Source organism: Pseudonaja textilis, chromosome 2, assembly GCF_049901715.1.
Source record: "Pseudonaja textilis isolate UNSWEBS1 chromosome 2, rPseTex1.2, whole genome shotgun sequence".
NCBI classification, from domain to species: domain Eukaryota; kingdom Metazoa; phylum Chordata; class Lepidosauria; order Squamata; family Elapidae; genus Pseudonaja; species Pseudonaja textilis.
In genome coordinates this window covers 141,336,867-141,481,045 of record NC_141991.1, presented here as the reverse complement: position 1 = coordinate 141,481,045, position 144,179 = coordinate 141,336,867, and the positions used below count along the sequence as shown (strand labels likewise).

The window sequence follows — 144,179 nt, the reverse complement described above, 5'->3', positions numbered from 1 at the left end:
TCTTTTTAAATGTGTTCTGTCATGTTTTGGAAGACACAAGTGTCTGTTTTTGTTGCACTGGCATGTTAGTACTAACCACTGGTGCAACTCCAGGGCAGGGGTGGGATTCTACCCTGGCTGGCCCCGCCCCTCCCTTACCACACAGTCAGTCCTTATCACGCATGTGCAACGTTGCATGCATGCCCAACATCGCTGACTGCGTTCTTCCCCGCCCAGTCACTCCTTAAGGTATTTCTTTTTTCCCCCTTCCGACCATCAGCTGTTCCTATGATCAGTTGTGCTGGGATTCCCCTGCTTACTTACTACTTCACCCAGGTGGCTTCCCTGAGGCCCAGGAAGGCAAAAAATGGAGGGGGTGCAGCACGCACTGCCCCCTCCATTTTTTTTGCCTTCCTTGGCCTCAGGGAAGCCTTCTGGGAGCAAAATGCCCCCCAGGAAGCTCCTCTGAGGTGCAGGAGGCCCTAAAATGGAGTGGAGGGGGTTGCTGCATGCGTCCCCCCCTGCTCAGTTATTTTCCTCCATGAGCCCCAGGGAAGCCTTCTGGGAGCAAAAACACCTCCCCCAGGAGGCTCCCTGAGGCCCAAAAAAATGGGAGGGGGTGTTTGCTGCAAAAAAAAAAAAAAGAAGAAGCCACACCCATCCAGTCACATGACCATGCCCACCTAGCCATACCCACAGAACCAGTTGTTACAAAATTTGAATCCCACTCCTCCTCCAGGGCCTTGCAACTTGACCAAATTCCACATTCAGTATTGCCAGTATCTTTTACGTTGTTAAAAATATAGAGCCACCACAGTCCTCCATTTTATCCTCCTTTTTCAGCGGCCTAGCACTTTTATTTTGTATTTTCTTTTTTAAGCTTGATACTGTCAGAGCTGGCATCCTGATTTCCAAGACGGTTCTTGATGAAACAAAGGTGTGGATATTCAAATAATCACCTGTTCTCAAACTTATTTTTTACACCGAGATTCCACTGCTGATATCTGTTAAAAATGAAGTTCGTCCATGCAAAATCTTACATAGGAGAGTAATAAAATGTTTTCAACTTGGTGCAAAATATACTCTCACTCTTAGGTAATAACAACACATTCTCCACATACCACGGATAAGACAAAAACAACTTTCTGTTTAGCATTAATATTTCCCTCTCCTAGCAATGAAGAACATTTGGGTCACTATGAACCATTTTTTCCCCAAGATCAGCCAAATCCCCTAGGTACTCTCATTTTTTGTCTAGCGGACTTTGAATTTTTTCAAAGAAACTGCAAGTATTATTGTTGTGGGTGATTTTTATGAAAATAATGTATACCACACAGATATTGCCTTAAATAAGACACTATCAGAATTTCAGAAGGGTGGCTGCAGAGGTTTTGTGAAAGTGGAATCTACAGATTAGAAGGGAAGGGAACCCCTTTGGTAATTACCTTACCAGCTAGTATGAAATTATATTGTATCAGAGGTGGCATTCAGCAGGTTCTGACCAGTTCTGGAGAACCGGTAGCGGAAATTTTGAGTAGTTCGGAGAACTGGCAAATACCACCTCTGATTAGAGATTTTACAATATCCTTCCCCTGCCACACCCACCAAGCCACGCCCACAGAACTGGTAGTAAAAATAATTTGAATCCCACCTCTGATTTGAATATTGTTGATATATAATTTCAGAAGGATAAGTTGCCAAACCTAGGCAGTTATTCATGCTGAATGGAAAACAATACTTCCGTTCACCTATACCAAATTCAAAGGAAAGGTAATAAGGCGTGTTGGATCACACAGGTAGGCTAGACAATAGCAGATGTAATTGCAGATCCAGAACTTTGCATTCAAGTACTCAGCACTGTCCCAAAGCTGCTTTTTCAGCATTCTACCCTTTTAGGCTCCATCAAATTCCATCTTTTACTTCGTCATTCCACATACACCCTTTTCCACACTTTTCATTAGCACAATTCCAAACTTGTCTGTGGCATTCCATTACTATACATACATACATACATACATACATACATTCATACATACATAGTTGCAAGTAGATTCCACATTACATTTTCTTACATCCATTTTCCACTAATTCTTTCTGAAGATAAATCTTATATTCAATACCTTACTCTACAATATTAGTATTTTCTTTTTCTCCAGTTATTTTACTTCCAGTTTACTTTCTTCCATGTCTTTCCTCTTCTTCCATATTAATTTTCTTCGTGACCCACTCTTGACTCTATCAAATAACGGTCTGTCCCACATTCGAAACCTCTCATTTCCCTTGTCACCAATTTGACAAAGTTTGTGCTGGGATACCCAAGTGAACCATGAAAAACAAATTAAATACTCACCTAGAAGCATCCATCTTGACTGCTGTAGCCCTGGATAAATTGCTGCTCTGGATATCAACTTCCATTGTGGGCAGATAATTCAATCACTTCTTCAGAGGAAAGGTAAAGGGAAATTATGGATGTCTAGACTTTCCCAATGTACATGCTCAGATCAAGATACCTATTGCACTTTGCATGACTGAATTCTTCCATGCTCAATTCTTTCCCCTGGGATATTTCCTCTTCCCTCTTCAGATTATATTTTTACACCCCAGAAGAAATAATCTCTGTGTGAGGCGAAGCTTGATAGGTGATGTATTTCTTAGTCATTCTGTTATGTTTCACCTTGCTGGGACCCAGAGAAGAGGTCAAATGTCATTTGGGAAACAGAAACACTGACTGTGGGCAGAATTGCATGTTATTTTATGCAGCAAAATGCATGGTAAAGAATACCTATTGTTAGACAATCTTGGGGTTACTACTTTTAACTAGACTCAACTCTGCTTTTTGCCTTCACTTTCCCCTTTTTTAAAAAATCTTTCCTTACTTTCTCTCTCCTTTCTTTCTCTTAAAAATTATATCATCTTCATATAAACAAACATGTACGCTACCAAAGTACAAACAGTACCAATGTCCATAACGAAGTAGGAGGAAAAAAGATTATTCTGTGCAATAAAACTATGAAGAAAAAAAGAGAAAGAGTAACAGGCTAAAAGAATAACAGAGTTGAAAGGGGCCTTGAAGATCTTTTGCTCAGGCAGGGAGCTAATCCACAGGGTGAGTTTAAAAGAATTTTCCAGATTTTCCTCATAATCCTCATGTACAGTTGCTTAGCATAACAGGCAACATCAGAAGTATTACATGCTCCTATTCGGGGAAGCTAATTTTCTGATGCTGACCAAAGGAAAGGGGCCCTGAAGGACTCATTGCTTGTTCTTTGGCCTTGTTTAAATGCAAATGATATTTATGTTTTGTTATATAGCATCTCTAAAAGAATCCCAGGCGAGGCAGTTTGGAGAAAGAGTGTGACTACGCTCTCTCTCTTTATTGTATTCTACAAACTTACAAAATATTTTGTCCCCAAATGCCGTATTGTTGGATTGTAAAGAGAGAGGGGTGTCTGTTGGCCATGTAGGTCAAGGCAGCTGGAAGCTGGAACCTAGCAACATGTGAAGGGTCACTGACTTCTTTCCCTTAGATTAGGGAGGAAAACTCAAATCATTCAGAATTGGAGAAAGGTTATGCAGATGCTTGTATAGCCATCCTTGAGAATCTCTCCTCCTTGAAGGCAGAATCAGAAGGGAGTAGAAAGTAGACAGGAGACTTTATTCACTTGCTAGAGTTTCTTGGGAGTCTTCCTATTCATTCTATTGGTCATACTACTCATTTGTCACTGATAGTTTGAATTGTGAAATCCAAACTGGATATAATATTCCAAGTGGTGTGTGACCAGAGCAGAGCGAATAGAATTTCTTCTCATTTATATGGATTCTTAAGATTTGTTATTCTTAATCAACCAATTGTTTCTTTTTTCCACAGAAACCAGATTCCTTTCACATGTACAACCGCCAAGACAGTTTTCCCCGTCTTATAGTTGTGCCTTTTGTGTTTTCCTACCCAGTTATAAAACTTTACAATTTCTTAACTAAATTCCATCCTATTCATTTCAGCCCAAGTTGCTATAGATCAGGGGTGTCAAACTCGTGTCGTCACAACAGCATCATGGGTCGTATTGGGACATTTTTCCCCTTTGCTAAACCAGGCGGGGCCAGGGCCCTCTTATTAGCCACACCTTTTTGCTCTGTGTCATTGAAAACTGGAAAACCATCACCTCAATCCTTTATTCTAAGTCACTGATAAAAAGTCTTGCCGGTGCATCTGAAATTTCCTCCAAGCCAATCAAATCCCTGAACAAGTACTCCCAGTCAATTGTGTCAAGACCAAAACCAAGAATGATATTTGGTGATTCTCTCAAGCTGAGTTATTTATTGTTTTATACCTATAAATGAAACCTCATCAGACAGAGCACTCTACTATCTGCTTCCGCCATATGCAGACAATACTAAATGACTTACAACCATTCATTTAGTGAATGTTTGAAGTTACAACGGCACTGAATAAAATGATTTATGACAGTTTTTAACATGACTGTTGCAGTATCCCCGAAGTCACATGATCAAAATTTGGCCACTTGGCAGCCGCCATGTATTTATGAAGATTGCAGTGGCCTGGGATCATGTGATCAACTTTAGCGATCTCCTAGAAAAGCAAAATCAATGGGGAAGCCAGCTTCATTTAATAACCATGTTACTAACTTACCTGCAGTGATACACTGTGGCAAGAAAGGTCATAAAATGGAGCAAGACTCACTTAAACAGCTGTCTTATTTAACAATGGACAATTTGGCCTTAATTGTGCTTGTAAGTTGAGAACTAGCTGTGCTCTGTAAACTATTAGGGAGGGGCTAACCTCATATATAATATCTGGACTGAGTTGCCTTCTAGTTCTATGGAATATACCCCATTCCCTCTGGGAATCCACCTCCTTACTTGATTCCATCACAATTGTGAGATCATCAAGTTTGATCTCACTCACCCAAGTCTAACCATTTTATTAAGGCGATTATTAAGAAAGATATTATTGAACATTTTGCTGAGTTTGAACTACAAGATGCCTATGCTATTTCCCTCTTCTACTAAACCAGTTACTCTTTTTTAAAAAAGGATATAAAATTATTCTATCATAATTTATTTGCAACACATCCATGCTGGTTCCAGTTAATTGTAGCATTCCTACCCAGAAACATTCTGTTTAATAACCTCATTGAAGAACTTGCCCAGTATAGACATCAAGCGGATACATCTCCTTTAGAAGATGGGGATGACATTTGTTTTCCTCAAGTCCTCAAGTCTTTTTGGGACCTCACCAGCAGGAAGACCTTCTGAAGTTGTTAAAGCTGATCAAGACTGCTTCTGTTGGGATCATCTACACTAGATCCTTCAGTACTCTAGGTTAGAATCTATTTGGAGACTTGAATTTATTCAAATTAGTTCAATTCTTTCTTACCCTCTCTTTGTCTTTTTAAGGTGTCGTTCCCCTTTTCCTCCTGTGGCATGATGATGATGACTAGGTATGGGATCCATTTTCCTAGTCAAAAGCAAGACTTCAGAAATTTCTTCCTTCTCATCATCATCCAGGCTAAGTCGTAACTCTCTGAAATAGAACTATATCCTTTTGGTTTTCTTTTTGTTTATGGCATACCCAAAGAACCCTTTTTATTTTATTTTTCTCATGGGCCTCAGGTCATTTTGAACATTACCCTTGTTGTTGTTAGTCATGAAGTCATGTCCGACCCATCGCGACCCCCATGGACAATGTTCCTCCAGGCTTTCTTGTCCTCTACCATCCTCTGGAGTCCATTTAAGCCCACACCGACTGCTTCAGTGATCCCATCTAGCCACCTCATTCTCTGCCATCCCCTTCTTCTTTGGCCTTCAATCATTCCCAGCATTAGGTTCTTCTCCAGTGAGTCCTTTCTTCTCATGACCCAATTTCTACAGTTTGTGAGGATAATGAATCTACATTATTTTGCTGTTGTGTTGTTGTTATTTGTACCTGCTTCCATCTTGTTTTTCCTCTTCAGCATTTTAGACAGCATTTTAGACAGCTCTACATATAGTCACATCTCTATAAATATCTTAGTTTTTTTCCTAGTAAAAACTGTATTCATTTCTGTATCTCATATCATAGGTTTTCCCATCCTTTTTGGATACTTTTATGTTTCATAATTTCTAAAATTTGAAATCTTGAGATTTTAACAAACTACTTCCATTGGAATTCATCAAAAGCTGCTTTTCTGAAGTCCAATGTGCTGGTCTGATTCTTTTTAAATCCTTCTCTTTTGGCTATCTAGAATTCATGAATATAGGGAATAATAACATAAAGATAAAGTTGCCGTAAAGGGGCAACTGATGGTTGAATTATACAGTATATAATTTAAGATAGTCTACAAAAGATTCTCCCAAGTCTTAATTTTATTTGGTTTCTGGTTAAATGTCTGCCTGTAGCATTTGCTTTTCCAGTTCTATAATTTCCACCCAAAAATCACTCACTGAAACAAAATTCCACTTATTTATCCTTTCATTTCTTATTATGCAAGGAACATTCTTGGTAGATATTTGTGCGATACTTGCTATTCCAATTCTAAAGCCACATTTTCTAGAATATCTTTGCCAATATGATATTCGTAGTAGGAACATTATATATTTCCCTATCCACTTTGTCACTTTCATAATTTCCTTTACTTTTATTGTCTTCTTTTCTATGTGAGTGAACTTCAAATGTGATGTTCATAAGGAAGGTATTATTTAACCTCTTGATTCCATCGGTTGTCCTTTCCCTACTTTACAATTTACTTTGATAATCCGGTGACTGATTCTGTATAAGATTCTAACTAAGGCCACAAGGCATTAATGTATACAGGCATTAATAAGAAATTGTCAGACTTATTTTTGGCAATAACCTTACCTAATAACCCCCAAACCTGAAGTAGACATCTTCATTGAGCTGCCCGGGACCTTTTTCTTCACCAGTCATCACCAGCACAGTTCTCAAATTCAATATCTATGAATTTTTCACTATGAGTAGTTTTTCATTTGTTTAGACTGAACTTTATTTCCTACTTTAATACCCCTTCTGCAAGAATGGGGAGATCTTCCATTAGCCCTTTTTTATTTTAACTACTCTAATATTTTATCAATTGCTAGTTGAAAGTCATATTAATTAAGATATCATAAAAGTACATTAATACATTAATAACTAAAGGAAACAACTGTATATTCAAACTGGCTGTTTGATTGAGCATCAGCTCAATCAGCAAGTTGTTTTAACTCTGAAAGCAGCTTTGATACTATGGTATTTTTAGGAGGTAATTTCCCCACTAGCGAGTTATAGCATTTTATAGCATCACCTAGCCAGCACCGCAGCAATTTAATTAAAGCCTGTTCTCATTATGGTTATTTTGGTGCAATAACAGCGGGATGAGCCAATAAAATGCTATAGGCCACTAGTGGAGAAATGACCAAACATACAACTGCAAACTCATAAGCAGTGCAAGAGACCCGGTAATTACAGAGATAACATGGGCATCCAGGGCTTGGATCAGCCCTCTTCTGGTCTGCCCTAGCTTCATGGGCCATGGCAGACATTATGAACTCAATCTTCAGGGTTGACATGGATTACAAAATGGGATTGATCCATAACTGTTTTTGCCTCCAGGAAGGCCATGAAGGCTTGGCTATTCTTTCGAGCATTGGGCTCTAATAGGGGTTGAATGAGGAAGTTGTTTGGTCTGGAGCTGGCTAAGAAGGGCAGCTTTCTTTTTATTCCTGTTTTTACTGATGGTTTGGAACTGCCTTGGAATCCTTATATGAAACAGATGGCCATAGAATTTCTTCAAATAAATAAATAAATTCAATTTGAGAGAATAATGCAGGTTGTTTTAAATTCAGCCACATTATTGGTCCAATATACTGTAATCATCCATCTTTATTGATTGTACCTAAACTTTCATTTATATATTGTGTTGTGCCCAATATTCCAAGAGGTTTATAAAGAAATAATAATAATTCCTAGGCCATGGAACAGTCTCCTTCTCCACCTTTCAGTCTTAAAGAGAATGGCAAAAAGCATCTCCTGTTTAGCTAATTTTCTTTGCTGATTTTAATTTTGATTTTTATTGTACAGTTTTTTCTGTCATGTTTCATATTTTTGTGCTTTGTATTTTTGAGCTTATGAATTTGAAAGGCAGAACATAAAGAAAGAAACAACAAAATTAATGTTTTTTTTTTAAAAAAAACTCATAGGAAAAGTAGATGTCACCAAGCCAGGCCTATAAATGTAAATACTGTAAGTATTTTCCTCTTATGTCATCTAAGGACAGCTGCAGTAAGTGCCAGTCCCCAAACAAAATTCTAAGATGGTTGTCTGAAGAGTCTACTGCAAATTTTCCCCATATCAGTGAAGAGACCTATCTCTTTACCAAATCTGATAGAAAGCTATAAATTTTATCCTAACAATATACAATGGTATATTGGTCTTAACTGAAAATAGTTGAGTTGTTGGAATTTTTTGTAATTCCATCCCTTTCTTCTGAAATAATCTTGTTATAGAGGACACTGCAGGAATCTTGCTTGAAAAGAATTAGTTTTAGTCAGGCATATAAAATCTCTTATGCCTTCCCATTCCTTTAACCTGAAGACAATGTTAGATGACTAATAGTGGGAGGGAACCATAGTATTTGGGAAAACTTTACCCACTGTTCACTAGCCAGCCTTGTTTTTTCTCAGTCATTTCTCTCAGAGCTTCTGCTTCTCAATTCACATTATTTTCTGAGTTTCTTTTTGAGCCATTATCTCCACACTACTCTCAAAGATTTTTGACACTTGAAGTTTCTCTTCAAGTTTCCAATGAGGTTGAGTTGAGGAGTGAAGATCTGGCTCAGCAAAGTCAGAAACAAAGTATTAGTTACAATCACAATAGCCACATGTTAGTTGTTCCTCCCCCCCCCACCCCGCCCTGTTTGGATAGCAGAAAGAGGTACAAACATTAAATGGTATTACCCATCCAAACATATAACTTCTACCGCGCTGATGGTTTCTATCTCCCATATGAACCCAGCAATTTGGTAGTTGCCAGTTTTCTTATTTAACAGTTTTCCAAGCCTTGGGACTGAATGGTCTAGTTTTGTTCTGATGTTTTCCAGTAGTTTTAACTTACATCTGCAGAGGTAGAATGAACTGCTTTGTGGCATTTCTTTCAGCAGCTCATAGGCAACTGAAACAGGCTGCTTTGGTTCTAGTATTTGAACCTGGCTAGCTTATCATTGATTGGTCCATATGCATGTCTCTGGAATTCAAGAAAACTGGTTCCTGATTGGTTCCTCATCCGATTGGTGCATTTTTAAGAAACACAAAGAATAGTGGTTCTAAGAGTCCCAGTTTTGGAAAAAAGTCAGAATAAAAGAAAACTAGACCATGGCCATTCAGCCCAAAAGGTTAATGCCAACTAGGAAAGTCTACGACACCAATAGTACTTGCAATTCAGCACTTACCTAAGAACTATGTTTCTGAATTACCACCTGTGAGGTTCCTAATTCCAATATTGGCTAAGAAAAGCCTGAACAGAGAAAATCAAACTCCACTTTTTTTGTTTGGAGAGGAAGAAGAAACCTTTATTAATATAGTATATTGAACTTACATATGAAACATTTATGAATTTATAAACCACTTCAGTTAAGGTGAGTCTAGATAGTATACAAATGGAAAAGCCACAGTAATAATGTTAATTAATAATAAAACCAAAACATTGCAGCACTATGCTTTTAGAATCATAATTATATATTTCATAATGATAATTTTGAAAGTATAGCGCTGCTGATATGTTTTGGTTTTATTGTACTTGCAAGTTACAACCTATTTCACAAATGTTGAGACATAAGCCATTCCGAATCATTTGCAATTACAGCAGCTATCAGCCCAATAAAACAAATAAAAGGGAAGATGGAGTGTCTTTGTGGTTACTTGGAAACACATGTATTTCCACATATTTGTCAAAATCAATAACTTCACTCCCATTGGTCAGCTTCAGTTCTCTTAATCTATAGGATCTTCTGGTTGATCAATCATTGCAGGGTTTGCCTGCTTCTTCTCTGGCCTGTTTCTGCTTGGATGCTTTCTCTTTATTTCATCTAATTTTAATTTGAAAGATATCCAAATAGGGGCAGGCAGGGATAGATAAACCAGCCAAGAGGAGATAGGAAAAGATTTATCCTTTTCCTGCAGTAGAACCCCATCTTGCAGATATTTTTATGTGTGTGCTGCCCAGCAACTTTCTGAAAGAGGATGGCAGAAAAGCCAGTAGAATAAACCAATTGCCTTGCCTAACACAATTGGTGCCTAGGCCAATCAGGACAACCCCATTTTTAGGGAGGATCTCCAACAGGCACAAAAGAAGGAGGGTGGGAATTGGTAGAGGGGACAGCTAATGTTAGGCCAGTATTGTTTTGTGCTCACTTGGGAATTGGTGGGTAGTTCTTCCATTCTGTAGTGAGGAAAAACTCTTCCAGTCCATCCAATTGTTTCCTTGAATCTGATCAAGCTAATTCTTCAGCTGCAAACTTCATTGTACTAAAGATAGACAACTACTTTCCTCTACTTTCTTTAAATTCCCCCTACTGACCCTTGACCTGGTAGTAAAACCAATATACCAGGGTTGCCATCTGGCCATTTTTCCGGCCAAATTCAAGAAATCTGGCCGTATTTCTATCTGCTTGGCCGTGGAAAAAATGAAATTTGGCCGTATGAAAGTTGCTTGGCCTTGAAATCAGCCAGATCTCTCCTTCCCTCGCGCATGCACATCACCATGAACAAAAGGAGGACAAGTGCGTCCTCTGGCGCTCTCCTTCCCTCACGCATGTGCGTCACCATGAGCAAAAGGAGGACAAGCGCATCCTCTCAGTTCTCTGACATGCCCGCTTCCTCTCAATTCCGGTCACACACCCATTTGGGACCTTGGTGCCCAGCCACACCCCCTTCCCATCTGTGACCCGAGCAGGGGCGGCTCCTCCTCCATCAACACTACACCCATTCCTATTATGGCTCGTTCCAATGCCACGCCCCTCGGCTTCCCCACCCATCCCGAGCTCTCCTTCCCTCGCGCATGCGCATCACCATGAGCAAAAAATAATTTGGCCGAATTTGGCCGTATTTTGACTTGAGTTTGGCCGCAGAGCCAAACTGCGATCTGGCAACCCTGCAATATACAGTTTGCGGCTCAGATTGCTAAGCCCTAATCCGCCATGATAAGACAGAGGCTGGGGCTTATTTTACTAACAAGGTGATTGGTGGATTTCACTCGCTTTGTTTTTCCCCTAACAAAAGGGCTGCTCGCCAGCAGCAAACAAAGAATCCCAGGATTTCCTGGTGGCCACCTCTCCAAATCAGATCCAACCTTGCTTAGCTTTTTTTTTTTTTTTTAGATGAACCACTTTAGCTGGTGCTGCCCTCTGTTGTGCTTGCCTTATTTGACCCTCTGTAATTTGCCCTGGCAATATCAGACTGTAGGGCGGAGTATGAAGGAAAATACATGAATGCTGTTTGTTCTCAGAAAGTCCTTGTCCCTAATCTGGCTTGAATCATCTCACTCAAAACTCCTATAAGTATGCAAGGGTTACAAGAGTTAAGGGTGGAATTATTGTCATATGCATGGATGGAAATGGAATGCTAAGTATTGGAATGCCCTCTTTGTAGCTAAGCAACAATGTTTTCCCTTCCTTCTCATAACTCCGGAGCAGTTACTGGTCCGTAGCTCAGCTGCGGCTTTCTTTTCTTTTCATTTGGTTGGAAAGCTCTTTCATATTTTTCTCACCTATTTGGGCACCCCTTCATTATGTCCAGTAAGTTCATACAACTGTATGTTCCTCATATAGGAAAGAGCTGCTGCAAAACACATTGCAAAAATAGCCAGAGGGATTGGAACTAGCTTCCAGTCAACCTATTGCCTGAAGGGCCTCAAGAGTCCTTACTCAAAAAGTGGGAGAACAAGGAGAGGAAGATTCAACCCAGAATCTGGAAGAGCAAACTTGTCACATGCTTTAAAACAGGGGTCTCAAACTTGTGTCATCACAGTGGTGTCACGTGATGTTTCAGGACTTCCCCCCCACTTCACTAAACCAGGCATGGATGTGGCCAGTGCATGGACCACGAGTTTGACAGCCCTGGTTTAAAAGATCACTTGTTAGAGTCTGGCACACCTCTTTGTGTAATGGATGTAATCGACTGCTAAAATATGTGGAGAGAGATAGGGTACCACCAATGCAGAAGAGACCAGGAAGCCATAAAGATGCTCAGTTATAGCATAAGCTTGAAATCCTTGTCAGTTTAAACAAACCCAGAATGAAGGATTTTCTTGTATATCCAGCCTCTGAGCTCTCCACAGTGATAAAGTCCTATAAATAATCCCACCAATGACAATTAAGCATCTTGTTTTACCACGATGACGAATAACTGTAAGGGAGATGAGGTCTGTGGGGCACAGTGCATTGTCAGTTTAGTGTTGGCCAGGTAACCCAGTGACCCACTGAAACTTTGAGTGTGGCTTAGTTTCTTAGTGGCTGATATGCTTTCCAACTATTAGCTGCGGAATCTCACAGTGCTGACGTTGGGAAACAGTGAATTTTAGTCCTACCTATTAGGCACACAGGTGATCTTGGTCCAGTCATTCTCCCTCAGCCCTAGGAAGGAGGCAAGGGAAAACTACATCTGACATTTTGCCAAGAAAACAGCAGGAGTCTCCAAGAGGCAAGACTGAAGGAGAGGGAAGGGAGAGGGAGAGGGAGGGAGAGAGGGAGAGGGAGACAGACAGACAGACAGACAGATGGTGGCATAGATTTCATGAAAAGTATCTTTCCGGGAAGGAGGAAAAGGGATTAACTCTGAACGGTGAGCATTATTTTCAGAAAGCATGCTGAAGAAACATATTTTTTTTGGCTTGAACTTCTGGACACTGTGTGAGCTTTTACTGCCCTCTGCTGGAATAAAAACTATGTTTAACATGAATATCGCAAGAACAGCAAGAGTACAGTGCATGTCTCCCGGCTGTAGTCTTTGTCAAAGTGAGTTTAGAACTGGTCGAATAATTATTGATCCATTTAGTTTACAGTTTTGTGCAACTAACTGACAATCACTTTTCAGGATTTCAAAAATGGCTTATTTATGCCCCAAAACATCAGGAAGTTTCTTGTGTGGAGCAGCCATGTTTCCACACTCTGAAAATGCTATCATTTTTGACAGAACAGAGATGCTAGCATTTTGATCACACCTAGGGTGGCTATCAAGTCTGGAATGCACTGGGGCAACCATTAGATGGCAAGCAAAAAGATGCAGAAAAACTCGACCTCAGGAATCTCAGCCCCAGAAATTGTCACAAGTCACTAACTCAACAGTCTGAAGCTCCAACATGGCCACGTCAGCATAAGAGACTCTGGTGAGCAAAAAAGAAAGAAAGGAGAATATTACAAGTGGCCATTAAATTTCCATTGGTTGAATTAGAATTATTCTTTTGAAACTGCTGTGAAACAGAGTTACTTCACATGGCTACTTAGCTGGCAGTGTTTTAAGAATAAGTAAAATATCAATATTTGGGTTTATGAATGATATATCTAAACTAGGGGTGTCAAAGTCAAGGCCCAGGGGCCGGATCTGGCTTATGAGGTGCTTAGATTTGGCCTGCACAGCTGCCTGGAAACGGCAAAGGACTGGCCCACGGTGCCTCTGCCAGCGAAAATGGAGCTTGGGGGCCCCACAGGCATCCCTCCTGACCTCCCTTTTCTCTGGCAGAGAGCTGCAGGAGGCCATTGCAGCTGAAAACAGAGCATGTGAGGGTTGTAGGCAGCCCTCCAAAGCTTCGTTGCAGGAGACTGTCGCAGCCAAAAATGGAGCTTGGGAGCCCATTTTCCCTGGCAGAGTGCTGGGGCCACCACAGGCGCTCCCAACACGAGTGATGTCAAGCTGGCCACGCCCACCATGGCCACATCCACCATGGCCACGTCCACCATGGCCATGCTCCACCAGTCTCCCCCAAGGTCAAACACAACCCTGATAAGGCCCCGAATAAAATCGAGTTTGACACCCTTGATCTAAACTAACACAATCTAGACAGCTCTCCAAGCAAGTTCTGCCCAAATCTTTCAATCCCTCCTCCCCCATACCTCCTCCTCCCTCATCTTCCCTAGTCAAGTCTCACTTCTCTGTTGCTCCTGGGTTCCTCATTGAAGCAAAGTTTGCAAGAATATTTTTAGATCCCTGCTCTGAGCGGTTAGTAGTCATATCCTACTTTATTTCAACCATCTGGTGATTTTTGCAGCTTCAATCTAAAATGGGGGAGTCAAACTCTGTTTCACGGACAGCCACATCAGGGTGGTGTTTCACCTGGGGGGGGAGGCAATACGCATGGCCATCTTGCAGCCCTCTGCCATCGAAAATGGAGCCCAGGAGCGGGAGGGCTGGCAGAGGCACTGCGGGCCACTCCTTTGCTGTTTCCAGGGTGGCCCCATGGGCCAGATCTAAGCACCCCATGGCCCAGATCTAGTGTGCAGGCCTTGAGTTTGACACCCCTGATCTAAAAGCTGCAGGGCCTAGGATGGATTGTGCAGCATTACATCTTCAGTTAATAATAGGTATGTGTATCAAGTTGCAGAAAGCTCAAGAGAAAGTTTCTTTTTTTGGTGGGGGGGAGTTCTAAACTACAGAATCTTAGCTAGGGGCACTCCTGAACTCCTGCAAACCACCAGCAGCCCACCCCTGGTTTAAACAGTATGGTGTTCAGTATGTGTAACATACTAGCAATAAATGAATCGGAGAGCTGAATATTAATTAGAGCACTTTTATTTCCCAAAGAAGGAATATTCTGAATGCCTGTCATTTCAATTTTTGTTCCATTTATGCATTTTATTTTTGGAAAAGGAAGATTTTTTTTAAATAGTAATTTTTATTAAGTTTCATTATAAGAATAAGATAATATAGAAGAAACAAAAGATTTAAACAGTTCTATGCAGGCCTTTAATATAACATTTCTCAGCCTCGCTTATACAGTTAAATCAAGTAATTTAATGGCACCACCAGATATGCATACATCTACCACCCCTGGTGTTTCCATTGGTAATAACCACAAATCAAGATGTTCGTGGGTTTTTACAGATACTAAACTAACAACCCAATAATATCAACCACATAAAAAGTTTGCCAAACGAAATTTGAATCATGTACAAGGAATTTGGAAACGGGAGCAAGATTATTCAACTCTGAAAACCCATGCTTGCAGGTTTGTTCGTTTTATCAATGGACATTTTAAAAAGGTTGATGGTTGTCTTAATTTGAAGAACCACTAGTGTCTGTTCTGTTGTGGTTCCTGCCTTCTGGAACATCATGCCCCTTTGCCTGGAGGTGAGATCTGCTCCCACCCTTTCGGCCTTCCAAAGGCCTTGGAACTTGAAGACATGGCTGTGCCAATTAGCCTGAGGCCCCAATGGGGCATATGGCATTTGGCTAATGGTACATAGTAGATAGCATATCACCTCTTTCCTGTATGGACTGCTCCCTCCCTCTTCAGCCTACTTAGTTTCATTTTAGTTGAAAATTTAAATTTAAGACCCTTGTTTATTGTTTTACTGTTTACAGTGCATTTTAATTGAATGTCTGTAAACTGCCTAGAGTTGCCTCTGGGATGATGAGTGGCATAGAAGTTTGATAATAAGTAAATATACTTTGTTTTGATCCACTGGTAGCTCCTTTGAGGTTAGATTCTATTACTACTGTATAGATCATCTAGTCCTGGGGAGGAAAAAAATAGAGATGGTATTACTGTCTGGTTGAATTATGTTCCTCAAATTGGATGCATCACACTTGGATTATTGCAAAAAACAGGATAATGTCTCCTTGGAAGGATATTGGTCTCTAAAGGTTGGCTTTAAAAAGCCTTTGAACTGGCTGCTTATTACTGGAGAGGCAGACGGACAATAAGATTTTATATAATCTAGGTCACTTTGTTGCTTAAAAATGGGTTTATAGTGATTTACACGATTATACTAGTATTATTTTCACTACTGAAAGCAATTTAGAGCCAACATAAGCAATATTCTCTCTCTCTCTCCCTCCCTCCCTCCCCTCTCTCTCCTTATCTCTCATGCCATATATACATACATCCATATATCCCTACACATACACTTTATACAGACAGACAAACACACATATACACACACAAAGGTATCTCCATAAAGATTTTCACATATTTATTCTGGTTCCCAAACTTATTGATATTTCTATCCTTCTTCTACTATCTCCTTTTATTTAAGTAATATAATTTCAAATATTAATATCAACTAAACAATGAATTTTCCTTGACTAATTATCTTCAGGTATTTGATCATTCTTCTGTGATTAGCATTATATTGAACATGTTCCAATTTATACACACTGAAAGTACTGTATATACTATATCGCACTATCTTACGGACTGAGGATGGTTTCCTATTTTTACACTCTAACCATTCCCAAGTATAGAAGAGCTTTCTCCCTAGCTTGCTTTAATGTTCTGCCCTCAGCACTACTGGATGGGCGATTTAAGAGGCTCCCGATTAACGAGTGGCTATGCCCCTGTGACAGAGCTGAGGTTGAAACTGTGGAGCATGTCCTTTTATATTGCCCTATGTATAACGCAGGCAGATCTAAGTTACTGTCTCTCCTTGAAACAGACCCTTCTAGACCCAATGTTAGTAATCTGTTCTTATATTGTCTAGGGGATGGCTCCTCATTCATCACTTTTTTGGTTTCCAAATTTTTTTTAAGAGCTGTAACCATCAGAGGAGAACGTTGTAATTCCCCTTAGTCAAGTTTTTGGTGACCAATTGTTCATGATTAATTTTCCCATGTTCTCCTTTTGTTGTACTTGTGTTTTGGTCTGTGACCACAGAATAATATTAATAATAATATATTGCACTACCATTTCTGCAAACTGAAACAAATAATAATCAAAAAGAACTCAAGTACCAGACACATATAAGTTTATTTTTCTTTTATGCTTGAAGCACAGCCTGAATGTCCCTAGACTATCTTATTAAGCACCAACAATCATTAAAGAAGAAAGCATCTTTGATTCATATCTCACACTGATTATAGAAAAAATAATCCTGTTAATATTATACAAGCAGAAGGACTAGAAAAATATTGTGTTTTTTATCCAAAAGATAAATTTGAATAGAAAGTCTTTTTTTCTTTGATTACTTCAGAAACTTAATTTGCACTGTATCAAAGACCTTCTCCATGTCTAATGAAGTGGAAGCTTCATTGTTATGCTCTTAATATAAATATCAAGAAATAATCACTGATTCCATTTTCAGTATAATTCCCACAAATAGTTGCCCTTCTGCCACTGTTTGTCTGAAACCTTAAAAATATAGAGTGTTATGCTGAGAATGCAAACATGATTGATCCCCAGTGGAAGATTCACCTATAATGGCCTTCAGTGTCTTGTTTTAAGTTCACTTCAAAAAACTATTTAAAATCTACAGATTGCCATGTATACATGTATACTACATGATTTTCAGCTTCTATCCAAAACACACCACCAAAGTTATAATCCACCGGGAAGGCTAGAATGGCAAGAGGACCCAGCGTGCCACATAGGAGAGGAGGAGTGACTGGGCAGGGTGAGCAGCTGTGTGAGCGAGCAACGGGTGGGAGAGGCAAGTGAGCGAGTGGTGACCGGGCGACTGGGTTGGGGGCATGGCCAGTCAGAAGCTACTACCGGTTCAAGCGACTCACGCCAAATCCTTCCTACCGGTTTGCTTGAACCAGTGGGAACTGGCTGAATACCACCATTAATCCACAGTTACGCTTTGTACATCAACTGCATTTGTTCTGGTTCACTTAACTGTAAAATTAAAACTGTAAAATTCGACTGTAAAATTTAAACAGGCAATTAGGTGACTGAACTTTACCTAAAATCAATCAATAAATGGATACAACTTAGAGGGGGTTTATGAAAATACAAAAACCCCAGGACTGAATAACAACACAGTACAATAACTAGTTGTATGATTAAGAAACCATAACCTATATTGGACAATGATACTGTTTTTCAGACACTGGGTGGCAGACTCATACAACCACCAACCTGAAACAGAGTCTCACAAGCAAGGAGAAACATCAGAACAGTTATGCCATCAGATGACTCCTGATTTTTGGCTGCTGCAGACTAACTTGCTTGTCTTCCTACAATGTCTAATCCAGGTTCAAAGAAACTTGTTCCTTGGTTGAAGATTCTCAGTCATCCAGGTCATGGTTGTCCTAAAGGTGTTTTTTTCAAGAGGCAACTGGACTTTCTGTTTTTTTTTAAAAAGACATTTCACTTTTCATCCAAGAAGCTTCATGGATGAGAAGCGAAATGACTTCAAAGAAAATTCAGAAAATCCAGTTGCCTCTTGAAAAAGCACCTTGGTTGTTTGTTCCCAATCCTGATATAACCAACTCAACTAGAGATCAAATCCAGTTAAAATTTATCAGAAAGACAAAATACATAAAAAAAATTTCATTCCTCTTGTTATAGGATAGAGTAAAAAGGAAATGAAAGCTATAGAACCAAAGCTGGGTTGAATATTCTTCCTTTTTCAATTTGTGGGTCAGCAAGTGCATACAAAGGAAAGGGTGCAAACATATTTCTCGGAGAAAAACTCGATTCATCAGCATTTTGCTTATGTTTTCTGCTTTCTATTTTTTTCCGTTGAATTAACCTCTTACAGGCTCCTCATATTATGTGGTGAAAAACCAGTCTAAAAATCCCAATCTCATTTGACTCTGTTAGTGGTAAAGAATGTTGTTAACTAATTAATTAAGAACAAATTTCTTGATTCAACAGGACAATATTTATTGCTCCTATTTTACTGTTACAATCAATGTAGTGGACACAAATACTTTTTTTTTAGTTTTAAGAGGCAACCTTCCTGTTTTAGGCCAAAGCAGAGGCAGAGGGGGAAAAAAACAGTGTTTACTTTTTAATTGATCCAAAAGACAACTTTCAAAAAAAGACAACACATTTTTGTATTGCTGCTACATTTCTGGGTAGGAATCTTCTTTTGTTGGGAATGTCGTTATATAAATGATCGTGCTGGGTAAGCCATTATAGAAAAGAAGATTAGTAATTTAATGCAGGTCTCCTATATTAAATTGGGAGAGTTATGTGGCTACATTGCTACCGGTAGATGTCTTGGCTTCCAGCATCTGTGGAAAATACCGGTCAGTATGAAATCATATGGTGCCCATTTACAATATGCAGATGCCAAGCATTTGAACCTGTAACCAGATTCATGAAATGCCTTAGGACAGAGGTGGTATTCAGCAGGTTCTGACCAGTTCTGGAGAACCGGTAGCAGAAATTTTGAGTACTTTGGAGAACCGGCAAATACCACCTCTGACTGTCCCTGCCCCCATCTATTCTCTGCCTCCTGAGTCCCAGCTGATCGTCTGGGTCTTCTTTTGTTGCCCTGCACAGGAGAACGAACGGAGCTGGAAAGCAGGTTAGAGGGGTGGGGAGGGAATGGAGATTTTGCAGTAACCTTCCCCCTGGAGTGGGGAGGGAATGGAGATTTTGCAGTATCCTTCCCCTGCCACGCCCACCAAGGCAAGCCATGCTCACCAAGTCATGCCCACAGAACCAGTAGTAAAAATTACTGAATCCCACCATTGCTTAGAACTGACTTAAGGACCTAACAAAATAGAAGTCCGGGGTAGTTTGTCGAGTCATTGTCGGGAACTGACAGGTCTTTAGCCCTATGAGACATTTCTCTCTGGGGTTTAATCCTTTCTCAGTTGTGATGCCATAATCAAGGAGGTAGCAAAGCTGTGTTGCTTCCTTAGACTTCAGCAGTTGCAAGGGACACTGCCCCAGAGGTGGCTGATTAGAAATGCCATTGTATGAGACAAGTCAGAGTACTATTTATCTCTCTAGGTACCCAGCAGCAGTTCTTCCGTTGTTCCTGGATATCTCCTCAGGCCTGAATCTTCTATTCTTGGGTGGGTTTCAGTTCATGTTCTGCAGGGGACTCCAGTGAATTCACTGCCTCTGTGGTGATCATGGGTTTTCTAACACACCTCAGTGAGCAGATGCTGGATGGTGGGTATATGCTTAATTTTGTATTTATTTATTTATTTAGTCATGTTGTGTAGAGTATAATAGAGGTGGTGACCCTTTGAGACCGTTTGCAACAAAATTCCATTTTAATGTAGGCCGATTAGTGTACATTCAAAGTGAAAATAAAGTTACTATAAGTTCTAAGTAGATGGGACATTTTTATCTGTCATTTTCTATGATCACTTCCTTACTAAGATGTGCATCACAAATACCACAGACTTCTACTTGGTTAGGTGATTAAGTTGGTCCTAAGGCATTTCATGAATCTGGATGGACTTTTGGAGGGGGTCCTTACTGGCCAGTAGCCGGACAGTTCTCTTTTATGCCTGGCTGACTCCTGGAATACAGAAATAGCCAGAGTGCTATATGAGATTGTGTCTGTGAGACTTCTGCCCTATCACTATTTAGTTCCCTGAAGGAGCTAAGAGAAATGAAGATACTTGAAGTGACACTGATGAGAAATCTGTCATGGAACATTGGTTCAAGCTCACATTTGAGCTTGCACAGCGGTGATAAGAACATTAACAAATTAATTTTGGGTGCCTGTTTCATCTGCAGATTCCTGACAGCTCCATCTGGGGTTATATGATAGTTGTTGGAGAAATAAGGGCAGGATACAGTGTCTGCAGTGTACCAGATGAATTGGCAGGATTTCTTTGCACATAGAGTTGCCCATGTCAGCTATGGATTTAATGTCAATTTAACAGAGTACACTGTGGTCAACAAGGCAAGGTCTTCTGAAATCTTCTTGGATTCTTCTTTGAATTTGTGGAACCTAGGAAACTGGATAGAATCCTCTGTGATTTCAACATTCCTTTCTACAGGTGAAACTCAAAAAATTAGAATATCATGCAAAAGATCATTTATTTCAGTAATGCAACTTAAAAGGTAAACCTAATATATGAGATAGATTCATTACATGCAAAGCAAGATAGTTCAAGCTTTGATGTATCATAATTGAGATGATTATGGCTTACAGCTCATGAAAACCCCAAATCCACAATCTCAGAAAATTAGAATATTGTGAAAAGGTTCAATATTCTAGGCTCAAAGTGTCCCACTCTAATCAGCTAATTAAGCCATAACACCTGCAAAGGGTTCCTGAGCCTTTAAATGGTTTCTCAGTCTGGTTCAGTAGGAATCACAATCACGGGAAAGACCGCTGACCTGACAGTTGTGCAGAAAACCATCATTGACACCCTCCATAAGGAGGGAAAGCCTCAAAAGGTAATTGCAAAAGGTAATTGCAAAAGAAGTTGGATGTTCCCAAAGTGCTGTATCAAAGCACATTAATAGAAAGTTATGTGGAAGGGGAAAGTGTGGAAGAAAAAGGTGTACAAGCAGCAGGGATGACCCCAACCTGGAGAGGATTGTCAGGAAAAAGCCATTCAAAAGTGTTCGGGACTTTCACAAGGAGTGGACAGGCTGGAGTCAGTGCATCAAGAGCCACCACACACAGATAGATCCTGGACATGGGCTTCAAATGTCGTATTCGTCTTGTCAAGCCGCTCCTGAACAACAAACAATGTCAGAAGCATCTTACCTGGGCTAAAGAAAAACAGAACTGGTCTGTTGCTCAGTGGTCCAAAGTCCTTTTTTCTGATGAGAGCAACTTTTGCATCTCATTTGGAAACCAAGGACCCAGAGTAGAGAGGCACACACAGCAAGATGCTTGAAGTCCAGTGTGAAGTTTCCACAGTCTGTGTTGATTTGGGGAGCCATGTCATCTGCTCGTGTTGGTCCACTGTGCTTCATTAAGTCCAGGGGCAATGCAGCCGTCTACCAGGAGATTTTGGAGCACTTCATGCTTCCTTCCACAGACGAGCTTTATGGGGATGCTGACTTCATTTTCCAGCAGGACTTGGCACCTGCCCACACTGCCAAAAGCACCAAAACCTGGTTCAATGACTGTGGGATTACTGTGCTTGATTGGCCAGCAAACTCGCCTGACCTGAACCCCATAGAGAATCTATGGGGCATTGCCAAAAGAAAGATGAGAGACATGAGACCGAACAATGCAGAAGAGCTGAAGGCCGCTATTGAAGCATCCCGGTCTTCCATAACACCTCAGCAGTGCCACTGGCTGATAGCTTCCATGCCACGCCGCATTGAGGCAGTAATTGCTGCAAAAGGGCCCCAAATCAAGAACTTAGTACATATGCATGCTTATACTTTTCAGAGGTCCAATATTGTTCTATGTACAATCCTTGTTTTATTGTTTGCATGAAATATTCTAATTTTCTGAAATTGTGGATTTGGGATTTCCTTAGAGCTGTAAGCCATAATCATCACAATTATGACACATCACGGCTTGAACTATCTTGCTTTGCATGTAATGAGTTTATCTCATATATTAGTTTCACCTTTTAAGTTGCATTACTGAAATTAATGAACTTTTGCACAATATTCTAATTTTTCGAGTTTCACCTGTATGTGCTTGACCTGTGGTACAATCAACACTTATTTGTAGAAAGGGAAGCTGCCATTTGTCTTGAGCAAGGTGAAATTGGAGAGGTCTACCCTGGATCCAACTATCTCCACTTTTCCTTTGTGGGGGTGGAAGGTTTTAAAGCAGGTGGTGATGCTCAATTAGAGATGATCCTAAAGGAAACAGATTTATCAAGATTCATATCAGTCTAATTTCAGATCAAGTCATGGAACTGAAATGCAATTTCTTGCTCTAGTCAATGATCTTCACAGGAATCTTCATGGAGAATGTACCCCCTTGGTCCTATTAGTTCTTTCAGTGATGTTTGACACCATCAAACATCGCCTACAAGGGTTGCATGTCTCTTTTATGGTAGTTCTGCTCCTCCTGAAATGGGCAATTCTCATCATGAATCATAAAGGAGTAGTGCCTGAGTCTATAATCAATCTCATGCAGTAGTTTGGACTCTCCAACTACTGCAGGCCTTGGGAATCTGCTGTGCTATTTAATCTCTACTTCAAGCCATTGGGCAATACTGCCATCAGTTTGAAATTTAATGTCACGAATATGCTGATACTCAAGTTGATATTGCCATTCCAGACTGATGCTGTAGACATCCTGAACAGATATCTGGAGACTGTTAGAGTCAGGATGGGGTTAAAAAAAACATACTTAGATTTTGCCTGACGTGCGCTGTGCGCATGTGTATATCATCAGCTAGCTGCCTGGACAGCTGAGCAGCGCTGCATGCGGATGCGCAGCGATTGAAAAGGCACTTTTTCCCTGCTTTTTCAACTGCAGCTGTGTTGTGCAAAGCAGCTGCGGTTGAAAATGCAGGAAATAGAGGTCAACTAAGAGCCCAGGCAGGCAGGTTGGCCAAAACAGCAGCAGACATAGAACCAGTTCTATGTATGCTCTCTGTTTGCTGCTCTTCAGAGCAATTGGTTCTACAGAGGTGGACAGAACCGGTAGAATCCCACCCCTGGTTATTTTTATTTTGCTAATGAAGTTTTAAGCAGAAATATCAGTAGCATGCCAAAAGGTATGCTTATCTAATTGAATTGCCTCCAAGTAATGCCATTCTGTAATAGGTACGTGGAAAGAACTTGAATTAAAATAACAGACCATTGCAGTTTTATTATAATCAGCCTTTCTAAAAAACAAAAAACAAAGCCATAATTATCAAAGTTGGTGAACTTTGTGAATTCCTTTTTAAAGTTGCCTTCCATCCCCATCCTGTGTCTCCAGCATCATCCTCATTTCCTATTTGTGGGTAAATGTCAAGTTCCCACACTGAGGGAAATAGTTCACTCCAGATAGCTCCCTCCCCCGCCAATTCCCCAAAACGTCTACACCTTGAGATAGAGAAGAAGAGGTCCATATTCTTCCAGTCTTTCAGAAGAGCAAGGCCTTTCTCTTCCCATCTTGGTTTTACCATCCTGTTGAACTGAGACTGAGTGAGACATTCAACCAGACAGGGATGGGTGTGGAGCAAAACGCAGCAGAGACATTTGGTCATCCTGACCTTGGTCCTCTTGGCCTCTAAAGACAAATTTTGCTTGAATCCTTGGAAAATTTATGCATCTGAGTCAGAGGTGGTATTCAGCAGGTTCTGACCAGTTCTGGAGAACCAGGAGCGGAAATTTTGAGTAGTTCTGAGAACCAGCAAATACCACCTCTGACTGGAGATTTTACAATATCCTTCCCCTGCCACACCCATCAAGCCACGCACACAGAACTAGTAGTAAAAAAAATTGAATCCCATCACTGATCTGAGTGTATAATTAGCAAAAAGTTCTACATGCTGGAATAGCCCTGTAATGTAATATATTTTCTGGCAAAGTACTCTGAGAACTTATATACAGTACTATGCTCATGGGTAGTACTGTAAGCATAGTACCAGGGGTGGGATTCTACCAGTTCGGACCAGTTCTATAGAACTGGTTGTTACCATTCTGCGCAGTTTGAAGAACTGGCAAATCATGCCCTGCCCTCCCCACTCATCCCTCCCCTCCCTGCCCAGTCACTCCTCACATGCATGCCATCCAACTTGCCTGCGTTGTGCAAGCAAATTTTATGTGACAGACTCAGGCAGCAGATTGCAGAAAGGAAGATCTGTGAGTGAATCAGTGATTCTGCAAGCAACTCAATCTGACTGACTGCTTTGCCTGATTTTGGGTAAAAGTTGTTCTTTTTTTAAATAAAAAATTCAATATTTACATAAATATTTACAAAGTTTACATACAAGCCATGCCCAGACAGCAAGCCATGACCACTCAGTCACATGACCACCAAGCTACACCCACAAATTAGGCCACACCCACAGAACCGGTTGTTAAGAAATTTGAATCTCACCCCTGCATAGTACTGTGTATGTATGACCACAATGGGGGCCCAGAATTTCTGTTGCTAAGCAAAGCCATTGTTAAGTGAGCTGCACCTGATTTTTATAACCTTTTTTGCAGTAGTTATTATTATATCAATCATATTATTATTATATTATTATTATAAACAATAGCACTTAGACTTATATACTGCTCCATAATGCTTTACAGTACTCTATGAGCAGTTTACAATGTCAACATATTGCCCCCAACAATTTGAGTCCTTGTGAAACTGACCTCGGAAGGATGGAAGACTGAGTCAACCTCAAGCCCATCAGGATCGAACTCTAGACTGTAGGCAGAGTGAGCCTGCAATATTGCACTCTAACTACTGTGCCACCATCAAGTCTTTCCCATGGATCTGGGATCTGCAGATGTTATTATTATTATTATGGCTAATCTTTGGTGAGATTCACAGCCTTTGGGGCTGCTTAGTAGCTCAACAGCTCGAGTCCGAACCAAGGACCTAGGAACTGTCAAGGTAGTGTTGGATGGGTGTTGTTGTTGTTGTTGTTGTCGTCATCATCATCATCATCATCATCATCATCATCATCCTGAGCTGTTGTAAGACAATTGCTCAGACTGACTACAAACAATGTCACAACACAGTCGCTCAGATGGTCCATTGGAATTTGTGTCACAACTACCAACTGCCTGTAGCAAAGAACTGGTGGGATCATAAGCCTGAAAAAGTTGTTGAAAATGAGCATACAAAACTACTGTGGGACATCCGAATCCAGACTGATAAAGTTTTGGAACACAACACCCTGGATATCATGATTGTGGAGAAGAAAAAGGTGTAGATCATCGACATTGCCATACCAGGTGACAGCAGAATCAACGAGAAACAACTTGAAAAAATCACCAGATATCAGGACTTGAGAACTGAACTACAAAGACCCTGGCATAAACCACCAGTGCAGGTGGTTCCAGAGGTACTTGGCACACTGGGTGCTGTGCCTAAAGACCTAGGCATGCACTTAAAAACAATTGGCGCTGACAAAATCACCATTGATCAGCTGCAGAAGGCTGCCTTACTGATATCTGCTCACGTAATCCAACACATAATCCATCATAATCCATTACACAGTCCTAAATGCTTGGGATGTGTTTAACTAGTGATTTGTGATACGAAACCCAGCATAGTTATTTCATTTGCTTTATTATTATTATTAATTATGATTATTATTATTCTAAAGAAAAATGACAGCAAACAAGATAACCATGCTGGGTTTCTTATCACAAATCACTAGTTGAACACTTCCCAAGCGTTTAGGACTGCGTGATGTATCAGCAGATTATGCGAGCAGATCCCAGTAAGGTGGCCTTCTGCAGCTGACCAATGGTGATCTTGTCAGTGCCAATTGTTTTTAAGTGTTTGCCTAGGTCTTTAGGCACAGCACCCAGTGTGCCGAGTATCACTGGAACCATTTGCTCTGGTTTATGCCAGGGTCTCTGCAGTTCGATTCTCAAGTCCTGATATCTGGTGATTTTTTTCAAGTTGTTTCTCGTTGATTCTGCTGTCACCTGGTATGGCAATGTCAACGATCCACACTTCTTTCTTCTCCACAATTGTGATATCCGGGGTGTTGTGTTCCAAAACTTTATCAGTCTGTATTCAGAAGTCCCGCAGTAGTTTTGCATGCTCATTTTCGACCACTTTTTCAGGCTTATGATTTTACCAGTTCTTTGATACAGGCAGATGGTAGTTGTGATACAAGTTCCAGTGGATCATCTGAGCAACTGTGTTGTGACATTGTTTGTAGTCAGTCAATTATTACTATTATTGTTATTATTATTATTATTGCTACTATTATTATTATCATCCTCAGTTTATTTGCTGCCCATCTTGTGGTTCAAGGCAACCCTGAGCAGCTTACAGCTGTTAACAAAGCACTCCAGTTCTAAGCAAATTGTGTGGTCATTAAGTGAATCTGGCTTTCCCCATTGACCTTGCTTTTTGGAAGCCAAATAGCAATTGAATGGCCCTGAGATGCTGCCACCATCATGTCAACCCTGAAGCTGACCTATACCAGTTGCCAAGCACCCACATTTTGATCAGGTGGCAGTGGGGATGCTGCAGGCGTCATAAGTGCAAGGGCCAATCATAATTTACTTTTTCCAGTGTCACGGTAACTTCAAATAGTCATTAAATATATGGATGTAACTTGAGGACTACCTCTATAAGCAGTCTGTCACAATTCCTTCTCTGTCACTTCTTTTCCTATTCTAGTGTTTTTCTGGTACAGGTGTGGAAGGGGGTGTGTGTGTGAATGTAAGATTTAGCTTTTGCAGTCCTTCTCTTCACTTCCATGACCCTCTGAATCACAAATAAAGCTTGGAAGCTGATTAGCTTCCAATTCAGCCTGCTTGGGAGGGAACTGCTTCAATTTGGATATCTCTGAAATCTAGTTTGGGATTCAGACATCTCCCTGAAATCAGTGCAGCAAACACAATTATGTGGTTTCTAAGACTTGGGGCCACATTATTATTCTTTGTATCTTGAGATACTTTCAAAGATCCTGGAGGAAGGGAAGTTGATTGATGCGCTTCATTTATGCTGAGTCTCAGGGTTGTGCACTTGATTCCAAAGAAGAGGGAAATATTTAAGCAGCCCCTGAAAGAGAAATGGGGAGTAGGCAAGGATCTGTCTCTGCTAATACCAAAGAATGCATTGAACGTCTTACTAAACACTATACAGGAAAGATGAGGTTTCAATTCCTCTCCTGTCACCGCATGAGACATCCAAACAGATCTAAGCACCAATGAATTTTGTAAAATCTAAGCACTTTTGACTTAATCTTTCATGCTTCCTTGGAAAAAAGGCTTGATATGTATTTATTTTAACTGGCAGAAGGCCTCATGCTTATCCAGACATTTTTGGGGTATTGCAAAAACATTAGGAGTAATATTTTCTGATATTGTCTATGGAGATTCTCAGTGGTCAGGGTTGTCCCAAAGGATCTTTCTTTCTACAGACAACTGGACTTCCTTGTTTTGCTAGAAGGTGTTTTGCTTCTTATCCAAGAAGCTTCTTCAGTTCTAGCTTGGATGAGAAGCAAAATGTTTTCTAGCAAAACAAGAAAGTCCAGTTGCCTTTAGAAAGAAAGCACCTTTGGGACACTTTCTGATATTGCTTAGACTCAGAATGACTTCTACTCTATTTTTTTTTTTTAATTCTGGAAATATTTCAGCAGCTCTGAGAGTTTTATATTCTAAAACTGGATGTTGGAAGCACCCAGTTCCTAGGCTTCTGGCCTCTTGCAAGCTGGGAAGGCAATGTTTTCTCACTTGTTTGGGCTGAAATTCAATCATCCATCTGTTTTAGTCTAGAGCTATTATTCTGGGCATCTGTTAATCCAAGATTTACAGCAGAATTTTTCAAACGTGGCAACTTTAAGATGTGTCAACTTCAGCTCCCAGAATCCCCTAATCAGCCTGCTGGCTAGGGAATTCTGGGAGTTGAAAGTTATACATCTTAAAGTTACCAAGTTTAAAAAACACTGTTTTAGAGGGAAAGTAAAAGAAGGGAAAACATGGGTGCTAAATCCTCAGACAAAGGCTGCTGCGTCACTCTGTATCTTTGAACAAGTCAAAGAAGGTTATTTTCTTTCAACTAGGTATATTTAAATACTAATCCACCCAGAAGCATTGCAGGTGGGCAAGAAACTTTGGTGGTACACTCTGAAAGTAAGACATGAAGTGCACTGATGATGCTACCTAGTGGGGTAATAAAATACTTGCAAGAAAGCAACCAAGCACAGAAAGCACTAAGAGATGAAATATGTCCATCATCAAGAGGTGAAACTAACAGGAGAAAGAGTTTTTTAAAACTCTGCTGTCTTGTTTTCCAAGTCCTGGCTGAGAATTTTGGATACTTTGAGGGAACAGTTAGATATGTTATCCACCATAAACCTGATGCTATTTCCTAAATTCACTTACCTTTTTTATACATTACTGTTTCAGTAACTGAGAAACATGATGTGGGGGGTGTAGCAGAAAACAACAACAATAATAAAAGGATTATCTTCCAGGAAAAAAAAATGCTCTAATGATTTTTTTTTATTCCCACATCAGTGGTTCTTAAACAGAAAATAATTCCCCCCTCAAGGAGTTAATTAGGGATATCCTGGAGGTAACGGAGCAATTTGTAGATGCTTGTTTATGAGTCAAGCATCTACTTCGGGACTCTTGTTACTAAGATGCTTGTGTTAAAACAACAGGGTCTTGTTTTTTTGTGAGGATAATGAATTTATAGGAGACTGGCAAAAGGGGTCAGACAATTTAAAAACCACTGTATGTTGAAAGTGGAAGCCAAATGTGAATTTTTAGTGTGAAGCGTATCAGTTATAACATTTCATCTCATTAAATAAATAAATGCATAAGTCTCTCAGTGCTCAATGTTTTCCATTGGAAAATAGTTGTACAAGTCCAGTATGATTTCCAGGCCTTTACATATAAAGATTTTCCCCGCCCCCAACTAAAAATCCAAATAAGATTTTTTGAGATAATTTTTTGAGGTATCATTTCTGTACCCAAGGCAGTCCTCCATTTAGAGCTTGACCAAGTCTCTCTGGTGGTTAGCATCTGATTAACCAAAATGAGTTATTTGTTGAAACTGTTTTTATTATGGAGGGTTGGCTCTCTGGACTTTCGCTATCTATTTTCAAGCTGGGTAAAAATGCTAAAAAACAAAAACACATGGTGTCTGTGTCCCACAAAATCTCTTAGAATGTAGTAGCAGGTAGATGTTAAATATCTACGCCTAAGAGAAGCACACAATCTACAGTCAAGAAAACATGAGCAATATCTTTGATAGCTGGAGCATCACATACACATGTCCTTTCATGATATGGCAAGTGATGGAAGCATCTTCATCAATCCAACAACCTAAATCTTTCTCTAGTATGGGCCTTGCCAGTGTGCCAGCAAACCTCCATTCCAATCAGTAACTCCAAGACAAACATATCCCAAAAGTATCTTTATTAGAATAGCACCTGGCACATCTGTGGATTCCTTCGATCTCTGGTGCCTGTACTAGGACGTGGTTGTGGAGCTTGTAGAACAGGTGCGGGAGCCAGTCAGTCAGCTGCTCTATGGCCTTCCTGGCTGTTAGATCTGGGAGGATGGTTCAAGAACGGAGGCAAGACTCAGATAACAACAACAGCTCTTTATTAGTGACTTCAGATCTGAGCAAAGAATCCCAGCCGCAGCAGCCCCTTATATAGGGCTGGCTGCGGCTAGGCAGCCAATGAAAGCGATTTGAGTTTGCCGCTCTTGGCAGGGCCAATCGCGGCAGCCCGTTTACTAGCCAATCGGATCAGTCTGTGGTGACCAATCACGATCTGCTATTCGCGGGCCAATCAGAGTTGCAGGCTTTTGAGCCTGCTAGTCCGGAACACCCCTCCCCTCTCGGTTCCATTTAAGGGGTGGAGTTATATAGTCTCGCAGGTAGGCAGGTCTTTGCACCTGTCTATCCAACTTACGCAATTCCAATTGTCCATGTTCAAATTTGGGTTCAGATGGACTGTTTGCTGGATCTAGCAGGAACGGTGAACTGGTGCCTTGGTTGGGGCTCTCCTCTGATGCCCCCGGGGTGATTGAGTCCTCAGCTTCGTTGCTACTGCTATGGCTCCCTGGGCTCGCTGAACCTGCTTGGCTGCTTCTTCTTGGTGTAGTGTTCATCTGCCCAGGTTCAACTACAGCTGGTGAGTATTGCAAGCTATGGTGTGGTGATCTCGGTGTTAGTTCTGAATAAACAGGTGTTGGTTCTATTTCCGGGCTCACAGCTTCCCCTCCCCCCCTGGTGTCGAGGTTGGGGTCAGGGATGGAAGTTGTGGTCAGTCTGGAGTGTAGCTGGTCAATACGGTGTTTCCACGCTCTGCCATCAGTGGTCAGTAGACGGTAGGAGCGGGGACCCGTGACTTGAGTTATTTGGGCAGGAATCCAGAGGGGATCCCCAGAAAATTTTTTTGCAAATACAAGGTCTCCTACCTTAAAGGCCCGATGCTTGCTGCTGGAACCCAGGGGCTTTTCCGGGGTGTAGGCAGGGTGCAAGCGGTCTAGAGGCGATCTGAATTTCCTGGCCATCAGGAGTTCAGCTGGGCTCTTGTTAGTCGTGCTGTTAGGTGTGATGTGTTGAAGAAGCAGCATTCTAGTGACTTTATCATGGATATTACCTTGTTCCATTTTCTGTAGGGTTTTCTTTGTGAACTGAACCATTCGTTCAGCCCTACCATTCGCCGCTGGATGAGCCGGCGATGTGAGTGCATGTCGGATGTCCCATTCAGCTAGGTATTGTTCAAAGGCTAAGGCAGTAAATTGGGGCCCATTGTCAGAAACCAGGACATCTGGTAGGCCGTGTGTGGCAAAGAGTCTGTTCAATTTCTTGATGACTGCCTCTGTAGTGGTTGTTTTCATCTTATTGACCTCGAGCCAGTTAGAATACGCATCTACAGTTATTAGGAAAGTGTGGCCTCTAGTAGGTCCTGCAAAGTCAATATGAATGCGTGACCAAGGACCCCTGGGTGTTTCCCATTCTGCTGGTGGAGCTTTTGGTGGGGCTGAGTGGTTTTCCTGGCATCTGTTACAAGAGACGGCCCAGGATTCAATTTGTTTGTCCATACCTGGCCACCAGGCGTAACTTCTCGCCAGCGCTTTCATACGCACGATGCCCGGGTGTCCATCGTGTAGCATTTGCAGGACGTTTTTTTGTAGTTTAGTTGGTATGATGACTCGGTCTCCCCATAAAACACACCCTCTTTGTGAGAAAAGTTCTGTCTGTCTGTTTTTGAATGGCTTAAAGGTTTCTTTGGGTTCGTATTCTGGCCATCCCCTCTCCACCCAGCCAAGAACTCATGCCAAACATGAGTCTTTTTTGGTTTCAAAGGCGATGTCCTGGGCCATTAGTGGAGGTGAGGGAATTGTCTCGATTTGTAGTACTGGGAGCATGGGAGCTGGGTCTTCCTGTGGCTTGGGTAGTGGCGAGCGGCTCAAGGCATCAGCGTTAGGAATGGATTTCCCCGGGCGATATTTTAGTTGATAGTCATAGGCAGCTAGGAATTCCGACCATCGCGTCATTCTGGGGGAGAGAATGTGTGGGATAGGTTTGTCGCCCGCCAGAATGCCAAGTAGTGGCTTATGATCCGTGATAATAGAAAATGGTCTCCCATATACATATTCATGAAACCTTTTAATTGCAGAGACAATAGCAAGGGCTTCCTTATCTGGGTGTCTATAGTTTGTTTCTGTTTTTGACAGAGTTCTTGAAAAAAATGCAATTGGTGCCTCTGAGCCATTTGGTAGGATGTGGCTCAGGATGGCCCCCACCCCAAATGGTGAGGCATCACAAGTAACAGTCAAGGGGAGTGTCTCGTTATATTGAATTAACACTGTATCAGAGGTAAGGAGGTCTTTTACTTGCTGGAAGGCATGTTCCTCCCGACATCCCCAAATCCAGGAGGCCCTTTTATCGAGTAGTCTATGAAGGGGCTCAGCAACAGTCGCCTTCTGGGGTAGGAAGATGTTATAAAAGTTAATAAGTCCCAGGAAGGCTTGGAGGTCAGTTTTGTTTTTAGGTCTTGGGGCATTTTTGATAGCTGCCAATTTCTTTTCTGTAGGGTGGATTCCTTGTTTGTCAAGAAGGTAGCCAAGAAACTCCACCCTTTCTGTGCATAGTTGGCACTTTTCCTTCTTAACCTTGAGGCCAGCATCTTTGAACCTTTGTAGGACTGTTCTGAGGCGTTTCTCTAATTGACTTTTTGTTGGGGCTGCTATTAGTATGTCATCAAAATAGGGCACGACCCCTTTTATGCCTTGTAATAGTCTCTCCATCAGGCTTTGAAAGATGCCTGGGGCTACACTTACTCCAAACTGGAGCCTGTTGCATTTGAATGCACCATGATGTGTGACTATAGTTTGGGCTTCTGCAGTTTCGGAATCAACTGGCAGCTGTTGATACGCTTGGGCCAGATCTAATTTTGCAAATATTCTGCCACCCCCAAGTGAATGCAGGAGATGCTGAACGACTGGTACCGGTTAGGTGCTCTGCTGCAGCGTGTGATTGAGGGTGGTCTTGTAATCACCACAGATTCTCAAGGACCCGTCAGGCTTTATGGGGGTGACAATTGGTGTCTCCCATCGGGCGTGGTCAATGGGCTCTAACACACCTTGTGCAATTAATTTGTCCAGTTGCTCATCAATTTTGGGTTTGAGAGCAAAGGGAACTCGGCGTGGCTTTAGGCGAATGGGCACAATGTCGGGGTGAAGATTAAACGAAATAGGGGACCCTTTGTACTTGCCTAAGTTTTCGCTGAACACTTCTCGGAAATCGTGGATGAGGGCTGCCTCCCAGTCATTGTCTTCAGTATGATGGATGCCGGCCATTCTGATTCCTAATGGCGCGAACCACTGGAGGCCCAATAGACTTGGCCGGTCTCTGTCTACAATGGTGAGTGGTAGAATTGCATTGTGTCCTTTGAAAGAGACCTGGAAATGGCGGGTACCTGCGACTGGAATCTGGTTGCCTTGATAATCTTTCAGTATGAGTCTCTGACTGCTGAGGTCTTGGCGTCAGATGTTGAGAATCAGTTGCTTGAGCGTTTTCCAGGATACCATGGATAGTGAGGACCCAGAGTTGACTTCCATGATGCAAGGTTTATTTTCGATGGTGACCTTTACACAGATTTTTTTAGCATCTAGCGATGAAGCGTGGCCGATGGTGATGGTTTGATGAGCCTCTTCTCATCTGGGTGTGCTGTTAAACCTTCGGGTCTGCTGTATTGGTTCCACTGGTTGCTAGGGTGGTCCCTCTGTGTGGTGGGGTTGCCATCATTCCTTTTCGGGCTGTTCCCTCTCCGTCTGGGGCTGGAATTTCTTTTGTTTCTGCATACTTTCGCAATATGCCCTCGTTTTTCGTAAAAATGACACATGGCGTCTAAGAATCTGCATTCGGATCGAGGATGGTTTCCCCTACATCCGGCGCACTGGTAGTTGGGTTTACGACCCCGCTGGTCCCATTGCTCACGTTCTGACCGGAGTCTGTGGACTTCTTCCTCCTCGCTGTCTGAGGATGACTCGACATCTTCATGATGGGTGGTTGATGTGTACTTGTCTAAAGGTTTCCCAGTATCGTTGGTGGGTTGGCGGTTGGTTCCGCTGGTACGGCGCATTCGTGCTGCTGATTTATGAGTGGCTTCAGCTGCGGTGGCGTCTGCTATGGAATCTGCAAGTGAGATGTCTCCCTTGGCCATGATCTTGCTCTGGACAGTTGGATCTCTAAGGCCAAGGATGATTCGGTCTCTCATGGCTTCTTCTAGATTGGCGAAGCCACATAAACTGCCCAGGTTCCTCAGGTCTGCCACGAAATCCCCAACGCTCCCACCTTCACGCTGGTCCCTCTGATAGAACTCGTGTCTGCAAATGAGAGTTGGTACTGCTGGGGCATAATGGTTGCGCAGGATGGGAGCAAGGGCGTCCCAATCCATCGTTTTAACTTCAGCTGGTTTCGCTAAGGCTTTAGCCATCTTAAAAACGGCTGGTCCACAATGGGTTAGAAAAACGGCTCGTTTCTTGCTGGGCATGGCATCTTTTAGGTTGTTGGACTCTAGGAACATTTGAAATCTGTCCATATATGAGTCCCAGTCCTCACTAGCTGGATCGAATGGGGCGGGTGGTATAGAGCTGCTGGCCATGTTGCTGTCGTTGCGCTCTGTCAGCCACGTGCTCCTTCAGCTAGCCCGAGTTCACTAGACTTCGTTGCCTCCGCATCCCATCCTCGTCGCCAGTGTTAGATCTGGGAGGATGGTTCAAGAACGGAGGCAAGACTCAGATAACAACAACAGCTCTTTATTAGTGACTTCAGATCTGAGCAAAGAATCCCAGCCGCAGCAGCCCCTTATATAGGGCTGGCTGCGGCTAGGCAGCCAATGAAAGTGATTTGAGTTTGCCGCTCTTGGCAGGGCCAATTGCGGCAGCCCGTTTACTAGCTAATCGGATCAGTCTGCGGTGACCAATCATGATCTGCTATTCGCGGGCCAATCAGAGTTGCAGGCTTTCGAGCCTGCTAGTCCGGAACACTGGCCACAACGATAATTCTTTATCATGCTGGAGGGTTGGGTTGGAGCAGCTTCAGCAGGTCTGGTCAGAGGCCTTCTGGTCACTTGTCTCCTAGGAGGGTCTTCAAGAAGGGAGTTTTTTGTGGGTTGATTTCTCTGTCTAGCCTGAGGGACATTGCATACCAATCCTGGAGTGTCTTGGGTATCCCTCTAATATTACAGGCCTTTTTAACTTCTGGGTCAATAGTGTTCTTGAAATAATGCAACTGTATTCTCTCAGGCCAGCCCATGAAATGGCTTGCAACCCTTCTAAAGTCCCATGCAAAGTCTTTTAAGGGTCGCTTGCCTTGTTTCATTTCCATCAGTTTGTCTTCATTCTCCCCAGTCCTATCATGATTCTCAAATCTAAACCTAAGGATTTTCAGGAAAGCATTGGCCTTTCTTAAGAGTTGTATCAAACTCATTGACAGATATTTTTCAAATTGGATAATAGTTTTGTTCTTAGCCAACCAACTTAAATATCTATGTTTTGCCAATAGTTCCACCTCAGTTTGGGCATTGAAATCTAGGACTCTGTTTAAAAAATTCCCTTGCCTGGGAGGCAGTGGAGAGTAAATACTGGGTGATAAACTCATGCTGTGAAATAACTTTGGTAAGTGAATGCAATTGGAATATGGAAGAATAAAAGAATATGATGTGGATATACCCCTTCAATAAAAGTTTTCAGCCAGCAAACTGCAAAAATATTTTCGAACTTCTACAGCAACACAGAGCATTTCAATGCTCTACTCTCTACTGTAGAATATGGAAAATACTGAAAGATATTGACCATGCTGACCATGTTCATGTCAAGAGGATTTGACTATGTTTCCTTATATTGTTCATTAAACAAGGGCATTCGTAATAGTTATATCACACCTGTATTATGACATTTCTCAGGTAGATTGAATGCTTTTTATATTTCATAGTCACTGGCAAGCTAAATGCAACATAAGTATGTGGAGTTGCTTGTGGTGAGGTGGGCAACTATACAAATTTGACAGGAGATAGGTAGATAGATAGATAGATAGATAGATAGATAGATAGATGATAGATAGATAGCCAAATTTGTACTACTCTCAAGATTATTAGATGATAACCTCAGAAGAGTATTATTTTAATAGATAATTAGATAGCAACAAAGGCAATGTTGGGATTCAGCCAGTTCACAACGGTTCACCTGAACCGGTTGTTAATTTTTTTGCATCGTTTGGTGACCGGTTGATTCCATCACTGGCTCGCCCTGCCCAGCCTACCAGGGTTGCCATTCAGGGTGGGGAGGCTGCAGGGGCGTGACGGTGAACCATGCTGATCAGCTGGGAGACTGCCCCCCTCCCGCAGCCAGGTTTTGGTTTACACGGCCTCCTGCAAAATCCTGCAGCAAGCACCATTCCCTCATAACCTGCTCTCCAGCTCCTTTCTCCTTCATGTAGGGCAACAAAAGAAGACGATATGACTACCAGCTTTTAAAACGTTCAGCCAGACCTTCCAACTTTGTGAGATCTCCCCGCCCTCCCCGCCCGAGAAGTTGGAAGGTCTGACTGAACTTTTTTTAAACTGGTAGTCACATTGTCTTCTTTTGTTGCCTTGCATGCAGGAGAATGGAGCGGGAAAGCAGGTTAGTGAGGGGATGGTGGCTGCTCTGAGATAGGGTGAAAGTGAGGATTTTGCATTATGATGGCTCATAAGTAAGAACCATTAAAAGAGGAATGGAAAAATCCCTATCTGTAGATCAGTGTTTTTCAGGCTTGGCAAGTTTAAGATGGGTGAACTTCATGCTGCCTTGGGAATTCTGGGAACTGAAGTCCATGCACCTTAAAGTTGCCAAAGTTGAGAAGCATGGGTCTACACTAGAGCTTAGGATTTTCCATTTCTGTTTTATGTAGAGTTTGGTGTAATTAAATAAATCAGTTGTGGTTTCCTTAACAAATAGTGATTTAAAGCGATATGAACCATTACTGGAGTTTTTGTGCAAAACTGAAATTAAAAGTTGATCTGGGCTTTGATGATTAGATATGGGATTATGGAAATAATGTAGACAAATATTAATCTTAGAGTAAGAGTTTGATATGTATCAAAGAAAGTTGGAAGTCATTCTTTTTCAGTTTTCCTTCTTTTCCTCTTTCTTCTTACACTTTCACTTTTTCTTTCCTGAGTCTTTTCTTTTTTTCAAATCTGTTTTTTTATTTATCCCTTAGCTTTGTATTTTTTTGATGCATGAATGATCAAATACTCATCCATTATAATTCTACATTCCTTATTTACACAAATCACATCAAAATTTAGAAGGAAATCCACTGAGAGCCATCTCATATAAGCAGGGGTGGGATTCTACTGGTTCTGTCCACTTCTGTAGAACCAGTTGCTATGAAAAGCAGCAGACAGAGAGCAGACATAGAACCTGTTTAATCTGGGAGGACGGTTCAAGAACGGAGGCAAGACTCAGATAGCAACAACAGCTCTTTATTTGTGACTTCAGATCTGAGCAACTAACCCCAGCCTCAGCAACCCCTTATATAGGGCTGGCTGTGGCTAGGCAGCCAATGAAGGCGATTTGAGTTTGCCGCTCTTGGAGAACCAGTTCTATGTCTGCTGCTGTTTTGGCCCATCCGCCCACCCGGGCTCTTACTTGACCTTTATTTCCTGCATTTTCAGTTGCAGCTGCTTTGCGCGACACAGCTGTGGTTGAAAAAGCAGGAAAAAAGGGCTTTTCCAACCGCTGCACACTTGCACGCGGTGCTGCTCAGCTGTTCGGGCAGCTCAGCAGGTTGTAAATTGCACCCGCACAACTCATGCAACAGAGAACAACAAAACCAGTAGTTATACTGGTTGGATCCCATCCGTGCACATAAGGCAGTCCCTCTAACCCAAAAAATGTTTATCGATAGAAGAGAATATTTGTAGCTCAGAGTTGAACTGTGGGATCCTTGGTGCTCTCTGACCTTGATGGTTTTCTTGCAGATGTTTCATTACCAAACTAGGTAACATCATCAGTACTAGAAGGGAGTGGAGTTTGCTCTTATTTTCATATACTAGTGGCTTACCCTGTCAGTGTTGATCAGTTGCTTCACAAACAGTGTTTTGATTGGTGCCAGATCTCTACAGCCTCAGGCAGAGAAGGGCTATTCTGCACCCCTCCCTCAAATGTTCTTTAAAATACAGAGTTTTCCAGCATTCTTTTAGGAATCTCCAACATGCAAACTGTGGTTACCCATCCTAAAATGAATCCTCTTTACCTGGAGCTTCAAAATTTGCTTCTTTGCTGAGAAAGTGTGTAAGTTAAAAGTCAATCTACCTTTAGTGTGCATCTGACTTTGGGGATATTTCTTCATAACCAAATGTGCAGTTCACACCTCTTGCTTGCAGGATCTGGATGTCATAAAGCAAAGCCCACATTTTGTAATTAACCCCTGCACCACATTTGACTGGTAGAGTGCTGCAAGAGGCTGAGTGCTGTCATGCCCCCTGACCATAACCACCGAACCAGTCATTAGGGCAGAAAAACAGTTGTTAAATTATTTGAATCCCACCACTGAACAAAGGCTATGCCATGTGATGTTTCCTCGGGTTTTTGTGGTCCAAATGCACTAGCCCTAGTAAGCCTCTTCTTTGTTTCCATTTACATCCTTTAGTTGCTTTTTCTTCTGAATGTAGCAGCCACAATTTTGGGATCCCTTCAGGGAATAACATCTGAATGCAATCAGCCATTTCTCTTCAGATGGACGGATGGCTGTTCCATCTGTGTATTGCTGACTAGAGAATTTACAGATGAAATGGGTGAATTTTGGTTTGGAAGGACAATTCTGGATATATTTTTAATGAGGACTTTGATGCTATAATGTTCAATAATTTGGTTTTTCTTTAAATATAAAAAAGGAACATATTTCTTAGTATCAAAGACCTGTGAAGTCTTTATGCCCTGCATTGGTAAGACTACACCTGGAACACTGTATATGATTCTGGACACCACATTTTCACAAAAACATTGGTGGGATTGAGCAGGCTGAGAAGGCAACGAAGATGATACCAGCGCTTGAGGACATGCCATATGAGGACAAGTTGAAAGAGCATGTTCAGCCTGAAAAAAAGAAAATGTAGGGGAGATGTGGTACAGAATTAGTGTTCAGGTACATATAAAGGCACGATGGAGAAGGTGGCTAGGAATGATTTTCCACTGCCATAGAAACACGCACCAGAAATAATGGGCATTAGGCTTTATCTAAGTAGATTTTGTTTAAAAAGCCATATACACACAACACAGGCAAAAACAAACAACAAAAAAGCCATATACACACAACCAGACAAAGTAAAATCTATTTCACAGTGCAACTTTCTACTTACAGAACATGGAGGTTTTTTTTAAAAAAAGGCTGGAGAGTCACTCTTTGAACATTGTTGAATTGTTTGTTCTGCACACTGAAGAGAGTTGAACTAAATAATCCTTGTGATCCTTTCCCACTTCGCATTTCCATCGTCACCAGCAATTGGAAGGCAGTAATTTTCCCCAGTTCCTTTCTTTTTTGTTGTTGTTAGTTGCAAAGTTGTGTCCGACCCATTGTAACCCCATGGACAACGTTCCTCCAGGCCTTCCGGTCAGAGGTGGTATTCAGCAAGTTCTGACCAGTTCTGGAGAACCGGTAGCGGAAATTTTGAGTAGTTTGGAGAACCAGCAAATCCCACCTCTGACTGGCCCCGCCCCCGTCTATTCTCTGCCTCCTGAGTCCCAGCTGATCAGCTGGGTCTTCTTTTGTTGCCCTGCACAGGTGAAGGGAGCTGGAAAGAAGGTTAGTGAGGAGGGAATGGGGATTTTGCAGTAATTTTCCCCCAGGAATGGGAAGGAAGTGGAGATTTTGCAGTATCCTTCCCCTGCCATGCCCACCAAGACACACCACCAAGCCACACCATGCCCACTAAGCCATACCCACAGAATCAGCAGTAAAAATGTTTGAATCCCATCACTGCTTCCTGTCCTCTACCATTTTCTGGAGTCCGTTTAAGCTCACGCCTACTGCTTCAGTGACTCCATCCTTTAGCAATCCCAGTTATTGATGATACTGGATATCTTTAGCTAAGTTAGAAAATTAGTTTTCATTTTCACTTATTTAACATTATCAGCTTTCTTCAGGGGAAATGGAGGAAAATTCATTCGATCTGGGTTTAGCCTCTTCACATCCCCTGCCCTTTTATGTCGTGTGAAGCACGTACTGACATCTTTGAGACCCAGAATTTGACTTGCCATTAAAGGAAAACTTATAAATGTATCTCGGAGCTTACACATATGTGAGAAAAGCGTACTCCATCGTTAGCTTTATTAGAGAAAAGCACCAATACACTTAACATGAAGAAAATGTATCTAAATTGAAGTTTATTAGGAGGCATATGTACAACTTGGCAAAGTACCTTGAAAAGGATAGGTGGGAACATGGTGAAGATTGAATTGGACAGTTTGTCTGTCCCACACACTAAACAATCTGTTCAGGGCCAATTGAGATAATTGTTTCTAAAGTGATGTGCTGATTTCAAATGAAGATCTGAATACAACAAAGACCCCTTGTTGCATGGGCAAGGATGCCTGCTAAAATCCTAGTCTTGTTATTTTTTTAAATTAAACAAGATCACTATAACTAATACATGCTAAAATATTCTATTGGCTTACAGCATCTACTTCTTGATTTATCCCTGCAGGCACCAGTTTTCACAACCAAGGTTGGAACAGGGTAAATAAACATAGATTAAGTGGCTTCTGAGCAGGTTCAGAGTGTATTTCCTTCCTAATTATTACAGAGAATTCTAGATAGTTCAGTGATTAGATCGAGAAACAATTACAAAACATGGGTAAAGTTTCTAGGTTAATGTCAGCTTAATGTGGTTTGTGTGTTCAAAGAATCCTGGGATCTGTACAGTCACTTCACCATTACCAAAGTGGCTCCAACCAACATATCTAAGTACAATGTACTTTGCTATGCTATGTTATGCTCTGCTCTGCTAGTTGACTGGGCCTTTTGTGTATGTAGCTACATTCCAGCAGGATATTTGGGATTCCAAAGTACATGATATCCTTCTCCTTCAATTTTTTTTTGCCCATGATTTTTTAGGAAGATAAAGGCTTTTTGCATATATAAAATTTTTTTGTATTACAGGATACATCATTCCATTTTCCAGACTTAAAGAGCTCGGCGCAGTCTTCATTACTGCTGTGATCATTGGGTTCACCTTCTAGCCAATTCCTAAATAAGCAAGAGAGTCAAATTAGTCCGAGAGAAATTCAGAATGAGATGTCTTTCCTTTTCACTCATATCATCTTCTGCCTGCCAAGTATAACCTAACGCAGAAGGTCTGTACTTTTCCAGTGGTGGCTTTGGGTCAATCGTGTATATCCTACTGTTTTCCAGTATGAAACTTCAGGAAGCATATCTAGGCCTTCAAAACTTAGCTGGAGATCTGCCAGATTGGGAAGGTTTAATATTAACACAATACCTATCTGTACACCAGGCCCTGCATCTTATATCATTGTCTTCTCATCTGTGGAGAAGGCTGTTTCCTCACGTGACTCTTAGAAGCTATACAAGGACATGGAATTAGTGCTCTTCTGGATTTACAAATGCCAACAGTACTAGCCATCATAATTAATATTGAGGTATATTAGAAATTATAATTCAGCGACATCTGGAAGCTATTACCTAAAGTCCTTTTCACATGTAATCCCACCCTTGGTTTCTTCTTGGGGATTAAATGCAAATTACCTCATTAAAATGATTTGGGGTAGGCACTGTCTCTCACATTTGCCATCTTCATAACTTCCTTCATTCTACTTCTTACTCGTGAATAAGTGTATCCCTAATGGTTGACATTATGGACTTCTTGTCAATGTCCAAGGCTCAGTAGAAGTCCACTGCCAGCTAGCTGAGTCTCCATATTCCCCTTGTTAACACTGCTTGTTCATCTTAGGTGAGCTAGCAATAAAAGGGAAGTTGGTTGACAAAAATATGTGCAATGAATGAGCAGCAGGAATAGTAGTGATGAATGAGTAGAGGAATTCCAGATTTTGTAGGATTTTTAGAACGCCTCTGTGCTTATTGAGCTCCAAACTGAATATCTTCTTGAAAGACGAGAACAAGGCAAGTAAAAGAATCTTCATTATGTTCTTTACTATAGTTCAGGGCTGTCAAACTCCCAGCCTGTGGGCTGGATGCGTCATGCCCTGGCCAAGTCCATGCTCGGTTTAGCGAAGGGGGAAAAAAAAAACCTGATACGTCATGTGATGCCGCCGTGATGACGTGAGTTTTACACCTCTGCTCTAGTTAGAAGGAATAACTGAAAACAGAGGAGAACTAGCAGCTATGGTTGCTTCTTGTGATCAACTGGGTCAAGTAATCCTCTTCACCAGTGAGGCCATCTTATAGGAGAAACATTTGGTATTTAAAGCCATGGTTAGATGACCAGCTTTTTCATCTCACTATCTTTTCAAGCCCAATACATCGGAGTTGCTTTGGGTATTTTCAGACATTACTAGAGATCTATAAGCATGGACTTGCAAGTCTCTAGAATGCCCACGGAACTTCCACCCACTCAGTATTTGCCCTTCCTAACTACTCTCCATTGCCAGCTAAACACTGACTGGTAGCATGCTGGCAATTCTGTATGTTATCTCCTTTTTCTTATCCCAAGCACTGCTCTGATATGGTCTCAGGAAAACAGCAAGATAGCCAAGAGCACCGGCTGCTTAAATTGCTCATAACTGCAAGTATTCAGTTATGAAGTCACATGACTAACAGGCATATCTTGCATGAGTATATGTGGATGTTGCCTTCATTTGGAAAATCTCATTGAACTGCCACTTCAAGTAGATCAACTATACATTGTTTTAAAAGGTGATTGTGTTTTTTCCCAATGGTTTCCTAATGTATTACTGATTGAAATTATGCTTAAAAAATGCTTGGATCCTTGCTCCTGCCAGCTATTTGTCAATACTGTATTGGCCAATATTGTACTTGAAAGTCACCGAATTACCATAAGTAACATTCAGATATTTTATAGGGATATCTTATGGAAAATTCTGTGTAGGTAAAGGCTAAGAAGAAATACTTAAGATACCAACGCAGTGCTATATTAGTCTTTTCTCCCAAGCACCATGGAAGTTGAGGCTTTGTGGCATAGTTCGTGCCTGTTAATTTAGGGCAGTGTTATCAACCTTAACCACTTTAAGATCTGTGGGTTTCAACTCCCAGAATTCCCTGTCCAGCATTCTGGGTAAGGAATTCTAGGAGTTCCAGCATTTTAGCTGGGGATTTCTGGGAATTGAAATCCCTACATCTTAAAGTGATCAAGTTTGAGAAACACTGGTTTGGGGTGTTGAATACTTTTAAGATGAAAGGAGCTACATACAACTTGTGTTTCTGCTTTTTCAGAATGGAAAATTCAGGAAATTCGTTAAGACACCTGTCTAATAGTACGGTAGGATATGAAAAGTGCACTGCATAGGCTTGTCTTACTTGTAGCTGGTTCTGTAGTCTGTGCCATCGACCCATCTCCATTGCCCTTCAGCATTGTGATCACTGAGCCCAATCCAGTAGCGCTCATTCCTGGTTTGAGACTGGAGGAAATTCTAGGGTGCCAAAAGTTGGGGCAGGGAGAAGGAATCAAAGTTATAACAGCAGCAGCAGCAGCAGCAGCAGTAACAACAGTGTTCCAAAATACTTAAGTTGAATTCATCTGGAAGCACTCTTTTATCTGTATTCGTAGTAATTAACTACAATCATATTTTACAAGGCCTTCCGGTAGTACTTATTCCAAAAATATGTTTTGGTTAATTCAGTGACCTTGACTCTGATACGTATGTGTAAGAGACCATCCTGCTAAAGCTTTGAGTATGAAATTGATTTGCCTCATTTGTAGCATTCAGTAAGATCCTTTGACAAACATCATCTTCCAATTGCAATTTTCTTGATTTTTTTCTGCCATCACTTCTATGTTTCTTTCCCACATAAAAAAAAACATGGAAGAAACCACCCCCCTTCCTTTTTTTTTTTTAAATGGAGGAGCCATTTCTCTGGAATATTCTAGTATAGCAGCCTTAATTATGGATGATACACTGAAATATATTAATATACTTTGTGAAAAAAATGTAAGGGTCTATATCAACTAATAATCTTCTCCCATGGAGTTCTGTCACATTTTTAAACATCATGTGTCATTTACAAATGGGGATTTGTGGGTATCTAACTATAATTCGCAACATCCTTCGCCATGGGTCACATTGGCTGGCTTGTTGAAAATTGTATTTAGTGAGATCTGGAGGAATGAGTTCCCATTCTTGCTACTGAGGTAGCTGCCCATTGCTCTGTTGCATGAATCACAGCTTGTGGGTTACCATCACTTGAAACCTTCAATAAGAGATTGGACTGCCATTTGTCAGAAATGGTATAGGGTCTCCCGCTTGGGCAGGGGGTTGGACTAGATGACCTATAAGGTCTCTTCCAACTCTGATTATCTGTTATATTCTGTAGGCATGCTGGATTGAAAAACTAGTCTTCCAGAGCCAGAAGTAGCACTAGCAATAGCACTTAGACTTATATACCGCTTCACAGTGCTTTACAGCCCCCTCTAAGTGGTTTACGGAGTCAGCCTATTGCCCCCCCAAATCTGGGTCCTCATTTTACTGACCTCGGAAGGATGGAAGGATGAGTCAACCTTGAGCCTCGTGAGATTCGAACTGGAAATTTCTATACCAATTCTATACCAATTACTCCACAAGCCATCAAAAGCAGTTGGAAGGCAATCTGTGATTGTCTTTATTTCCACCAACTCAGAAATATTATGAGCAAGGAATTCTCTACCCCTTCTAAAAATCTGACCTCCCTTCACTCAAAGGTGAGGTCGAGTGTGGTTTCAAAATGGCATAGACTCCATATGTGCATGTATCCATTGGCTACTAAATTTTCTGTTTCTTTTAGAAGTAGCCATACACATGCTGGAAGCATTGCTTAGCTCTGAAGACCTCCTACTGAAACTGAAACTTTGTAGGAGCTTTGGATCTCATTTCTCTGCCTTCCCCAAAGAATCTTGGGAAATGTAGTTTACAATAAACTTTCTGTCCCATGTTTGGATTAAGGCAACAGGTCAACATAGCTTTCCCTTAGGAAGTCAGTTGCCCCATGTAGATATACTCCATTTCCTTTTTGGGACTACAAGGCAAATGCTAAAGGAAGAAAAGGTGGCGTGGCCCACTTCTATCTTATATGTTCTCATGCTCCTTTTTTAAAATTAAGATTACCAGGCATTTTCATTTAGTCTCAAATTATTCCCATGTCACCTATCTTAGCTTTTGATGATTCTTAGTTCTGTCAGACTTGCAATATCACTTTGTATCGGTATGGTGTTGTATGAGTGTAAATAGGCAATAGGAACATATATAGTGTATGGGCTCTCTTGTGACAGACATAAATCATAACGAGCTGATTTGGCATGTCCCAGGACTATACCCCTGACTAGAATCCGCAGCAACATTTCTTCATGGATAACCTAATATTACAGCATCCAATCAATAGTTGACATTTATGATCATGCTATCACTGGAAGGGGCAGGACTAAAATTTCAAGGGGTGTATATCTTTGAGGGGAAAGGTTTTGTTTGGATAGGGTTTTTTTTGGAGGGGGGCGGTAAAGAAGACCTTCCAAATCATGCAGGTGATGTTGCTTTTTTGGTGACATGGCAAAATTCAGTGGTGCAATATCTAGATCTTGCTATCTGTTCTCCAAAAAGGAAAAAAAAATTACCCACTTTTAATGAATATGCTGATGTTCCAAAATAATGATGACTACTTTGTACAGATCATCTTGCTTTGTTCAAAAATGCACCAGAAGATATATTCTACCTATGGTATGTAATGTATTCAATGTAAATCAACTCCTAGTTGCCATTCAATATAATATGTAATGTATTCAACGTAAATCAACTCCAGTTGCCTTTTTTACCTTATGGTAAATTGTCTTTCAAAAATCAAGGAGATAAAATGGCAGTAACTTGTAACGGAGAAATAGTGAGTGGCAAAATGTTCCCTCCCAACATAGCTATGGATAGTCAGGAGTTGGTAGCAATTTTTAAACCTATACCTTCTCCCAAACAAATACCAGGCTCCTTACCTGTTCATACTGATTGGTAATGACTACCAATTCTGAATTCTTTTCTTCACAATCATTCTCTGCTGTGTGCCAAATAAGTTCTTGGATGGAGAAGAAGTAACATGCACCATCAAAATATTTCCATTCTCTGCTTTTGGCTCCACATGGGTACACTGGCAAATAAAAAAATAAAAACTTTTCTAACTTGTGTTGCCAGAGGTGTTGATCTAGATGTTGGCGATATTGCACTGGCATTTTGGAAGCATGTCGTTTTTCTGCAGTAGAAAAGCAGAAAACTCAGTCTGCTGTAGGATATGATCACCTGGGAATTGGAAGGCTATTTCAGCTGGTGCAGCAAGTCCAGCGTGAGGGAATTAAGTGTTTCCCAATGGAAGAACTCAAAGGAATAAACTTAGTCACAGTGAATTATTTAGTACATTGAAAAAAAGGAAGAGACCATGTTAGAATTTAGAGGAGAGGGAAATATTGCCTTAGAGATGTCTGAACCACAATTGTAATGGAAATAAATGATGGCCCTGGGTAGGGAGTTGGGTTAGAAAACCTCCAAGATCCCTTCCTTATCTAAGCAACAACTTACTGTAAAAAGCAGATTTTAAGGTGGAATTTGATCCTCAAGGCAGTGGCTGTGTTTTTACTCAGTGGACTCTTGTACAGAGGCTTAAAAGGCTTACTCTATTTGCCAAGTTTTCTGCGATCACATGGTATGCAAAGAAATTACTTGTTTAAAACTGAGGTGCTAGAGTACACTCCTGCATGGAAAATGCACTGTATTGATATTTATTCTCTTAAAGGGCTCCATTGTGGGCTCTGTTGGGATCTACTTTAATTAGTACCCCCCCCACACCCAACAATTAGGGCCCCTCCATCCCAGCCACTTCTTGAAAATGACTTACAGCTTTCTAGATTCTGCTGCCATTTGCTGCTTCCTGTAGGAATAGAAATGTACACAATATTACTAGTTGAGAAGCAATAAAAATACCATATTCAAAAGGGATCTTAGGCACTCCGAAAAAAATCTAGACCTGGAGTTAGCTTTGTAAGAACTTTTGAACTCTACATCATATGTCTCAAGCCTCAAAGGAAGTATCCTTCACAAATTACAGCTGCGCGCCCACCCTCCCCCTCTCTCCTTCTTTCTCCATGAATATATTTGTGCTTTGATAAACTCATGACTTTCAGGGCACACCCTGTGAACACCATGGTGGGGTGTCTTGCCAGCTTCTGCTGGCTGGCAGATTTTGTGAGGGGAATCATGATTGGATTCTGAATCTGAGTTGGTGTTAATTTTTCCAAAACAAAGGTAAGATTTACAACTCTGGACAGCCATTCCTCATAAGTAGACCATGGAAACTGTCATTCTTATGATTGGCGCATGAGTGGAATGGCTGGAGTTGGGATTACAGCAAGTTCACATTTACAAAGCAGCCTACATTAAACTTGATTGATTGTTACATACATTTAATCACTTTTTGGGATTGAGAGATTAAGACCCTTCAGACTGCAAATTCATCAGGTGGGCTTTTGCCTCCTTAAAAGACAATGGTGTAAATATGATTTTCTTTTTACTATGTAACAAAAGGATGCTTATTATAAGGATTTTGGAAAGTTAACAATGGATTAAGGGACCAGAGGGATTTTAAATTATAATTTTCATTTAGAAGATCTTCTCTCATGTGAGAAAATGGAGACTGCTTTGGGGCGGGATTCAAATTTTTTTACTATGGGTTCTGTGGGCCTGACTTGGTAGGTGTGGCAGGGAAGAATACTGTAAAATCTCCAGTCAGAGGTGGTATTTGCCGGTTCTCCAAACTACTTAAAATTTCCACTACCAGTTCTCCAGAACTGGTCAGAACCTACTGAATACCACCTTGGGGGGGCAGGGAGCAGGCTTAATGGTAAGGAGACCTGGAAGGCTGGACAGGAATAGAGCAGAAATCCTTAGTGCACATTTTTCAATACCATTCAGCCAAACTTTTGGACAGAATGGATCAAATGCTTGCTAAAACTAATGGAGCATGTTCTAATAAAATGGTAAAACAAGAAGGAGCTGCAATGGATGTCTATGAAATTAATTTGAAAGGAGATTTAAATATAACTCAAATGGATCTGATAGATCTCCTTGTCCTCCTTCCTTGGATCAAACTCACAGCCTCCTAATTGTAAGGCAAGAGCTCCACCTCTAGGTCACCACAACCACTCTGTATCTATCTATCTATCTATCTATCTATCTATCTATCTATCTATCTATCTATCTATCTATCTAATCTACTTATAATCTATCATCTATCTATCAACATCTTATTTGCCGCAATATGGAAAAAGTAGAAATTATAGACATAGGGGCCTTGTAAGTTTGGCACAACAGTTCTAGTATTTATTTATTTGTTCAATATATGGCAACTGTTCTAGTAATTAATTATTAAATCAAACCTCAATGTATTAAATGAACTATGCAGAGGCAAATGAACTTCTCAACTCATTAGGAACTTTTCAGCTTGCCTCTACTTTACTTTACTTACATACTTGGGCTTTTGCATGTGCAGATGGACTGTTTAATAAGGAGGCTAGGGATTGGATTGCATACTTAATAAAGTAGCTAAAGGGCAGAATGAGAGGAGCCATTTCCTTCTTTCAATCCATTTTGTAAAAGGATGAATTCCACAGGTGGTATTCAGCAGGTTCTGACCAGTTCTGGAGAACTGGTAGCAGAAATTTTGAGTACTTTGGAGAACCAGCAAATACTACCTCTGACTGAAGATTTTATGGTATCTCCTCTGCCATGCCCACCAAGCCACAGCCACAGAACCAGTAGTAAAAAAATTTGAATCCCACCACTGATGAATTCCTTTTGATTTCACCCTTGATCAAATAAATCCATCTGCAGACTAATTCTTTGCATTCCATTTTGTTCTGGCCAGGAAAGAAAATGATTGTAGCAATTGATTTATAAGTCCCTTGTTTGAACACAGAATTTTGGCTTATTTCTGGCTTGTTTTTCTTCCCATTTGGGGTATTGACAGAAGAAATGAAAGCAAAACTGTAAAAAAAAAACCTAAATCAACCTGATTATTTTACTTACCTGCATGACATTTTTCTCCTTGTTCAGCAAATCATGATTTATAACTTAATCTTAAAGACAGTGTTGGATTCTAACATACGGCAATTAGAAGTAAAGCTGACACTATTATTTTGTCCCCTGATGTACATGGCTCTATATTCCACCAAGTCAGCTGGAAATTAATGTATGTTTTGTGGGTTCAGTAACTTGTTCTGTCTAGAATACTAAGAATTTGAGAGAGTTTTAAAGCCACTTTCTAAAACATTTTGTCCTGAAGCCCACACAGTATGTCAGAAATCAAAAAAGTTGATTTACCTTGGGATGCCACAAGCCCAAACAATATGATGATCAACAGGTAAGAAATGGCCAGAAGCACATAAGTCATAGAAGATGTCCATTTCCATTGCGGGATATATCTGTCTTGGGGGCGGGGGGAGAGAGAGAAAGAGGGAGAGAGGTGGGGGCGGGGGGAGAGGGAGGGGAAGGGGAGGGAGGGAGGGAGAGAGAGAGAGAACAAGTTAGAATCTAGCATGCAAATTATTTCCAGTGTTTGTGCCTTGAAAACTCCTTATGCAATAAAACCATTGGATAGACAATGCTCTACTGTAGTGTTCTAATAATAATTCTAATGTTAGGAATGTGTGCATACCTGACTATGTGGTCCTGCTGTATTTCCCATAGTAATAAGAGCAAATAACATGGTTTTCTATATGGCAGATTGCTCTGAAACATAAATAACCTAGCAATAACAAAAGAAAACATCAGTATTTATTTTTGAGTTCTTTTTTCATTTAGCTCTGTGCTGAGCAGTGATGCCACCCAAGTAATATTTTCTGCCTGAAAAATTTGATTCATGGGGAATTATGTTACTAATCTTAAACACAGGGCATATGTTATAATCTTATAATTTTTCTCCGGCTCAGAAAGTTAATCCAAATTAGAGTCAGGTTTATGCTTCCTGCATAAACTTTCCTTGTTTAATTAATAAAATAAGGAGGAAACATGTCAAAAATATGGATGCCGTATTTTAATTACCTATTCTATGTGTAAAAAGTATTGAAATCATAGGGATAGAATAATGTAATATAAACAGAATAATTCTGTTTCACTACTGTTTATCTTTTAAATTTAAATTCACAATTTGTTAAAAATTTGTGGATATTAAAACCTTCACAGCTGTGAGCTTAATCTGGTAGCTCATGAATTTTACCTTCTTCAGATTTAAGAAATTTTAAATTTAAAAAATTTAATTTTTTTAAAAAAATAATATGCAGTTGGAAGGGGAGGGAAGAGGATGTTGATGTAAGAATATTTTAAACAGATTGGGAGACTAGAGAGATTTGAAAGATTGATTATATTTTTGGTGATCTGAAAAACAAGTATATAATGAAATAATATACTGATGAGAAATGACTAAAAGGAAACCAGACCCATATTAAGAACTGAAGCTTGATTAAGGTTGCAACTGGACAGTACAGAGAACTAAAGGACCAGGCAAAAAAAGAGATTAAAATGACTAAACTGGCTATAACTTTTTCTCATCTTGAGATTTTTTTTAAATATGGACTGAAATATTAATAGCTAATATTTCAGATACACATTTCAGTGGATAAATTTTTAGAAGTTGATGAGAAAAAAATGTTAAGAAACTTTTACGTGAACAAGAGAATTGAGATTACTAAAATGGGAATGCAAAAGACAAATCAAGAAAAGGACTTGGACGTGGAACAGATACGGCAAGAAATCCTGGATGATGCCCCTTTATGGGATTTTCAAAGTAGCCTGGTTAAAAACTTTGAAGATTTCTTTTAAATGCCAACAAGTGATGAAATACCAAATCCTGTGATGCCATAAGAATGATTTAAAGGTTAAGATTGTGCAGAGCAAAAAAAGGAATATATCTATATCTATTATTTGATAAGGGATAAAATATTCGTTTGATATTTCTGGTAACTCCAAAAGGACTTTTTGCTGAACTAAGATTGAAAGGATGATTTCTGAACTGCATATAGATAAAAGTTAGGTTATGGGAAAAAGAGGTTTTTTTTAAAAACAAAACACTTTGAAAGCCGGGGGAAAGTTGACATAACAGTTTATGCATTTTTATGGTCTTTTTCTTTTCTTTTCTACTTCTGTTTCTTTTCTTTTCTTTTTCCTGTAACTTCTGAACTTTCCTTTTTTTTCTAGCTTAGTTTGCATTAGCTGTTGCTATGGTTATTGAAAGCTTTAATGTAATTAACAAAAATGTAATTTCAAAGTTAATGAACTTATAATAAAAGAATTAGAGAAATACTTCATTCTAAAGCCTCTTAATCTGGGACAGAAAGATATTTTGAGATAAAAAAGACTGCATTTATATCCCAATTAAGAACCCCTCTGAGTTGAAAGCAGGCCTTGATCCCCTAGGAGAAACTCCTTTTTCAGAATGTCTGGCTATTCTGAAAAATCACCTAGAAATAATTGAGGATAAAGCCACCACAGAACTGGGGGAGCTAATTCTCTAATTCTAGTATTAACTGAGTTTTATGATAAATATGACATCATATCTCCTCTTAATCCAGGCAAGCACAGCTAATAAGGAGCTGTGCTAAACAAATGCTTAGTCTTTCCTCAACCATTTAACTGAATCAATAAGAAGTATTTACCAATTATTCTTGCTGGCATGTGTGCTCTGATTTCTGTTAAATATTCTTGATCTTTCACTTGCTGTTCGTAGTCATCAGTAGGATTCATTGCGCACTGAGCTTACAATCACAGTGGGTTTTTATAGCTGGAATTGAGGAACTTAAATATAATACGTAAGCTCCCCCTTTTTCATCACTGCTTCTTAGAAATGTCAAACAGAAATTTGCTTGGGATTGGGTTCTTACTGGGCGGATCCTGTCAAGGAGCCTGAAGCACAATCTTGAGATGTTGGTTGGAAAGAGTTTAGGTCTCTAAGTCATAAGGAAGTAGAGAATGATCTTGGACTATGTTCCATATTAGCAGGCTTGAAACCCTGCGTTCCTATTGGTCTAGAAAAGCCAGATCGTGATTGGATGGCTTGAACGTTCCTGATTGGCTCATACAGGGTTTGCCACGATTGGCTGAAACCAAGCGCGGCAAACTCAAAGAGTTGTCATTGGCTGCCTAGCCGCGGCCAGCTCTATAAGAAGAGCTGCCGTGCGCTAGGGTTTCCCAGTCTCAGAATCTGTCTGTTAAATAAAGAGCTGTTGTTCACTACTCAAGCCTCATCTATTCATGGGACCCACTGACCAAACTTAACAGACTACAAACCTGATCACTTCTTTATTAGATCTATGCTGTCCTGGCTTAGTAGGCCACTTGGGAGATGGCTTAGATTAAGTCCGTGCTTAATGTTAGCTTTTTTGAGGGAAGAGGTGATTCTACTGGCCTTAAAGGAGACATTAATATGACTCTCCTCAGGAGGGCATCACCAGATCTTACAGTCCTGAACAATTTCAATCTAATTTTCAGCTTTCCCTTAGAGAATTTTATATTAATTTGAATGTATCTCTTGTGGACATATACTGTTATTTTATTTTTCTGATTTTAATGTTAATGTCACTCAGAGAACGGGGAGAATTGAACAGCTTTCTAAATTTGATAAATAAATATCTAAATCCACATCATATACTAAAGGCTTTAGGATTTAAATTTCATCAGAATAAACCTTTAATCTTTTTTTCAGGCCTTGAATTTAATAATGAAATACTCATGCCCTACTAATGCATTTTTTTCTGCATTACTCCCATGATGTTGCCCCTACCTTTCCCCTACCTAGGCCATGACTGATTGATTGGTTATGTGTCATCAAATTGGTGTCATCTTATAGCTTAGAGAACTTATAGAAAGTAAACTAAGGGATCAATGAAAACATCAACCCAAAGCTCTCACATGAGGCGCAAAGGATCAGACTCAGATTATGCTACTTTGATAAACATTCTAATCAGTGGTGGGATTCAAATAATTTAACCACCGGTTCTCTGCCCTAATAACTGGCTGGGTAGGCATGGCTGGGCGGTCATGTGACTGGGTGGTCATGGCCAACCTGATGTCACTCATATTGAGGGGTGCCTCTTCTGGCCTCTCCTGGCCTTTTCTCGCCCCACCCAGCCCTGCCTCACCACTCCCCACCACTTCATTTGCTTGCATATGACTGTTAGAGCCAGGAGATGTCATGGGCATTGCCAGGGAACTCTGGGCAATGAAGGGGATGTCAGCCAGTGGCAGCAGTGGGCAAGCAAAAGTGCATGGCTGGAGCCTACACAGCGGTCTGCCCCTTCACCTTAATGAAACCAATGTCCTTGGCTTACAGGTGGAAGCACTGGCAACACATATTGAGGCTGTACTTACAGGTCAGTCCATACCGATTGGAGCACATGCGGCTGCAAGAGGAAGAGAGGCCAGGTGAGCTGGACCCCGTTGCTTCCTGGCTCCCCTCATCTCAGAAGGACCAACTTCTCACTCTCCCCTCTCTGCTAGCAGCTGTCCCCTTCTTCCTCTCCGTCCCCATTGCTGGGCAATTGTGTGTTCCCTGCTGCTGCCAGGCTTGGTTGTTGAGGCTGGTGTGCACCAGACGGCATCAGTGATGGCCCCAGCAGAAGCCAAAAAGAGGGTGTTGGGGAGGGTCAGAGATCTACCAGGAGTGTGAGCCCTGCCCAAACACCCTGGGGTGACTCCAGTACAGCTGCTGGTGTCCCATGGGGGTAGTTCTGTGGCTTGGACGCCAAAAAGAGAAGATGGAAGGAAGGCTGAACAAGGCAACAGACAAATGAGGACCGAGAGGCTGAGCGGTCCCCCCCTGCTCCCTCCTTTTGGGTGATGTTATTTGGGTTTCAAAAAAAAAACAAAACAAAAAAACACTTTTGAGCAGTCCCAGTAGGGTCTAGTATACTATGGCTGATTGTCTGGCTGGTGAGAGACCCCAGGATGAGGGAGTCCCGAGGCTTCAGTTGGTTTGCCAAATTGAACAAACAGATACCAGTTGTACTGAACCGGAGCAAACCAAATGAATCTCACCATTGGTTCGAATGCTGGGAAAGGTGAAAGAAAGAGAAGAAAATAACCAGCAGCAAGATGGAAGGGGAGGGCAGGATGACCAAGAGAGGCAAAGCAGTGAACATGAGAGACCGAGCTCAGGCGCTGAGCAAGGACCACCCCCTCTGATTCTTTTTTTTTTTTTGAAAATTTTATTTGGGTTTTCACAAAAACAAAATACAAATAAAACATCTTTTTTGAAAATAGCATGGTCCCAGGTTATCACTTCTTCATACAGACACAAAACTCAATTTCATCTGTAATCCCCTCTTCTGTTGCTTTCAAATATTTTACTTATTGTTCTATATGAACATTCTCGAAATCCTGAATTCTGATTGGTCCACATGGACCACAACTTGATTGGCTAACTAAATCCCTGTGATTGGTGCGCTAAGAATCCACCACGATTGGCCAAGCCGATCGCGGGAAATTCGAAGCGCTGCCATTGGCCGCTGAATAAAGCCAAGCGGCTCACAGGTCTTGAACCCAACTGTATATTCAATAAAGAGCTGAATGTGCACTTTGAATCTCGCCTCTCTTTGCGACCCGATCTACCCGGGACTGATCTACCGGACATAACACTTATCTTTCAAATTGTTCTTCTTTTTGGTTGTTTTTTCTAGTCTTAAACCTTTCACTCTCTTTCCCCCTTTTCTTCCTCCCCCCACTTAAAGTTATTTGATCATTAAAGATGGCTTCTTCTTTGTCCCAATCTTCTTGTTCTGCAAGCGTTTCTTGTTGCTTCTCATAGTTCCAGATCTCCATTTCTAAGAATTGAAACATGAAGCCAAAAGAACTTCTCCCTTCTTGTGCATCTTCTTTCCATTTTTAAAGTTCTGTTTTCAGTTCATTTTAAAAACTTTTAAACAACGACCTGGTTAATTTTAGTCATCTAGATGCAAAAACGAAAAATCACCAAATAATCCAAATAATCCAAGGCTGTTTCTACTTGCTCCTTTTTTCCACTTTCTCTTCCTGGGATTCTATTATTTTGTTACCAAATTTCAATTAAAATGTATCTTTGAGGAATCTTGTTAAAATTTCACTGTAAGTTCCTTTTAATTACAGTTCCATTCTTTAATTCCAGGCAGTCTCCTTCATTTTTCCAGATCCTGCCCTTTTATTCTTTTTTTTTTCTCGTTTCCTGCTTTTAAAAACTTTTAAATGTCCAGAAATCTTTATTATCCCTTTGACTTTTATTTTCAGCTTAGATGCCTATTAATGTCAAAGTGGATTTTTTTTTCAATTTCTTGCTTAAGTCTCTTAGCAATCAGTATAAGGAAGGGAAGAAAAAAATTCTAATCCTTTCCCTTCTCTCTCTCCTTCGCAGCTTCAAAATTTTCTTTGGGACCAATGTTGTTAAGTTTAAATTCCAGGGTACCTTATTTGTTGCTTTTGCTGTTTGACCCGGTCAACCAAAATTTTCTCTTCTTATCTTCCTCCTGCACATTCTTTTCCAATCAAGTTCTTCTTTGTGGTGGCCATTTCTGACCACCGCTACAACCGCCTTCGGGAAAGGGAGTAATGGCCAGCTGGGGAGGAGAGATGCGGCTCTCCTCAACCCTGCAGGCAATCTCCCCGCTCTTCACCACCTCTACAGGGTGGCTTAGCCCCAAAACCAGTCAGCTCAGGGCGCTCCAGCAGCAAGCACGGATCGAAGCCTCAGAGAGACGAAGTTTCGGTCTGTCGCCGAAGAAGCTCAAACTGGAAGTCCCTCCCCCCTCCTGATTCTTGAGCATCGAGAGAAGGCAAGAACAGTGCAGACTGAGCTGACTACTCAGGAGGAGAGTATGTCACTCCTCTTCACAAGGCATACCTGGGAACTGAGACTTAAAGAGATGCTGTAGGGAACAAACACTGAATTCCTGGAGTGTTGGGTGCCAATGTTTGAACTTTCCTGGATTTCTTGCATTCTTTCTGGGTTTCTGGATTACTTGCTGTGCTCCCTTGCTTCCTGGACTCTTCAAATTGCCCTGCTGGATTTCTTGTGGTGTAGCCATGGTGTTCACAGCATTGGACTAGACTATTTGCAGCCAGAGATTGAAGTTTGTGTCTGTATGAAGAAGTGATAACCCGGGACCATGCTATTTTTAAAAAAAGATGTTTTATTTGTATTATTTTTTTGTGTGTGTGAAAACCCAAATAATTTTTTAAAAAAAACAATCGTATCCAATTGAGGCTACAACACATCATGGCCTGGAAAAGATCAACGTCCTGGCAGCTTTGGCCTGGGAAAAGACCAGGGTCCTGGCAGGTTTTGTAAAGGCAAAAGGCATAATATTAACTCCCACTTTTCCATGGATCTATTCTGGCATTTCCCTTCCTCCTTCAATCCTCTTGAAAGAAAGCTCAACCATGCACATCCCAAGCACTACAAAGATGTCATATCAAGTTTGGTGTTTGCATTCCTAGCCATTGTAACTATTGCCCTAAAGGTATCCAATGTTTATGCTTACTTCCTTAAAATTGTTGCGCCAACAAAGTATTTTGTTTTGAGTGCAAATAAAAAACAGATCATTACTCAACTGTGTTTTTAGGAAATACGATGCTATTCCATCAGCAGTTTTTCTAACTTGTGATTCTCCAGATACATGTGAAACTCCTATTTAACACTAGCAGTTAAAGTGAACTAAAACGGAGGTTGAAGAAGCCTATATTAAGCTAACAATATTTCCATCCATCTTGCAAGATGATAGTCAAGGGACAAGAAACAAAAACAGTATCTTGATTTTTTTTAAAAAAATAGGCTAAGATGTTTATGGAAATTCTCAATCATCCAGGTCATGGTTATCCCAAAGGTACTTTTTTCAAAAGGCAATTGAACTTTGTTTTTTTTTCCCTCTGAAAATGTTTTGCTTCTCATATGTTCTGAAGAAGCGTCTTGGATGAGAAGCAAAATGTTTTGTTTTTTTAAGAAAAACCAGTAAAGTTCAGTTGCCTTTTAGAAAAAGAAAAGCAGCTTTGGGCCTAAGAATATATTATTTATGCAGTTGGGATTCCTGAATCTTGACCTATAACACTGTTTCTTGGCAAAATGGGCTGCAATCACTAGAAGAAACATAGATTTGGAAAGGAAAGCCTTAGGCTTTTCAAGGCAGTTTTAAACTGAATTTGGGAGGAGAGAGAGAGAGGAATAGACTTCAGTAGAGATGGGCATTGATAAGATTAAGTCAGCATAAAGACAGCTTGTAGACATGGAATAGCAATTAGACCAATTCTGACTTCCAAGAGATATATTTTGAGGCAACCAACTTTACAATACAGATAGACCTAAGTCTTACAAACATTTACTGAGTGACCATTTAAAGTTATAGTGGCAATGAAAAAAAGCGACTTGTAATGGTCCTTACACTTACAACTGTTGCAGCACCCTCACAGCCACAACCATCCCAGCCAGCTTTCAACCAACAAAGTCAATTGGGCAATCTGGATTGTCTTAACAACATATGGTTCACTTAACACCTGCAGTGATTTGCTTAACAGCAGTAGCAAAAAAAAAAAAAAAGTAATAAAACCAGCTGCATCTCATAACCACCTTCTTAGCAATGGAAATTCGGGTCCCCGTTGTGGTTATAAGTTGAGGACTACCTGTCTCAGGATAATTAGATACTTCAATCAACTTATACTGTGATGCAAAATCTATAAGGGTATTGTCATCCCACAAGTGAGATTCCTTTGGCTTGACCTTTTCCTCCCATCAACACTGATTGAAACCATCTTCAAAGAAAAGAGGAGCATCACTGTCATGTCCCAGATCATGTCACACACACACACACACACACACACACACACACACACACAGGGGAGAGAGAGAGAGAGAGAGAGAGAGAGAGAGAGAGAACAATTGAAAGCTTTACTTTGATAAAGGCATACAGCAGCATCAGGCAGAGTGTATTTGCAATTACACACGATTTCAAGTAGTCCAAATCCCTTGAGAAACTTACAGACTCACCATTATCTCACACATCTTAATATTCCCAACCAGAGAAGGGCCTTTTACACTAGCCCATTGTAATGCAATACCTTCAGCATTCCTAGCTGAAAAATACAAAAAGATACCATATCCTTCAGGATTATGCCCTTGTGACTCAGGACGTCTGGAAACAATGGAACATGTTCTTTCATACTGCCAGTTTTACACAGCTTCCTGAAATGCTCTAATTGCCCCACTCCTGGGTAGTAGAATAGAATATAATGACCAGCAATACAAGCAATTCTTACTTTCTGATATTGATCCTGAAATAACATATAAAACTGCCAGGTTCTGTGGAGTGGCATATAAAATTAGACAAAGAATAATTAAGAGCAATTGAATTTCTTTGAACAGAGAATGGCTCTTGTTTTGTTTGAGCAATGAGAGGCTGAACCAGAGCATGAGTGCAACAATACTTTATTTTACAATAAAGGGCTGACCGTGCTTGCCAAGCCTGGAACTGGCTCGCAGCAATCAGCAACCGGTTGGACCCCGCAGCCTGCTTTTATAGCTGGCTGCTGGGGAGAGCCAACCAATGGGAATGGGGGAATAACGCCCATGTAAAGAGAGTGGACCTGAGTGAGAACTCCTTGAGTCCTCAGGACATAACACCCTTCCCCCAGATGCGAACATGCATAGTCCTTGAGGTAGACGGGGTTTGTGTTGGCACCCGGAACGGCGCAACTCGGGAACATTGTCTGTCTGTTCGGTACCAGTCTGTGATGGTCGAGCTGGCATAGTGTCGCCAACACTCTCTCTGGACTGGGCATCCTCGGAACCACCGGGTTGGTTACTGGGGTCGAGCTCTCGTGGGTTGGATCAGGCTGGTCAACCTCTCTGGGCGCTGTTGTCCGAGTTTGGGCTGACCGGAACGACCGCTGGTGCAGACTGGTCGCTGGGTACGATGTGGCTGGGCGGCGGATGAGGCGGTTCCCCTCGACTGGAGACTCTGGATTCTTGTTGGCAAGGGTGCTGAGGCGCCTTCTAAGCTGGTCTATGTGTCTCCTCCAGACGCGACCATCCTCCAGCCTGACTCTATACGATCTCGGCCCGGTGATGGCGATGACCTCGCCTGGAATCCAAAGTGGGTCCCCAGCGAAATTCCTTGCGAATATCGGCTCCTGTAACAAAAAATGTCTAACCCCGAAGTAGAAGCGAGGGAGAGTCAGGGCAGTATTGTGGGTGCAATCTGTCCAATACAGTCCTCAGGCGCCGGCCCATCAGAAGTTCCGCTGGGGACTTATTGGTGACTGCACAGGGGTTGAGTGCTGGCTCATCAGGAACCGTGCGAGTTTGTGGTGCCAGTCATCCCTGCCAAACCTAGCGAGGGCCTCTTTGGTGGTCCTGACGGCCCTTTCAGCCAACCCATTACTGGCAGGGTGAAATGGGGCTGTGAAAATGTGGCGAATGCCCAGGTTGGCAGCAAAACGGCTGAATTCTACTGATGCGAACTGTGGGCCATTATCGGAGACAATGGAGTCGGGTAGTCCATGTGTAACGAACAGGCGCGTTAACACGTTGGTGATTGCTAGTGTGGTGGTTGTGGATAGCTGTGCCACGTCTATCCATTTGGAATAAGCGTCCACGACCACTAGGAACATCTTTCCATGCACGGGCCTGCCAGATCGATATGGATTCTAGACCAGGGCGTTGGCGCTCTCCCATCTGGTAGGGGTGGCGATGGGGGGAGCAGGACGGGATTCCTGGCAAATGCTGCAGGAACTTACCCAATTGACAATGTCCTCGTCTAGACCCGGCCACCACACGTAGCTGCGTGCTAATGCCTTCATTCTCACAATGCCGGGTGTCCCTCGTGCAACGCCTCCAGGACTCGGGTGCGCAGCGAGGTCGGAATGACCACTCGAGTGCCCCACAGTAGACAACCCTGCAAACTGGACAGCTCCTGCATGCGAGTCTTAAAGGGTGCGAATTTGTTATCAACGTTGCCTCCCGGCCACCCTCTCCTCACCCAGTCGAGCACCTGGGCGAGCGCTTGGTCTGCCTTGGTTTTAGCGGCGATGTCAAGGGCGGTGATGGGCAGGTCCAACTGGGTGATTTCGAAAATGGCGTTGACAGGAGCTGGGTCTTCAGCCGGAGCGGGTAAGGGCAGCGACTGAGAGCGTCGGCGTGGGATAGAGTTTTGCCCGGCGGTGAATAAGTTTGTATGAGTAGGCCGCTAGGAAAAGCGTCCACCTTGTCATTCTAGGGGAAAGGACTTGAGGTGTCTGTTTGTCGCCGGCCAGTAGGCCCAGGAGGGGCTTATGGTCGGTGACCAGTTCAAGAAATGGCCAAAAGGAATTCGTGAAACTTTTTCACGGCTGCAACAGCTGCTAGGGCTTCCTTGTCTATTTCGCTGTAATTTCGCTCCGTGGCCGAGAGCGTCCTGGAGAAAAAGGCGATGGGGCCTCGGCGCCATTGGGGAGTCTGTGACTAAGGACCGCCCCAATTCCAAAAGGAGATGCGCCTGCTGCCAGTACTAAAGGAAGGTTGGGGTCGAATTGGATGAGCACTGCCTCTGACGTAAGTAGTGATTTGACGGCATTAAACGCCTGGTCTTCTTTGTGCCCCCAGTGCCACGGTGACTTTTTGTCTAGTAATCTGTGTAGGGGTTCAGCTACTGAGGCTTTATGGGGCAAGAAGGATGCATAAAAGTTCAGCAGCCCTAAGAAAGCTTGTAGCTCCGTTTTGGAGGTTGGTGTGGGAGCTTCGTGGATTGCTCTAACCTTGGACTCCAGGGGGTGAATGCCAGAGGCGCCAATTTTATAACCCAGAAAGTCCACCTGTCTAGTGGCAATGGCGCATTTTTCTTTTTTTAACTTGAGGCCATGCTGTCTGAACCTCTCTAACACTGCTCGCACTCTCTGGAAGAGTTGGGGTCTGTCCCTGGCCGAGACCAAGATGTTGTCGAAGTAGGGTACTACACCAGGGAGGCCCTGTAAAATCCGCTCCATGAGGGATTGAAAAATACCCGGGCAACACTTACGCCAAATTGGAGACGCTTGCATCGGAAGGCACCCTGTGAGTGACGATGGTCTGAAGTTCCGCTGTTTGGTTATCAACAGGGAACTGCTGATATGCTTGAGACATGTCCAATTTAGCAAAAATACTGCCCGGCTCGAATGTGTGCAATAAGTGCTGAATGACGGGCACAGGGTAGGCGCTAACTTGTAAATATTTATTGATTGTTGTCTTGTAGTCCGAGCAAATTCTCAGGCTACCATCTTTTTAAGGGGTGTAACGATGGGCGTCTCCCACTTGGCGAAATCTGTTGGCTCAATGACCCCTAGTTTTAGTAGTTTATCCAATTCAGTGTCTAGTTTTGGTCGAATAGCAAATGGAACTCTACGTGGTTTTAATCTGATTGGGACTGTCTGGGGGTCAACGGAGAACGAGATGGGGTTCCATTATAACACCCCAGCTCCTCGCTGAACACATCTGCGTAGTCAGCGAATAAGGAGTCAGTGTCTGAGGTTGAGACAGCATGGACTCCTGTTAACCCTAGGCCGAGGTGGGGAAACCAATCGAGCCCCAATAAGGTGGGTAGATTGCCGTTAACTACCACTAGAGGTAGGTGGCCTTTAAAAGCTCTAAAACTGACAAAGAACTTGCCTCTGCCGATCACGGGAATGGCCTTCCCTGGTAGTCCTTCAGACCGAACTGGCATCTCTGAAGCCGGGTAGTAGATAGGCTGGGGTGGAGTCTCTTGAGGGTGTTCCACGAGATTATTGAGAGTGCTGACCCTGTGTCAACCTCCATGTGGCACGGTTTACCTTCTAGGAAACGGAGAGAGAAATTTTACTAACAGCGTGGCAAGTCACGCCTGGCAAGGCGGTGCGTGCGACAGTTTAATACTTGCCTCTGTGGTCCCGCGTGCAGGACGGGGTCTGTGTGCAGCGCTTTGGGGGCTTGGCAGACTCGCGATGTGCCCCTCTTATGGCAGTTGTTGCAAGTGGCTCCTTTAAACTTGCAGGTGGCCCTTTGATGCGATCCCCACAGGCTAGGCACAATGTGATGTGCTTGGGTGGACCGGTGTATTCTTGTTTGGCCCCTACCTGCGACCGTCTGTCATTGGCGAGGCGGTGGACGTCGTTTTCATCGTTGTGGGTTTCCTCCGCTTCCACCTCTTCGGAATGGACTGGGAACGATGCTAGCTTGGCACTTGGGCCCTGAATTTCGGTGGCTGAGTTCGTTGCTAGCTCGGTTGCTAGGGCCTCCTCGACCGCTATGCGAGGTTGAGGTCTTTTTGCTAGCAGGCGCCTCTGTACGTTGAGATCCTTGACCCCACAAACTAATTGATCGAGGAGCATGTCCTCCAAGTATGTTCCAAACCCGCAGTGCAGGGCTGCTGTTCTGAGGGCGGCCATATATTGATTGATGGTCTCCTTACTTGATTGCTTCCTCATACGGAACGTGAACCTCCTGGCGATTTGTGAAGGCCTGGGAGCGTAGTGGTTAGTGAGGATCTCAAGCAACTCCGACCACGGAACGCTTTTTCAATTCTCTCGGCGCTACGAGTGCTGCGGCGGTATCGTAAACGGTGGCTCCGCAGTAGATTAGGAAATAGGATTTTTTCCGATGCTCTCCCGCATCCGCCAAGCCGACCGCATCGATGTAATGATTGAAGCGGTTCTTATACGACTCCCACTTCTCTTCGTCTGGTTTAAACGCCGGGAATACTGGGTTGGAACTCATGGTGCTGGAACGGCTGGGCTACCTGCGGAAAAAATCTCTGGGACTACGGGCGCTCGTGAGTGATATCAGCTCTGGAGAGGTTTTTCGCCACCCTCTCTTTCTCTCTCTGGGTTACCACGCTGGCTGCTAGCCGTTGGAGGTGTCTTGATTCGCGCCAAAAGTGGGCGCTAGTGACTTCTACAGTGCTGTGCTGTGTCTCCTACTGGCTTGAAATTCAAATGACACCCGCTTGAATTTCGCGCCAAATACAGAGCGGCTGCGGCTCGCAGCGCTTCACTTTCCCTGCAGCGGGCTAACAGCGCTACAGACGCTTCTAACTTTTTGAACCAGACCGCTTTCTCTGGCTGCGGATCAGCGCTTGCTTTTTGATCGCTCGTTTTGTTGGCTGACCGCTCTCTCTGGCTGCGGATCAGCGTTTCTTTATCGCCAGCCGATCGCTCTCTGGGCTGCGGATCGGTGGTTAGTGACTCAGCGGTTGCATGGTGCTTCTGCAGCCATCCCATCCTCGCCGCCAGTGTTTTGTTTGAGCAATGAGAGGCTGAACCAGAGCATGAGTGCAACAATACTTTATTTTACAATAAAGGGCTGACCGTGCTTGCCAAGCCTGGAACTGGCTCGCAGCAATCAGCAACCGGTTGGACCCCGCAGCCTGCTTTTATAGCTGGCTGCTGGGGAGAGCCAACCAATGGGAATGGGGGAATAACGCCCACGTAAAGAGAGTGGACCTGAGTGAGAACTCCTTGAGTCCTCAGGACATAACAGCTCTAACTTAGTATTACTCACTGGGCATTTTTTAAAAAATGACAACTATTGCATTGTATCTTCCTCAGATTTTTCAGGGGCTTCATAATTCTAAACTTTAGGTTAGTTTTAACTAATAAGAATGATGCTTTTTAGCATATTTTTATGCATCACTCCTACTTATTCATTATTGAATATTCTGGATATTCAAAAACCGCATTGTCATCTTTTTTCTTTCTGCTGGTTAATGGCAATCATAAAGTTATTTGAATTTTTGTTTTTGACTTATAGATTCAGTCCCAATAAAGTTCCAAAGAGCAGGCAAAAGCATAGTCAGGGCACAGTCCAGAGGTCCTAGAACTGTCATAGATAGACAGATGGTCTGCTACAAGGCACAGAGATAAATAAATGTTCCAGACTCAATGGGCAGAGAATCCAGCAAATAGATTTATTGTTCCCCATAAAGTGCATGGCTCTAAAATAGAACCTCATCAGATGCAGGCAATCACTGAAAACCTTTTCCTCAAAAGGAGCCATGTAGCTCTTTGTCCAGCTCAAAGGTCTTTAAACTTGGCAAGTGTAAAACTTGTGGACTTCAACCTCCAGAATTCCTGAACTAACATGACTGGAGGAGGAAGTCTGGGAGTTGAAGTCCACAAGTCTTAAAGATGTCAAGTTTGAAGACCCGTTTGCTTATCCCTACATGCTTTGGGGCTGGGAACGAGATCCAGTCTTTGTCCCAATGGCAATCCAAGAGCTGTAGAATCAGTTAAGAGCTGTGGAGATAGATTCCCAATCAGGATACTCCTTACATGCCAGGGATTTGGGGAAATAAAAATTACCCATCATGCCTGGTGATACCTTGCTTGCAGAAGTGAACTCCCTTCAAAGTTGTTTTGTTCAGTTCTGTTACTGATCACAGAAGACAATTCCACATAGAACCAACATTCTAGGCTTTTAAATTCCTTGTGGCTTTTGAAAACCCGGTCCTATCCATGTGTACAATAAGAACCCGCAAGTTCTTGTTGCACCATTTTGTTGTCTTTGTTCCCTCAAAAAACAGGCTCTTAAGTCATCAACAAATTGCCCAGCCCTAAACAAACGTTTAGGAATCCATTAAGCATTCCATGAGGAAATGTGAGGAATTGGCTCAAAAGCTAGAAATTCTAACTTTATGATACGTTATGTTAATGTATTTTATTCAACACTTACATTTAAGATTGCTCATACGAATCTCAGAAAATGGGATATGTGTCTCTGTGTGAACACATGCCTTTGAATCAATCTTGACTCCTGATAACTGCCCAAGCTAGACCCTGCAGTTTTGACAATATTTCAGAAATAAGGTTCGTCACTATTTGGTTCCTAGGGCTGAAATAGAATGACAACCCAACTGGCTTTGCCCCTAAGGTTAGACTAGAACCCACAATCTTAGTATTTTAACCACTGCACCAAACTGACTCTCTTTGAACTTTACCCTTTACAGAATATACATTCCAAGAGTAGGTTATTTCAAAATCAATTGGAAAACCACACTTTTTGCATTAAGTGAGAAAAGCCTTACAGAAAAAGAAAATCCTTATGAAATGAAAACTTTCACTTCTCGCTAAACCTGATAAAGGCCATTGCAACATTGCTCATTTTTTTCTCTTAGGATGCACAGCAAGAGGAAACCAATATTGCTGAACTAACAATTCAGCACTTAACTCTACATTATTTTCTTCCTTACAGTGCTTACAATATAAGAATAAATAAATAAATAATGGCTGTTACAGTTCTTAACACTGCATGTTGTAGATATCTTTTTTTCCCCCTTTCTTTCAGCTATTTGGGTCTTTTGATTTGCTTAAGGTGTTTTGAGAGCTTTGGTTGGTATGTATGCTACAGTGATGCTGTGTGATTGTAATAGTCTGTTGGTTCTTCCTGTGACATTTCTGATGTAAGGCAGTGTTTTTTCTTCCATGGTTTATCTCTGTGTTTATTGATGGTTAATCACTCTTTTCCCCAGCTATGGATTGGTTTTTTGATCAAGGCATAAGTTGTGTCCTTATGCTCTTAGTAAATGTCAAGGTTTTTTTTTTTAAGGAAGCATTTTATAGATACTATGAGGACACAGTCTTTCCAAAGGATAAAAAGGATGGTGTTTTTTTCTGTATCTTGTACAGAGGTGGATTTGTAAACTGTACAGATGCAGAGAAATAACTCAACAAGACGTCCATAACAAAGAACATTTATTGGTTCATCAGGTATCCTCATAACTCACATTTGTGATGAAGTTCTTCTTTTATGACCAATCCTTTGTATATCTGCCTTGTAGTAAAAGATGGTTATCTCCTAACACATCTCATAGTGATAGAAAGAAGCTGCCATGAGTTAGAGAGTTCAGACAAAGAATGAGGAAAATCTCCCCCAACCCCTCAAGGGTCAAACTAGTGACCAATCAGAATTACAGATGTGGTCACATGACATGGACTATATTTCCCAGGATACCTTTAACGACATTTACCATGAAGCCTTCCCTTAAGGGGACAGCTCATAATTGCTAAGTAACTGTCCAATTCCCATAGACTGGCTGGGACAGCACAGTGTTATTTTGCATGTTTTCTCCAAGTTTTTACTTTAAAAAGGAAACCAAATGAAGAGAACACAATTCAAACGCTAAGTAAAAGAGGTGAGATTTTTGCTAGATGACTGCATTGGCAGACCTCTGGATCCATGAAGTTGCTTAAAATATGAAGATGAACTGTGGAAAGTTTGAATGAACATGTCCCATGAGGCCTCAAAGTATATTAAAAGCCAAACTAACAAGTTCTTCAGAATTACAGAATAACTAAATGCTGGCAACTGGCAGTAATAGTAAAAAAAATAATTTGGGATTTATAACAGTAATGTCTTTAAAAGTGAGATATAAGACACCCTTGGTAAAATCTGCAGTATTTGGCAATTAGGCCCTCAGTTCCTCTGTGCCATGAGGATTTTTAGAAGATTGTTGGCAAGGGTTTTTCACAGATATAGTAGCATAAATATGTGCAGTAAACATCGTTCCATTCTCCATTGTACCAGAGATGTGCACAGTCCTCATTTGAGAGATCGTTATTAGGCTCCCCTCGCTTCCAGTACCTGAGATGGGGGAGAGAAAAAAAAATCATGTTTTGAACAATAGTTCACCAAAGTATACAAAAGCTCGAGCAGTAATGAAATTTTTATTCTAGAAAAAAAAAATCCTTTGCCATTTTGAAAAGAAATCTAGCACAATCAGATGACTCCTAACAGTCTGTTGGTTAAGAAAATAACGGCAAAACACAGGTGGGAATGGAGATGCAGACTAAGACTTTAATGGAAAAAGTGTCTGGGTGCAGAGGCAGAATGGTCTTGTTTTGTCTCTAAATTCGTCTCGAGGTGCTAAGAGCACCTTTGCAGGAAATGTTCAGTCAGAAAACCTCAGAGAAAGAACAAGTAATTTCTCCTGGGGATCTTGTCTGGATTGATGTACCAATTATTGTTTTTTATTTTTTATTTTAACGAAATGTTCCAGATACATTGTCATCATCATCATCATCAAGCAGCAGACATTCAGTTGTATCTGACCCTCAGCCACTCTATGGATCACCACTCTCCATGACCCTCTGCCTTGCATGGCCGTGGTCATCCCAGTGTCATCCTTTATAGCAGGGGTCCCCAACCACTGGGCCCCAGACCGGTACTGGTCCGTGGATCATTTTGTACCAGGCTGCAAAGAATGAAAGTAGGGCCTACTTTGCTTGGGCACCGCCATCTTGTTTCGACGGCGCTTGAGAAAGTGCTTCCGGGTGAGCTTGTCGGTCGTCGGTTGGAAAGCGGCGTTTGGGTGCTGAAGGAATCCTCGCACCTTAGTTTCGTCGAAGGGGGGCGGCTTTGAACAAAAATCCGTCCTGATGGCAGTGAAGTCTCACGTTACTCAGGAGGAGATTAAGAAAGAGCCCAAAAAGCCCATTGACTGCGAGAAGGTACAAAGGAGGAGTTGAAGGTGGTGGGGAGAAGCAGGGGACGGCTGGCTGGCCGGTCGCTCGGCTCGCCTTGCCTTGGTCGTGCGTGCTGATGCCGGTACCGGTCCGTGGATCATTTTGTACCGGGCCGCAAAGAATGAATAATCGTGAAACTGGTCCCTGGTACAAAAAAGGTTGGGGACCACTGCTTTATACTACCCACCAGAGGGTACTAGGATGGCCCCTTCTCCTTTTTCTGCTGATCACTCCCACCATAATTGACTTTTTGTGTGAGTCAGCTCTCACGGCATGACCAGTGACAGCCTCTGTTTGGTGAACTTTGCTTCAGGTGATATTTTTGGTGAGGTTTGGTCTAGGACTCCTTTGTTTGCTACTTTTCAAGTCCAGGGGATTCATCAGGAAGGTAATCCTCCCGGCATGAATGTAATAGAGCCTGCCAATTACATTCGTAACCCAAGGATTCAATACTTGGATCGTGTTCAATGAATGTGATCTCTCCCTGCTTTACCCAATGCATTTGCTAATCCAACGGGCAGATTGTTAAGTGCACATGAGATATCTCAGGGTGGGAAGATCAAGGGGGGATAGTGCTTCCCATCACCCAAGACCTCCCCTGACCCACTGCAATACCTCATGCTTCTCCCCCCGATCCTGCCCTGTCAGGTCTCCACAGGCATGGGCTATGAAGACTCAATTATCATTTGAAGATCTCAATGATCAAGCGAGCTGCCTCTTCTACAGATTCTCTGCTGCAATTTCTTTGCCCTTCTCCCAGTGCTCTAAGAACGGAGTGTTGAGAACAGAGGTAGAGCGGGATGAGTGTGCCCCGCTCACCAAGGCTGCCTATCATGGCCCCATCAGAGCCTGAATCTGCAGAGGAAGATGAGCTGGAATTGGAGACAATGGAGATCGAGGGGGGTGGCTTCATTGGCTTTGGAGGAATATGGGGAGGAGCAGGCCAAGTCAGGACATGACCTTTCAGGATTTGGACAGCTTGTTGGCAGGGAGGAACAGGGGCAGAATGACCAAGAGAGGCTAAGCAGTGAACCTAAAAGACAGAGCTCAGGAGAAGAACAAGGACAACCCTCTCCTGATCCTTGAGCACAATGGAGAGAAGGCAGGACCAATGCAGGCTGACCCAACTACTTGGGAGGAGAGCGCCCGCCCCTCTTCACAAGGCATACCTAGGGACTGAGACTTAGGGAGACGCTGTGGGGAGGGGCATTTGTCGGGAACAAACCCTGAATTCATGGACTGTTGTGTGCTGTTTGTTGATGATGTTGGACCTTTCCTGGACTTCTTATTTTATTTCTTGCATCCTGGATTAATTGCCTTGTTCTTTTGCTCTTTGACTAATTGACTTATTCCCATGCCCTGCAGGATTTCTTGTTTTGCAAGCCATTGTGCTCACAGCATTGTGCTGGACTACTTGCAGCCAGAGGCTGCTAGAGGTGTGTGTGTGTGTGTGTGTTTGTGATCACTTTGCTCTGGAACTTGCCAGAAATGCGGGAGCATTTGGAGAACATTTGGAGCAACAAAAGGGGTGGATGGAACTGTCAGCTGACTGTGTTGCCTCTATGCTGTGCCCCGGGTCATCACACTGCCTCTGTAGGACAACTGATCCATTTTTGAAGTCTGAAGGAGTGTGAGATTCTGTCCCCAAAGGCTTCTGTTCTTTTCACCAAAAACTTTTGCAAAGGGATGGAAGGCTTCAGGAGAATGATTTTGTGCTGCTTCAGATCTTCATCCCTTTGCAAAAGCTTTTGATGTGGAGAACGGAAACCTTTGGGGGCACGACCTTGCGTTCCTTCAGACTCACCGAGGCTGCCCAGTGTTCCAAAAGTGGATTGGGTGTCCTGCACAGGCAGCCTTGGGGAGTCAGCCAAGCTGAGCAGGGGACCCTCATCCTACTCTGCCTCTGCTCTCACCATTCTGCTTTTGGAGCGCCAGGAGCAGGCAAAGAAACCCCGCTGCTGGACAAACCCACAGCAGAGAGGCTGTAGAGGAGACAGCTCACTTGAGGAGAGAGGAACAGTCAGTCTGTTCTGAAACTCTGGATCTTTGAAAGGTAAGTGAAGCTTTCAGGGTGAGGAAGAGCTGGTGGGCTAGCCTATAATGCCTGTTAGGTCCCTGAGGAGGAGGGGAATACGTAGGGGGAATGTTGAGGTGTCTCTGTGATCAGTCATAATCTTGCCATGGTCCTGCAACATTCATAACTTTGGGACTGTGTTGTAAGTACATTGGGGGGGGGGGGCTGTTGTAACTTTGAACCATTACTAAGTGAACTGTTGTCTTAGCTGGTCCCTCAGGAAAGCAAAATTCTTGACTTCATTGAGTTGAATCAAAAGAACTTTTACTGAGAGAAAGTGGTTGCAGTAAAGCCAGGCAGAATCTGAGGATCCTGTGCAATGCACAAAGCAATTCTTCTGTTTCCCCAAACCCAACCCCACTGACCAGTCCACCAGCAGCCAATGTGATGCTGCAAAGTTGTTTTGAGAATGCTGAGGTGCTACGCAGATAACAGTTCACTCTCAGGGCACAAGGGCCTTGGAACCAGGGTGGAACCAGCTGGGAAGGAGTCTGCCTCACCTCCGAAGGCAATCCGCTTCCCTAATTCCCATGCTGTTACAGCAAAAGCATACAAAAAATGCCTTCAGGCCTTCCCATCCCCTCCTTCCAACAGAATGGCAGGACGCAATGGTGGACCTGATACTTAAGGACTACCGATGGTCGCCTCCAGCACCACAGTTCAAAGGTTTCTACATATTTAAAATAATGTTGAATTTGATTGTTTAGAACAGAGGACCATAATTGGAAGCTCCAGAGCCGCATGCAACCCTTTCCCAAAAGGTTTTGTTACAGCCCATTAAAAATTTACTGTAATTGTTAATTTGAAAGAAAGGAAGAGTTATTAAATACATGAATTAATCATCTCAGCAACAGCTTCTTCTAACAAAATGTAAATCAAATCAAATAAAAAATGCAGGGATCTTTTTCCTGTCTTATCTGCTCTCCCTAGTAGCATTTAGAAGTGGAGAACAGCCAGGGAACAATTCTGAGGTCAGATTAATAATATTTGTTAGGATACTGTTTGAAGTGAGAACATAAGAACTCCAGCAAATAACTTTGCTTTCAAATACAGATCTCTATATAGACCAAAATATTGGATTCTGGCTTTCTTCCTGCATTTTGGTGTAACAATCTGATCTTCTCAAGACATTTGCCTCTAAGATTTATTTCTCTAATAGTTGCTATGTTAGTCACGTTGTCATTGTTTTCTGACATGACTGAATCCATTCTTGAGGAGGGCAGCCCACCTGACCAAAGTGTGGCTTTTGAGATTGAAAAAGTTTGTTTCTGTTTTAAAAGAAGCTTTTGAGAGATTATATATGGGAAAACATTCGGATTGACACTTGGGATCTGGGGATAGGCAAATGAAATTCAATGTTCAGTGCTTACCTGAAGCCATTTCTGTAACTGCTACCATCCACCCATTTCCATTCTCCCTCTATGTCTATATCTGTAAGTCCTAGCCAATGACGTGCATTCCTGGCTCGTGTCTGAAGGAAATACTGCAAAAAAAAAAAAAAAAACAGGATAGAGAACTAGAGCAAAGGTGTGAAGATTGAGATAATGTGGAATCTGTGTCTTGGACCCCAGTTTTGTTACCAGGCTACACAAATATGGATTTGTTTGTAACCAAAATGCACTGTCCATGCAAATGAGTTAAGTATCAATAATATTTGAGAGAATACACATTTTGCACAAATGTACACACATACACAAAATCTGAGAAGAGGAAAAGGGTGAGAGGAGCAGCCTGAACAACAGAATTTTCCAAAGAAGTCCACTGAAGAGTATATATATTCAGAGGCCTAAGACTACAAGGGGATTGTGCAAAATAGGAGAATAAAATGGTGCATCCTGGGAGAGGATGTAGCACGTCATACAACAAATAGGGCTAGGAAAATTCTGCCTTATTTAGCATGGTTGAACTACAACTCCCAATAGACAGGTTGTCGATAGTGAAAGATGATCGGAATCATAGTTCAGCAACTGCTGGATGTCCACAAATTCTTGATTCTTGCTTCAATATTGCCTGACTACATTGGCTGCTGAATAAGCTGCTGCTTTGATGAGAATTGATAAAGCAAAGGGAGCCAGAACCAGAGGTGGTATTCAGCAGGTTCTGACCAGTTCTGGAGAACCGGTAGCAGAAATTTTGGGTAGTTTGGAGAACCGGCAAATAGCACCTCTGACTGGCCCTGCCCCCATCTATTCTCTGCCTCCTGAGTTCCAGCTGATTGGTTGGGTCTTCTTTTGTTGCCCTGCACAGGAGAACGGAGCTGGAAAGCAGGTTAGAGGGGTGGGGAGGGAATGGGGATTTTGCAGTATCCTTCCCCTGCCACGCCCACCAAGCCATGCCCACAGAACTGGTAGTAATTTTTTTTCAATCCTACCATTGGAAACCTGCAATTAAAAAGGTGGAACATAAGAGCAATCACAAGTGGGTTCAATCATTCAGTTATTAATCAAAACAGTTGCTAAGTGAAACCTTGACTGCGCTTATGGTATTCCTTCAACTTCCCTTTATAGACCTGCAATCAGTGGTGGGATTCAAAAATTTTTACTACCAGTTCTGTGGGCGTGGCTTGGTGGCAGGGGAAGGATACTGCAAAATCTCCATTCCCTCCCCACCCCACTAACCTGCTTTCCAGCTCCATTCTCCTGTGAAGGGCAACAAAAGAAGACCCAGTCATAAATGTGAGGATTGGTCATATAATTACTTTTTCATCACTGCTATAACTAGTTATTGAATGAAGGCTACATGCAAATCTCTCTGGTACCTAATATTCTAATAGTATTCCAATGAGGTGATCACCTCCTTAGAGCACTGGTCCAACAGTGATAGCAGTGAACATTTGTGCTATAATTAACTAGAAACTTTGCTGAGATAGGAGGAGAACTGTATGTTACAACATATATTAGCAAATAATTGGGAATTCGGTAGTACTTTTTCTGACTCACACATTTTATTTAGAAGCTGCAGTTTACTTCATGAGATGCATAGGTGAGCCTAGCTTAGACCAATATGGTTATAATACAGAACTTTGGATAGATAGTAGATAGTTATGGTCAGGGGTGGGATTCAAATTTTTTAACAACTGCTTCTGTGGATGTGGCTTAGTTGGTGGGCATGGCTTGGTGGTCATGTGACTGGTAGGGCATGGCCAACTCAATATCACTCACATTGAGGCACGCATCTCCACGCCTGGTCTCTCATGACTGTGGGGATGCTGCAACAATTGTAAGTGTGAAAAATGGTCATAAGTCACTTTTTTCAGTGCCATTGTAACTTTGAATGGTCACTCCACACAAGGAAAGTACCAGCAAAGGAGGGGGAAGAAACCTCCAGAGGTGTTCCTGAGACAGGAAGTCTAGTCTTGCCAAGAATGTAATAAGAGTTAATGGAGAGGCAGTTTCTGTAAGCAACACCAGAATGTTTCCTTCCTGCCTTCCTTACAGGATTAGGCCAGTCATTTCTTCTAACAACTGGTTCTCCGAACTGCTTAGAATGTTAACAACCGGTTCTAGCGAATAGGTGCGAACCTGTAGAATCCCACCCCTGGTTATGGTAGATTGTGACGGCCCATCTTGTGCGGGATCAGTTTCCTAAAATTAACTCATCCCGAAGCGCAAAAGCAATCAAAGGCACATGTGGAGAGCTTTTGAGATTTGTAAACTCAATCAGAACAGAGTTCCCCAACCTTTCCGGCTTTGAGGACCAGCCTGGGTAGATGGGAGAGGATTGTTCTATGCAAGCGGTGGGCAAGTGCACACGCAGATACATTTGCGCCTGCCGCTTATGCAAATGGAGCATGCTTGCCTGTGCTTGCCCAGGGCTCGTGCAGGGGGGGCTTTGCTCAACTGCCGCTTCCACAGCTCGGTTCCAAACGGCTCAAGACTCACTAGTGGGCCGTAGTCCAGGGGATTGGGGACCCCTGATCTAAGAGGTATCTGTATAAAGAGTATTATGGGTAATGGTAAAGGACAGCCTTTCAAGAAAGATCATCCATATTTTATAATTTAGTTATTTAACGGGCTTATAACGTATTCTATTCAACTGATATCATCCAATGCATATTTTCCCAAATATATAATTTGAGATTAATAAGACACATATATTTTCTCACAGGAGGATACTTTTTCATACACTCCTGAAAAATTGGACTGGCAGGGGGGCTGTTTTCATATCATTGTTACCTGAGCTGATTTATTTCTGTTTCCATTGCAGTGAAACCAGAAATTGAAAAGAAAACGATGTTACTATTTACAAGGATGAAACTTTTATGAGCTGTTTGTTTTTCTAGAGGAAGGAAGGCATCCTTGCCTTTCCCAACTCCTTGAATCCTGTGCTTGATAGATTATTCTGTTCACAAGTCCTTAAAGAGAAAAAATAGCTGGAGGGGTTTCACTTCCCAATTCTCTCTCTGTCTCTCACTGCATATAAATGTACGCATATGCAGCCAGTTCTACTTTAAAATGCAGTTAGGATTGATCTCTGTTATTTGCTCAGCCTTGGAATTCTTCCCTAGTTAAACTATACTTCCTAGGGATGAGGGGGGAGGGGATTACTTCTTTTTCTTTATTTTCTGTTTTCTTCTTTTTCTGAATCTTTTTTACAATTTTTATCTTTTGCAGTTTGTATTATGTTTCTTCAAATAATCTATATACAGTATATAAATGCCAAGTACCACTCACTCATCACGAAATCTCCAGAACCGTAAAGCCTACAAACTTGAAATTTGGCACATATTTTTTTCTTGGCTTCTAGGTGCTCGTTAAGAAAGGGTTTTTCAAAATGACCATTAGAGTATTACTATTTCTTAACACAGTAATTAACACATTCTGATGCTAAGGAGTTCTACTCCCCCTCCCTACCTGAAAAGAACTCTGTTCCAACTGCCAGTTGCCTCACAAGGTTGCGGAACAGCAGGAGGTAGTATTGTTCGCCATCATGCTCCATTATTCTGTAGCTGTAAAATTCAGCAGCAGACCTAGTCTTCTTGAGCGGACCCCTGGTCTTTGAGTCTCACTGAGGTATATTGATGTAATAGCCATCTTTTCCACAGCAGAACATCAGAGGCAGTGGTGGTATTCTACTGGCTTGGCCCAGTTTGGACAAACCGGTAGTAAAAAAACAAAACAAAACAGTTACCAGTTCATTCGAACCGGTATTTCTTTCTTTTTTCCTCCTGATGATCAGCTGTTCTGATGATCAGCTGTGCCCGATCTCCCTCGCTGTCTTACTGTTTCCCCTAGGGGGCTTCCCTGAGGCCCAGGAGGCAAAAATAGAAGAAGAAGCACTCAGTTTTTGGCCTTTGGGGCCTCAGGGAAGCCTCCTGGGAGCAAAAACAGTCTCCCAGGAGGCTTCCCTGAGACCTAGGAGGCAAAGAAGAAGAAGAAACCGTGCCCACCTAGTCACATGGTCATGCCCACCTAGCCATGCCCACAGAACCATTAGTAAAAATATTTGCATCCCACCCCTGATTAGAGGGTACTGGAATGTTCAGGAGCTGTCTAGGACTCCTTACAGTACTAAACCTTGGTACCTCACCAAAATGTCTACACCTTCCACCTATGGAACTGCTTCCAGACTCAAGATGGCAGGAGCGATATTCCATTATGTGTTTCAATCACCATCCACCACTGAGCCAATGGATTATGGACCGGATTTCTCCTGCATAGCCTAATCACATAGTGTCGTCGCAAAGCACGACTATCCAGCTTGTCTTTAATAAAATTATTAAATTTAATAATTATTTAGTTAAACAGGAATAGGTCTCTATGTGAAGCAAATAGGGTGACCTTGGTACCCTATTGCTGAAGGAGACAAGGCAGGAAAGAAAAGAACCAGACCAGACCAGAACAAAGGTATTCCAATTTGCGGGGGGGGAGCAGCAAAAATACCAATGCTATACAAGACTAACAGAATAACATAGTTAGAAGGGACCTTGGAGATCTTCTAGTCCAACCCCTTGCTTTGGCAGGAAACCCTATACCATTTCAGACAAATAATTGTCCAATCACTTCTTAAAACCTCCAGTGTTGAAGCATTCACAACTTCTGGAGGCAAGTTGTTCCACTTGTAGGGGATATTTTAAAGTTATTATTATCAGAGTAAAGACTTAAAGAGTTAATAAAGCTTGGCCTAACAAGGTAATAAGTAAATATGGGATACAATATAATAAGTTGTAATTTTCCATAATGTAGACTAGCACAGGGGTCCCCAACCTTTTGGACTTCAGGAACCACCAAACTCATAATTTTAAATCCTGCACGGACTTCTAATATGAATTCAGCATGCTGCTCGCTGAAGCACCTGGACTCCTACTGACAGGATGGGGTCCTTCAGGCACTTAGCTTGGCTGCCTGTTTCTGCAACCTTAAATACTCAAAAAGGCATTTGGACCCATTTCCCACAGAAAACAAAACACAGGGATCTCTCATCTCTTTTTCTCTTTCTCCCTCTCTCTCATCTCTCTCTTTTTCCCTCCCCTTCTCTTTCTCCCTTTCTCCCTCTTTCTCTCTCTCTCTCTCTCTTCCATTCTCTCTCTCCTTTTCCCTCTTTCTCTCTCTCTCTTCTCCCCCTCTCTCTGTCCCCAGGGGTGGGGGTGGGGAGAAAGGAACCTCTGAACTGGTGCTGGGTGGTGAGAATCTGATGTCTGGAGGCTGACAAGCCATGTGCTGAAGATCAGATGGCTGGCAAGGAGGCGAGGCAACAGGGGTGATACTGGCGGTGGATGGACTGATATGCTTGGGAGATCGCAGCATCAGACTCCTTCCTGGGTGTCCCCTGGCCTGTTAGGAGTAGGGGTGCAGGGGAAAGAAACCTCTGAACTGGTGTTACCTCCTGCCTCCGCACATCGAGGAGTTCGAGCGGCTGCCAGCAATGCCCTCAGGTAAAGATGTTGCGAGGGGGAGCTTGACTCCTCCCGTCGGGAGCTTTTCTTCCTCCTTGCCAGAAATGCTCACATGCAAAATGCTCACCATCCCTGCCACTTGCCATGCCTCCTCCTTGCCGCTGGCCATATGAGCAAGGCTTTCTGGCTAGGAGGAAGAGAAGCTCCTGAGGGGAGGGGTCGAGCCTCCCCCTCACAACATCTTCACCTGAGGGAGCTGGCAGCTGCTTCCTGCTGCTTGGCCTCCTCGATGTGCTGAGGCAGGAGGCACAGGTTTGCTAGGGAGACTGCAGGATTGCCCCACCTCCCCGCCAGCCATCTGGTCTTCAGCACATGGCTCATCGGCCTCTGGACATCAGATTCCCACTACCCAGCACCAGTTCAGAGGTTCCTTACCACCCCACCTTGCGGGTCAGGGAATACTCGGGAAGGGCTCCGATGCCATGATCTCCTGCATGCTACCCTACCTCCCTGCACGCATCAGTCCATCCACCACTGGATTCACCCCTGTTGCAGACACGAGTGTGCTGCGGCCCACCAAAATTTTCTCATTGACTACCTATTCTGTCCTCTGTAATGTACAAAGGCAGATAGATAACTCCACAAAGCATCCATACAAAGTCTTTTTATTGGTTCATCAGCCATCCTCAAAAACACACTGTTATGACAAGATTCTTCTCAATATCCAATTCTTTGCATATCTGTCTTTCTGGGTAAAAAGATGGTTATCTCTTATCCCTTTCATCCCATATCGTAGAAGCAGGAGTAGAGATGCTAGCACGAGGCTGGGTTCAGGCAAGAGTGAAGAAACCTCTCTCAACCCACCAAGGGTCAATTCAGCGACCAATCAGGATTACTGATGTGGCCACATGACATGGACTACCCAGGATACCTTAACTACATTTACCATGACGCATTCTCTTAAGGGGACAGCTCCCAATTACTAACTAACTATGCCAATTCCCATTAACTATAATTGGCTGGACAGCACACTATCAGTGGGCCACGGCCCACCAGTTGGCGACCACTGGACTAGCATATAGCTTATCATATACTTTATTCAAATTATCTAGAGTTAGTATTTTAAAAGTATAGCCACACTGTTACATATCCAAGACACAGCCATGTTTGCCTGATGTGTGAACCCTTGAGATATGTATCAGGTACTGGGTGGTACAAAAAACAAGATAAGAGAATACCAAAGAAATGAGAAATGAAGGGGCTGGGTGCTTTGCAACATAGGCCTAACTAATTTTAAAGTTTAGCTAGAATAGCAGATTGTAGGCAGACTGTTAGCATGTGACTGATCTGGGCCTGTCAATCGAGCCTAGCAAGGAGTGACAAGCGGCTGGTGATAGAATTGTATAAAATATGCTGAGATCTGTTACTGGGTGTGGACATATGAGTGAAGCCGCTGGTTTGAAAACCATAGCTTATTAGTAATTTTATTGTGCAAATGCATGCAATTCTGTCTGATATAAGAAAATAAATAAGTTAAATAAATCATATTTTACATAATTTGTTGGTCAAATCATAGGGTTCTTCCGAACTTGCTTAGAAATCTATTAGGTCACTTGTGAGCAACTTGTGCTATGCAGGCCACATGCAACACAGAGTCCTTCAATATAGCTCAAGAGCCAAATCTCCTCCCTCCCTCTCCAGTTAACCAAGCTGACTGGGAGAGTAAGGAGAGCAATGAGTTTTCCCTTGAGGAGGATGGCACACATAGTTGTACAGATAGTTCTGCCTGATTACAGTTTTGCAGGAAGGATGATGGATAGAAACCCCATCTTTTCCATGAAAATAACTCCCCCACCAGCCTGGCCAACGGTTATTTCATAGGCTTGGAGGCATGCAGACAGTTAAATCTGCATTTCCAGATTTCAGCCTGTTCACTCTGAACGCATACAAGTGAGAGCCTATGGATGGATAAGGAAACAGTACTGTTTTCAAATGTTGTATATGTGATTTGAGAAAAAGTTTTAGGATTCTAATTTAAGGTAAGAGAAAAGGGAAATGATAGTTCTGTCCAAAAGGCAACTGGATTTTCTCTGCTTTTTGCCTTGAAGACGTTTCTCTTCTCATCCAAGAAGCTTCGTCAGCAATAGCAAGATAGCATGATATAGCATGATATAGCATGATAACAGTGTTCCAGTACTTAAGGCTGCCACAAAGAAGAGAAAGTTAACCTATTCTCCAAAGCACCTGAAGGATAGAACACAGATAGAAAGCAATGGATGGAAAGTAACCAAGGAGAGACGCAACCTAGAACTAAGGAAAAATTTCCTGACAAGTTAGAACAATTAATCAGTGGAACAACTTGCCTCCAAAAGTTGTGAATGTTCCAACAATGGAAGTTTTAAAGAAGAGATTGGACAGCCATTTGTCTGAAGTGGTATCGGATCTCCTGCTTGAGCAGGGAAGACCTCAAGGTTCCTTCCACCTCTGTTATTCTATTATTCTTCTGTAGCATTGGTGGATGAGAAGGGAAACATCTTCAAGGAAAAAACAAAGAAAGTCCAGTTGTCTTTTGGAAAGCACCTTTGGGACAACCATGACCTGGAATGACTGATAATCTCTATAGAGGACAGTTCTGACTATATGCATGACTGCTGCACATTACTGATTCCATATTTGCCAAATGTCACGTATTCCCTTGGAGCAAAAACTTTGCCCATCCTTGCAACCATTAGGCTTTATAAAAATATGAATGTTATTTTGTGCCATGACTTTTGTAAGCTTTTAAGTCCTCATTCATCCATCCATTGATTCTTTGAGCCGTATGTCTCATATAGATATTCTGGCTGCCACTAATTTTTGCCTTATTTATTCCATTTATTTACCATAACATTTGCTTGTCATTCTTTTTGTTAGAAACTCAAGATGGTAGGTATGGTTCTTTTGCTTTCTCTCTCCACTTTCATTTTATTCTTGCAGGATGATAGATTGGGCCAAGAGGGTACATTAGAATCAAGGTAACTGCCTAAGATTGATGGCAGGATGGGGAATTATGCTTGTGTCTCCCTAGTCCAAATCCATCTTGCATGTAGACATGGCGGAGAAAGTCTCTCTGAATGTAGCAAGCTTCTTAACCTTTCCATATCTCATAGTTATGAGATCAGTCTGCTCTCCAAGAAAACAACCACAGTCTCCTCTTTTTACCTGTTCGCTCATATCATTGATGACAACCAGCTGGGCACGATTGTCCTTGCATTGATCATTGGCCCATCTCCAAGTACCCTTCTTCAGAGAGAAGTAATAACACTTCCCATTAAAGTACTCCCACTGTGTGTGGTTAGGGCCACAAGGAAACACTGGTTAAATACAAAAAGAGAGTGTTAATTCAAACTGGAATCCGGATTTGTTTAACATACAATCTCTGTGACTTTTGGTCAATTAAAATTTCCATCTCCATTTTCAAGTCAGAATTCCAGGTTTTCCTTGGGCAGATCCAACCAAGCAAGCACTTAATGCCAGAATCAACCTGAAACTTTTGGGGCAGAAGGATAGAATATCTATAAAATAAAGGTGGGGGGGTTTAAGGAAGTACAGCTTGTACGTGTTTGGATGTGCAGGCTTGGGATCTTGCCTAGCAATGAAAGACCTGGAGACATCTGACTCGCTAGGTTTTTAATTAGACTGCCAGTTTCTGAGAGTCATGGCAAAATAAATTCCTACCCTGCCACACAAGCTGAAATCTAAAACGGCTGACTAATCCAAAAGAAGTCAATTTTGTTTATTCCACTAGGTGGCTGACTGGCACTGCATTGAAAGAAACCATTGATTAATGTCAGAAAATGTTTTTATAGGATGTGAGAAAATCTCTTTGCCAGTAAGCCACAAAAATCTCATGTCATCTTCGGGAATGATTCTTTTATTTTTAATTACTATCAACAATGGTTCAATCTTATAGGTATGGAATAGAGGTGGAAGATAAGTTGGTGACTCCCCCGGTCTCTGCGGCTGGTGGCCAAAACTATTTTTATTAAATATGCATTGTAATCATATTTAATCTGATTAATTTCTTTTCTACGGAAGAAAAAAACCCACAGAATCACACCTCTGTCTCAAATCTTGTACTGTGTGTCACTTTCCTATGAAAAGCCATTATCTATGGGAAAATTTACTCTGTCCCTGATGTTTTCAAAAATAGCATCTTGAGGGACAGTGTTTGTGGGTCAGGATTTTGGCAGAAAACAGCACAACAAGGTTTAGGTTGAGGTCTAAGGTGTCTTTTCCTGCAAATCATAATAATAAACATGTGCAATTTGGCTCACAAGAATTAAAGTCAAGGTTGTTCATTCTCCATTTGCTGATCTGCGCTGGGTGGACTGTGAATTAGTGGCTTTTATTTATTTTTTTAAAAAAGAAAAGAACAACAGACTCATAGAAAACAATCCTATTAAAGTCTACTGTCTTGTAAATTCTTTGGATTTTTATTTATTTAATTAATGTTTGCACACACCCATCTTAAGCTGACTCTGGGCACCTTAAAATTCTTTTTACAATTCTGTCAGTTCTTACCTCTCCATTTCAATCAGCATGCCTCCAACATATCAGTTACAGGAGAACCACGATGGGAGAGAGGTGCATTACCACCTCCTATTCCTACCCCAGCTGGGTTAATTGGGGGGCCATTGGGAGAAGCAGAATGCAGAAGTGAAATGGGCCTTGACCTGTTCTAACAGGGCTCTTGTTCTTATGGCCTTACTGTCTTATGTCCATCAGAGAAAAGCCACTAGGGGATTTGTATGAGATATTTAGAGGCTCATTAACACCATAGTAAAAAGATCATTATATAAGTATTGAAATGGAAGACAGAAATGTTATCCTCTGTGCAAGATGGTGTCACCAAAATTTAGTAACAAATTCAGATAGTCCTCGACTTATGACCACAAGTGAGCCCAAAATTTCCATTGCTAAGCCAGAAGGAGAATTTTGCTCCATTTTATGACCTTTCTTGCCAGAGTTATTAAGTGAAACAGTGCAGTTAACTTAGTAACATTGTTGTTAAGTGAACCTGTCTTTTTCATTGACTTTGCTTGTCAGAGATCTCAAAAGGTGACCATATGACCCTGGGACACTGCAACTGTCATAAGTACATGCCAGTTGCCAAGCATCTGAATTTTGATCACGTGACCACGGAGATGCTGTAATGGTCATAAGTGTGAAAAACAGTCATAAGTCACTTTTTTTCAGTGCCATAATAACTTCAACCAGTCACTAAATGAATGGTAGTTACTCACGGACTACCTGTAAGTGGAAAATGATGGTGTGATTTTTTTCCAGTGGGTTTCAAATAAAAAAAGATGGTGTGTTAAGCATCAAAATTTTAACACACCTAGAAAACTAAATGGGAACTCCAGGAAGATAACTAGGAAGGGTTATCATCAAGACTTACATTTGTCATCAAGGTTATCCACTGACAGTACAAAATGCATACTTATTTTGTTCATTTCTGATGAAAGAGTTGTGGCTGAAAAAAATACAACAAAGGGAGGGAAGGTCAGCATTTTAGACTCTGTAACTTTCCACATTTGAAAACTGATTGGTTCACTTATCTAGCTTGTTATGGTTTAAGGCTGTGAAAGATCCCAGCTGTTGGGATTTGCAAACTATGATAGCAATAGCACTTAGACTTATATACTTTATAGTGTTTTACAGCCCTCTCAAAGTGGTTTACAGAGTCAGCCTCTTCCCCCCAACAATTTGGGTCCACATTTTACTCACCTCAGAAAGATGGAAGGCTGAGTCAACCTTGAGCCTGGTGAGATTCAACCTGCCAAATTGCAGTAGGAGTAGCTTGCAGCACTGTACTCTAATCACTGCACCACCGAGGCTCGTTTATTTAATGCTTTACAGTGCTCTTTAAGAGTTTAAAGAGTCAGCCTATTGCTCCCAACAATCTGGGTCCTCATTTTACTGACCTCGGAAGGATGGAAGGCTGAGTCAACCTTGAGCCCCATCAGGATTGAACTCCTGGCTGTGGGCAGAGTTAGTCTGTAATATTGCATTCTAACCACTGCACCACCAAGGCTCCTGTGTATATCTTACCATAATCAGTGGATCCAGTCCACACTGACTTATTCAAGGTCAAGATGGTCTGTAGCAGGGGTCACCAACCTTTTGGATCTCAGGGACCACTAATCTCATAATTTTAAACCCTGCAGACCACTAATATGAATTTTGACTGGCGGTGGCTTGCTGACATTGGTGGCAAAGTTGGTCCCATATTCCAGAGCTGCAGTAGACACAGGACTGGCCCTTTGGTCATCCTGGAGCAGCTCCTCTAGTCCATGGCAGGCCTGGGTGGAGGAGTAGCTGCTCCGGGATGACCCACCGGTTGGTGACCACTGGTCTGTAGGACTTATGAGCACCCACATTTCCTATAGTCTGTAATTGTTGTAGGAATTGGGGATGCTGCCCAACATGGTCTTGGTGCAGAGTTCTGCATAAATACACAGGCTGTTTATTGGAAGCATTCCCAGGTGAGGAGCAGCCTGGCCATAGCAGACTGACAACTCATTCCAGCCATGGGTGGATCTCCTGGCAATAGCAGGGCCCTTTGGTGAAGCTAGGAACTGGGTGGATAACCAGCAGTCAGGTCTGAAAGGGCCCATTGATCAAATCAATGACATAACCATTTTGGCTGGATGAGTGAGAGTCACAGGTGATTCAATCAACATTTGGTGGGTCCCAGGAAACATGCTTTCTCTGCTATGGCATCCACCTTCTGAAACATTATTTCCTCTAAAATTAGATTGGACCCATCCGTTTTGATATTCCAGATATCCTGCGAGACCTAGTTAAATAATTGGAGTTGGGGTTCCCAGGGAACTGGAGATATGCTCAGATGGCTCCATTTTCCATGACCATGCTTATTCTCCCTTTGCCTAGGGTTTGAATATCTTTTTAAAAAAATGATATTTAATTTTAAATCTGGATTTTACAGTTTTTATCTTTTTTGTGTTTTATTCTTCTATTGCTATACACCTAGAGTTTCATTTGTGAGTTGGCAGCTATACAAATTTTATTGATAAATACATAATAAATAATTCTGAGAGAATGAAACATCAGCTGGTGGGATAGAAGAGATCTTTGCATTGCAGGTCCTAATTCTGACTTTGGTATCTAAAGAAACATTTATCAGTGGAGCTTAGAGTTAGAAAATGCTATCAAAATAAGGGTGTTACAGTCATAAACTCCTTATTAAGGAAGCAGACTTCTACAGAATGACAGAAAAGTCATTTCAAAGAAGACACTCACAGATATTTGGAGCATGAATCTACCTACCAAATGAAAATCTCTCTCAGAAAAGATATACATTGATAAAGAGTTTTGACACAAGACTATTCTCTGTTCAGGAAAGAAGATGGTGTTACCTCAGGTACCTGTTTATAAATGGATAGATGAATAATTCAGTAAATATAAATTTAGGAAAGGGGAAACATGTTGAAGTTATCTGAAATAGGCAGCTCTGATTCATCTTAGTTGGGCAAGTTTCAAACAGATGTTGAACAATTTTTACAAGCCTTGATACAGAAGTATTCTTGGTACTTGTGTGAGGACTGTGCCATGCTAAACTAACTCTAATATTTTGCTACTATTTTTATCTGTAATAGAATTCTGCTTCAGTAAAAAGAAGAAAAAGGGTTTTGCCTCAGAAAAAAAGGGTTTAAACATAAATACTGCATGTAAGTTTTCAAGAATCTAGTCTAAGAGAAAGTTTGAAAGTATATGCCATCAGTTAGTTTGCTAGTTCACTAATCCAGTGCTATCAGTACTAAAATTTGGGAGTTCTCCAGCATTTCATTTATTAATTTTGGCTCCAAAAGATGCATTGGGACTTTTTTCCAGTTAGGTCTTATTTTGGGTGAAATACGATACTAAATGCATCCATCTGGCTGAGAGTTATTTTTGGGGTAGGACTTACATTACGAGCATTCTGAAAAATCATGCTAGGGCTTATTTTTCAGTTGGGTCTTACTTTCGAAGAAACATGGTGTGTTTGTGTATGTCTTTGTGTATGTATTGTTTTTACTGAAATATTAGTGAAGATGGTACCATATATTGTACCATCTTCATTATTATTTCAGTAAAAACAATCTTCTTCCCATACCTCATCTCATCAATAATCAAATTATAAACTCAAATTAAAATAATCTATAATAATTTTATAAAATAAAATTATAAAATCATTCAATCCTAATTCGCAGAAATCTATTAAGAGCTACCAGAAATAGTAACAAAATTTCAGACATGAATTTTTCCAGACTCCATATGGAGATGCTAGGGGTCTGGGAACTAATCCATGTAAAACATATTCTCCGTTATTGAGTTATAGAAGTGCCATCTCTGATACTTTTAGTTGCTCTGGGGTTTGGGTGTCCAACCTTTTGGCTTCACTAGGCTGCATTAAATAGAAAAAAATGTCTTGGGGCTTCATATAAAATATGTAATATTTTAATAACATATATAATAACATATCACATCATAATATTAAAAGCTCATGATCTTGTGGGGCCACATTTCTACCTGTCCCAGGGTAACATGTAGCCCATGGCCCGTGGATTGGACATGCCTACTCTAATGTTTTCAGTCTGCTCACAAATTAACTGCAATTTACCCAGTCATGATGTTCAGAGGAAGGAAGCAGAGAGGCAGAATATAATCTCTGGCTAAATAGCAAGAACTCCCCCTATCAAAACTCTGGCTTGTCTAGTCAGTATACATCAATTTTCTCCAATTTGCTTGTTTTCCAGAGGAGCCAATTCTTATTTCAGTCTCAACCTGTATGTCTGTTGGTTGTCTAGATAGCCTCGTATATTTTTGGGTGGAGCCTCCCATAGAAAGCTCTTTTTGTGCAGGCTGTAGCAGGTTTGTCAGGACTTAGGAACTGAGTGTTCTCATCTACTTTCTTGAAGGAACATCAAGATCCCAAGAGTTATCATTTCAGAAAGCCCCAAAATGGAACATGATCCAGTGTAAGTAGGATTCCTTGGATCTTCAACCCTTTCATATCAACTCAGTGCAGACTCAGGTAGCAGATTGCAGAATCATAGATCTCTAAGTGAACCTTTGATTCTGTGAGCAACTCAATCTGCCTGCCTACTTTGCCTGGTTTGGGGTAAAAGTTGCTTTTTTCTTATAAAAAGAAATCAATATTTACATACATGGCATGTTGTGAGTTAATTTTGTGAGTTTGCTTGCAAGCAAATTTTATGTGACAGACTCAGGTAGCCAATTGCAGAAACATAGATCTCTGAATGAATCTGTTATTCTGTGAACAACTCAATCTACCTGCCTGCTTTCCCTGATTTTAGGTAAAAGTTGCTCTTTTTTATAAAAAAATAAATATTTACATAAATATTTATAATATTTACATACAAGCCACACCCAGCTAGTCACATGACCACCAAGCAACGGCCACAAATTAGGCCACACCCACAGAACCGGTTCTTAAGAAATTTGAATCCCACCCCTGAGCATATACCTCTCTTCCCAACTGAAGGAGATCAAGCCAAGGATTACTCAATAGAGTAACAGAATTATGAAACACATACCTTTGGAAAGAAATGCAATGTAGAAAATAACTGTTAGGAGAAAAGAGACTGCCAGCAGAACATAGATTCGGAAGTCAGATCTCTGGGTGTAGTAAAGGTAATTCCTTTCTTTAAAAAAAAAAAAAAGAAATGGAGAAGGGTCAAAGAAATAGCAGGAATTTTGTTCCATTGCCGTTAGGAATCCAGAAAGGAAGTTATTTCTTTGTCAGTGAAATCATGTATGGATTTTTATTCTTGTTGGATGTCTATAGTATGAACTGAACCAATGTTGCAATGTCATTGGGTGAACTTGCATGACATCATGAAATATTACAATTTATTTTCTGGGAATACTGTCTGTGGTTGTATATTATTCCCTTGATCTTTACTGATTGGTAAAGTGAGACTTGCCATTATTTGTAAATGGTATTATATGGTGATAAAAGAATTGTAAGGAGATTCAGTTTGGTTTGGTGATTAAGGCACCAGCCTAGAAAAGGGGAGACCGTGAGTTCTACTCCCACCTTAAGCACAAAGACAACTAGGGCCAGTCACTCTCTCTCTTAGGAAGATGGCAAGGGCCAACCACTTTTGAAATTTTCCTCCAAAATTTCAGGGAGTACTGTAGTTTAAGTGGTCAAACAGGACTTGAAGACATATGCACATATTCAAAAGTGTGTATGTGTGAGGGACTCTTGGATTTGGTGGAAATCCAACAATTCTAGCTGAAATCCACATATACCATCAGCATGTTGGAAATAAGGAATGTCCACTAACCTGCTTAGTAGATCAACAGAACAACCCACCAATGAAAATATGTCTTCAGTGCAATCAAATTAGGGAAGCACTAGCTTAGAACTCTTTAAAATATCGGTGCTCTCTAGCTGCATTAGAGCTCAATATGCATAATCAGAAATATTCTAAATCAGCTCTATTTTTTGAATCTTTAATTTTGGTAGTTTATCCATTACGAAAGAAAATGAAAGAAGAGCTGCAATAGAGGATTGTCCTCTAGCGTCTTTTTGAATAGAAGTCTGCCTCCGGAAAATATGACACACACTAATCACGACTTAAGTACACCAACTCTTTGATTACAAATTAAAAATGTAAATTTTAAATCTCAATTTCAGATGAAATCTGACGCTTTAGCTGCTGATTACTGATTGCCAAGAAGGAAAAAAAATATTTACTTTTATCAGTGCGAAGATCATCTGGATATATTTCATCCTCCATTTGGTTGAGATCCTTCTTTGCAGATTTTGATTTTGTAAAATAAGGACACTGCGGTTCACCTTGTCAATTCTCCTGAGAGGCCAGGCTCCAACTGCTCGCGGCAGAACAGTTTACACCCCAGCTCTGGTGCCCTCTGGCCTCAATTTGCTTTATTTTTCTCTCTCTCTTTTTAATGTGGTCACCTCCTCCAACCTCATTGATTGAACATTACAGTATTTTAAAAAAAACTGTCCTTGGGAAATTTGATAATGATTTTTTTTTCTGTTCAGAATGTTCTTGGCCAGAAATCAATACTTTCACCTCTTTGCATGCATCACTTGGTTTCTAAGTGAGCATTATTGAGAACTGTCCTGTTTTATTTATTTATTTTATAATATTTTAATTAGACAGGGAAAAAGACTTTCATGTTGCTCCAGCTATGGAAATTAGTAGCTTAGAGAGTGATTGAGGGGGATGGGTCTTTTCAAGTTGTTGTTTGGCATGTATAGCCTAAACTCTATAAAGCTTATTTGAAGAATCTCATATTTGAAGAATACCTTTGCCCATGTTGGACTTAGCAAAGCCCAAGTGCACTCCCCCCCCCACAAGATAGATGAATCACAAATCATAAAAGATACACTAAATAGAGATCCCAAATAACGATGCCAAGTTTGATGATAAACCCAAACATCTTTCAGAAAATTGACATCTTCAGCTTTTTTAAAAAAAATGGGGAATATTGAAGCCAACTGAACTTCCTGTGGGAGGCTGTTCCAGAGGACTGTCTCCATTACAAAAAAAATGCCTCCAGACTTTGCTCCCTTCCCCATCTTCCCAAAATGGAAGAGACCAATTGCTTCTCCCACCATGAATGTTCATTTGATGTTGCCTTAAGCTGCCCTAAACTCTACTGGCGTTAAAAGTTGTTTCTTCCCCCTTGTTTCATCCTCCCCCAAGAACAACCCCTCCCTATTAAATTTGTTACTCATGGTTGAAATAGCGGAAATCTTATGACAGCTCAGTGATCTCACAGAGGATTGTAGTAGGCTAGATAGAAAAGATAGAGACATATGGAAAGGTGGCTGGTTTGAAAATAAATAAAGATAAGACAAAGATCTTGACAAAGAATATGCTATCAAGACAAAAGGAAGAACTGGCAGACCTATTGAAAATTCAGGTCACAAATAAGATCAAGTACTTGGGGATATATTTGACAGCAAGATGTAGTACATTAAAAGAGAATAATTATATCAAACTTAAACAGCAGATAGTGCTAGATCTGGTGGAAAATTTACAACTGTCATTAATAGGGAGAATTTCAACAATCAAAATGAATATATTACCCAGAATTTTATATTTGTTTCAAACAATTCCAATTGGGCTTGGAAAAGATTACTTTGAAGATTTAAATAAAATTGTGTTGAAATATATATGGCAAGGTAAGAAAGCAAGAATAAAGTTAAAACTTTTGCAAGATGCTAGAATTAGAGGAGGATTTAGTTTGCCTGATTGGTAGTTGTATTATTAAGCTACAAATCTGATGTGGGTTAAGGAATGGATAACACTAAGAAACACTAGATTGTTGACATTAGAAGGACATGATTTGTTGTTGGGGTGGCATGCTTTTTGTTCTATATTAACATTCTTGAAACCCTGAATTCTGATTGGTACATACGGACCACAACTTGATTGGTTAACTAAACTCCTGTGATTGGTGTGCTAAGAATCTACCGTGATTGGCCGAGCCGATCGCGGGAGATTCAAAGCGCTGCCATTGGCCGCCGGGCCGCCGGCTGGCTGAATAAAGCCAAGCGGCTCACAGGTCTTGAACAGAACTGTATATTCAATAAAGAGCTGAATGTGCACTTTGAGTCTTGCCTCTCAATGCAACCCAATCTACCCGGGACCGATCTACCGGACCTAACACTTTTTTATGGTATAAAGGAACTAAAACACAGGGGTATTTTAGAAGACATTATATGCGGGAGTCTCTGTGGTTAAACTGGGAGAAGATTAAAAGACAATGTTTATATATGTAGACTTTTATATATGTAGACTTTTAGAAAATAATAAATATATAAAGATGTACTTCTTTCTTATATCTACAAAATGATTTTAGGATAGATTTTCTTGTAAAACATGAATGAATAAAAGTATAGTCAAATGATTAATAATGATACTAAGGTATTTAATTTTTGATTGAAAATACAAGATTATATACAATGTAATTATAATTGAAGACTACGAAATGGAAGCACAAAACAATTTGTAAACCAACCGGCACACTATATGTATACATATGGAAGATGGTTTGGTGTTTTTATGTCTTGTTTGTTTATGCTTGTTTTTAAAAACCAATAAAAACTTTTTTTAAAAAAAGATTGTAGTAGGCTCACACGAGGGGAGTGTCTGGATGCTGCTGCTTTTTTTAAAATAAATTTTATTAAGTTTCCAAATTTTAAAAAACATAAAACAAAACTTCATACATTCTTATCAACATCAAGACATCTTTTGCATTTCCTCACATTTTTCAGTATATGTTTTTACTTATTCCTTTACCATTGCATCTTACTTTTATTATAAATCAATATCTTTTATCCTTACATCTCAATCTTGTCCATGGTATATTTACATATTTACATATTCCCTCATTCTTTTCCTAATTGCCATTTTATTTTCTTTTTATTTCTAAACCACTCATACCAAGCATCCCAGGCCCTATAATAAATTGAACCTTCTCTGTCTTTTATTTTCATCGTTAGCCTGTCCATCTCTATACAATCTATTTTTTTTTTTAATAACCATGCCTTCCGGTGGAACCCTTTTTCCTTCCAGAGTTGTGCGTACAAAATCCTTGCAGCTGTTAATATATGTAACATAATATATCTAATTTATCTAATTGATGTATAATATATCAATTTATCTAACTGGTGCTTTTCCATGCGGAAACCAAATTGTTCTTTGTCCTTCTGATATCTTGCCTGGATTTGCATGTATGGCCACCAATCTATCTTTATATTTTGTTGCTGTAATTCTTGTCTCATTTTTAACCTTCCTTGTGTGTCTAATAGGTCTTTGTAACTCCTCTTTTTTCCCAGATCCATTGCATTTGAGTAGATTTGTGCTTCCATAGTTGACAACCAGTTCGGTATTTTAGTATAATGGTTCTTTTAATCTTGTTCCATGTCCGAATTAATGAATCTCTAATCATGTGTCTCTGAAAATATGCATGCTGTTTAAATTTCCCATCCCGTAGGAAACTATGCAACCCTCTCTGCAAGTCGTGACCCTCTATCGACAATACTCTTCTATTTTCCAAGTTGATCCAATCTTTAATCCATACCATAGCTGCAGCCCAATAATACATTTCCCAGTCAGGGAGTCCAAAACCACCCCTTTCTCTTTTGTCCTATAACAATTTCATTTTTATCCTAACCTTTTTCCCATCCCAAACAAGTTTACTTATTATTCGATCTAATTCTCTAAAAAAAGGTTTTATCCAATCTTACTGGTACAGTTTGAAAAAGATAAGAGTATTTTTGGTAGGGTAGACATTTTAATTGCTGCAATTTTCCCCAGTAGTGATAGCTGTAATTTCCCCCACATTTCCAATTCTTTTTTGATTTGTATTATTAATTTGTCATAGTTATCTTTTTTGATTGAAGAGCATCTTGCTGTTAACCAAATGCCTAAATATTTTACCTTTTTCACGCTTTGCATCCCCAATTTTCCTTCTAATTCTTTTTTTTGCTTATCTTTTTAATTAAAAAGGAGCATTATAAGGTACAGGCATTTGCTGATGATATAGTATTTTTTCTGGAAGATCCAGAGGATATGGGAGTAAAATTAATAAAGGAAATAGAGGAATTTGGCAAGGTCACAGGCCTTAAGATTAATAAAAACAAAACAAAATTATTGACTAAAAATTTCATGGATGCTGCTGCTTTACAACCAAAACCTGAAAAAGTTGGCAATTGCTGATCTAGAGGCTTGTAGCTTGCTCCATGTTCCTTGCATTTAAAATGGCCTATTCACTCCTGATTGTTGGCCCCTTTCTTCTTCCTAGCTGACTTTCATTGTTGACCAAGGGCCCTAGTGTGACTTAAAGGCTTGATGACATTGAAGGCAAGGCTAGATTGCCTCATTGCGTTGTCAATTCTTGAGACTTAAGAAGTTGACATATGAAGTAGAAATGAGATGACCCAGAATAATGGAATGGGATCTCTTCTCACTGATGTGTGCAGTTCTTTTGAAAGCATCTTCCTTAATACCATATTTTTCTGCAGGACAAATCCAATGAGCAGTGCTTATTTAGTACCACTATACAGGCATATATATGTTCAGTACACTGCCAAACATGCACTCTTAGAAAAAAAATGCTATATTTGACTGATAACTTTTTAATTTATCACTGGAGTGTCCTACAACAGCTTCAGAGTCCGATGTGGCCAGAGAATGTTACACCTACATGAATTAGGGATGTCCATCTGACTCTTTAAATAATACTCCATTTAATTAATGAAATAAATATTAAATATGAACATCATTTTTATATATTAGGTCCATCAGTCACAAAGAAAAGGGAGCACGAGAATATGGGGGGGCTTGAGGTGGTTAAAAAAAAAGTCAAGATAGGAACCACAACTGTGTGACCAAAACTCTCCCTTGTTTTAACATGCATGCAGTAAACGTGAAAAGGGGGCAAGAGCTTCAGAGCTTTGTTGACCTTCCCAAAAGATGCCCCTGAAAGAACATCCAACAGCTGCTATACAATAGACATAATACCTTGAAATTGGTGTTTTCAGGCTCAGACCCATATTTGCCTTTATTTATACTTTTCATACCATCTTGCTATCAAGGATTCAATGTGGTATGCCATAATTGCACATAAACACTAATACCCTAAACACATTTTTTTTGGGGGGGGGGGAATCCCTTCAATCATTTGAAAAGTAAAATCATTAAAAATGAACTAGGCTATGATAGGTTTTTATCTACCTTTAAAAAAAGGAAACTGCTTGAAACCCATTTAACTCTGAAAAGAATGCTCCATATGTAGAACAGCAAGTTGTTTTTATAAAGTTTGCTGTGATTTTATTTATTTTTATTCATTTTATTTATTTTGCTTGTCAAACATGTACAAGATAAGTATAAGAATGAACATAAACAAGAACAAAAGAAGTAAGTACAGATAAATGGGGACAGTAAGACAGGGACGGTAGGTTGTTACTGCAACAATTGATTACACTTATCTAGAAAATATATTTTATATTGCCTAGTAACAAGCAGAATGAAACCGCTTCTCCCCATTGATTGCTCTGTTTCTCCTAATAATGGGCAAGATGCTTATATTTTACTCAGTTGGCTATTCACTTTCTTCCTGCCCCTCGGGTTAGTTCTTTTATCCCCTTGAGCCACTCTCCCTTCTTAATTCTCACCTGGTTCTTAACATGGGTTTCCAGACCAATGGAAGGAGGGGATTTTGAACTTTCCTAGCAGACCTTTTGTGGATGAGTTTTGCTTCATGGCTTGAGAAAAGGAAATTGGGAACTTTCCAAAGAGACAGTTTCCAACCGGAAACTGGACTTTTTTGTTTTTTGAAGATGTTTTGTTTCTCATCCAATGATGAGAAGGATGAGAAGTGAAACGACTTCAAAGAAAAACAAGCAAGTCCAGTTGCCTCTTGAAAAAGCACCTTTGGGACAACTATGACCTGGATGATGGAGAATCTCCATAGAAATTGGGAACCCCTTCCCCATTCCACTCTCTAGGAATCGTGGGAGGAGTGTATGGAATGGTGGAAAATAAAAGACTGAAAATAATTGAAAAAGCTAAAAAAAAATTTAAAAAAGCAAAAGGAAAGTGTGTGGCTTCAGAAACATTTCACTGCGCCTGCTACAATTTCAAAGGTCATCCATTGCGATAGAGCATGGGAAAGATCTGCATTCCACACTTAGAATACTGCATCCAGTTCTGGTCACCACAAAATAGAAAAAGATGTTGAAACTTTGGAAAGAGTACAAAGAAGAACAACAGGCTGGAGGCTAAACCATATGAAGAACAGTTGCAGGAATTAAGTATGTCTAGTCTAATTGAAAAGGACTAGGGGAGACATGATAGCAATGTTCCAATAATTGAGGAGTTCATACCAAGATATGGGGGTCATACTATTTTCCAAAGCTCAGAAGGCAGGACAGGAAACAACAGATGGAAACTAACCAAGGAGAGAAGCAACCTAGAACTAAGGAGAAATTTCCTAACTCTCAGAACAATCAACCAATGGAAGGGTTTGCCTTCAGACATTCTGGGTGCTCCAATGTTGGAGGCTTTCAAAAGAGACTGAACAGTTAATTGGCTGAAATTGTATAAGGTCTCCTGCTCAATCAGGGGGTTGGAGTAGATGACCTCCAAGGTCCCTTCCAACTTTATTATTCTTTGTTCTATTTCCTCCCAAAGGATTAATTGCTTCATTGTAGTAATTAGCTCATGGGGATGGTTATAACCCGGGAAGGTAGAAAACACTATATTATTTGGAACAGCTGGAGGAGGAGCATTCTCTGTTTTTCAGACCTTTGCAGTTGGCAAAGATCATTGCTGAAAGCCATGAACTGAGTCAGGATCCATAGTTCTTGTTGGTTTAGGCACCTTGTAAATATTATGCCTCCTCCTAATCTTGGCAGCAGATAAAAGCGAAATGTATAATTCTGATCGTTGCTTTTATTGGTAATGTTGTTTTGCTCAGATTTTATTTTGTTCTCAATTATAAGATGCTTACAATAATTAATAGCAAAGTAAGGAATATATTAAAACAAAAATATTACAAGAATTCAGTGGCTCAAATATCCTCAGTAGATCCAGACTGAGGAAATTTAGACTGACTGGTGATAAGTCAGCAGAAATCCTTAACTCAGAAATCAGCAACCTGTTCTCTTGTATTTATTTGAAGAACATCTTCCATGTACCCTCATCATGTTTGGCATGATGGGAGATAAAAGTAAGCATTCTAGGAGGGTATTGCTGCTATTATGTTTGTCTTCCTGGAACTCCTTTGCCATTTTAGCTAAAGATGTTTGGCTAGAAACCAAGAGACTGTGACTTTTAGTCCTTCCCTGATATTTGACTCTGGGCCAAGAGTGGGCTCTATTACATTTCTACCTTCTGCTTTAATCCAGTGGCGAAAGCATATGTTCCATGTGGGAAGCATTGATCTCTCAAGCCCTTTGGTGTGAAAGGGCACCCTTACCATTCCAGCCACTGCCAACTTATGAGCCTTTTTCCTTTGCAGGATCCCAGTCCCAAAATGATGGAGAAAATATAGATGTCCTTTTTGCCAGCCAACTAACAAACTTATGCAGGAAACACACAACAATAATAATGGGAGACTTCAATTATCCTGATATCAATTGGAAAACTAATTCTGCACCAAGTGAGAAATCAAATAAGTTCCTAACCAACCTAGCTGACAACTTTGAAAAGATAGAGGGTGAAACTAGAGGGACAGCCATACTGGACAATTTTTACAAACAGAGAAGAAGTGATAGAGGGAATTGAAACTGCAGGAACCTTGGGTGAAAGTGACCATGTCATACTAGAATTCAACATAACACAAACACAAGCAACTGAACATAATGACATCAGAGTCTTGGATTTTAAAAGAGCTGATTTCAATAAACTCAGAGAGAACTTGGGAAAGATTCCATAGATGAAAATCCCAAAGGGGAAACCAACTCAAGAATCTTGGGAAATTCTAAAAAGTATGATCATAGAAGCCCAGACCAGCACAATACCACTGAGAAAGAGAAACAAGAAGTCCAAGAAGAAACCAGCATGGCTGCACAAAGATTTCTCTGGCAAATTGAAAGAAAAAAAGGACAAGTACAAAAAATGGAAAGAAGGACATACAACTAAGGCAGAATATCAGCAGATAGCCAGAATCTGAAGTCGGGATAGCAAAGGCTCAGAACGAACAAAGACTTGCAACAGAAGTCAAAGATAATACAAAAAGTTTCTTCCAACATCTAAATAACAAAAAAAAATCAAGGAAACAGTCGGTCCACTAAAGAGACAAGATGGCAAGGAAGTAACAGGCAACAGAGAGAAAGCAGAACTACTTAATTCATTCTTTGCATCTGTCTTCACACAAAAAGAAACTATAGCTCAACCCACCAAAAACATAACTGTAAAAGACAGACCAGAAATAAAAGTTAAAATAAGCAAAAAAAAATAGTAAGAGAACACCTGTCTGATCTTGATGAAAACAAATCACCAGGGCCTAATGGATTACATCCCAGAGTTTTAAAGGAGCTGGCAGAGGTCATCTCAGTACCACTGCACCATATCTTTCAAAAATCCTGGAGCGCCGGGGAACTGCTAGAGGACTGGAAAAGAGCTGATGTGGTTCCCATCTTCAAAAAAGGAAAAAAAAAACAGACCCAGGAAACTATAGACCAATCAGCCTAATATCAATACCTGGGAAGATACTGGAAAAGATAATTAAAAAAACAGATCTGCCAACATCTAGAAACAAGTAAAGTAATAACTAGCAGTCAGCATGGGTTTGTTAAAAATAGATCATACCAAACCAATCTTATTTCATTCTTCAACACAGTGACTAAATTAGTAGACCAGCAAAATACTGTGGCCATAATATATTTAGATTTCAGCAAGGCATTCGACAAAGTAGACCACAACCTACTTCTTAGTAAGCTAGAAAAAAGTGAAATAGATAGCACCACCACTAGATGGACTCGCAACTGGCTGGCAAAGCATACTCAATGAGTAGTCCTTAATGGGTCTAAGTCTACATGGAGGGAAGTAAGCAGTGGGGTGCCACAAGGTTCCATCTTAAGCCCAGTACTCTTCAATATCTTCATTAATGACTTAGATGAGGGAATAGAAGGGGAACTTACCAAATTTGCAGATGATACTAAGCTGGCAGGAATAGCTAACACCAAAGAAGATGGGCTCAAGAGCCAGATGGATCTTGACAGACTAGAACACTGGGCCGTATCTAACAAAGTGAAATTCAGTGTAGAGAAAAGTAAAGTCCTACACTTAGGCAAGAAAAACCAAAAGTACACATATAGACTGGGTGAAACCAGGCTCAATAGCAGTAACTGTGAGAGGGATCTCGGAGTCTTAGTGGACAACGAGCTAAATATGAGCCAGCAGCCACCAAAAAAGCTAATGCAATCCTAAATTGTATTAATAGAGGGATACAATCAAGATCAAGGGAAGTACTAATACCACTCTATAAAGCCTTAGTAAGACCGCACCTAGAGTACTGCATCCAGTTTTGGTCACCACATTATAAAAAGGATGTTGAGACTCTAGAAAAAGTACAGAGAAGAGCAACCAGGATGATTAGGGGACTGGAGGCTAAAACATACAATGAATGGTTACAGGAACTGGGCTTGGCTAGTCTAGTAAAGAGAAGGACCAGGGGAGACATGATAGTGGTCTTCCAATATTTGAGGGGCTGCCACAGGGAGGAAGGGGTCAAGCTATTTTCTAAAGCTCCTATAGGCCAGACAAGGAATAATGGACGGAAACTGGACAAGGAGATATTTAACCTGGAAATAAGGAGAAACTTTCTGACAGTGAGAACAATCAACCCATGGAACAGCTTGCCCTTGGAAGTTGTGGGAGCACCATCACTTGAAACTTTCCAGAAGAGATTGGACTGCCATTTGTCAGAAATGGTGTAGGGTCTCCCGCTTGGGCGGGAGGTTGGACTAGATGACCTACAAGGTTCCTTCCAACTCTGATTATCTGTTAAATCTGGAGCCAACCAACCAGCCCTTGCATGCAGAGTGTTCCAATGGAACTCAATTCAGTGTGACCTCAGCTTCTCATTGTGTCCCTGAGAATTGCTGCAGATTGCACCATCTTTTTGTACCTATGAGCTGATTCTACCAACAGGACAGGTGATGACATATAAGGGGAAATATCTTCATTCACTTTGTGTCTGTTTCCCAATAGCCTAGTCTTATTTAGAATAGAATAGAACAGAAATAACAGAGTTGGAAGAGACCTTGGAAATCTTCTAGCCCAGCCCGCTGCTTAGGCAGGAAATCCTACACCACTTCAGACAAATGGTTATCCAGCATGTTTTTAAAACGTCCAGTGTTGGAGCATTCATAGCTTCAGTAGGCAAGTTGTTCCACTGATTAATTGTTCTAACTGTAAGGAAATTTCTCCTTAGTTCTAAGTTGCTTCTCTCCTTCATTAGTTTCTACCCATTGCTTCTTGTCTTGCCCTCTGGGGCTTTGGAGAATAGCTTGACTCCCACAAACAAATGTCTGTGTTTAACAGACTCTACAGTCATGGAATTTCCTGTGGTCTCCTATCCAAATATTTTCCTTAGCTTTTCTAGATTAGCTAAGGTCAGCTAAATACTCTCAAACAATAGTTTCTGAAGGTGAGTAGCTGAAATGAGAACATAGAATCATAGTGCTGGAAGGGAGAAACTTCCAGTTTGGTCTTTTTCGGTGATGGACCAAAATCTGCGATCGTGCATGGTTTCGATCCGTGCTTGCCACCAGAGTGCCCCAATCCTTTGGATTCGGGGCTAAAGCCACCACATAGAGGTGGTGAAGAGGGGGGAGACCACCAGCGGAGTTGAGGGGAGCCGCATCTCTCCTCCTTGGCTGGCCATTACTCCCTTTCCCAAAGGCGGTTGTAGCGGTGGTCAGAAATGGCCACCTCAAAGAGGAACCCAACTGGACAAGGTTGAGCAGGAGGGAAGACAAAGAGGAAAGCTTGACAGACCGGGCTAAACAAAGACAACATTTATGCAAGGTACCCTGGAATTAAAAATATTATGAGTGTTTTCCTAAAAGAAGATTTTAAGCGGTGGAGAAGAGAGGGGAAAAGGGGGGGGAAAATCCTTCCTTTCTCATATTGACAGTTACAATCAGCTATGAATATTAAAAAGAAGAAACTTAAGTAAGACATTTGTGTTAATTTACTTTGACACTAACAAGCAATTTAAAGCTGGAATTAAAGTGTCAAAGGGAAATAAAAGTTTCTTTCTTGGATACTTTAAAGCCTTTCAAAGAAGGAAAGTGGAGGAAAAAAGAAAGGGTTGAGCTTGGAACAACAGAGCATGCCACCAGGAAACAAAAGGGATTAACAGTGAAACTTTTAAAAAGACTTCCAAAGGATACATTGGAACTGAAACTTTGCTAAAAGATAACAGAGCCCCCAGAAAGGAAAAGTTGAAGAAAGAAGCAAGACAAAACAGTTTTGGATTACTTGGTGATTTTTAGAACTTTCGATTTTTAGAGGCTTGAATTAAAATCAGTTGGATGGTTGTTTAAAAGTCCTTAAAATGGCAATACTGCTTGAGGGTTTAAAAATGGAACTTAAAAAAATAAGAGTACCAAAAGAGAGGAGGATCCTTTGGCTTCATATTTCAACATTTAGAAATGGAGATTTTGAACTATGAAAAACAACAAGGAATGCTTGAAGAACAAGAAGGCTTGGACAAAGAAGCCATCTTTAATTATCAAACAATGCAATGTGGGCTAAAATGGGGAAAGGAGAAAAAAGGAGTTAAAAATTCAAGATTTGAGGAAATAACTAAAAAGGGAATAGTTTGAAAAGTAAATACAATAGTAGGAAGAAGCAGAAGAGATGATTACAGAAGGGAGAATTAGAGAGAGGGGGGGACGGAAAGGGTTGTGAGAAAAAGAGGGGAAAGATAAAAAGGAAAAGAAGTTACAATGGACAGAAACAGGAAATAAAGAAATAGGGGAAATGTACAAGGATTAAAGGAATTGGCTTATTTAAAATACATAGAGATAATGGTTAAAAATTTAAATTAAAAGAGAGGATTCTGCAAGGGTACAAGAGATGGTGTTATTACAGTAGAAATAGTAATGATCTAGAAAATACGAAATATAGGCAATTGAAGTGAAAGACAAAACTGGTATTGTTATGTAATGGTATGTTCACTAATAATCAAGTGTAATAAAAAGTGAAAGGGAATAAAAGTAAAGAAGTGGAAGGAATGAAAATATTTTAATTGTTTTTTTTAAAATAAAAGCTTTATTTAAGTTTTCACAAAACATACAAATACAAATAAAATATCTTTTTTTTTGAGAAGCGTGGCCCTGGGTTATCACTGAGACATAAACTCAATACATATTTATCTTATACATTCTAATCCATATCTTATAACTATTTTTGCAATTTTTTCAATAGCTTTTCCCTTTCTTTACTTCCCATAGCCTTATTTTAAAATATCTCATTCCTTTCTTAATTCAATTACATATCTTTTTCTAATTTTTAAAATCTTTCTAATCAATGTTTTTATACTTTCGCCTGTCCTGTTTACAATTTCATATTATCTTTTCACATAAAACAAAATTTCCCCTGTAATTACTAGACTGGAGTATAACACCTTTGTATCTTTTTTCAAATCTTATTTAAAAATTTAAGTTACACCTTTACAGTTATAACATTCATTTTCTAACCTCTATTTTATAACACATACCTATTTTCAATCAAATTCTGCTTGGTACATTTACCATCCCCAGGCTGGTGCTTTCGGCTTCGTGCCAGTGCAGGCAGTGTGATATATATATATATATATATATATATATATATATATATATATATATATCTGTGTATATATGTATAACAATAGTAAATGGAATAATTATTCTATTCAAGTACAGCTCTGCCATTAATATTAATAACACATACCTATTATATTATCTTTTATATTTCTATTTCTTTTAACAAACATTACCTAGTAATATGAGTTGTCTTTCACTTTAATCATCTATATTTCATATTTTACTTATTACTGTCTTTAAATAAAAAAACCAAACAATAGTTATTAACAGTAGTCAATAAAGTTATTATTCTTATTCAAGTTCATCTTGTCAACTGATAAAAATCTTCCATGTTTCTTTTCAGTTTTTTTAAACGTTCTTTTTAAACCATTGAGAGCCTTATTCTCTTTACAAATATTCCACTATACATCAATAGAAATTTTTTCTATCACTTTAATTATCTAACATATTTTCTAAGCCTTTTCTATTTCTAATATAACAATGCTATCCCATGCACCCTTGCAGAATCCTCTCCTTAAGTTAAATTTTAACCATTGTCTCTGTGTCTTTTAAATAGGTTTATACCTTTAGTTCTTGTACATTTTCCCTGTACCTCTATATCTTGTTTCCGTCTTTTGTAGCTTCTTTTTCTTTCCCTCTTCCCTCTCTTCTTCTCCCTCCCCTTTTTATTCCCTTTTCTATCTGATTCTCCCTTCTGTGATCCTCCCTTCTGCTTCTTCCTGATATTATGATTACTTTTCAAATTACTATTTTTTGGGGTTGTTGCTTCAATGTTTAAGTTTTTAACTCCCTTTCCCCCCTTTCCCTTTTTTACCCCGCTTAAAATTGCTTGGTCATTAAAGATGGCTTCTTTGTTGTCCTGCCCTTCTTGTTCTGCCAGTGTTTCTTGTTGTTTTTCATAGTTCAAGATCTCCATTTTTAAAAATTGAAATATGAAGCCAAAAGATCCTCTTCCGTCTTGTGCTTCTTCTTTAAAATATTTTAATTGTTTTTAATGTCTTATAATTTATAAAATATGATTGAAAAGAAATGTGAAGATTTATAATGAAATCAATATCAGTTGCTAGGATGAACTTGAATGGAATAATCATTTTATTCATTATTTTATAAATATTTTCTTTTCTTAGAATTATGTGTGTATTTTTAAGGGAAAGTACCAAGTGGAATTCAATTGAAAAGAGGTATATGATATAAAATAGATATTAGAAATTGAACATCGTAATTGTATAATGTATAAATTAAATTTTTAATGAGATTTGAAAGGATAATTATAAGATTTAAAGGTGACACACTCTATTTGGTAATTACAGGGGAAACCTTGCTTTTTAAAGCCTGAAAGGGGAGGGAAATATTTTTTTTTTCCTTTCCTTTTCAGAATGATGATAGATAAAGAATATATGAAATTGTAAACAGGGCAGACAAAAGTATGATTAGAAAGATATAGAAATTTAGAAAAAGATATGTAATTGAATTTGAAAGGAATGAGATAATTATAAAATAAGGTTGAGGAAAATAAGGGAAGGGAATAATTAGAGAGAAATTGATAAAATGGTGACAAGATATGAAATTGAATATATAAGATGAATATGTAACTGAGATTATGTCTGTATGGAGATGTGATGACCTGGATTCATGCTGGTCTCCAAAAAAGATATTTCTTTTCCCATTATGTTTTGTGAAAACCCAAATAAAACTTTTACCGAAAAAAAGAAAGAAAAAAAAGAATCATAGTGCTAGAAGGGGTCTTGGAGATTTTCTAGTACAACTCCCTGCTCAAGGCAGGAGACTGTATGAAATAGTTGTCCATTGTATTCTTTAAAACTTCCAGCAATAGAGCGCTCACAACTCCAGGAATTAAGCATTGACAATGCTTACTTATGGATCAGACTGGGACTCAATAAAAGCAATTCCTTTTCCACATACCTCATACATAGGAAAGCTGCCCCCAGGCTGTGTGTGGCTTCTCACCTTTGAGGGCTTCCAAAATTAGAGAAGGAAAATTGATGGACATTTAAAAAAAATCCACTAATTTCCCCCTTTTATGTACATGTTTTTCCTGTGTGAAAAGTAATAGTTTTCCTCTTTTCTGCTAAAAGTACTTAAATTACTTCTTTAGAAAAAAAAAAACCTTTCCCAATACATTTAGTAAGACATCAACCCCGCTTCCGGTGTGTCCTGATCTCTCCCTCAGCAACCTGTTTTTGAAAAAAATGTTATTTCCCCCCATCTGATGGATCTTGGACCTATGATCCAAGATGCTTGTGATGTCTCTGATTTAGCATCTTAACAAAGTGATTCCCAAACTTGAGTAAATTAGCCCAAATTTGCTCAATCACAACAGGAAAGTTTAAATAAGAACTTTCTAATAAGTGGTGAAAAGGCTTTTTTTGGATAGGTGGCTTTGGGGTAACAAAAGAAAAGGTCTGGGTAGCAAAGAAAGCTCTGCTCAAAGAACTGAAAGGTTGCTGTCTACAATCTTTTTCCATGTTAAGATTCAAAGCAATGCTTGTTGGGAAAGAAAGGATATTCAAACTCTTGTCTGTAGAGGTGGATGGAGATTGCTGATTGAAATTGCTGGAAGTTGATTGCTGGTGTCTTGTGTGATTTCATAGATAGCGAATGTGTGTGCTGGGAATGTGTCCTATCCTGATGAGTTCCTTGATTTGCTAATGTGTGAGATTAGATGGAGATGTTGACTTACACTTGTCCAAAAGAGGTTTCCAGAGATGATGTCTTTCCTTCTTGTGTGGTCCAAACCTACAAACTTACATGGTGTCACAAACTAACTCATAGTTGATACATACCTTGGCCTTTTACAGTCCAAGAAACAATGTGTTTCTTGACTTTCATTTGTATAATTGGAGTGTAGAATCGCACAGGAAGCAACCAGGATCACTAAAACATGACATGCTGTGCTAGGTTTTGTATTAGAATGCCATTGAATACCAGCTGTTACAGTTTATAAGTTATGGCTTAGCTTGTAGCCTGTTGTACAAAGTCAACTGGGGCTTATTCAATAACACACAGTTTAGTAAATAGGTCTTAATACAATGCTTGAACCCTGATCATTTTAACTTTAACTCATCTTCTTCCCTTGTGGTTGTAATTACTATTGGGCAAATATAAGGTATAACTGGTGATTTTTTGGGGGGTAGTTTAAGTTTAATATTTTCACATTGTTTTGTATTGATGTATAATGACATAGCAATAGCAAGAACATTTATATTATGCCCAATGGCATTAAATTTATCTCCCATATATAATGATTTCAGGGATAGTTTCCAGACTTTCCAGACCTTAGTATTTGGTTCCTCCAGGTTGCAGGAAACAATTGCTTAGAAAATTTACATGGATAATTTGATTTAGCTACATAATTGCCAGATAATCTAGAGCTACCAATATAGTACTGTTTCCATGTTAAATTGAGATCTTAGTCTAACAAAAGTGTAGTGCTGCTTTGGCGATCATGATGTGAGGGCTGCAGTCTTTCCTTCCAAATTGCTTTCTAGACATTCTGCTTCAAGGCTCAGGGCCGATTTGAGGCAGTTTTGGGTGTGCTCGGTCTGGGCTTTTCACAGATATAAAAGCTGTCGGATGAGCAGATGTAATCATTCCATTCACCATTAATCCAAACTTGGCCACAGTCCTCTTCACGACCCTGGTAAGTGTTGGGTTCACCTTCCTTCCAATTCCTGAGATAGAAGCAAGAGATGATGCATGTTTTTCTATCTCAAATAGTCAAAAATAATCTCAAGTTCAATTAACATATCTCTGCAGCCATCAAGCTATGGTTTCCTAAACATTTTACTGATAAATGTTTCTAAATGAAAGCTGAAATTCCTCATCAGTCTCACAACAAAATAGATTGCCTAAATCAAGGGTCTTCAAACTTGGCAAGTGTAAGACTTGTAGACTTCAACTCCCAGAATTCCCGAGCTAACATGACTGGAGGAAGAATTCTGGGAGTGGAAGTTCACATGTTTTAAAGCTGTCAAGTTTGAAGACCCCTGACCTAAATGGAATAGACCCCAAATCACCTTCCCTGGAAATAAATGTGGCTTATTTTAGAGCATGTGATTATAGGACTACAAGTCTAAAGGATGTCACGGGGCTTTATGTTGCTATGAGTGATTGCTGGTTGAGTTCACACATCATGTTAAGCCAACATAAAATCATTTTTATAGCTTGGTATGATGTTTGAAGCCAGTCTTTCACTTTTTCTGCTTGTCAGAATTTCAAAGACATTGGAAAAAAAACCTGGAGTTGAAGGTGAGTTTCTACTTCATGATGGGTAAGCAAGTGGTAGCCATTCAGTTGGTGATGAACCGCAGTTCCCAATCTATCCCTCAACCTTGACAGCTGGGAGGGGAAGTTCAGCAACAGTTGAAAAGCCACATGTTCCCCAACTCTGCTAACAACAACAACAGCAACAACAACAACAACAAATATTCATTGCTCACTGAAAGCCGGTTCTGTAATTACTGCCATCCAACCATTTCCACTCTCCTTCTGTAAATTGGTCATGGAGACCGATCCAAAAACGTTCATTTCTGGTCCGAGTCTGTATGAAATTCTGCAAGTGACAAGAAATATGAAATGTCATTTGGAATAAAAATGCTGGAGAATATTTCCTTTGTAACCATAAAAGAGAAGAAAGGAGAAAAATGGGGGTTGAGTTGGATTAGGGCGGAGCTGGCATCGTGACGATACAGCATGCGATCTTGGAGGTCTGAGATCGCTGCCGATATCTTTGCTCCTGGACGGTCCAAGTGGATCTAAACCGTCCTGAAGAGACAGTGAATGTAAAGAGCGCATCCTGTTGATCCCAGGGATACTGCAAAGTCCCTGGTAGATCCAGGAGAAGCTCTTTTTGCCAGCGGCAAAGAGGCAGCCATTAAAGCTGCTGAAGTTGGGACAGCTCCGAAATGAAAGAGAACGGAAAGAGAGAGTGTTCTGGTTTGGTGAGAACTTTTTCTTTATTTTAAGATTTGAAAGGACACCCTAAGGAAAAGAAAGAATCTGTAAAAGTTTTGACAGAATTGATTAAGCGGCGATTTTAAACAGGAATGTCAAAGTAATTTTTTTTTTTTTTTCATTGCTGGATTTTCTACACATGATCTTATATTTTGAAACTGGACTGGGTTTTTTCTCTTCTTTTTATCTATTCTTTTCTCTTTTTTGACTTTATAATATTTTAAGCCAGAGACTCCCTTTTAGTTATTTTTTAAAAAAAATCTTTTTCTTTTTTTAATTAATTCTTATTATATTTTACTTGGAAAAGGAGGGGGAAAGTGAAAGCTAAGAAACTTTGTAACACTGCCAACTAGAGGCTTGGAAATATTCTATCTCTCTTTTGACCAGACAAAGCTGAGAAAGAACTGAGACTTCTTTTCAAGGACTTTGAGCCTGTTTGATAAGATAGAGGGAAGAGCATGGGAGAGTATATTGCAGGTGCTCTTCTGGGTTTCTATCAACAGAGAGTTATAACAAGAGCCTTGGATAATTAAACAAAGTGCAGTGTGCTCTTTTTAATTTTTCTAAGCTGTGCTACCCCTCCTCATCAGTTTACTTTTTTGTAATAGCTATTTGTATTTTTGGCTCTTTGGAACTTGTCTTTGTTTTTTTTCTTGTCTTTGGAAGTTAAATTTCTACGCTTGCTTTTTATTTTAAAGGAAAAGTTTTAGTATTAATGTTTCCCTTCTTTTTTCTTTTTTAAGGGAGTAGCTTTTCTCTCTCTCTCCCTTTCTGGTATTTTTGTCTTTCCATCTACCTTCCATATTGATTTTTTCTTTTTTTCTTTTTGGTTTATTTTTATGCATCCTTTTATATTTGAGACCTCTTAATTGGATTAAGGTGTTGAAGAACCTGAAGAATTTTTCCTTTCTTTTTTTAACCTTTTATTCTTCACTTTTTCACCTTTTTAAGGATTTTACAACTTTTTTCTTTTTTGTGTGTGTTTATGGTCTTTTCCTTAAAAAAATCATTTTTGAATTTTTATTGTTATCTAACCAATCGATTGGATTAAGGTATACAAGAACCTGAAGAATTTTTTTTCTTTTTTATTATTATTACTATTTGCCTTCTTTTTTCCTACTATTTTTATTTGGAACTGCAATTGGTTATTTCACAATTGGATTAAGGTCTAGAAGAACCTGAAGATTTTGAATTGCTCAAAATGAGTAGGAAATTAATAGCTCCTGGTCCCTCAACTTCTACTTCTTCCTCTCCACCATCTGGAGGACAATGTTCAATACAGACAATGTTAAGGCAAGAAAAAGAACAAGAAAAAGTGACCTTACAGATGATTATGCAAGGAATTCAAAATATTCAAACAAGATCAGAGAATATTGAAAAGAGAATAGAGAACATTGAACAAAGAACAGACAATATTGAACAAAGAACAGGGAAAACCGATGTAAAAGTGGAGAACATCCAACAAATGATGATGAAGTGTTATGATTGGAAGGATCGATCCTGTTGGGAGTTTTGACTCTGATGACTGTTAGATCATGGATTGACGTCAGAACCAGGAAACTTTAATCTGAAGGGCAAGCCAGTTAATTAGCACGTTGCCTTAATGGGTATAAAAGGACACAGCTGAGCTGGTGCATTTCGCCAGGAACAAAATAACTATTTTGAATGAGGACGTTACAGCAAAGAGCTCTCTGTTTGTTTGAATTTTGAAGGGGAGTCCTAACAGTTTCTTTCTGCCAGCCATTATCTTGTTATTTCTTTCAGTTTGATTTGATTATGAAACGGCTGCTTTCTGTTTTGTTTGTTTGAATTTCGAAGGGGAGTCCTAACAGTTTCTGCCAGCCGTTATCTTGTTACTTCCTTCAGTTTGATTTGATTGTGAAACGGCTGCTTTCTGTTTGTTCGTTTGAATTTCCAAGAGGAGACATAACAATGAAGTATGATGAGAGACTCCAAAAAATTGAAGAAGAAGATAAACAAAGAGACAAGATTGGAGGCATTGACAACAGATTAACTGTGGTTGAACAAGATAAAAGTGGTATGCTGAGATGGGAGATGGACAGATCAGAATTTTATCTTAGATTCCAAAACATAGAGGAAGAAAAAGGACAAAATCTAGCTGAGATAATGATAGAAATATTGGCGGAAGCTTTGGAAATTACTGAAGAGAAGATGATGGATGGAATAGATGAGGTTTATCAAGTCTTCACAAGATATGCGATGAGAAATAGCTTACCAAGAGAAGTTCACATCAGATTTACAAAGAAAGCCATTAAAATGCAAATATTGCAAGTGGCAAGAGAGAAAACATTGAAATACAAAGATAAGGAGATTGTGGTCTTGAAACAAATACCCAGAAGAGTGAGAGAGATGAGAAGAGAATACCAATTCTTGACCAAATTGTTACTTAAAAAAGAGGTGAATTATAGATGGCTGATTCCAGAAGGTTTAATGTTTACATGGATAAAACAGAGATATAGAATTGATTCAATTGAGAAAGCTGAATCATTTTACACAGAATTTTTCAGAGGGGAGGAAGAGGCAGAAAAAGAAATTTCACTAATTGAATTCCAAGAGGACTCCCAAATGACGACTGAAAAAGAAGAAGGTGTAGTAGGTGGAAAAGAGGAAGCCAAAGAACAACGTGAACCAAGATCCACAAGAGCTGTCAAACCTAATTACAAAATATAACTATGGGAGAGAAAAAATTGATTACAATTGATATAAATGGACTTAACTCAGCTGTTAAAAGAAGGAAAATCTTTCATAAATTAGAGAAATTAAAATTTGATATAATCTGTCTACAAAAGTACATATTAAAAAACAATATGAACAATTGTTGATACAGCCAAAATTAGGGAAAATATTCACTTCCTTGACACAATGTAAGAAAAGAGGAGTGGTTTTATATATTAAAGAGACCATCTCAGCGAAATTGATTCATATTGATGACGAGGGAAGAATATTAATGGTGGAAATAATGGACAATAATACGAAAACACTCCTAATTGCAATGTATGCCTCGAATGACAATCAATAAGAATTCTATAAAAATTACATATGAAAATAGTTGAACTGGACTATGTTAATATAGTTGTGATGGGAAATTTTAATGGAATTGTAGACAATAAACTGGACTACACAACACAGAAAACAATAAAGCAAAATAGACTCTCCCTAAATCTTTTTTAAAAATTGGTAGATGAGATAAACTTAAAAGATACATGGAGAGAAAGAAATGCTAAAACTAAACAATACACCTTCTACTCAAATAGACACTTATCATGGTCCAGAATAGATATGATATGGATGTCAACAGAATTGTTAACTAATATTCAAGAAATAAATATTGAAACAAGTACTTGGGCAGATCACAATCCAATGACAATTAAATGGAAAGGACAAAGAAGAAGATCTAGATGGACATTAAATAATACTATTTTAAAGGGAAAAGACTTCACACAGTGGATGGAGAAAGAATTGGCCTTTTTCTTTGGAGAAAACAAAAAAGAAGATACATCAATCCAGAATGTATGGGATACAATGAAGGCATATGCCAGAGGCTTGATCATAGACTATACAAGGAAAAGAAATACTATGAAAAGATTAGCCTCTAAGGCATTAGAAGATGAGTATAAAGGACTTGAAAAAGAGCTACAGAAAATGCCATAGAGAAAGGACATTAAGCTAAAAATGGATATAACCAAACATAAAATGGGTCTAATAGAAGAAGAAGAATTAGCGCAAAAAATTAGAGGTGCTAAACAGAACTACTTTGAAGATGCAAATAAACCAGGTAGATGGTTAGCATATAAATTGAGAAAGGAGAAAGAATCAAGGAAAATATTGCAATTAATAAATGACCAAGGCCAAGTTTGCTATGGTAGTAAAAAGAAGAAGGAAATTATTCGAGATTATTATGGGAAACTATACACACAAGAGAATATTGATGAGGAAAGAGTTAAACAGTATTTACAGAATGCTAATTTACCCCAGATACCTAAAGAGATTGAAACAATGTTAGAAAACAATATAACAATGATGGAGTTAACTGAAGGACTTAAGAAACAAAATAATGGAAAGGCACCAGGCCCAGATGGACTTCTGGCAGAATTTTACAAAACATTACAAGAATCATTGAATTTTCCATTGCTAGAAGTTATGAATGAAGTTAGGTTAAAGAAGAGGATATCTAAATCATGGTCAGAAGCTTATATCATACTTGTTCCAAAAGAGGAGGCCAATCCATTACAAATTAAATTTCCCTACTAAATGCAGATTATAAAATCTTTTCTTCAATATTGGCAGAAAGACTTAAAAAAATATTTAAATAATTTTATTCATCCTGACCAAAATGGATTTCTGCCAAAGAGATAAACCAAAGACAATATGAGAGTAATCTTGGACACTTTGGAATACTACAAGGCACATCCCGAAAAACAAATGGCTTTGATATTTCTAGATGCACAGAAGGCATTTGATAATGTGAATTGGCGATTCATGTTATTACTGCTGGAACAGATAGGCTTTGCTAGAAAATTTATTCAAGCAATAGAAGCTATATATCATAAGCAGACGGCAAAGGTAATGATAGAGGGAGAACTGACGGAATCTATCAATATAAGAAAAGGAACAAGACAAGGGTGCCCACTATCACCTCTGTTGTGTTAACTTTGGAAGTGCTAAATAGAAATATTAGAGATGAAAAGAATATAAAAGGGATGAAAATTAAAAAGGAAGAATTTAAGTTGCAAGCATTTGCAGATGATCTGGTTTTTATCTTAGAAGACCCACTAGAAACAGCATCAAAATTGATAGAAAAGATAGAGACATATGGAAAGGTGGCTAGTTTGAAAATAAATAAAGATAAGACAAAGATCTTGACAAAGAATATGCTATCAAGACAAAAGGAAGAATTAGCAGACCTATTGAAAATTCAGGTCACAAATAACATCAAGTACTTGGGGATATACCTGACAGCAAGATGCAGTACACTAAAAGAGAATAATTATATTAAACTTAAACAGCAGATAGCACTAGATTTGGCGAAATGGGAAAATTTACAACTGTCATTAATAGGGAGAATTTCAACAATCAAGATGAATATATTACCCAGAATTTTATATTTGTTTCAAACAATTCCAATTAGGCTTGGAAAAGACTACTTTGAAGATTTAAATAAAATTGTGTTGAAATATATATGGCAAGGTAAGAAAGCGAGAATAACATTAAAACTTTTGCAAGATGCTAGAATTAGAGGAGGATCTGGTTTGCCTAATTGAGAGTTGTATTATCAAGCTACAAATCTGATGTGGGTTAAGGAATGGATAACAGTTTTAAGAAATACTGGATTGTTGACATTAGAAGGACATGATGTGTTGTTGGGGTGGCATGCTTTTTTTATGGTATAAAGGAACTAAAACACAGGGGTACTTTAGAAGACATTATATATGGTAGTCTCTGTGGTTAAATTGGGAGAAGATTAAAAGATAATGTTATTTGAAAATTCCAGTTTGGCTATTGACTATTGAAGCATTTTCTTAATCCTATAATATACAAAAAGGAACAAAGAGTTAGATATGGTGAAATATTGAATGAAAAGGGCGAACTTAAATCTATACAAAAACTAGAGGAACAAGGTATAAAGATGAATTGGTTTTCACATGCGCAAATACATTCAAGGTATGATAAAGATTCTAAAACAGAAGGTTTCTATGATAAACTGACTGACTTAGATAAGATTTTGACAGGTACTGATGAAAAGGTGATTAAAAATTGTATGGATATTTATTAGAAATTAAACTAGAAGAACAAGTTAAAGAAACTATGATTGCTTGGGGGAAGAATTTTGGATATGGATTGATCTTGAGAAATGGCAAAAATTGTGGTCTCAAAATTATAAAATGACAATCTCAACAGCATATAAAGAAAATTTGTATAGGATGTTTTACAGGTGGCACTTTCCCCTGACAAGAATAGCAAGAATGTTCAAGAATAAATCCGAAAAATGTTGGAAATGTCATCAGATACCTGGCTCATATTACCATATGTGTTGGACTTGTGCAGATGCTAAAAAATACTGGACTAAAATCCACACGTGGTTGGAAAAAATGACAAAAAGCATATAGATTTGAAACCAGAAATATTTTTATTGGGAATTTTACCTGAAATATATAGTAAAGACTTGAAATACCTGATTGTAAATGTATTAACAGCGGCTAGGATTGTATTTGCTAAAAACTGGAAAAATGAGAAAATACCATCACAGGAGGAAATCATTAAGAAAATACTGGAATGTGCTGAAATGAGTAGATTGACATTTGAAATTAGAGGACAAGATGATAAACAATTTTATAAAATTTGGGATCTATTCTATCAGCGGTTAGACAATAAAATATAGTAATGAAATATGTATACTTTTAGAAAATAATAAATATATAAAGATGCATTCTTTTCTAATTATATCTACAAAACGATTCTAGGATAGATCAGGGACAATGACACGAATTGTTATAAAACAAATTAAGTAAAGTATGATCATTTTGGAAAACATGAATGAATAAAAGTATAGTCAAATGATTGATTAATAACGATATTAATGTATTTAATATATTGGTGGAAAATACGAGATTATATACAATGTAATTATAATTGAAGACTATGAAATGGAAGCACAAAACAATTTGTAAACCAACCGGCACACTGTATGTACATATATGGAAGATGATTTGATGTTTTTATGTTTTGTTTGTTTATGTTTGTTTTAAAAACCAATAAAAATTAAAAATAAATCGGGGTTGAGTTACTTCTTATTGTTGATCAGGAATCTGATGAATTTGATGATTGCTCAGAGGTTAAGATGGCAAGGCTAAAGTTCAGGCCTCAGCCATCCTTTGAGGCCAAGGAAAGTTTCACAGGAAACAACCAGACTTTGGATTAGGCATGTGACCAAAACCACAAAAGGTGTGCTTGACTATTTTTATAATTTCTATATTTCTATAGGTTATCTACTGTGTGCCAGCTTTCTCTTTAAGTGAAAACAAAGAAATGTATAAATATCTGCCTCACACTGTGTTCAAGGTTCCTCCACCTTTAGGAAGAGCTATGTTTATTCAGCTGAATAAAGATATCTGACTTATTAAAACAAACCCAGACTCAGTCTTTAATTTTTTTATTGAGTCACACCTGTGAACCTGCATAACATTATAAACTCTAGGAGTGAATGCCATCTGAACCAGAGCAAGGCACCCAAGATAGGAAAGAAATGATACTTTTCAGCTTTAGCTTTATTTAGCTTATTTTGTCCTGGGAAGAAAGTTTACATCCAATTTGTAGGTGTCCCATCTTACCTGTTTCGCAAGACTATCAATGACGGCCAACTGTGACTGTTTGCTTTCACAATCTACCTTGGCCGCATGCCAGGGAATTGTCTTCAGAGAGAAGAAGTAGCACTTTCCACCAAAATATTCCCATTGTCTGGTGTCAGCACCACATGGGAACACTGAGCAACAGGAGGAAAAAAATAAAGTCAAAAATTGATACTGGCTTGGCTTGACAATGCATGCAAGATCAAGAAGACTGTTCTGATGATAAGGACTGATAAAAGCAAACTGCACAGACAAAACTAGATATGTCCCTATACTAAAGTAGTATTGTTTCTTGACCTGCAACAAAATTGTCAAAAAAAGAAAAAAAAGAACCCAGAGCAGAATTGTCCCATGAAGTAGAGACCAGAAAAGGAAATAGAGAAACTTACAGTGAAAGTCGTGGCCATAGTGATCTTTTGAAAAATTGACTGTCATCTGATTGAGTTCGGATGAAATTGTTGAGACTAAGATTGTAAAGGAAGGGAAAGAAATGCATGTTAGAAATCTTGCAATGTCACTCTTTATAGCAAGAGTCTTCAAACCTGGCAAGATTAAGACTTGTGGACTTCAACTCCCAGAATTCCTGAGCTAACATGACTGGAGGAGGAATTCTGGGAGTTGAAGTCCACAAGTCTTAAAGCTGTCAAGTTTGAAGACCCCCTACTTTATAGTAAGAACAGAATTTCTAATCAGAAGGGCAGATGACACCTATCTCAGAAGTTGCCCTTGTAGAACTGTTTCATTCTGCTCACCACAGAATTTTTGCCACTAATGGCCCTTTGGAATCTTCCTGGAAGAGAAGGCAAGCAGATAAAGCCCACCTCAGAGTCTGTTCCAGTTGGACTGCCCAACATCATTGGGGCAATGGTTTCAATGTTTCAGTGGAAACAATCTCCAAAGTTCTACTTAACTATGATTTTATTAATGAAATTGGTGCACCTTACACACTGTTTTGATAAGACTTTTTCCTGAAAGGTGGCATTGATCCACAATAATATATAAGAATAGAAGTGTTCAGGAATGAAGGATACAATCCTATACTGTGTTGTATAGTATTGTTCTCCAATAGATATTATATACAAGTGTGCTAACAAAGAGCAGCGGGAATGGCATTGGAGAATAAGAAGGAAATGTCATTGTGCCAGGGAAACTCAGTTTTTAATTATTAAATTCTACCAAATGACAATACAAAACTAAACGAGAACAACTGTTGGCAAATTCTCTGCAGGATTAAAGCTGTATTTACACTGCAGATATGTGTTATATGCCAGGTTTCATATATCCCCAGACTGCCTGATCTGACTGTGCTGGCTGGAGCAAACTAAGAATTAAAATCCAATATAAATGGAAGACTCTAGAATAGATCGCGGGTGTCCAACTCGCAGCCCACGGTCCAGATGCATCATGGGGTGGCCATGCCCACCCCCGTTTTAGCAAAGGGAAAAAAAGTTGCAATATATCACGTGACAACAAAATGACGCCGTTTGACACTCCTGCTCTAGACTGAGGAAGACTGATAGGTAAAAACTGTAGATTCCATGCCTGAGTTTCCTCAAAATATCTTCATTCCCATCTCAGTTAACCAGAGAGTCCTAAAGAGTCTATAAAAACCAGGAGGCTGCTTACAGGTAGGCTTTGACTTACAACGATTCACTTAGTGTTTGTTTGAAGTTGCAATGGCACTGAAAAAAAGTGATTTATAACTGGTCCTCACACTCACAACCACTTCCATGATCATGTGATCAAAATTTGGACACTTGGTGACCAGCATTGGAATTACAACGGTTGCAGCATCCTAGGATTATGTGATCACCATCTGTGACCTTCCCAGCCAGTTTCCGACAAGCAAAGTCAATGGGAGATCCTGGATTCACTTAACAGCCACATTATTAATTTAACTGCAATGATTTACTTGACCATAGCAAAAAAGATCATAAAATCAGGTGTGAAGCCAGTACCTTGCTTAGTAATGGAAAATCTGGATCCAATTATACTGATAAGTCAAGGACTAACTGTATTAAGAAGCCTTCCTGAAATCAATTGGAGTACAATTCCCAAGATCTCTAGATTGTGTTGGTTAGTAGAGATGGGAGCAGGGAGCATCACACAGCTGGAAGATACAATGTTGAGAAAGGCTGTTCTAGCTCAATGCTGCAGATTTATCCAGGGCTCCTTTTACACATAATTTATCACAAAGATCTTCCATCTTGCTTTAGAGTCAATATTCCTCTGGCCATTTGAACCCAAAATCAAAGAGGAAAAACTGGAAATCTGCTCTGAGTTTCTCAGCTTTCCTCAGAAATTCCCTCTTTTATTACATGAAATATTGCAAAACATAAAAGAGGAAAACATACCTTTGGAGAAGGTCACCACATAGCCAATGAGAATTAGCAAATAAGAGATACCCAGTAGCGCATAAATGGGATAGTATGATCTCGGGATCAGGTTTCTTCCTCCTTTATGTGAAAGGAGAGAGGGAAAATGTAGAAATGTTATGCAATTAATGAGTAGGAATTTCTCTGGATGTTCCTTATAGCAAAAAAAGAGAAATGGCCTAAGCTATGTGCTTTCTCAGTCACCTTATGTTTATTTCAACAATTTGGAGAATGAAGCTTTCATTAATAAATGGTTTACAGACCTTGTTTTGTGGGGGACTGGATTCTATTCAAGTCTTCTCATTTATTTTTAGAATGGGGAACCTTTTTTCGGTTAAGAGGCTTATTTTTAATAGCATGCTGGAAATTGTATTCCAAACTCTTGGTATACAGGAAAAGCAAGTGGAAATTAAGTGTAATTTGATACATGTTCTTGATTTTTTAAAATAATTATCACATGGGGGGCAGAAAGTATTTCAAATTCAAACTTGTTTCAATTTCAAACTGAGTTCAAGACTTATTTTCTCTTTATTCGTTTTTTGGGAGGTGATCTATAATTAAAAAGCTGTTTTGATCTGTAATATAAACACAAAATAATTTTAAAGCTGTCCTTCCCCCATGATCAGTAATTTATAGATGAAAATTAAACAGGTTTGCAAATGATGCTTCATGTTGTATCATGTGAGTTTTTAAAAATAAAGTTTCATTTTGTTTACTTTTTGTGAGATTGATTCATCTCTTATGATTGGTAAGACAGAAACTCAGGGGAATTGTCTATGACAGCGTTTCTCCACCTTGGCAGCTTTCACATCAGTGACCTTCACTCCCAGAATTCCCCAGACAGCCATTCTACGTAGAGAATTCTAGGAATTGAACTTTGCACATCTGAAAACTGCCACGATTGAGAAACTTCACCATAAACAATTCCCCTGATTTTCTGCCAGGGATTATGATAGCCCATGGACTGAATACATAGCAACTTGTTGACAAAGCATCCACATCTGAACATCATTTACTTAAGTCATTCTAGGGTCTCACTGGCATCAGGCCAAGACAGGATTAACTTAAGGGCTTTGCAATATGTGTCTGAGAAAGATTGTATGTGTATGTATATGTGTGTTTAAATAACCTTCTCTAGAACTTTATAACAAGTTCATTTTGCAACACTACCCTAAAAATTGAGGCGGTTGGATATGGTGGTTAAGACACCAGGCTACAAACCAGGAGACTATGAGTTCTAGTCATGTGTGTTATGCATAATGTCAGCTAGAGATCCTTGTGCTAGTCACCCTCTGTCAGCTTTGTGAAGCAGGCAAGAGCAAATCACTTCCAAAACCACACTAAGAAAACTGCAGGAATTGGTTCAGGTGGTTGTCAAGAGTCAGCTTGACACACATTTAAGCCACCCTGAAAGATAAACTGAAATGAAAGTCAACAGGTCATCTTTCCATGGCAAAATATGAAAGTCACAGTCCAAAAGTCCAGCTCCCTATTCAGCTCTGCTGAATCTTGCAGTGTTTTGGAAATGTGCATAAAGCTGCAACCTAATCAGTCCCATTTGTCCTAATGGTAAGTAAATAAATGCTTTATTGACTGTCCTGCTGGAATTTGCATAGGAGGAAATATGGGCCTCATTCTATTGCCAGGGTCTTCAAATTTGCCAGCTTTAAGACTTGTGGACTTCAACTCCCAGAATTTTTGAGCTAACATGACTGGAGGAGGAATTCTGGAAGTTGAAGACCACAAGTCTTAAAACTGTCAAGTTTGAAGACCCATGTTCTATAGTAATATGTTTTTAGCTAGATTTTTTCCGCGGGGTATGACTAGTCTACAAAAAACCTTTCAAACAATTAGCAATTTGACCAATGGCTTTTAAAAAGCAAAAGTCTTTTATTGAGACTGACTGCTAAGCGCCTTCCTCCTTTTTACAGTTTTAGTGAATTAGGGAAGTGTTTGCCTCTGAATGTTATCTTGTGGTTTAGGATTCAACCATTCCTTTAGTCTCTTTTGCCTAAGTAATAGTTCCTGTGTAGCTTTGTCAAGGTAACCTTATTTACTCTATACCAATATTCCCCAACCTTAGCAACTTTGCAAAGTGTGGACTTCAGCTCCCAATATTCTCTAGCCAGCAATGTGTACACATTTTAAGATTGTCAAGGTTGAGAAAGAGTTGTTGATACACACAATGTCAGCAATGCTACAGAAAAGCAACACGGCCCCATTTCATCCCCCTGAATTTCTCTGATGTGGTATTTACAACAGTTTCTTCCTATTAGAGCTAATTGATCAGGTCAGTGTAGACTAGAGGAGGGAGTCCTGAGTGCCAAATCATACTGGGTGGGATCGGGAGTTGAGAGGAGCAAAATTTGAAAATGTATTTCCATCCCCACACTGTCCAAATTCTTGATGCAGTTTGGAATTGGGTCTAAACATGTCATTAAAAAAACCATTCGTGCTACTGCTTGAATGCTGTCACGGTGTCACCCCTCATTTTTCTTCAGCTATTTCTAGCTACAGCACCTATTTGTTATTTTCTGGCAAATCGATAAAAAGTTTAGATAAGTGAGAATTTGGAAGTCTCATTTCAAGCAACTTGTTTATTTATTTGAAACCTGGTTGCCTTCAAAGGAAAAAAAAAAGACATGGGATTATGTGGAAAAACAAATTAATGAAGGAACACTGAACATAAAATATGAGACATCATATCAAGCATGAAAATCACCTGAAATATGGAGCATCAGAGAACTTTAAAAGTCGAAGTGGAAAGATCTTTTACCCACTGCTGAAAAGGCAACTGAAATTTTCACTCTGGTTGCCACTCACCACACTCTTGAGTCATCTGGAAAAGAGGCTTCAAAAAGCTGATCTTAGGGAAGCCAAGTTGATACGAAGGCAAAGGATCCTCTAGGATAAATGTCTATCTCAGTTAGAAAGCCACTACATCCTGAATGGAAAGATAAATTGATACCTTTATACGTCCGGAAATTATCTGCAAATTTTTCTTCATCCATCTTGGAAAGCTGTGCACCTTTTGCGTTATTTGGAAATACTTCCCCAAATAGGGACTTTGTGGTTTTGCTGGAATTGCTCTACAGAATAAATAAATAATAGTTAAATATTAGCTCAGGATGATTCTTAACTTTCCTGCCCTTCTGCCCATCTCTTTTTAGAATATAGCTACCTTTCAAAACTTACTCCTTGCACAAAAATCACAATGTCTCCTATATATGATGAATGGGAGAATTAAAAGAGTTCTGCTAATATCATCAGGTTTTCCTTAATTATATAAAAGGCCTATTCTTTGTTCTCATCCACCTAATTATAACTTTATAAGAACAAGACCATGAATAATACTGTTAAGTTTGAGCAATGAGAGGCTGAACCAGAGCATGAGTGCAACAGTACTTTATTTTACAAATAAAGGGCTGACCGTGCTTGCCAAGCCTGGAACTGGCTCACAGCAATCAGCAGCCAGTTGGACCCCGCAGCCTGCTTTTATAGCTGGCTGCTGGGAGAACCAACCAATGGGGAATGGGGGAATAACGCCCACACAAAGTGAGTGGACCTGAGTGAGAACTCCTTGAGTCCTCAGGACATAACACCCTTCCCCCAGATGCGAACACGCATAGTCCTTGAGGTAGATGGGGGTTTGTGTTGGCGCCCGGAGCGGCGCAACTCGGGAACATTGTCTGACTGTTCGGTATCAGTCTGTGACGGTTGAGCTGGCATAGTGTCGCCAACACTCTCTCTGGACTGGGCATCCTCGGAAACCACGGGTTGGTTTCTGGGGTCAAGCTCTCGAGGGTTGGATCCGGTTGGTCAACTCTCTGGGCACTGTCGTCCGAGTTTGGGCTGACCGGAACGACCGCTGGCGCAGACTGGTCACTGGGTGCGGTGTGGCTGGGTGGCGGATGAGACGGTTCCCCTTCGACTGGAGACTCTGGATTCTTGTTTGCGAGGTTGCTGAGGCGCCTTCTGAGTTGGTCTATGTGTCTCCTCCAGGCGCGACCATCCTCCAGCCTTACTCTATACGATCTCGGCCCGGTGACGGCGATGACCTCGCCCGGAATCCAAAGTGGGTCCCCAGCGAAATTCCTTGCGAATATCGGCTCCTGTAACATAAAATGTCTAACCCCGAAGTGGAAGCGAGGGGAGAGTCAGGGCAGTATTGTGGGTGCAGTCTATCTAATACAGTCCTCAGGCGCCGGCCCATCAGAAGTTCCGCTGGGGACTTATTGGTGACTGTACAGGGGTTGAGTGCTGGCTCATCAGGAACCGTGAGAGTTTGTGGTGCCAGTCATCTCTGCCAAACCTAGCGAGGGCCTCTTTGGTGGTCCTGACGGCCCTTTCAGCCAACCCATTACTCGCAGGGTGAAATGGGGCTGTGAAAATGTGGCGAATGCCTAGGTTGGCTGCAAAACGGCTGAATTCTACTGATGCGAACTGTGGGCCATTATCGGAGACCAAGGAGTCGGGTAGTCCATGTGTAACGAACAGGCGCGTTAACACGTTGGTGATTGCTAGTGTGATGGTCGTGGATAGCTGCGCCACGTCTATCCACTTGGAATAAGCGTCCACGACCACTAGGAACATCTTTCCATGCACGGGCCGGCCAGATCGATGGGATTCTAGACCAAGGGCGCTGGCGCTCTCCCATCTGGTAGGGGTGGCGATGGGGGAGCAGGACGGGATTCCTGGCAAATGCTGCAGGAACTTACCCAATTGACAATGTCCTCGTCTGAGACCCGGCCACCACACGTAGGCTGCGTGCCAATGCCTTCATTCTCACAATGCCGGGTGTCCCTCGTGCAACGCTTCCAGGACTCGGGCATGCAGCGAGGTCGGAATGACCACTCGAGTGCCCCACAGAAGACAACCCTGCAAACTGGACAGCTCCTGCATGCGAGTCTTAAAGGGTGCGAATTTGTTATCAACATTGCCTCCCGGCCACCCCTCCTCACCCAGTCGAGCACCTGGGCGGCGTTTGGTCTGCCTTGGTTTTGGCGGCGATGTCAAGGGCGGTGATGGGCAGGTCCAACTGGGTGATTTCAAAAATGGCATTGACAGGAGCTGGGTCTTCAGCCGGAGCGGGTAAGGGGCAGCGACTGAGCGCGTCAGCGTGGGATAGGGTTTTGCCCGGGCGGTGGATAAGTTTGTATGAGTAGGCCGCTAGGAAAAGTGTCCATCTTGTCATCTGAGGGAGAGGACTTGAGGTGTCTGTTTGTCGCGGCCAGTAGGCCCAGGAGGGGCTTATGGTCGGTGACCAGTTCGAAAGAAGTGGCCAAAAGGAATTCGTGAAACTTTTTCACGGCTGCAACAACTGCTAGGGCTTCCTTGTCTATTTGGCTGTAATTTCGCTCCGTGGCCGAGGCGTCCTGGAGAAAAAAGCGATGGGGGCCTCGGCGCCATTGGCGAGTCGGTGACTAAGGACCGCCCCAATTCCAAAGGGATGCGTCTGCTGCCAGTACTAAAGGAAGGTTGGGGGGAATTGTATGAGCACTGCCTCTGGCGTAAGTAGTGATTTGACGGCGTTAAACGCCTGGTCTTCTTTGTGCCCCCAGTGCCACGGTGACTTTTTGTCTAGTAATCTGTGTAGGGGTTCGGCTACTGAGGCTTTATGGGGCAAAAAGGATGCATAAAAGTTTAGGAGCCCCAAGAAAGCTTGTAGCTCCGTTTTGGAGGTCGGTGTGGGAGCTTCGTGGATCGCCCTGACCTTGGACTCCAGGGGGTGAATGCCAGAGGCGTCAATTTTATAACCCAGAAAGTCCACCTGTCTAGTGGCAATGGCGCATTTTCTTTTTTTAACTTGATGCCATGCTGTCTGAACCTCTCTAACACTGCTCGCACTCTCTGGAAGAGTTGGGGTCTGTCCCTGGCCGAGACCAAGATGTCGTCAGTAGGGTACTACACCAGGAGGCCCTGTAAAATCCGCTCCATGAGGGATTGAAAAATACCGGGCAACACTTACGCCAAATTGGAGGCGCTTGCATCGGAAGGCACCCCTGTGAGTGACGATGGTCTGAAGTTCCGCTGTTTGGTTATCAACAGGGAACTGTTGATATGCTTGAGACATGTCCAATTTAGCAAAAATACTGCCCGGTTCGAATGTGTGCAATAAGTGCTGAATGACAGGCACGGGGTAGGCGCTAACTTGTAAATATTTATTGATTGTTGTCTTGTAGTCCGAGCAAATTCTCAGGCTACCATCTTTTTGAGGGTGTGACAATGGGCGTCTCCCACTTGGCGAAATCTGTTGGCTCAATGACCCCTTGTTTTAGTAGTTTATCCAATTCAGCGTCTAGTTTTGGTCGAATAGCAAATGGAACTCTACGTGGTTTTAATCTGATTGGGACTGCCTGGGGTCAACGGTGAGCGAGATGGGGTTCCATTATAACACCCCAGCTCCTCGCTGAACACATCTGCGTAGTCAGCGAATAAGGAGTCAGTGTCTGAGGTTGAGACAGCATGGACTCCTGTTAACCCTAGGCCGAGGTGGGGAAACCAATCGAGCCCCAATAAGGTGGGTAGATTGCCGTTAACTACCACTAGAGGTAGGTGGCCTTTAAAAGCTCTAAAACTGACAAAGAACTTGCCTCTGCCGATCACGGGAATGGCCTTCCCCTGGTAGTCCTTCAGACCGAACTGGCATCTCTGAAGCCGGGTAGTAGATAGGCTGGGTGGAGTCTCTTGAGGGTGTTCCACGAGATTATTGAGAGCGCTGACCCTGTGTCAACCTCCATGTGGCACGGTTTACCTTCTAGGGAAACGGAGAGAGAAATTTTACTAACAGAGTGGCAAGTCGCCTGGCAAGGCGGTGCGTGCGACAGTTTAATACTTGCCTCTGTGGTCCCGAGTGCGAGGACGGGGTCTTTGTGCAGCGCTTTGGGGGGCTTGGCAGACTCTCGCAATGTGCCCCCTCTTATGGCAGTTGTTGCAAGCGGCTCCTTTAAACTTGCAGGTGGCCCTTTGATGTGATCCCCCACAGGCTAGGCACAGGGTGATGTGCTTGGGTGGACCGGTGTATTCTTGTTTGGCCCCTACCTGCGACCGTCTGTCATTGGTGAGGCGATGGACATCGTTCTCATCGTTGTGGCCTTCCTCCGCTTCCACCTCTTCGGAATGGACTGGGAACGCTGCTAGCTTGGCGCTTGGGCCCTGAATTTCGGTGGCTGAGTTCGTTGCTAGCTCGGCTGCTAGGGCCTCCTCTACCGCTTGCGAGGTTGAGGTCTTTTTAGCTAGCAGTCGCCTCTGTAGGTTGAGATCCTTGACCCCACAAACTAATTGATCGAGGAGCATGTCCTCCAGGTATGTTCCAAACCCGCAGTGCAGGGCTGCTGTTCTGAGGGCGGCCATATATTGGTTGATGGTCTCCTTACTTGATTGCTTCCTCATTCGGAACGTGAACCTCCTGGCGATTTGTGAAGGCCTGGGAGCGTAGTGGTTTGTGAGGATCTCAAGCAACTCAGACCATGGAACGTTTTCAATTCTCTCGGCGCCACGAGTGCTGCAGCGGTATCGTAAACGGTGGCTCCGCAGTAGATTAGGAAATAGGATTTTTTCCGATGCTCTCCCGCATCCGACAGGCCGACCGCATCGATGTAATGATTGAAAGCGGTTCTTATATGATTCCCACTTCTCTTCGTCTGGTTTAAACGCCGGGAATACTGGATTGGAACTCATGGTGCTGGAACGGCTGGGCTACCTGCGGAAAAAACTCTCTGGGACTACGAACGCTCGTGAGTTACTAGTGATATCAGCTCTGGAGAGGTTTTTGCTACCCTCTCTTTCTCTCTCTCTGGGTTACCACGTTGGCTGCTAGCCGTTGGAGGTGTCTTGATTCACGCCAAAAAAGTGGGCGTTAGTGACTCTCTACAGCGCTGTGCTGTGATTCCTACTGGCTCGAAATTCAAATGACACCCGTTTGAATTTCGCGCCAAGTGCAGAGCGGCTGCGGCTCGCAGCGCTTCACTTTCCCGTGGCGGGCTAACAAGCGGCTACAGACGCTTCTAACTATTTGACTCAGACCGCTTTCTCTGGCTGCGGATCTGCGTTTGCTCTTTTTGATCGCTCGTTTCGCTAGCTGACCGCTCTCTCTGGCTGCGGATCAGCGTTTCCTGTCGCCAGCCGATCGCTCTCTCTGGGCTGTAGATCGGTGGCTAGTGACTCAGCGGTTGCAAGGTGCTTCTGGTAGCCATCCCATCCTCGTCGCCAGTGTTAAGTTTGAGCAATGAGAGGCTGAACCAGAGCATGAGTGCAACAGTACTTTATTTTACAAATAAAGGGCTGACCGTGCTTGCCAAGCCTGGAACTGGCTCACAGCAATCAGCAGCCAGTTGGACCCCGCAGCCTGCTTTTATAGCTGGCTGCTGGGGAGAACCAACCAATGGGGAATGGGGGAATAACGCCCACACAAAGTGAGTGGACCTGAGTGAGAACTCCTTGAGTCCTCAGGACATAACAAATACCTTACTGATTGCAAAGAATTGTAAACAATCCCACAAATTTCCTGTATTAAGACTAGCACAGAGAACTAATTGGAACAAAAGAGAGGTCAATGTAATATTGACAAATGTATTCACTGTTATAGCAGTAAGCAGCTCATTATTTTAATTTGCATTACAGTAATTTCAGAACAGTTTGTAAAAGCAGCCACACACAGATACAAAGTCGTGGTTTGCTTAAGCATTTTTTTTAAAAGTGACATAATTGACTAATTTGGTTTCCTCAAACCAGGGGTGGGATTCTACAGGTTCGCACCTATTCACTAGAACCAGTTGTTAAGCAGTTCGGAGAACCGGTTGTTAGAAGAAATTACTGGCCTAATCCTGTAAGGAAGGCAGGAAGGAAACATTCTGGTGTTGCTTACAGAAACTGTCCCTCCGTTAACCCATTACATTCTTGGCAGGACTAGACTTCCTGTCTTAGAAACATCTCTGGAATTTTTTTCCCCTCCTTTGCTGGTACTTTGCTTGTGTGGAGTAACCATTCAAAGTTACAATGGCACTGAAAAAAGTGACTTATGACAATTTTTCACACTTATGACTGTTGCAGCATCCCCACAGTCATGACAGGCCAGGCGAGGAGATGCATGCCTCGATGTGAATGATATTGAATTGGCCACACCCAGCCAATAACATGACCAAGCCACGCCCACAATCTAAGCCACGCCCTCAGAACCAGTTGTTAAAAATTTGAATCCCGCCCCTTCCTCAAACCAAAAAAAAGCAAAGATCACACTATAGCTTAATATGAACAAAAGTATAGCATAATTTGCAGCAATGAAGTCTAGAAGTGACTGGGATATTTAAAAGTGGCCTGTTCTTATTTTTCCAGGAAAGGACACAGCTGGCAAACCAGGTGCAATTTGCTTATTTAGAGTCAGCCAAGGTTAAGTGAAGGATCCAGCCTAGATCAGAGGAAGCTCATTTAGATGTGTTCAAAATAAAAATAAAATCTATTTAGTACAGATGACAAAAATTTTAAAAAGAACAAGGAAGAAGTAAAATAGTTCAGATTTTATTTTGGCTCCGTTTACTTAGCATCAGTGAAGCAGCTTGATGGCAAAATAATCAGCAAATATTAATTTAGGTTGAATAAATTTCAATTATCCGATGAAAAGCATTCTAGCGGATGGAAGGATCTTGCTAACAGTGTGGTCAAACCTATGTCCATTTATCATGGAGAAATCCTAGAAAAATTGATGAAGGGCTAGACTACTGAATTGAAGAAATTAAATTTTATCTGTCTTTTAAAAGGGAGAAGAGAGAATTACAAACCAGGCAACCTGATACTATTTGGGAAGATTCTAGTTACATTAGTTAGTTGCTCAACTCCTGGTGACTGCATGTGTAAATGCTGACTATCTCATTATGTCTGTAGTAATACCTTATACGTTGGACTGAGGACAATCCTGTCATTTCTCTGATCCTATTCATCCACTTATCCATTGCCTTGCCTTTCCTCAGCTTTACCAAGCAGAGAAGTTTGCTTCAAATTCATCATAGTTGTGTCCAATGATGACCAATGTCTGTGTGTAAAGTCTTAATGTATTTGCTGCAAAACTGTTGAGGGAACACTTAGGAATGTTCCCCCCCACCTATTTTTGTTTCTATTCCAATTCTCTAATTCCTATACCTCTTAACTCCACTCTCTGATGGCAATGGTAAAATATAAATATTTGAATTATCATTTTGTACATATATACATATACACATACACACACACACACACACACACACACACACACATATATATATATATGTGTGTGTATGTATATATATATATATATGTGTGTGTGTGTGTGTGTATGTATGTGTGTGTGTGTATGTATGTGTGTATATATATATATATATATATATATATATATATATATATATATATATTTTTTTTTCTGAGGTTCTCGGGGTATTTGTATGTGGATCTTTGGTTGTTCGGGTTTTCTCCCACGTAAGATTCGAAGTATCTAGGCAGCGTTTGATGAAGTCTCATTCATCATCTTCAGGCTTCTGTCTTCAGCTCTGTGCTTCTCAGAGTGATGTGAGATTGCAGCTGCTTCTTCCTTTTAACTGCTAGTGGGGGTGTGACTTGATTGGGTGGGGGCTTGGCTGTGTTCTGATTGGTAGGGGGTTGGTTGTGTTCTGATTGGTTGGGGGGTTGGTTGTGTTCTGATTGGCTGGAGGCATGTTCTGTTCAGGTGGGGGCTTGGTTGTGCTCAGGTTAGTCTTAGTTGCTGGGGGATTTGAGTTGGTGAGCTGTGATCTTGCTGTTTGGCTTCGAGTTCGTGGTCGTGCTGCATCTTCATAGTGGGTGTCAGTTTGCTTCATGTATGGCTCGGAGGGGTTTGAAGTGGGTAGTGATGCAGCTGCAGTGTGATGCCACCACCACACTTCCATGTATAAAACAGATTCACACCCACTCAGAAGATGAGACACGACCACGGACCAGAAGCCGCACTGCAGTGTCACTATACAGAAGCCTGATGATGGCAGATGAGATTCTGCTGAAACGTTGCTACAACTTTAAAAGCACAACTATAATGATGTGGGAAAATACCCAAACAAAGCTGAATACCATATATATTTGTGTAAATGGTTTACTGCTTTGGGTAAAAATGTCTCTTAAAAAAATAATTTGCACCCATCGCAGCCATTTGCATCTATCGCAACCAATTTAATTCTTAATTTCTCTTCCATCTCAATTTCAATTAATGAACATGAATTTATACAGAAATTCTAGATCTGATATTCCCCTTTCTCTTCCAGCTAGTAGTTTAATTCTGTCTTTGTTAAAAAAATAAACAAGTACAGGACTAAGAGGTTATATCATTAAAAATATTTGTATATCCATATTTTAAATATGTTTTGAATAAATATATTATTTAAATACTGCTTTATTTAAAAATGCACAAGCTACATTATTTTCTAAATTTCTCTATTCGTGTCTTCCATCATTAAAGACATTGTATACTTAAGCTGAAATGGAAGAAGATATAATTACATGTTGGGAACATCCCATCATCTTTTACCTGCAATGCTTAGTGCCCCATTACCAAAATGGCTGCCCATTTCTGAAACCATGTTTTTTATCTGTTGAAGGCTACCCTGCTACGGCAGTTCATAGACCACTTTAGAAGGCTGGAACACCCAGTCAATGGAGTCAATGGTTACTATGATGTCTAATTGTTCTGTCTCCCTTTGCAGACACACACAGTTAGTTGCTAAGGAGTTACGTAGGTAACAGTAGACAAGATCATAAATCAAGGTCTGTGCAAAAAGAGTTTGCTTGAATTAGTCCATTTGTATTTCAAGCAGCAATAAAATGGTACAAATTCCTTCCAGGAATCAAACTGTCAGCCAGTCCAAAGTTAAGGGTTCAAGAACAAGTAAATAAACGAACAAAAGTCACAAGCTGGAATTCTGAAAAGTTGGTTCCAAGGAAGACTGAAGGCAACGCAACTACATAAAACTACATGCAGGTAGCTGGCTGCAATTAATCAGCCCTCATTCTTTGCCAAGCGAGGAGCCTCATTGACTGTCATTGCTCTGCTCCCTGTTGCCTATATCGAGACCTAGGACTTGGGGTTCTCTCTCTTCATCTGATTTTTCCAGCTATCAGGAGATGTCTGTGATTGCACAGCTTCCTCAGATGAATCATGGCTTGAAGATTCCTGAGGCTGACAGTTGAGACCCAGCTGGAAGGTTGTCAAATCAAGTCAGTCTGAATATGAATCATGGCCCATTGACACTAGTACATTTTAGAATGATCACAAGTGCTGTAAAAACTATCACTCTTTATAAACAGAAAGTTGATGGTTTAAAACCCAGCGAAAATGTCATTTTTTTAAAAAAATAACTATTTTTTTCCTTGAGATTCCTATTTTTACCTATTTTTAAATCCAGTCTATACCATTTCACTATTTTTTCCAGTTACCTGTGGTAGAAGGGTTCACCCTAGCTTTGTACCTTGAAAACTGAAGATGAAACCTGTCTCTCATGAGTGATTGGGAATATGATAAAACAATGAACTGTTAGACTTATTTCTTTTAAAAGCACAGGAAAAGACAGGAAGCGGAGGAAATAAGAATATTTTTTTTCTGCCAAGGTTTGAACCAGCAAGATTCTATTTCAAGGAGACTTATAGTCAATATGCTATTACAGACCTCATGACTCTAGAGGATAGAAGGCGACAGTAAAAGATTTTGTTCCGACATGTGTTATTTAATGCTTTAACTTTATATAATACCAGGCAACCCTGTGACCTATTGGGTCATCCTTTGAAAGAAAGGCAGTGCAGTCTGATGTGACCAGAATGATCATTACAATTTTAGGCTAACCATATATTTTTACTCCAATGGTCCCTGATAATCAAATAGTATATATCCTAAATAGAAAAATAATTGCAGTGGCAAATGAACTTCAATAACTCAGTATTTATCTACCTCAACGGACTGGAAACCTTGTATGAATTTTTTGCTTAAAAAATGATTTTGGGATTAAAAAAGATGTGGACTAAGGGGTTAAAGGGGTTTGTATAATATCTAACAGGGAAGGATTACAGAACTGTAAATCTATTGAAGAGGTTGGAAGTCATATTTAATAACTTTTTCCTTTCATCTTTCTTTCCTTTAGAGTGACTTTTATTGTATGTAAAATTCTCAATAAATGTAAATAAAATTGGTTTCTCTCCCAAAATTTATTTTACTATGCTACAGGTGAATATAGAAGCTGAGTAAATTATTGTGACAAACATGACCAGAAGGGGTCAGTAACTTTTTATGAGAAAGTAGGATTTATGAGGAGGGTCAGCTAGGTGGCAGCAGCAAAGCTAAACAGAATCACCTGGTTTAAGATTTAGATGGGAAAGTACCAGAAAAACTATAGCCTAGGTTGGTTAGTAGAGAAAATATAGCAGAAGGCACTGACATAATTAATTCCATATTGTTACAAAAACTAAAACCAACAATCTATATAAACGTGCTCATTAAATCACCAGGAGTCTAGTTCAGTTTGAAGGACTTTATTTTTTAGGTCACCGTAGTGACACAACAATCAGCAATGAAAAGAATGAAAAAAGGCAAAGACGGTGCAAATACAATAGCATGATACAATTAAGTCATGCAAACATGATACAATTAATGTGGAGTTCATTCTATCCAACAAGCTTATGAAGGCAGAGTTTAATGTGTGCAAAAAGAAAATTGAAATACAGTAGATGCAAGAAGGTCCTACCATACCTGAGGTTGCCATCATCAGCTATGAGGACAAAGCAGTGTAGCATTGGCTGCTCATGAAATTGGTGGAAAATATTATAGCAAAAAATATATTTTAATGGGAAGGAAGGATTAAGGAATGCAGAAAATAGAAGTCTTGGTGGTACTTCAATGAATGGTTCAATGTGTTCCAGCCATTGTCTGTAACAGCCAAAGGCATTTATTTCTATTCTCTGCTGGTAGTAACGCTAATGAAAACCAAGGTGATATTAGGAAGCTGGATCAGTATTACAATGCTGCAAAGATGATTGGGAGCAGAGAAGATGTAGGATGGGAAAGAAAAGGGCATTTTATGGGTAATATGACAAATATGGATAATATGATGGCTCACTCTAATTTCAGGTCAAACAGTGCAAGGATGATTTTTTTCCCTTCAATCTGAGGATCACATTTGGCTTTAGGTAGAATGCCCAAATGTTCTTGGAACCAAGGAACCAGAACAGAAATTAAATCTAAAGATAATTCAATACCATGGTATTATTCCCTAAGTATTTAATAGCTTTTCTATTCTGTCACTTTAAGGCTAACCACACAAACCAACTTTTGGAATGGGCTGTACAGGCCACTCCCAAAGCTTCTGTATGCATCTGAGGCACCAGATAGTAGGCTTTTTAATGGAGCATTTGATGGAATATTCCTAAGTCATGTCTGAAAGTTAATTAGTTTCAGAGTTCATGGAAAAAATGTGGAATACAAACTTCAGATAATTTTTAAAAAGCCAAAATTCTTGTACCAGATTTCAAGTAAATAAGATGGTGTTTAAAAACAATAAAATGTGGTCAGCCTTGAAAATTATGCACTTTTGTAAATGTAACCTTTGTGCTTTTTAAAATATATCAACTATGAGTTCTTCAGGAAGAGGAATTTGTCCTAGATGTCCAGAAATTTGTGCGTTTTTAAAATGGCATAGTGTTTCTAATAACATCTTCTGCCCACAGTGCATAAATTATTTTAATTTTTAATCTCTCCAGTCACTTATGTCCTACTTTAGAACCTGGCAGTTTCCTGGTATTCTTGGCTACTTTTCCCATCAGAGTGCACAGCTGACTATATTTGCTGGAACTAGCGAGAGTTCAGAGGTATATTAAAAAACTGGAAGACAGTGGATTCTTTAAGCTTGAATTATATGTCAACATCGGCAGACATCTACAGTACAAATACTGGCCATACAATTTGCACAACAGTTAAACTAGTGGCCCTTGAGATATATTACTTGTTTGGTCTGATCTATTCCATTTTTAGCCTGCTACAAACATTTGGGCTATAAGGACTAAAAGCTGCTGAGAAGATGTATCTGAGTGCTGCCATCTTTTGACCTGTGAATAACAAGCACAGGGAAAATTTGCTATCTTCTAAGATATTGCACTGGAATCTGTGCAAAGGATGGTGTTTGCCACTGTACAGTTTGGTAAACTCAACTGGATCTTTTGGAATATTTTGTCTTCAAAGTCTATCCTGCTTAAATCGAGATGCTTCAGACTGGGGAGTGACTGGCAAACCATTAAAATGGTTTCTGGAGAAAGTTGACTGCAGTCTCTCAAACAAAGGGTCCTTAAGTTTGGTAAACCACTTAAGCAAAGAAGACCTGTATCTGTCAAAGAATTACTCCTGAGATCTAAATGATGCAGTTGCTTCATGTGGTGCCCAATGAAGTACATGGCTGAATCACCAATGCTACAATGGCACAAGGCAAGGTGCTGAAGGTCTTTCAGATGTGGTCCTACTGCCTGGATCCCCACGTCTGTTATACGGTACACTTCTGAAAGGATAAGAGTCTTGAGAGTGCCCTGGGTAGCAATATTCAATAGGTGCTGGTTGGAAAAAGCAGGGACATTCCAGATTGAAAGTTGTTGGATTCTTGGGGAAGTGCAGGTGGTCTCTGGAACTTGGAGCCAAACAAAAGGGATCTCACAACATCTCAGCTCCAGGGTGGTAAGAGAGGAAGGCATACAGCCATACTGGAATGAACGGAGGTCTAGTTCCATCAAGCTTAATTGGTGGAGTTTGGGACATTGTTTGCCCAAAGCCTGCAGCAGTGCTGAGGTAAGTACTTCTTGTTTTCGAAAGGAGAAGAGGGAGCCTCGTAGCTTCAGAGTCTGCAAGCTGCCTTGGAAGTAGTTCCGTAGAAGATGCCATAAGATCTTGGAGGATATCTAAAGGGAAAGGAAAAACAATAGAATTGGCAACTGGAAAAGAAATATTGGAATGCATATAATTACTGAAAATTATAATTGGCATAGAAACAAACTTAATTTCTAAGCCTATGATCACAAACCAGGTATGAAATAGCTCAGTGCATCAATAAGTGGATGAATAAATAGGATTAGGCTAGGCAGCACCCAAATGTTTAGCCTAAACCTTAAAAAGTTGTATAACTTTTTAAATAAATATGGGTTTAGAGAATGTTGGGAATTGTAGTTTATCTGAGGGGTCTTTGGTGTTTTCTGAGGTTGCTTGTTTTCTTGCAGATGTTTCATTACCCAAACTAGTAACATCAGCAGTGCTAGTAAGGAGTTCAGTTTATATTCTGGTGGCTTGCCCTTGTCAGTGTTGCCACCAGAATATAATCTGACAGCAAACTGCACTCCTTACTAGCATTGATGATAGCAATAGTACTTAAGACTTATATACTGCTAGACAGTGCTTGACAGCCCTCTAAACAGTTTACAGAGTCAGCATATTGCCCCCAACAATTTGGGTCCTCATAACGTTACCAAGTTTGGGTAATGAAACATCTGCAAAACAAGCAAGCTCAGAGAGCACCAAGGACACCTCATATCAACCCTGAGCTACAAATACTCACCTTTATTTGTAGATTATTTAACGTATGGGAAAAACCTTAATTGGATAAGCGCGTGTTATCACCAGAATAAGTTTATGGTTAAGCTGACACAGATTATAGAACAGACATCATGAGGATTACTGTAATGTTCCGATCTCCATGGCCAGAAAAACATCCAGGTCTTTAAAGCTTTCTAAAAAGCCAGCAAAGTCAGGGCTAACCGAGTCGTGACATGTATGATGTTCCAAAGGGATCAGATACACTCTGAAAGAAAATACCTCTTTCCTCAGTCCTGTCTGATATATTCCTCACTCAACATGACCTGGAACATGCCCCTCCTATTGGACCTGATGAGGCAGGTAGAAACAATCCGACAAAACTGGTTCCATGAATAACTGACCCCATGCCATGAAGGGCTTTATGGGTAACAACCAGCACTCTGAATTGCACCTAACAATATATTGGGAGCCAATGCAGCTCACAGAGCAAAGGTGCAACATGGATGTATTGAAGTATGCCCATGACTGTCCGTACTGCAATTCTGGACAAGTTGCAGCTTCTGGATGTTCTAAGGTAGCACATATGAATAGTCTATTTGGGTGGTGACCAAACTCTTGGGTGGCTATGATCAGTTATCTCCTAATCCAAGAAAGTGCACAAATTGTGTGAGAGCCCTCTAGGCTACAGCTGCCACCTGTTCCTCAGACAAGAACCATAATCCAGGAGGATCTCCAAATTTTCAATTTTGTTTAGGGTTTTGCCACACCCATCCAGAAGTAAAGATGGGAAATAACAGAATCCAAGAGCCCTTAAAACCCTAAGCAACTCAGATTTAATAAGTTTGAATTGAAGCCTGTTTTTTTCCCCAATTAGATTCCTACAGACTCAAATAATGAGGCAGAAACCATGGTCTATGGCCTGGCATCAGTCTGTAGCCTCCTATTCTACGGAAAATCTACCCTCCATGGAATTGGTCACTAGGTTGGGGGCCACTGCACTACAGCATCACATTGATTTTTCTTTTGTATTGCATGATATTCAAAGCCATATGGAGAAGCAAACATTTATTTAATCCCTTTCCAGTTTTGGATATATAGCTGAAAAGTAGTATGGCCACAAAATGAGCTGCTTCGACAATAATATTAGCTTTACATTCTTTCACATGTACGAAAAAAATGCACCATCATGGTCCTACTTCTTATGATATATAAAATTATGTTAATAACATCTTTGGAAACCTAAAGGACAGTTGATCAACTGATCAAGAGAGTGTTTATTTACTATTTATTAAGTAAATGTATTAAGTAAATTAACCAATTTTGTTGTATACCTGATGTACAATGACAATAAAGGCTTTAAACTTTAAATGAATTAAAATAAATGTTAAACTTATTACTATTTATTGAACTTATGTAAGGCATAATTAAAAGACTCATTAGATTACCAATAGTTGAGAGTAAGCAATAGCTGAACTTAAACATCCCCAGCAGGAACTAAAACAGCAAATATAAAATAACATCAGTAAATCAGAATTTAATAAAATCAAACAAAAACACGAGATATTCTATCATTCACCATTGGTCCTCTGGAATATTTCAGTTTTCAAGTATCCAGGAGGTCCATAATTCAACCTGATTTTCAGAGGGAGGTATTCCAATGTTTTAAACTTTGTATCAGTGGCATCTATGTGATGTGTGACATGTCAAAATGGCAGACAATGCATTTTTTTGCAAACCTTGCCCCTTTTAAACATTCATATGAAATTGATGGCATGCATGTACTAAAAGGATGGGTTGCAATGTTTCCCTGGCAATGGTGCCAATTTCAATCTCTTGTGCAGAAATGACTGCATTCTATAGTTTAAACCTGATCAGGTTAGACTTTTGGTCTGATAAAACCTTGCCATTTGTGAATGTACCTCTTATTTATCACAACTAGAATAAAATTATATCAAAATATAGATAGAACATTGCTTATAATAAAGCATGATACGTTACGCAAATTAATATTCATTTTGCCAGAAATTCTACTTATTACATCACTGTGAAAATGTCTTTCTTTTAAATTGTAAGTATATTTCTTGTACTGCGTCTGACCTGGGTCACTTTCCTTGTTCCCTGCCATGCCTTTCCCAAAACATCTACCTCCTATTTTCAGAACTACTTGTTTGGTAAATTTATATAGCCGCCCTTCCCACATATGCGACCAAAAGTAGTTAGGCATTTCTGACCCTGCTGGAAGAGAGATCCACGTGTCGCCACAAGAAGTGGTCCCGCACCAAGCGACGCCACCTTTTGCAAACTCTGCAGAAAGAAAAAGTTTGTTAGAGCAGGCACGCTCCCCTAAAGGAATTGATCAAGACGACCCGGACGGTTGGTTTCCTCCCCTCGCCCCGCCAGGCATTCCTACATGGATGTCACGGGAGCTCTCTGCCCCTTGCGCAAAGCGTTTCCCATTGATGCGTTGTTTCGCATTGTGACGAGTTTAGCCCCCGCGCCACAGGCACAGCGCCCGGACGCAGTTATCAATCGGCGTTGGACCAAGCGCTACGCATGCGGCCGATCCTATCCCGAAAATAGGACTGTCGGAGAGCGTAGTTGACGTTCAGAGGAGGAGGGTTCCCATGGAAATGGAGAACGCGAGGCGGAGCCGACTACTACCTGGCCACGCCCACTCGGTCACGCGGCGGCAGCCAGACCACAATCTGGAGCAGAAGCGAGTCCGGGAGAGAAGAAAGAGTCGGAGGGGATAGCGCGGCCATCATTTATTACAAGCGTATCTTCCCGAGGTATAGAAGAGCGGCAAAACTGTTGGCGGAAGGGGTTCGTACAACTTCCGGTTTTCAGAGTGACCTCGGCACTTCCGGGTTGGGGAGCCTGGATTGTTTTTCTGCGACGAGAATTCTCCATATTCCGCTGAGGGGTTGTGGTGGCTCAGATTCCTCGGTGTCAAGGAAGCCTCCTCCGCGGTGAGACGGGCTCTTGCGCGGGGAGCGGGGACACGTTGGTGGTTGGGCCTGGTCGTTGAGGGAATCATGCTTTCCTTCCCACCTGTCCACGCCTCAGGGACTGGGGCTTTGTTAGGCTTCCGCGTCTGGTACACGGAGGCTTCTAAAGCAGTTGCAGAGGGGGAGTTTCAAGGTGTGTACAGTATACCCTATTTAGCAGAGTTCGTCAGCCTTGACTGCTTGAGGATGCTGGGGGATTCTGGGAGTTGAAGTTCACACATCCAAGCAGCCATAGGCTGAGAAACGCTGAGAGACAGTGGCCATTAAGCTGGAGAACTCCCGTTCTTCCACTTAAAATAGGTTTTAACTTTATTCGGGGTTTACATCAGACTGCCGGTTACTTTTTGTTGTTGTTGACGTTGATTGTTTTGTTTAGCTTTCTAGCAGAGCCGAACGTGAAGATCAAGATGATTGAAGTGGTTTGCAACGATCGGCTGGGCAAGAAAGTTAGAGTGAAGTGCAAGTATCCGAGACCAAAGAAACCGCTTTGGGATGGCAATTGTTTCCCTTTTAGCCGATCTTTTGGGCCGTGGAATGGCAAGAAACGGATTCTAGATTAAAAACTATGTGTTGTGGGTGCCATTAATTTGAGTGCAAATGTGGCTTAGATTTTTTTTTGCTTCTGTCTGATGTTGTACATACAGTGGATGTAAAAAATGCAACCAGGTTATTGTATTTTTTTTATTTCCCCATAAAAATTCATCTTGGTTTTTTTTTAATATCTCAAAAACCTGGCATTTGAACAGGTGTGTAAACTTTTTATATCCACTGTATTTCCCCAGACAAACCCAGATAAGGGGGATCTGTTGCTTTGAATTTTTTTTCACTGCATAACCACATTATGAGATGGGAATCTTAGGAATCTACAGGAATCTCCAATTTGGAGGTGAAAAATGTGTTGTGCTAGTAGCATGGGAAATTGATGGAGAGAGATGAATTCTTTATGACTGCTTTCTTTGGGTGACTAATCAATCGCTTAGCAACCATTCAAAATTACAATTATGACCTGCATTCAAGGTTCCAACAGCCATTTACATCCCCCCCCAAATACAGTCACATGACAGCAGTTTGGATGCTTGGCATCTGGCCCACATTTATGGCTGTTTGTGGCATCCTGTGGTCACAGCACCACAATTTATAAAGTTTTTGGTGGAAACCGGCATTAACTTCCAGTTCCCAGCAAAAAAATACCCCAATGGGTTTGCTTAATGACCTCTGCAAAAAGTAAAATCAGGTGTGATGTGATGACCCATTTAACAACTGTCACAACTTATGACCAGAATTACAGGCTTTGTTATAGTCATAAGTTGAGAACTACTGTATTAAATATATTTGGCTTAAGCAGTTCCTGAAAGCATTGAAAGCAGCGTAGCTTCAGTGCTTTGTCAGCTCAAGGAAGGAGACGGTTATCCATCATTTTTAACAATAGGTTCATATATAGGGGTCCTCAAGTTGGATGTTCTTAATCCAGGGATTGTCTATAGTCAATCATGCAGATATATTTGTGCATAGTTTTGAAAGTACAAATAAAAGTCCTTTGATCATCTGTTTTTGTGAGCAATGTACAGTATATCTGCATCTGTCTCCCATTTCACACTATAAGAGTTCAGTTGTTTTTGATAAGCAGTTGTGCATAACAAATAGCTTATTTAGTGCTTACTATAAACTAGGCCCTATTTTCTCATTCATTTCTTTAACCAATATTACTGCTCAGCACTGATGATTGCATCAGGGATCTTAAGAAGCTTATTGCTGCCCAGACTGGTACTCGCTGGGACAAGATAGTTCTGAAGAAGTGGTAAGTAGACTTTCCAACTTACTTATAACATGCTTTGAATATAACTCCTCATAGTCAGTCAGATGGTTAGATTGGATTTGGCATATTTATTCACCCATCAAATCTTCCAAAGACCTGATAGGCAGATATTGTTGTCCCATGGTGTTAAAATTATTATTGCAGAATGTAAGATGTTCCAGGTAAAGTTCTTTTTTGCAATTGATGATTTTGACATACTATTATACCATTTTACTACATAATTTAAGACAGCAAACATATATAAGTTTTCTGCCTTTTATTTTCCCCACAACAACGACTTTGTGTGGTTAGTTGGGTTGAAAAAGAGTTACTGTCCCAACGTCATTTAATTTGTTATTTTTAAACCTGTTTTCTAGGCCGTATGTTAAGCTCTACTCCACACTGGTTCTGTATGTATAGCTTAAAGACTGGGTAGCAATCAACCAGCAACGGCAAAAGAAAAAAAACACACACTAAGATTTACAGTGATATCCTCTGCTGATAATTCATTTCACAATGTAGTCATAACAAAGAGAAGTTTCTCTACTTAAAAGGAAGAGAAAGAATATCTGAAATTCATTTTGTAGAAATTTAGTTACAACTGGTTGCTAAGCAACCTTTCAAAGTTCTGATTGACCTCCCCAAGACTACTTACATCCTGTTTTTGAAGTTATGGCTGATGCATCTCCCCTCCCTCAGTCACATGAATAAAATTCTGGCACTTGGCCATCTGCCTGCCATTACAACTGATCACAGGGATGCTGCAGTGCTCTTATCATCTTACCTCCCTCCTGCCCCACAGGGTCCCTTCAAGCCTTGGGCCTGCTTCTCAGCCTGCTGAGACTCACCTTCCTCTATACTCCTGTCACTGATTAGTGACATCTCTTCTGCTGTAGATCCATGATGGCGTGTGCCAGAGGTGGCATGCAGAGCTCTCTCTGTGGGCACACGAGCCATCGCCCCATCACAGCTCTGCTGTGCATGCATGCCGGCCAACTGGTCTTCAGGTCTCTGCTGGGCATGTGGGGGGGCATGCATGTGGGGGGCGAGGAGCATGCAGAGGGATGCGCGTGTATTGCATTTGGGGGATGCATGTTCACGCTTTGAGCACTTGGTGCCGAAAAGGTTAGCCCTCACTGCTGTAGATCTCAAAATAGCTATTGTGCTGTGTGGCTGTTTTTACCCAGTGCGTCCTGGAAATGGCCACCAATTTGGGAACAGCTGCACTTAATTGGGGCTGTTCCGAAATAGTGTCTGCTTCTGAAATGGAGCCATGCGGCTTCCGTTGTGTAGGAAAGCCACACACTGAAGCAATGGTTTCTAGAAGATCTACAGTAAAAGGCAAGTGACTGATCCGTGACGGGACATGGGAAAGAGGATGTGGGACCCAGCAGGGTGGGAAGCAAGCCCAAGCCCTGCAGAGACTGATAGAGCAAGAAAGCAAGCCAGAGGTTTGCAGCGACCCAGAGAGGCAGGAAACTGAGCATGGGACGAGTTGGAGTAGAAAAAGTCCAGGGCAGGCCACTTGTGAGCTGAGCCCGTTCTAGTTCTCCCAGGGCTTCCATGATCCTGTTCCATTTACTGGCCACATCAGGAAAAGCATGGATGTGCCTGGCTTAATGGTTCCATTACAATCATAGGTCAAGGACTATCTCATAGTTCAGGAAGAAGCCACTGCAGTCTGTAATCGATTGTGAACAATATTGTAAAAAATCGTAACAAACTGAGATTCATGCTTGAAAGAGAAACCTTGAATTGTGACTAGCAGCAGATTGATAATCTGTATAAGTATTTAAGTTGATACAATTTGATGAATGAGTTCTTTTACTTTGGAACAGACCAAATTTGTGATGGCCCTCAAGAATGCCAGCTCTTTAATGCTGATTGGCCTTCATTTTATTGTTGTGATTGTTTATATGGGCAATCTTCAACTTATGACCAGTCCCTTACCGGCTGTTCAAAGTTATGATGAACTTACTTTATTTACATATGAGCAAGATTTGAAGTTATGGTGGTTCTCCTTCCCCCATGATCATATGAATGAATGGCCACTATGAAAACAGTCATAAAATCAGGTCTGTTTTATGAAGATCACAACTTATGGTTGTGATAGACAAGCTCCATTATAGTCATAAGTCAAGGCCTGATTATATTGATTGTGATAATTACTGAGGTGGCAGAATGTAAGTTTTTAGGTATCACCCTGAAACAAGATCTAACATGGGGGGCAAATACTTTAGCCCTAGAAAAAAAGGCTCATCAACGACTGTATTTTTTAAGACTTTTAAGATCACAACAACTGCCAGAGAGTCTGTTGGTTGCCTTTTATCGAAGCTCTATAGAGAGCATTTTATCTTATTGCCTCTGTGTGTGGTTTAGGAGTTGTACAGAGGCGGAGAAAAGGGCACTTCAAAGAGTGATAAAAAGGGCACAAAAGATCAGCGGATGTCCTCTTCCCTCATTGGAGGAGTTGTATAACATGGGATGTAGAAGGAAGATACAAAAGATCTTGAGAGATCCTTCGCATCCAGGCCACTCGTTGTTTGAGATCCTACCATCAGGAAGACGATAAAGAGTGCTGAAAGCCAGGACAAGTAGATTTAAATATAGATTTTACCCAAGTGCTGTGATTAGGTTGAATGCAGAGTTATGAATCTGGTGGTCTTAACATATATATATATCCTGGTTGTACAGTTTTTAATTGTTATTTGGTTTAATTTGTTTTACATTGTTATTTGTATATGTCTTTTGGTGTTGTTCAGTTGTATGTTGTGAAAGAGCACATTTCGTTGTTCTCAGGTTTCTGAGTACAATGACAATAAATTTATCTTATCAGTTATTTTTTATTGAACTGTGTAACAGCTACAGGTATTATTTTTATACTTATATTTTTATATATATTATAGGTATACAATTTTCAAGGACCATGTGATGCTGGCAGACTGTATCCTTTAAAAAACTGACAGTAATGAAGAAAATGGTCAGATGACTAGAGGAAAGAAATGTGACATTTTAAATTTTCTTTAAAATTATCTCTCACTTACTTGCATGATTTGTTATTTTGGGGGGAGGCATTTAAGTGTCAAATACCAAATCATTATTCTGTGCATATTTAAAAACATCATCTTAATTGATTGTATCCACTTTTAGATATTTCAGACATTTTAACATGCATATACTGTAAATAGTATTTACGTTTTCCACATAATGTTTTGATGTTGAAATATTCCAACCTCAGAATGTCTTGTTCAATTGTCAAAACATTTACGCCATCAAAACATCCATTTCAAGTACATTGAAAGTGTTCTGCAAATTGACTGTTTTATCTTTATCAGCTTCTGAGGTTGAACCACTTTTGGGATATACAGAGCAGCCTATTTTAAGATCAGAATATTTCAGCCTCAAAATTAAAGATACGCTGGACTGTTTTGAGGACTAAATTTTTCAAATAAGGCTTTAAAAAAAAACATATATGAAACAGCTTTTTTCCGAACATAAAGAACTTCTGAAATGTTCAAAATGAGACATGGCATGAAACTTTGTACTCAACAGTTCAATTTGAAAATTAAGGCTTTCTAGACTTCTGTCATTCCCATTTCCCACACCTTTTCCATTCAGTATGTTTCTTTTATGAGCCCAGAAACCTCAGCAATATAAATTGTTCCAGTTTTTATCAAGCCTTTAAGACATAAATTGTTTGAAGGATTCCATATGCCATTTTTGGGGTCATTTTTAGGAATAGGCAGTTCTGGTGGTCTAGAGGTGGAGCTCTCGCCTCACAATCAGGAGTCTGTGAGTTTGATCCTAAGTAGAGGCTAATATTTGGAATAGACTCTCCTGCTCGAGCAGGGGGTTGGACTAGATGGCCTCCAAGGTCCCTTCCAACTCTGTTATTAAATGAAAATTGTGTACCTTGTTGCTTGATCCCCACACTGTTCTGTTTCTCTTGAGCTTTGAAAGAAATGGAAATGGTAGATCTTGATACTAAATTGATAAGTGCACTACCATTCTTTGTCTCAAGAAAATAGAATTGGGCTTTAAATCTCTGAATAACTGGGGAGAAAAGATAATTGGGACATTATACAAATATATATAATATTATAAATATATACGTTTGCATATATCTGAACCATATTGACAATATTTCCAAAGAGTGGTCACTTTCAAATGATGTTATTTTCAAAAGCTGAGCCTATTTATAATTAGTACTTGTTAATATTTTCTTGTAAAAATTAACCTTAACTCCTTATTTTCAGATGAAATCCATGATGGCATGAATCTGGAGCTGTATTATCAGTAGTGTTTTGGTCATGACAAGTAGTATCTTTGCTGTTTCCTTGTTCTGAATTTCTCAGTCTATAGATGGGTTACTTTGTGGCTTGACATTAAGTCAGGAATATTTTCTCCTTGATGGCAATAAATCAGGAAACCCATATTCAAACCTTGTTTTAAGTATTTGTATTGAATAAATGTGATTGACACATGTGCTCTGTCTTTCTTAAGAAATATTAACCATGGTGTTAGTGAATGTGACTTTAAAAATACAGCTCTCAGGAGATAAGCAAGAAAGGTCTGTCCCCCACCCCCCCCATACAGTTTCACATAGCTGACAGCTAATCTTGAAAAAAAAATGCCCTAAATTACCATCATTTGAATTCAACATGACCTCCATATTTAGTATCATTATGTTACTGAGTATTGTTCATTCAATTATCCAAGGATGCAGAATTATTGGACAAATTTAATAAACATATACAGTAGTTGTTGTTGATGACGATGCAATCTGTCTTCCAGGTAATTCAATCCTTCAGATCAGCTAACCATGATTTAGGACAGATCAAATAACCTATGTAACTGCCAAGCAAAAGAAGGCTGATTAAAAAATGAAATCAATTTTGTAACATGATTTCCTGGCTCAAGGGTTAAGCCTGTGGCTAAAAAAAAAAAGGTTTCCCCCTTCTCTGGAAGTTAGGTGAATTTCACAAGAGAATTAAAACCAGTCTCAAGTCTTAACATGCCTTTTTATCTTTGGGTAATTACAGCAAAAACAGCACTGGAAGAATTATAAAATTCTCCTAATATCACATTATAAAATTATAAAATTCTTATAAAATTAGGAGAATTATAAAATTCTCCTAATATCACAGCTGAAAGCTGAACATAAACGTTTAGGCAGAAAAGACATGTTGGTTTGCCCCTAATTTAGAGGAGTTCTGATATAGATATTAAGCTGAATAAACCACACAATTTACTGTGTGCAGTGATTATAAATGCCAGAAATATTAACGAGAAGAAACTAAAAACCAATGCTAAATGTTGGTTATCCTTTTAAAAATAGCCATTTTTTTTCTGATAATCCCTTCAGTCTCCTCTTTCTTTACTCCTTCCAAGTTTTTGAACGTTCAACCAGTTAATTCTGTGGCTGTTGTGGAGATGGAAGGTACCCTCAGTTTCCATTCCCATTTTTTGGGTTAATTTTCCTAGATTTCTGCTGGTTTTCAAAAGAACAAAGACTCTTTAATATGGAAAAGGGGGTGGGGTGGGTGGGTTGCAGTGAGTCTTTCTTTGCTATTGGTTCCAGGATATACAACTATCTCTTGTGTAGGTATATTTTGGGGAAGTCTGAATTCTGGCAGCTGGCAGGGGGAATTGGTGCTGAAATTGTGATGTTGTAAAAAGTAGGCCAGCTGCTCACCAATAGCTTGTTGCATTTAAATAGGAAAGAGGGCTGGCTGGTTCCTGTACTCCTCAGAAAGAACAATGTCAGTTTAAAGTCTGGCTTTAGGCCTAATACGGGAGAGAATCTGCTTTGGTTTCTACTGTATGTGATGATCTTACTGAGGGAGAATCAGGAATATAATTCTGTTCTCTTTGACTTTGGGGGCATTGGATGGTATCTTTCTGAACCAGCTGTTGCATTGCATATATTGTATCCAGTGATTTGGCTGGTTGTTTCTAGAAATAAAGACTAGACAAACGTTGGCCCATTGGGTCATTTCAGTGAGACTTCCTTATCTAAACCAATATAGAATAACCGGGCAGGCCAAAAAGTAATGAAAGTAGAATGAATTCCAACTTCCGGCCAGCTTCTCCATTGACTTTGCTTGTAGGATGTTGGCAGGAGCGTCAGAAATTGCAGTTAGGTGACTGTGGCTGACTCTGGCAGCACAGTGATGCTGCAGTGGCCACAACTTTGCTAATACAAATGATGTGAAGATCCTTGAAATTTCAGTTCCACTGGAATAACGGTCCTGGATTTTGGATGCATTTTTAAGCTAACCTATTGAGATATCTTAGTTCAAAAACGTCCTATAATGCATGGTTTTGCCCAATTGAAGGTTATAAACAGATAGGAGAGTTTTAGTAGTATAAACAGATGAAGATTTTTGCTCTTTGGCAGTGTTCATGACTCAGTTGTATTCCATTTAACATTTAATGAAACTGCTATGAGGTAATCAATGTGAACTGAGTTATCATCAAGATAGAGATGACACAACTTTATCTCATTTCTCATCCTGTACATTATATAGCAGCAAATACGTATACAGAGAAAAGTAGTGCATTAGAGGGGACTCTATAAGTGTAGAATGTCTCCCTGGGAAGATGTATATTGCATCTATATTGCATTTCCAGCATCTGGCTAAATCAGTCATTTCCTAGGCAATTTAAAATTTGATAATCTGGTACTTCAGGTGGAGGCATGACAGAATGGAGATGAAGACTGAAGAACCGACAAATAAGGTTTTTTTGGAACTTCTCTGGATAAGGATAGATCACCTACCTAGGCTTTGGGTGGTTGCTCCTTGTGAGGAGACCGCAGGACAGCAGTTTCCCATGGGACTGAAAGCCAGATGAAGGAACCAGCCATCTTGCTCACAATTGTGGTAGAGCTTTTAAAGCAGTGGTCACCAACCAGCAGGCCGGGGACCACTGATGGTCCATGAGAAAATTTTGGGGGTCTGCAGAGAAATGCCACTTCCAAAGCACCCCCCCAAAGCAATTAATCCAGGCTGCGCAGGAACACAATGCTACGCCGCCCACATGGCCCATGGGAACACAAGGCTTGCGTCACTTCCATTGCAAACAATGTAGTCAGGGGAGGGGGGAAAGGGCAGAGTGGGGGAACTCGTCCCACTCACCCTATGCGCCTGGCCTGGCCACTGGGCTGCTTCTTTTCACTTCTGCTTTTTGGCTGCACGCAAGGAAAGTCTTTCTTCCCCAAAATCTGCCAGAAATTAGTCTTTGAGACCCTGCAAGGCATCCTGCCCTGAGAGGCTGCGCCGGCACAAGTCTCACAAAGACTCATTTCTGGTGGATTTTGTGGGAGAGAAAGAAAGACTTCTGCTGCTTTCCTTGCATGAAGCCAAAAGTCTCTCTCTCTCTTTCTCCCCCCCACACACACACAAGAATGGAGCTGGAGATGGTATCCTGCGATCCCAAATAAAGAATGATCAGTTGGTAGGAGAATTGGGGTGGAGAATTTTCCTGCAGACTTTTTGGGGGATTTTCCCAGGGTCTCTGGTCCGCGGGATTTAAAATTATGAGTTTGGTGGTCCCTGAGGTCCAAAAAGTTGGTGACCCCTATTTTAAAGGACACTGAGTTCATTACCCTTACTTTCTAATCATTTTCAATGATTGCATACTTGCTATTTTAAGGCTAGTAGATATGTTCAAAGTGAAAAGTTTGGGAAACCATCTGGTGAGTTTACTTTTCCCCTTGAACAGTTTTTTTTAATGTGTTAAAAATTGGAAATATCGAGCAAACTATTAAATAAGAGTTTGATCTAAGAAAGGTATACACAAATTAAGGTCCAGACAGCTTTTACTATAAGATTTTGAATAATTAAATAAACAGCATCTCATTGGAACCAGAATGTTTTTTGCCTTTCTTAAGTCAAAATAAGAACTTGAACTTTATGAATTAAAAAAATGAGACACTAGAAGGGACTAAAGATTCCAGGCAGTAATGTGGGAATTTACAAAATGACACAAATGCTATAACATTAGAAATAATTAACTTTTTTGAAAAATTGGGACAGATGTTAGTAGCTAGTTACCAGAAATGTCAGCAATGTCTGTTTCTGTGGCTAGACTTATGTCCAAAAGATGTTAAATGTGATTCAGAAATAATAGAACCAGTAGTGTTGTTTGTGGATTATAAAATAGATAAGTTAGAGTGAAATTACAAATGAGAAGCCAGGGAAATGTTCCTGATAAGGACT

At 40.5% G+C, this 144,179-nt stretch overlaps 5 protein-coding genes and 1 pseudogene across 8 annotated transcripts; 1 reads left to right on the top strand and 5 right to left on the bottom strand.

Moving 5' to 3' along the window:
* Positions 1-40,295: 40,295 nt before the first annotated feature.
* Positions 40,296-51,908, bottom strand: LOC113444903 (hepatic lectin-like). Of its 2 annotated transcripts, none has more exons than XM_026713844.2 (6): positions 51,802-51,908; positions 49,472-49,576; positions 46,992-47,024; positions 46,099-46,250; positions 43,449-43,561; positions 40,296-41,183 (listed from the first exon to the last, which is right to left on the bottom strand). In XM_026713844.2, the coding sequence occupies exons 1-6, from the start codon at positions 51,887-51,889 to the stop codon at positions 41,048-41,050; spliced, it is 627 nt and encodes a 208-aa protein (XP_026569629.2). In that variant the 5' UTR covers positions 51,890-51,908; the 3' UTR covers positions 40,296-41,047. The 2 variants fall into 2 exon arrangements, with proteins under 2 accessions (XP_026569629.2, XP_026569630.2); XM_026713845.2 differs by having other exon boundaries at positions 49,472-49,572; positions 51,802-51,891.
* Positions 51,909-53,420: 1,512 nt separating this feature from the next.
* On the bottom strand, positions 53,421-53,861 carry LOC113444837 (small ribosomal subunit protein uS14 pseudogene; annotated as a pseudogene).
* An 11,955-nt stretch (positions 53,862-65,816) lies between these two features.
* Positions 65,817-87,451, bottom strand: LOC113444878 (hepatic lectin-like). Its single transcript, XM_026713799.2, has 6 exons — positions 87,284-87,451; positions 86,115-86,222; positions 81,953-82,027; positions 79,714-79,865; positions 71,048-71,160; positions 65,817-66,722 (listed from the first exon to the last, which is right to left on the bottom strand). Exons 1-6 carry the CDS (start codon positions 87,324-87,326, stop codon positions 66,581-66,583), a joined length of 633 nt encoding a protein of 210 aa, XP_026569584.2. The 5' UTR covers positions 87,327-87,451; the 3' UTR covers positions 65,817-66,580.
* A 15,346-nt stretch (positions 87,452-102,797) lies between these two features.
* Positions 102,798-117,661, bottom strand: LOC113444905 (hepatic lectin-like). The gene is made up of 6 exons (XM_026713846.2): positions 117,574-117,661; positions 114,585-114,686; positions 112,620-112,694; positions 112,213-112,364; positions 104,350-104,462; positions 102,798-103,581 (listed from the first exon to the last, which is right to left on the bottom strand). The coding sequence occupies exons 1-6, from the start codon at positions 117,614-117,616 to the stop codon at positions 103,416-103,418; spliced, it is 651 nt and encodes a 216-aa protein (XP_026569631.1). The 5' UTR covers positions 117,617-117,661; the 3' UTR covers positions 102,798-103,415.
* A 10,443-nt stretch (positions 117,662-128,104) lies between these two features.
* Positions 128,105-133,950, bottom strand: FBXL12 (F-box and leucine rich repeat protein 12). Of its 2 annotated transcripts, none has more exons than XM_026713719.2 (3): positions 133,816-133,950; positions 133,386-133,458; positions 128,105-130,526 (listed from the first exon to the last, which is right to left on the bottom strand). In XM_026713719.2, the coding sequence occupies exons 1-3, from the start codon at positions 133,917-133,919 to the stop codon at positions 129,726-129,728; spliced, it is 978 nt and encodes a 325-aa protein (XP_026569504.1). In that variant the 5' UTR covers positions 133,920-133,950; the 3' UTR covers positions 128,105-129,725. The 2 variants fall into 2 exon arrangements, with proteins under 2 accessions (XP_026569504.1, XP_026569505.1); XM_026713720.2 differs by lacking the exon at positions 133,816-133,950 and adding an exon at positions 133,565-133,807.
* On the top strand, positions 133,844-140,440 carry UBL5 (ubiquitin like 5). Of its 2 annotated transcripts, none has more exons than XM_087925526.1 (5): positions 133,844-133,977; positions 134,539-134,625; positions 135,877-135,960; positions 138,864-138,901; positions 140,214-140,440. In XM_087925526.1, exons 2-5 carry the CDS (start codon positions 134,570-134,572, stop codon positions 140,255-140,257), a joined length of 222 nt encoding a protein of 73 aa, XP_087781652.1. In that variant the 5' UTR covers positions 133,844-133,977; positions 134,539-134,569; the 3' UTR covers positions 140,258-140,440. The 2 variants fall into 2 exon arrangements, with proteins under 2 accessions (XP_087781652.1, XP_026569508.1); XM_026713723.2 differs by having other exon boundaries at positions 133,967-134,123.
* The last annotated feature ends 3,739 nt before the right edge of the window (positions 140,441-144,179 follow it).

What these genes read in the sequence shown, in the direction of transcription:
- LOC113444903 (XM_026713844.2), bottom strand. Translation starts at nt 51,889, where the DNA reads ATGAATCCTACTGATGACTACGAACAGCAAGTGAAAGATCAAGAATAT. An exon ending in TTACCAATCAGTATGAACAG is followed by an intron (nt 43,562 to 46,098) that starts GTAAGGAGCCTG and finishes TTGGCACCCTAG; the next exon opens with AATTTCCTCCAGTCTCAAAC. An exon ending in GACTACAGAACCAGCTACAA is followed by an intron (nt 41,184 to 43,448) that starts GTAAGACAAGCC and finishes TTGCTTATTTAG; the next exon opens with GAATTGGCTAGAAGGTGAAC.
- LOC113444878 (XM_026713799.2), bottom strand. Translation starts at nt 87,326, where the DNA reads ATGGAGGATGAAATATATCCAGATGATCTTCGCACTGATAAAA. An exon ending in TGATCTTCGCACTGATAAAA is followed by an intron (nt 86,223 to 87,283) that starts GTAAATATTTTT and finishes TTTTTTTTAAAG; the next exon opens with AAAGGAATTACCTTTACTAC. An exon ending in GGATAACCTTGATGACAAAT is followed by an intron (nt 79,866 to 81,952) that starts GTAAGTCTTGAT and finishes GTATTTAACCAG; the next exon opens with TGTTTCCTTGTGGCCCTAAC.
- LOC113444905 (XM_026713846.2), bottom strand. Translation starts at nt 117,616, where the DNA reads ATGGATGAAGAAAAATTTGCAGATAATTTCCGGACGTATAAAG. An exon ending in TAATTTCCGGACGTATAAAG is followed by an intron (nt 114,687 to 117,573) that starts GTATCAATTTAT and finishes TTTCACATAAAG; the next exon opens with GAGGAAGAAACCTGATCCCG. An exon ending in AATTACAGAACCGGCTTTCA is followed by an intron (nt 103,582 to 104,349) that starts GTGAGCAATGAA and finishes CTTCTATCTCAG; the next exon opens with GAATTGGAAGGAAGGTGAAC.
- FBXL12 (XM_026713719.2), bottom strand. Translation starts at nt 133,919, where the DNA reads ATGATGGCCGCGCTATCCCCTCCGACTCTTTCTTCTCTCCCGGACTCG. An exon ending in GACCGAGTGGGCGTGGCCAG is followed by an intron (nt 133,459 to 133,815) that starts GTAGTAGTCGGC and finishes TTCTTTCTGCAG; the next exon opens with AGTTTGCAAAAGGTGGCGTC. An exon ending in TGGATCTCTCTTCCAGCAGG is followed by an intron (nt 130,527 to 133,385) that starts GTCAGAAATGCC and finishes CTTTCCCTTTAG; the next exon opens with ATATCCTCCAAGATCTTATG.
- UBL5 (XM_087925526.1), top strand. Translation starts at nt 134,570, where the DNA reads ATGATTGAAGTGGTTTGCAACGATCGGCTGGGCAAGAAAGTTAGAGTG. An exon ending in AAGATAGTTCTGAAGAAGTG is followed by an intron (nt 135,961 to 138,863) that starts GTAAGTAGACTT and finishes TATATATTATAG; the next exon opens with GTATACAATTTTCAAGGACC. An exon ending in CCATGTGATGCTGGCAGACT is followed by an intron (nt 138,902 to 140,213) that starts GTATCCTTTAAA and finishes CCTTATTTTCAG; the next exon opens with ATGAAATCCATGATGGCATG.